At 43.6% G+C, this 127940-nt stretch overlaps 1 protein-coding gene and 1 long non-coding RNA gene across 2 annotated transcripts; one reads left to right on the forward strand and one right to left on the reverse strand.

Annotated features, from left to right (window-relative positions):
* The first annotated feature begins 29022 nt into the window (after nt 1–29022).
* Nucleotides 29023–101922, forward strand: LOC123767016 (uncharacterized). Its single transcript, XM_069337520.1, has 11 exons — nt 29023–29312; nt 31734–31849; nt 38661–39362; nt 41173–41319; nt 46746–46898; nt 55537–55800; nt 72456–72497; nt 77665–77772; nt 86439–87704; nt 90946–91125; nt 96472–101922. Exons 2-11 carry the CDS (start codon nt 31847–31849, stop codon nt 96982–96984), a joined length of 3378 nt encoding a protein of 1125 aa, XP_069193621.1. The 5' UTR covers nt 29023–29312; nt 31734–31846; the 3' UTR covers nt 96985–101922.
* A 4019-nt stretch (nt 101923–105941) lies between these two features.
* Nucleotides 105942–115653, reverse strand: LOC123765453 (uncharacterized). The gene is made up of 2 exons (XR_011231074.1): nt 114400–115653; nt 105942–106617 (listed from the first exon to the last, which is right to left on the reverse strand). It is a non-coding gene; the product is annotated as an uncharacterized lncRNA (long non-coding RNA).
* Nucleotides 115654–127940: the final 12287 nt, after the last annotated feature.

The following is a 127940-nucleotide window of genomic DNA, read 5'->3' on the forward strand; positions in this document are numbered from 1 at the left end:
AGACATGCTTAACAAAAAAAATACAGTGAGCCTCTCTCAATTTCATTAGGCATCATTTCCTATGTTATAATGTCAGTATCGTAGGCTGTAGCAATTCGTACACTGTAAATTGTTGGCAGATCAACGATTGCTACGCGAGAGAGCACTACAGCAAATGTTTCAACTTCCAGGAGTACTGGAGACAGAGACCACGAGGTCTGCCTTCCTTGGGCCAGATTCACGAAAGCACTTACGCAAGCACTTACGAACGTGTACATTTTTCCTCAATCTTTGACAGGTTTGGTTACATTTGTTAAACAGTTAACAAGTATGAAAACTTCCCATTCAACTATTGTTATTGTTATAAACAGCCTCCTGGTGCTTCGGAGCTCATTAACTGTTTAATAATTGGAAACAAAGCCGACAAAGATTGAAAAAAGATGTACAGGTTCGTAAGTGCTTTCGTGAATCTGGCCCCTTGCTTGATCCAAGTCGTCTACCCCAGAGTCTGGGCTGGTCTAGGAGGGATTCCTCTTTCCAACTAAGCCTCAAAGTTCTCACCATTAACCCATAATAGCCTACTAATTCATTTAACTAATTTTATCTCAATTTCAAGTTTAGTATTTTCAAGTCAAACTCCCCAATTTTGTGGTAGTGGAAACAGCTGACAGGTAACTAAGTATTAATACACTCCACTCATACAGACCATTTAATTATCCAATAACAATACTAAGAAATACTTGTTGGGAACTTCCCACAGTTCCAGAGGGCCGCGTATGTGCTTCACTTAAATAGTGCAGACTCCCCTAAGTAACAATGACAACTTTATTTACAGATTTGTACATTTTCAGTTTAATAATAACAATAATAATAACAATATTGATAATACTTTAATTAAAATAATTAATAAAATATTATAATTTAAATAATAAACGAGAGTTAAAAGTGCAATTGACAGAATTTTAAAATAATTATAATATAACATAAATAAAATGCATTATGAGAATTATAAAACACTATAATGTACGCAGACGATGAGTCGCGTTACCGTATATGGTGACTAACCTGCACAAACTATAATATATATTTTTAGTACATAATTTTACTGTAATTATTAAAGTAAAAATAGACAATTAGGAAAGAAACTGGAGCTCCTCTTTATCTCAAATTCAAAATGGCGATAAAAATCCTCAAAAACCTCCCACCCACCCGTTCTCCCCCTCCATTTAAGGAAAATCCCTCGCTCATGGCCAATAAAAATCCCGGCCACCCTCCCTAAACCGGACAAATCCACCATGAGCCTTTCTCCCCTAAATCAGAGTGTGTGTGTGCGTGCGTGCGTGCGGGCAGGGAAGGTTAATAACGGGGAGCTTGTGTGTGTATAATTCTCCCTAGAACGATTTACTCTGGTCTAAATTTTCCCTAGACACGCCACCTGGTGTGTCAGGTGGTCGTTATTGTTGTGGGGAAAAATTCCTTGCACGACACCAGCGTGGCGGGGAAAGTCCCTCACTGACCACAGGAGTAGCAGGGAATGATATACCTTACAGCCATGTTAGTATACTGCCATGTATGTATACTGCCATGTATGTATATTGCTATGTATTCACCTAGTTGTGTTTGCGGGAGTTGAGCTCTGCTCTTTCGGTCCGCCTCTCAACTGTCAATCAACTGTTACTAACTACTATTTTTTTCACACACACACACACACACACACACACACACACACACACACACACACACACACACACACACACACACACACACACACACACACACACACACACACACACACACGCATTTGAAAATGATATAGCAAACAAAGCAAAGACCGAACCAAAGCTACTCCACAGTCACATCAGAAGGAAAACAACAGTGAAAGAACAGGTAGTGAAACTTAGAACAGGCGAGGACAGGTATACAGAGAATGACAGAGAGGTGTGTGATGAACTTAACAAGAGGTTCCAGGAGGTCTTCACAATAGAACAAGGTGAGGTCACTGTGCTAGGAGAAAGGGAGGTAAACCAGGCGGCCTTGGAAGAGTTCGAAATTACGAGAGAGGAGGTCAAGAGACACCTGCTGGATCTGGATGTTAGAAAGGCTGTTGGTCCAGACGGGATCTCGTCATGGATACTGAAAGAGTGTGCAGAGGCACTTTGCTTGCCACTCTCCATAGTGTATAGTAAGTCACTGGAGACGGGAGACCTACCAGAAATATGGAAGACGGCGAATGTGGTCCCAATATACAAAAAGGGCGACAGGCAAGAGGCACTGAACTACAGGCCAGTGTCCTTGACTTGTATACCATGCAAGGTGATGGAGAAGATCGTGAGAAAAAACCTTGTAACACATCTGGAGAGAAGGGACTTCGTGACAAATCACCAACATGGGTTCAGGGAGGGTACATCTTGCCTTACAGGCTTGATAGAATTCTACGATCAGGTGACACAGATTAAGCAAGAAAGAGAGGGCTGGGCGGACTGCATTTTCTTGGATTGTCGGAAAGCCTTTGACACAGTACCGCATAAGAGGCTGGTACATAAGCTGGAGAAACAGGCAGGTGTAGCTGGTAAGGTGCTCCAGTGGATAAGGGAGTATCTAAGCAATAGGAAGCAGAGAGTTACGGTGAGGGGTGAGACCTCCGATTGGCGTGAAGTCACCAGTGGAGTCCCACAGGGCTCTGTACTCGGTCCTATCTTGTTTCTGATATATGTAAATGATCTCCCGGAGAGTATCGATTCATTTCTCTCAATGCTTGCGGACGATGCTAAAATTATGAGAAGGATTAAAACAGAAGAGGACTGTTTGAGGCTTCAAGAAGACCTGGACAAGCTGAAGGAATGGTCGAACAAATGGTTGTTAGAGTTTAACCCAACCAAATGTAATGTAATGAATATAGGTGTAGGGAGCAGGAGGCCAGATACAAGGTATCATCTGGGAGAGGAAATTCTTCAGGAGTCAGAGAAGGAAAAAGACTTGGGGGTTGATATCACGCCAGACCTGTCTCCTGCAGCACATATCAAGTGGATAACATCAGCGGCATATGCCAGGCTGGCCAACATACGAACGGCATTCAGAAACTTGTGTAAAGAATCATTCAGAACTTTGTATACCACATATGTCAGGCCAATCCTGGAGTATGCAGCCCCAGCATGGAGTCCATATCTAGTCAAGGATAAGACTAAACTGGAAAAGGTTCAAAGGTTTGCCACCAGACTAGTACCCGAGCTGAGAGGTATGAGCTACGAGGAGAGACTACGGGAATTAAACCTCACTTCGCTGGAAGACAGAAGAGTTAGGGGGGACATGATCACCACATTCAAGATTCTGAAGGGAATTGATAGGGTAGATAAAGATAGTCTATTTAACACAAGGGGAACACGCACAAGGGGACACAGGTGGAAACTGAGTGCCCAAATGAGCCACAGAGATATTAGAAAGAATTTTTTTAGTGTCAGAGTGGTTGACAAATGGAATGCATTAGGAAGTGATGTGGTGGAGGCTGACTCCATACACAGTTTCAAGCGTAGATATGATAGAGCCCGATAGGCTCAGGAATCTGTACACCTGTTGATTGACGGTTGAGAGGCGGGACCAAAGAGCCAGAGCTCAACCCGCGCAAACACAACTAGGTGAGTACACACACACACACACACACAAAATATTAGGTGAGTCACTATAGTGACACTCACTATATTAGGTGAGTACACACACACACAAAAAATGATTTGAAGAAGGGTTATTGAACTCGAGGACGGATACCGAAACCAAAAGGTTAGCATACCGAAAGGGAAACTATGAGGAGATAAGAAAATTCCTAACAGATATAGCATGGGAAACAGAGCTCAGGGGAAAGACGGCCCAAGATATGATGGACTACATCACGCAGAAGTGCAAGGACGCAGCAAACAAGTTTGTCCCAGTCCAAAAGGAAAACAGAGAAATGAAGATGAGAAACCCATGGTTTAATCAGAGATGTAGGCTAGCTAATCAGCAAAGTAAAAGGGCATGGAGAAACTATTGGAATAACAGGACACTGGAGAGCAGAGAAAGATACCAGAATGCCAGGAATGAATATGTCAGGATGAGAAGAGAGGCAGAAAGACAATACGAAAACGACATCGCAAGCAAGGCAAAGACTCAGCCTAAATTGCTGCATAGCCACATTAGGAGAAAAACAACAGTAAAGGAACAGGTTATGAATATAAGGATAGGGGCAGAAGGATTCACTACAAACGACAAGGAAGTGTGTGAGGAACTGAATAAGAAATTCCAGGAGGTCTTCACCTTAGAGCAAGGAGAGATCCCAGAGATAAGAGAGGGAACAGCTAACCAGGAACCACTGGAAGAGTTTGAGATTACCAGCGGGGAAGTAAGGAAGTGTTTACTAGAGTTGGATGTGACAAAGGCTATAGGCCCAGATGGAATCTCCCCTTGGATACTAAAGGAAGGAGCAGAAGAACTGTGCCTACCACTCTCCATAGTGTATAACAAATCTCTGGCAACAGGGGAACTGCCAGAAATTTGGAAAGCAGCTAACGTAGTCCCGATATACAAGAAAGGGGATAGACAGGAGGCACTGAATTACAGGCCAGTGTCCCTAACCTGCATACCATGCAAGCTGATGGAGAAGATTGTGCGAAGAAAGCTAGTGGAGCACCTGGAGCGAAAGAACTTTGTAACACAGCATCAACATGGGTTCAGGGATGGCAGGTCCTGCCTCACAGGGTTACTTGAATTCTACGACCAGGCAACAAAAATAATGCAAGAAAGAGAAGGGTGGGCAGACTGCATATTTTTGGATTGCCAGAAAACCTTTGACACAGTACCACACACGAGGCTAGTGAAAAAGCTGGAGATGCAGGCCGGAGTGAAAGGGAAGGTACTCCATTGGATAGAGGAGTACCTAAGCAACAGAAGACAACGAGTCAGTGTGAGGGGTGAGGTCTCAGATTGGCGAGACGTTACGAGTGGAGTACCGCAGGGGTCGGTCCTTGGACCTATACTGTTTCTGATATATGTAAATGATCTCCCAGAGGGTATAGAATCGTTTCTCTCAATGTTTGCTGATGATGCAAAAATTATGAGGAGGATTGAAACTAAGGACGATAGTAGGAGGCTACAAGATGACCTAGACAGACTGAGTGAATGGTCCAACAAATGGCTACTAAAGTTCAACCTGAGTAAATGTAAGGTAATGAAACTAGGCAGTGGAAACAGTAGGCCAGACACAGGATACAGAATGGGAGATGAAGTACTTAATGAAATGGACAGAGAGAAAGATCTAGGAGTTGATATCACACCAAACCTGTCTCCTGAAGCCCACATAAAGAGAATAACGTCTGCGGCATATGCGAGGCTGGCTAACATCAGAACAGCGTTCAGGAACCTGTGTAAGGAATCATTCAGAACCTTTGTTACCACCCTGGGTTCTTATTTGGAAACCCGAGGTAAATAATTATTTAAACATTAATTGATAGGATTGGATCATGTGAAAGGAATATTTAATTACAATAACATTTACATTCAAGGCATCTTATACTATTGATGGGTCTTTGTTACAGTCTTCCTTGCCAGATGTAGGAAGAATCTTGTTGCTCACAGGGCAGGCAGACTTTGTGCTTGTTGATGGTTAAATATAATATAAAGCTAGTTGTCAGCTATTCTTAGAATTGTTAAAGTAACTAGTAATGAATGTCTGGGAAAACTTGTGATGATTGCTACCGTACGATCAGTTGAGTATCTGTCTGGCAACAATCATTATAGGCTGAGAGAGCGGCTTCGGCTTCACGGGTCTTCTCTGGCTGGCTGTGGTACCAGGCGGTCCTACTTTCTTGTGGGCTGTTCCTCCTCCTCCTCTCTTCTCTCTCTTTACTTGTGCTCAAGCTAAGTATCTATCTCCTGTGTAATAATATTAAGTGCCACCGTGTACTAGGATATTTAGTGTTAGTCTGCTTAAGCCAGTGTTGGTGCCCAAAACTTTACTCTGGGGTGGCTTAAGGTGACTTTCCACGTGTGCCTGAGTTTTAGGGATTACCCATACGGTGTCATAGTGTTCCTTTCAGGAAAAGTGGCCTTTACGCTAGCTTGCTATTGTAAACCTTGTTTCCTGTCTAAGTGGATTCAAGGAGTTTAAAATAAGGTAGAGTGGTAAAGCGATTTATTGTATTTTGCATATGTGGGGGTTTAATAGAGGGTTAAATAAATAAGGATACAGCGAGGGGTATCTTTTCTTCCTGTTTGGAGTAGAGTAGGTGATTAACCTTAGACGGGAGACGTTTATTCTAGCCAAAAAAGTATTCATTGCTGAGAATATTCTTCCCTGGGGGCCGGGCCTACCTAATCTCCACTATTTTAGGAACTCCTTTGACTTTAACTATTGACCCTTCACAGAACAACCGCCTGCCCCCATAACAAGTGGGTACCTGTCCGGGATCCGAAAATTTTTATATATAAATTGTAAAAAGTTAGATTTTTGAGGGCCGAAACTAACATTTCTTGACTTCCTAGGAACAGTTGTGTGATAGCCTAGGGTCCAGGTCAATGATCAAAGGATACATCTTGCACTGACTAGACATCTAACTGGATCTCTTCACAATTGAGGTAAGTGTGGCCTTGTAACAGGGGCCGTGCAAATTTTTGCATTTTTTCCAATTCATTTTTTTTTGCCAGTATCTAGATTAATTAGTGATGGAGGATAAATTGCAGGAATTGGCAAAGACACCTTCAGTGGTAGAGATTAAGAAGCTGACCAAAGCTAACTTAGTGTGTTAGGCAAGGAATTTGGCCTTGAGTTAGATGAAGCTGTTAAAAAGTGGATCTCAAAGAATTAAATTTTACAGCATTGCATAGACCAGTGCCTATTGGCAAGTGATACAATTTTATGCCAGCCTAGTCCAGCTGAAAGTGCAGCTAGGAGTGACAAAGAGTTGGAATTACAATTAACCAAAATAAGACTGGCAGAGCAAAATGCTACAGTAGAGGAGCAAAGGCTCAAAACTGAGGAGGCAAGAATTAGTCAATACCATTGTACCACCACCTGCCGGGGATTCAAACCCCAGGCATTATGATAGAAAGCATAACTTGCCTGAATTTTCAGAGTTAGAACCTCAAAGTTTTCTCAACCATTTTCAGAGACTGGCCATGTCCATGAACTGGCCAGAGGAAGAGTGGGTGAAAATCTTGCAGGGAAAACTTAGAGGTAAAGCCCAAGATACTTTTATAAACATGCCTGAATGTGATTGTTTTGAATATGGTAAAGTCAGGGAACGGATTTTGATGGCATATGAAATTACGCCTGAAGCTCACCGCCAAGCTTATCGCAACCTACACACAACCAACCTCTCACAGAATTTGCAAATAACCAAATACAGTTGTTCGAAAAATGGATTCGCTCGGGCTAAAGCCGAAACAAATGAGGCATTCAGAAATTTAGTTTTGGTTGAAAGATTTATAGGTAACATGTCAGAGCCAGTGGCATGGTTCTTAGTAGAAAGGAAGGAGGTAGATACAAATATTATTGATTTGGCCAAGATGGCAGAAAACTACCAGTTGGCGGGCAAAATGCCCAATAAAAATAATTATATCCCGTATAGTAACAAACCTTATACCCACAGCCAGACCAGACCAGCCCATTCTAATCATGTAACTAGTGCACCTTCTGTTTCAGACAAAACTAATCAGGTTAAATTGTCTAACCCCATGGCACCTAAGGGTGAAACAAATGGGAATTCTGGTAGTAATGTCTCTTCTTCCCAAAGATTCTGTGGTCACTGTAACCGTTCAAACCACACTACTAGCCGTTGTTGGCTACTGTACCCATTATAAAGACCCAATGCTCTTGTTGTGACACAGGGCTTGAGGCCTTCTGAAGGGCTAGAGAGTAAGACCTCCAACCCACAGTGGTTGGACCTGCTTACTCCATTCTTGTCGAAGGAGAGACTTTTGTCTTCTGAGGGTTCTTCCTGGAAGGACGTGGTGATCTTCCGAGACACCGGTGCCATCCAGACTTTAATTTTGGAGAGTTCGTTGCAAGGTGCCAACACTCTCGACACTGGAGAGGTGGTACTGGTCAAGGGTGTCACTAGTGATACTCGAGCAGTACCCCTCCATAAGGTTACCCTGGAATCTGATTTCCACATGGGTATTTGTACAGTCGGAGTCACTTCTTACCTACCTTTGCCCTAATGTTGATATAATATTGGGTAATGATTTAGCAGGGGATAAGGTAGGGTTATGATCCACTTCCTATTATGTTTCCTACCCCTAAGGTTTCCCTGGATCTACCCGCCACAGAGGATAATGTTGTGTACCCTGTGTGTGCGGTGACCAGGTCTATGCATCTTAAATGTAAGGGCAGTCCCGTGGTTGCCAAGGTGGTAAATCCCAAGGACTTGAAGAACTTTCTGAGTGGTGAAAGCCAAGTGGATCTTGCGAACACGTTCATGGCCCGACTCGATGATGAGGCCGAGGACACTATGGAGAGCCTAGCATCACCTCCTACTGAGAGTAGTGAGGTTGAGGAGGAGACCACTGCTGGAACTCGGCCAATGGCATCGGACAAAGACATGGGAGCCACCTTGAGTGATCTGCAGAAGGCTGATCCCAGTCTTGCAGAATGTCACGATGTAGCTCTCTCTAAGGAGGAAATTGTAGATGCAGCGATTGGTTAATATTACGAAGATCAGATTTTGATGAGAAAATGGAGACCACAGAGAGACCCAGAGAGACCACAGAGAGACTCATTTGACCCTTGTCAAATGAGTGGGAGATAGTCCACCAGGTTATGTTGCCGACCTGCTATAGAGAGAGAGCTTTGGCAGCTGCTCATGATAACCCTATGGGGGGACATCAAGGCATTAACATTACTTCTCAAAAGATCTTTAAGTATTTCTACTGGCCCAAGCTGAAAAACGATGTGTCAAAATTTTGTAACTCATGTATCCCTTGTCAGCTTATTGGGAAACCAAACCAGACTCCACCTAAAGCGCCAATAAGGCCTATTGTCGTGCCGGAGGAACCATTTTCTCATGTGGTAATGGACTGTGTTGGTCCATTACCTAGAACTAAGTCTGGTAATATTTACCTAATCACGATGATGTGTATCACGACCCGTTACCCAGAGGCTTTTGCTGTAAGGAACATCCGAGCAAAGACTGTTGTTGCTCGTATGTTGCAATTTTTTTCCACTTTTGGATTGCCTCGGGTCGTGCAAACTGACAATGGTACTAACTTTAAGTCTGATATTTTTTTAACAATTCTGTAAGGACCATGGAATAACTCATAAGGTTTCCAGCCCATACCATCCACAGAGTCAGGGGGTAATTGAACGTTTCCATCTAACTCTGAAGCAGATGTTGAAGACATCGTGCGAGAGTTCCCACACCTTCTGGGATGAGAACTTGCCTTGTTTTGTTTGCTGCTCAAGAGGGGTTACAAAGTTCACTGAGTTGTTCTCCTTTTGAGCTAGTCTTTGGCCATAAAGTTCGTGGACCCTTGCAAATGTTACAGGAGAATCTGTTAGGGAACGTAACGTTAACCGAAGGTTCGGCTTTCTTTGCGCAGCACCACCAGAGACTCAAGGACTGCAAGGCGGCTGCACTAAAGTATCTTGGGAAGGCCCAAGAAAACATGAAGGAATGACACGATGCTAAGGCTAAGTTACGGGTATTTCAGCCTGGTAACCCTGTCCTGGTACTAAAGCCTCGACAAGGGAACACTATGTCCCACAAGTACGAAGGCTCCTACATTGTGACAGAAAAGACTGTGGACCTCACGTACAAAGTGAGGCACTCTGACAAGCGTAACCAGGTAATGCTCGTACACTTGAACCAGCTGAAGAAGTTCCAGGGCGCCAGGCTCATCGCACTAACCAATGTTTCCTTTTCCAGTGAGGGAGGGGATGATTGTTCTGGGGACCCAACTAATCTCATTCTCAATAATTCTAGTTCTGTGAATGCTGTGGAGGAGAGACTGTCCCATTTGCAGATGGCCCAACGTGAAGAGTCGTTGCTTGACGACTTCTCCAGTCTGTTCGGGGAGGTCCCGACACAGACTGATGCCTTATGGGCTGATGCCAAGCCCGTAGCAGCTAACTCCCAGGCACCTATTTACTGCTAGGTGAACAAGGTCATCAGGGTGAAGAAATTCTGCCCATTTGTTTCTCGCCGGCGCCGGGAATCGAAGCTCGGTCCACAGGATTACGTGCCCAGCGTGCTGTCCACTCAGCCACCAGCGCCCTGTGTATACTGCCATGTATGTATACTATATTCATGTATTCTGCTTCAGTAACTTCCCCATCACCCCATACCTGCCCCTTCCCCATCACTAGAGAGAGAGAGAGAGAGAGAGAGAGAGAGACAGAGAGAGAGAGAGCAAGAGAGAGACAGAGAGAGACAGAGAGAGAGAGAGCAAGAGAGAGAGAGAGAGAGACAGAGAGAGAGAGAGCAAGAGAGAGAGAGAGAGAGACAGAGAGAGAGAGCAAGAGAGAGAGAGAGAGAGACAGAGAGAGAGAGAGAGACAGAGAGTGTGCCACTCCTGGCACTGTGCCAGAGGGCCCCACACACACACACACACCCTCTCCATCCCTCTGTTCTGTCTACCACTGTCAACCTGTCACATTTCCTTTCCCATTCGCTTTCTCCCGTCTCTTCATACTCTTACGGCATTCCCTGTCTCCCTCTTTCTTTACTCTACCTCCTGTCTCCCAAGTTATTCGTGTGTGTATGTATCTCCTTGTTCCATTCCTTCAGTTCTTTTGTTTACATTCTCTCTCTCTCTCTTCCATCTTCATCACTCTCTCCTTCGCCTTTCTATTTATCTGCTTTCTCCTCGCTTTGTTCGTATTTATATATATATTTTTTTATCGATGTGTGTTTGTTTGTTTGTTGTTTGAGTCTGCAGGATCGAGCTGCTAGCTCCTGGATCCCGCCTTTCTGACCAATCTTTATTTCCTCTATTATGTGTTCTACATATATTTATCTGTAACACACACACACACACACTCACACACACACACACACACACACACACACACACACACACACACACACACACACACACACACACACACACACACACACACACACACACACACACACACACACACACACACACACACACACACACACACACACACACACACACACATGGGGGTTGATATCACGCCAGACCTGTCTCCTGCAGCACATATCAAGCGGATAACATCAGCGGCATATGCCAGGCTGGCCAACATACGAACGGCATTCAGAAACTTGTGTAAGGAATCTTTCAGAACATTATATACCACATATGTCAGACCAATCCTGGAGTATGCGGCTCCAGCATGGAGTCCATATCTAGTCAAGCATAAGACTAAACTGGAAAAGGTTCAAAGGTTTGCCACCAGACTAGTACCCGAGCTGAGAGGTATGAGCTACGAGGAGAGACTACGGGAATTGAACCTCACTTCGTTGGAAGACAGAAGAGTTAGGGGGGACATGATCACCACATTCAAGATTCTCAAGGGAATCGATAGGGTTGATAAAGACAGGCTATTTAACACAAGGGGCACACGCACTAGGGGACACACGTGGAAACTGAGTGCCCAAATGAGCCACAGAGATATTAGAAATAACTTTTTTAGGGTCAGAGTGGTTGACAAATGGAATGCATTAGGAAGCAATGTGGTGGAGGCTGACTCCATACACAGTTTCAAGTGTAGATATGATAGAGCCCAATAGGCTCAGGAACCTGTACACCTGTTGATTGACGGTTGAGAGGCGGGACCAAAGAGCCAGAGCTCAACCCCCGCAAGCACAACTAGGTGAGTACAACTAGGTGAGTACACACACACACACATATTGGCTGGTGACTGAGTTGGCAGCACACTGGATACTTAGTCCTGTGGACCCGAGTTCGATCCCCGGTGGAGGCGATAACAAATGGGCAGGGTTTATTTCATCCTGATGCTCCTGTTCACCTAACAGTAAAAAGGTACCTGGTAGTTAGACAGCTGCTACGGGCTGCTTCCTAGGGAATGTGTAACAAAAAGGAGGCCTGGTCGAGGACCGGGCCGCGGGGACGTTAAGCCCCGAAATCATCTCAAGATAACCTCAAGATAAGCACACATATGTACAATATATTAGTCTGTTTGTGTGTGTATGTACGTGGTGTGTGTACTCACCTATTTGTGCTTGCGGGGGTTGAGCTCTGGGTCTTTGGTCCCGCCTCTCAACTGTCAATCAACTGGTGTATAGGTTCCTGAGCCTATTGGGCTCTATCATATCTACATTGTAAACTGTGTATGGAGTCAGCCTCCACCACATCACTGCCTAATGCATTCCATCCGTTAACTACTCTGACACTGAAAAAGTTTCTTCTAACGGCTCTGTGGCTCATCTGGGTACTCAGTTTCCACCTGTGTCCTCTTGTTCGTGTCCCACCCGTGCTGAAGAGTTTGTCTTTGTCCACCCATGTGTTGTAAAACACCTAAACTATTGGGACCGACTAAAGAGCCTAAATCTGTACTCCCTTGAGCGCAGGCGGGAGAGATACATAATAATTTACACGTGGAAAATATTAGAGGGGCTGGTCCCAAACCTGCACACAGAAATAACATCACATGAGACCAGAAGACATGGCAGGATGTGCAGAATACCCCCGTTGAAAAGCAGAGGCGCAACAGGTACTCTGAGAGAGAACTATCAACATCAGAGGCCCGAGACTGTTCAACACGCTTCCACTACACATAAGGGACATAACTGGCCGACCCCTCACAGTGTTCAAGAGAGAACTGGATAAGCACCTCCAAAGGATACCTGATCAACCAGGCTGTGACTCATACGTCAGGCTGCGAGCAGCCGCGTCCAACAGCCTGGTTGATCAGTCCAGCAACCAGAAGGCCTGGTCGATGACCGGGCCGTGGGGACGCTAAGCCCCGGAAGCACCTCAAGGTAACCCTGTCAATTCCCCTGAGAATTTTGTAGGTGGTTATCATGTCTCCCCTTACTCTTCTGTTTTCCAGGGACGTGAGGTTCAGCTCCTTTAGCCTTTCCTCGTAGCTCATTCCTCTCAGTTCCGGGACGAGCCTGGTGGAATACCGCTGAATCTTCTCTAACTTTGTCTTGTGTTTAACTAGGTATGGACTCCAGGTTGGAGCTGCATACTCCAGGATTGGTCTGACATAAGTGGTATACAGGGTTCTGAACGATTCCTTATACAAGTTTCTAAAGGCAGTTCTTATGTTGCCCAACCTCGCATATGCCGCTGATGATATCCCTTTGATGTGGGCCTCTGGGGACAGGTTCAGTGTGATATCAACTCCCAGATCTTTTTCTCTATTTGACTCTTGCAGGATTTCCCCTCCCAGATGATACCTTGTGTTCAGCCTCCTGCTCCCTTCGCCTAATTTCATCACCTTACACTTTCATGAGTTAAACTTTAGCAGCCATTTTCTAGACCATTCCTCCAGTTTGTCCAGGTCATCCTGTAGTCTCTGTCTATCTTCATCCGTCTTGATTCTTCTCATAATTTTTGCATCATCAGCAAAAATTGAGAGGAACGAGTCTATACCCTCCGGAAGATCGTTTACATATATTAGAAACAGGATGGGTCCAAATACTGAGCCCTGTGGGACTCCCTGGTGACTTCTCGCCACTCTGATGTCTCCCCCCTCACAGTTACTCGCTGTTTCCTGTTGCTTAAGTACTCCCTTATCCACTGGAGCACCTTCCCTTTTACTCCTGCCTGTTGCTCCAACTTTTTTAACAGCCTTTTGTGAGGTACTGTGTCAAAGGCTTTCTGGCAGTCCAGGAAAATGCAGTCTGCCCACCCTTCTCTTTCCTGCCTAATTTGTGTTGCTTGGTCATAGATTTCTATTAAATCTGTGAGGCACGATTTACCATCCCTGAACCCATGTTGGTGGAGTGTTACAAAGTTATTTCCCTCCAGATGTTCTACGAGCCTTTTCCTCACGATCTTCTCCATCACCTTGCATGGTATACAAGTTAGGGAAACTGGCCTGTAGTTCAGTGCCTCTTGCCTGTCACCCTTCTTGTATATTGGGACTACGTTAGCTGTCTTCCAACTTTCTGGTAGGTCTCCTGTTTCTAGTGACCTGTTATACACCATACAGAGTGGCACACTTAGTGCTTCTGCACCTTCCTTTAGTATCCATGGTGAGATTCTGTCAGGCCCAACAGCCTTTGTCACATCCAGCTCCAGCAGACACCTTTTGACCTTATCACTGGTAAGGTCAAATTCCTCCAAGGTTGCTTGGTTTGTCTCCTCCTCATTTAGTGCAGGGGCTTCTCCTTGTTCTATTGTGAAGACCTCCTGGAATCTCTTGTTGAGTTCTTCACACACTTCCTTGTCATTCTCGGTGTATCTATTCTCCCCTTTCCGCAGCTTCATCACTTGTTCCTTCACTGCTGTTTTCCTCCTGATGTGGCTGTGGATCAGCTTTGGTTGGGTCTTGGCTTTACTCGCTATGTCATTCTCAAACTGTCTCTCTGCTTCCCTCCTCACTCTGAGGTACTCATTTCTGGCCCTCTGGTATCTCTCCCTGCTCTCTGGTGTTCTGTTATTGCTGTAGTTTCTCCATGTTCTTTTACTCAATTGCTTCGCTACCTTACATTCCTGGTTGAACCATGAGTTTTTCTATTTTTTCGTTTTTCTCCTTTTGGACCGAAATAAACCTGTCTGCAGCTTCCTGGCGCTTCTAGGTGACATAGTCCATCATATCCTGTACAGCCTTGTCTCTAAGTTCTGTTTCCCATGGTATTCCCTTTAGGAAGTTCCTCATTTCGTCATATTTCCCTCTTCGGTAATTTAGTCTTTTCTCTTCCAATCCCAACCTTGGATATGTTATCCCTACCTCCACCAAGTACTCAAAGGTCAGTACACTGTGGTCACTCATTCCTATGGGGGCTTCAACTTTGACTTCCCTTATTTCTGACTCATTCAGGGTGAATATCAAGTCGTGTCTAGCTGGTTCAACATTGCCTCTCACTCTTGTGGGTTCCTTGACATGCTGGCTTAGAAAGTTCCTTGTTGCCACTTCCAAGAGTTTAGCTCTCCACGTATCTGCACCACCATGTGGGTCCCCATTCTCCCAGTCTATCTTTCCATGGTTGAAATCCCCCATGATTAAGAGTCTTGAGCCATTCCTGCAGGCAATTGAAGCTGCTCTCTCTATTATATTAATGGTTGCCATGTTGTTCCTATCAAACTCCTGTCTAGGTCTTCTGTCATTTATGGGAGGGTTGTAAATGACTGCCACTATTATCTTAGGTCCACCCATTGTTATAGTTCCTGTTATGTAATCTCTGAACCTGTCACAGCCCGGAATTTCCATCTCATCAAAACTCCAGTCCTTCCTTATCAGCAGGGCCACTCCTCCACCTCCTCTCCCTTCCCTCTCTTTCCTTACTATATAGTAGTCCTTTGGAAACACAGCATCTGTTATGACTCCTGACAATTTTGTTTCCGTGAGTCTTATTATATCTAGGTTTTCTTCTTGCACCCTTTCCGCCAGTTCACTTGCTTTATTGGTAATCCCATCAATGTTTGAGTGCATTATCTTGAAGCTCATTTTCCTATATCCATTTTGACCCTCACTCCCCACAAGTGTAGGAAGTTGTTCCATGGTCATTGCTACTTGGGTAGGCTCATCCTCCTGTGAGGTAGTTGCCAGGGGTTCAGGGGGAGGTGGAGTGGGGGGATGGAGGGCTTAGGTCTTCCTCAGGCCTGCTTGGGTCAAGAAGAAGTCCTGGGGGTGAGGGAGCAGGGAGTGCTTGGGGAGAGGGCACGCCCTCCTGCGGTGTAGTTGACAGGGGTTTGGAGGGAGGTGGAGTGGGGGATAGAGAGCTTTGGTCTTGCTCAGGCCTGCTTGGGGCAGGGAGAAGACCAGGTGCTGGGAAAGCAGGGGCTACTTGGGGTAAGGGGAGAGGGAAGATTTGGGTGATATGAAGGGCATTGTGCAGGGGCAGGGAAGGATTTGTGCTGGGGGTTGAGGGGGGGGGGTGCCAATGGGGTGGTGGGCTGGGGTGTTGCAGTCCCCTCTGGAGTTCCTGAATTGCTGGATTGGGGTTCCCCACTCCCCTCTGGGATTGCTGGGTTGGAGACTGAGGTTTCCTGGCTCTCTTCCCTCTCCTTGCGCCTTTTCCTTGCATCTGCGGCCCTTATTATCTCATCCCTAGTCATTTCCCTCTGAAGGTAAACCTCTCTGTAATTCCATGCATTTTTCAGTTTGTTCTTCTTTACTAGTATGTCCTCTTTGGTGCCCTCGTTCCTGAATACTACCTTGATCAATCTCTTTTTGTCTTTCTTGTACTGGCCAATCTGGAAAAACTGTTCTATGTCTCGTTCAGCCCCTTCCATTCCTATCTCCTTTAGTATCCCAGACACTGCAGCTTTGTCCTTAGACCTCCATTTTTCCCTTGTGAAACCCTCTTGTTCCTTCACACCTACCACTACTACAGCTCTTTTCCTTTCCATTAGCTGGCTTGTACGTCTAGCTGCCTCCTGTGAGGTTACTGCTTTCATTACAACTTCCTTGACTGTAGACATGGCATTGGGGCTCTTCAGTATTTCAGCAAAGGTGGCACCCATTGTAGGGTTGTTGTTGTTTAAGATTCGCTACCTGGAACAAAAAGTTCTAAGTAGCACCCATTGTAGGAGTCCCTGCCATTGCTACAGCTTGTAACACCTCTATATGTGACACCACTATAATGTATAATAAACTAATAATGTAACCACTACTATGTATCCTGAGTAACACTTCCCATCAGTTGCACTTGGTAACGCTGTTATTGAACACTGTAATATGAGCTGACATATGATGGTTACACCGGAAACAAAAGGTACACTGCCAAGGAAATGCTACACAGGACTAAATAACGCTACCACCATCTGCCTTGACCATTGAGACTTTATCAAGCAACGAGGCAAGAAACATTGCTTGACTTGGATAGTACTTTCTATGACTGTCATTAATTATGGGACGGTTGTCAGCCACTATATCCAAAAGGCTAAGAGGATTCAACAATTAACACAGACGGGAAATTTAACCTGAGTTTATTGAGACCAAAATTATGCTAATTACCACTTATCAATCCTACTATAACATTGGCCAAAAGTTAAGAAATTTGGACATGGAACAAAACCTCAGAGATCACACACGTTACCTTAAGACCTCTGTCTCTCCCTGGCTGTGAGATGTTCTTCACAGACCCGCTCTCGATCCCGGAGTCCCGCACTCTGTTCCTAAGTCTCTACAGGACCAATATATATATACAACCCCAAAGGGGTGGAGGGGGAGATTTTCTGTTGCTACCTACACCAAGAATGTAAGAGATCGGTCACACGTGTACAAACACTCAAGAATTTTCATTAAACTTGTTTGACATTCACCATACACGCTTCAAGAGAGGAGTTATTAATTACGAGTGTGACTGACCTTTGACCTGGCTAAAAGAGGGAGATCCATGGATGTTTACACATAAGAATCTGGGGTCTAATTCCATTGCAATGTTTGACAAGAGTATCATGAAATATTACATACTTGAAACTAGCTGACTAAGACTAACCCAGGATTTTTTTTAATCAACATACAAGATAATCCGGAGGTCATCTGGGCTGACCTCTTGGAGAAGGCTTCCCTGGGTGAGAACTCTAGGGAAGGGGGGGGTCATGGGTGTTACAAGCTCCTGTTACCTGGGGGCTGTTGGCTAGGTTAGGTTAGGTTAGGTTAGGTTAGGTTAGGTTAGGTTAGGCATCTGGGCTCTTCAGCATTTCAGCAAAGGTTGGGCCAATTGTAGGGGTCCCTGTCATTGCTACATCTCCTGGTACCTGGGGGTTGGTCCCCTGGGCCAGAGTCTGATGAGGGCCTGTTTTTAGGCTTTTTATCTCCTCTTGTGCTGCACTCAGTTCTATCTGCAGCTTACGTATAGTTTCCCTCAGGTCCTTCAATTCCCCGCTGATTTCCATCCATGCATGAGCAATCATCTCCATGTGTGACTCGTCCTGTTCCTCTTGTTGTGGAATGGGGGCTTTAAATCAACTCTAATAATATTTAAATAAGAAATCGAAATACTCGAAGGACCTCCCACTTTTGAGAAAAGAGGGAAAACAAATAAAAGGATTATAAGACTGACACTGTGGTACCAGTGCCTATGGATGTTAGATTACTTGGTAATTATTTGAAGAGCATAAATGGACTGTAATAATAATTAATTGAGAGTTAAAATCCTCAAACTTCAACATTGGGGGGGATATGACTGGTGCTGGTTCGTCACCAGTTGGTTAATTACATCAATACAGATTATAGAATCAGAAATTAAATGTAGATTCAATATGATGATAATATAGAAAGATAATCAAGCCTATGAAATAAATTGTCAAATCATAGGAAGTTTGTTACATACTGGGCAACAAATTATTAGATTTATGTAATTTCTCTTAGTATATTATATGTATAGGAAATGTAAAGACATGTTAGAAATAGTAAAAAAAAATCTACGAAAGAAAGACAGTAAGGCTTAGCTGTAAGGAGACTTCACTAAACCAGTTTCACTGTTGGAATACTCCTAGACGTTATCTTGAGGTTATCTTGAGATGATTTCGGGGCTTTAGTGTCCCCGCGGCCCGGTCCTCGACCAGGCCTCCACTCCCAGGAAACAGCCCTATATAGCAGCACCCAGGTACCTATTTACTGCTAGGTAACAGGGGCATTCAGGGTGAAAGAAACTTTGCCCATTTGTTTCTGCCTCGTGCGGGAATCGAACCCGCGCCACAGAATTACGAGTCCTGCGCGCTATCCACCAGGCTACGAAGCCCCTAGTCACATCACCCAAATAATGGATGAAGCACCAGTAGGGAATGTCCTGTGTAGAGGGAGAATTTCTCTGCTTGTCCTCACCAACACGCTGCAATGACAGAAATGTTATAGAATTTGACTAGGCTAGAGATTAACTACACTAATTTGACTAGGCTAGAGATTAACTTCACTAATTTGACTAGGCTAGAGATTAACTCCACTAATTTGACTAGGCTAGAGATTAACTTCACTAATTTGACTAGGCTAGAGATTAACTACACTAATTTGACTAGGCTAGAGATTAACTTCACTAATTTGACTAGGCTAGAGATTGACTTCACTAATTTGACTAGGCTAGAGATTGACTTCACTAATTTGACTAGGCTAGAGATTAACTTCACTAATTTGACTAGGCTAGAGATTGACTTCACTAATTTGACTAGGCTAGAGATTGACTTCACTAATTTGACTAGGCTAGAGATTAACTTCACTAATTTGACTAGGCTAGAGATTAACTCCACTAATTTGACTAGGCTAGAGATTAACTTCACTAATTTGACTAGGGTAGAGATTAACTTCACTAATTTGACTAGGCTAGAGATTAACTTCACTAATTTGACTAGGCTAGAGATTAACTCCACTAATTTGACTAGGCTAGAGATTAACTTCACTAATTTGACTAGGCTAGAGATTAACTTCACTAATTTGACTTGGCTAGAGATTAACTTCACTAATTTGACTAGGGTAGAGATTAACTTCACTAATTTGACTAGGGTAGAGATTAACTTCACTAATTTGACTAGGCTAGAGATTAACTTCACTAATTTGACTTGGCTAGAGATTAACTTCACTAATTTGACTAGGGTAGAGATTAACTTCACTAATTTGACTAGGCTAGAGATTAACTTCACTAATTTGACTAGGCTAGAGATTAACTTCACTAATTTGACTTGGCTAGAGATTAACTTCACTAATTTGACTAGGCTAGAGATTAACTTCACTAATTTGACTAGGCTAGAGATTAACTCCACTAATCATTGAAACTTGAGCATAACGCGGAAAGACAGTAACCTGGGTGTTGTGGTCGGTAGATGACATAACAACGAGCTACCTACAGTAATAAGTTATGAGACAGTGCACCCACACATAAATTATACTTAACGTAGGTTTGTTGACGCATTTACACTCACCGATAATCATGTCAATTAGTCCTTGACGTTCACTGCTGTTGAAGGACCAATTCGGGGACGCGATTATCTTCTCAGAAACGAGAATATACAGTAAGAAGCACTGTACGACCACGTATTCAATCTGCAATGGCTGCTGCTTGCAAATCTGCGTGTACTCGTGGCGGAGCTGTCTGCTGAAAAGCCTCCTCCCTCATACTCTGAAGCCAGAACATTCATGCGCAGAGACGCTCATAGCGACCTATAATAATAATAATAATAATAATCTGCCCGAAACGCTTTGCGTAATAGTGGCTTTAGGCATTGTATGTACTAGCTCTATCTATAAAGCCAACAAACTTTGTAAAATCTCTTTATGTATGTACCTTACCTAAATAAAATTATTATTATTATATAATAATAATAATAATAATAATTTATTTAGGAGCAGTACATACATAGTTGCAGCGTTACAGTATAAACATTGTGTTAGATTTAAAGATAGAGGTAGTACATGCCCGAAATTTATGCCCGAAACGCTTTGCGTAATAGTGGCTTTAGGCATTGTATGTACTAGCTCTACCTATAAGTCAAACAATCCTTGTAAATATTTATTGTATGTATGTACCTTACCTAAATAAAATTGTATTGTATTGTATTGTATTGTATTGCACATACAATACCTAAAGCCACTAGTACACATAGCGTTTCGGGCAAGGAGAGGTGGGGAAACTTAGACTAAAACTTAATAGTAATTGAACTTAAAGTATAAATTGTGTTGAATAAAAAAAAATAATAAAAGATAAAATAAGGGGGAACATGGTAGAAAATAGCCAATATACAAGTTGGTCAATAAACAGCATTATTTTTAAATAGTAAGACATGGGTTGACATTTAGAAGTAAGGTAGGTTACATGGAGTTAATTAGGTAGTACTTAGTTTTCATCTTAAACTGGTTGAGAGAGGTACAGTCTTTGACATAATTGGGAAGGTCATTCCACATTCTGGGTCCCTTGATATGTAGAGCATTCCTAGTTTGATTAAGTCGTACTCTTGGAATATCAAATAGGTATTTGTTTCTAGTTTGGTGCCCATGAGTTCTGTTACAACCTTCTAGGAAGCTTTTAAGGTCAGGATTGACATTACAATTCAGAGTTTTAAATATATATAATACACATGAGAGAATGTGCAGTGACTTAATATCTAACATATTCAGAGATTTCAGTAAGGGTACCGAGTGATGTCTGGGGCCAGAGTTGGATATTGTTCTAATAGCAGCTTTGTGTTGAGTAATTAGAGGACGTAAATGATTTTGGGTAGTATAGAACCCCAAGCACAAATACCATATATGTCGATCTTAAACCAATTTGGTTTACTAGTAATTATTTAGGGAAATAAAGGAGTGCGATTTAAACTATCGTCACGAGTAAATATATTTAATAATAATACCTCTTCTCGCAAGGCAATAGATGTAATTAATATTGCACAAATTAAACGAGAAGGGACGACGTATATTTCATTTACGTCGCAGTAATATTTTAATGGAATAATTAATTTAGTTGAATACTCGAGCTCAGTACGCGAAAAGAATATTTCTTTCATAATGAACAATATTTTTAGAAAGAAAAGACAATTAACTGAACGTCTATAAATCTTTAACATTCGTGGAATACTTCATATTTCAGTCTGCTATTGACGGTTAGCCTCATGATGTCTGGGTAATTTCTGGCTATATCATGCCTGATACACCAACGATATTACTTCTACGTGTTAGTGTTATTAGCAAATGTTAATATTAGGAGTTGAGAGAAAATAATCAGTTGGTTATTTCTAACACCTCTCCTTCAATCTTTGTTGTGTTGTCCTACCATCCTGCTTGACCTGTGTGTAATTACCTAAGTGTAATTACCTAAGTGTAGTTACAGGATGAGAGCTACGCTCGTGGTGTCCCGTCTTCCCAGCACTCTTTGTCATATAACGCTTTGAAACTACTGACGGTCTTGGCCTCCACCACCTTCTCACTTAACTTGTTCCAACCGTCTACCACTCTATTTGCGAAGGTGAATTTTCTTATATTTCTTCGGCATCTGTGTTTAGCTAGTTTAAATCTATGACCTCTTGTTCTTGAAGTTCCAGGTCTCAGGAAGTCTTCCCTGTCGATTTTATCAATTCCTGTTACTATTTTGTATGTAGTGATCATATCACCTCTTTTTCTTCTGTCTTCTAGTTTTGGCATATTTAATGCTTCTAACCTCTCCTCGTAGCTCTTGCCCTTCAGTTCTGGGAGCCACTTAGTAGCATGTCTTTGCACCTTTTCCAGTTTGTTGATGTGCTTCTTAAGATATGGGCACCACACAACAGCTGCATATTCTAGCTTTGGCCTAACAAAAGTCATGAACAATTTCTTTAGTATATCGCCATCCATATATTTAAATGCAATTCTGAAGTTAGAAAGCATAGCATAGTGTGTGTGTGTGTGTGTGTGTGTGTGTGTGTGTGTGTGTGTGTGTGTGTGTGTGTGTGTGTGTGTGTGTGTGTGTGTGTGTGTGTGTGTGTGTGTGTGTGTGTGTGTGTGTGTGTGTGTGTGTACTCACCTAATTGTGCTTGCGGGGGTTGAGCTCTGGCTCTTTGTTGTGTGGGTGTGTGTGTGTGTACTCACCTAGTTGTGTCTGCAGGATCGAGCATTGACTCTTGGATCCCGCCTTTCCAGCCATCGGTTGTTTACAGCAATGACTCCTGTCCCATTTCCCTATCATACCTAATTTTAAAATTAGTAATAGTATTTGCTTCCACAACCTGTTCCTGAAGTGCATTCCATTTTCCCACTACTCTCACGCTAAAAGAAAACTTCCTAACATCCCTGTGACTCATCTGAGTTTCCAGTTTCCACCCATGTCCCCTCGTTCTGTTACTATTCCGTGTGAACATTTCATCTATTTCCACTTTGTCAATTCCCCTGATTATTTTATATGTCCCTATCATATCTCCTCTCTCCCTTCTTTTCTCTAGTGTCGTAAGGCACAGTTCCCTCAGGCGCTCCTCATATCCCATCCCTCGTAACTCTGGGACAAGCCTCGTCGCAAACCTCTGAACCTTCTTCAGTTTCCTTGTATGCTTCTTCAGATGGGGACTCCATGATGAGGCGGCATACTCTAAGACTGGCCTCACGTAGGCAGTGTAAAGCGCCCTAAATGCCTCCTTACTTAGGTTTCTGAATGATGTTCTAACTTTTGCCAGTGTAGAGTACGCTGCTGTCGTTATCCTATTTATATGTGCCTCAGGAGATAGATTAGGTGTTACGTCCACGCCCAGGTCTCTTTCTCGCGTCGTCACAGGTAGGCTGTTCCCCTTCATTGTGTACTGTCCCTTTGGTCTCCTAGTCACCTAGTCTCATTTCCATAACGTTACATTTACTCGTGTTGAACTCCAGTAGCCATTTCTCTGACCATCTCTGCAACCTATTCAAGTCCTCTTGGAGGATCCTGCAATCCTCATCTGTCACAGCTCTTCTCATCAACTTTGCGTCATCCGCAAACATCGACATGTAGGACTCTACGCCTGTAAACATATTGTTAACATATACAAGAAATAGAATTGGTCCCAGCACCGATCCTTGTGGTACTCCACTTGTTACTGTTCGCCAGTCCGACTTCTCGCCCCTTACCGTAACTCTTTGGCTCCTTCCTGTTAGGTAGTTCCTTATCCATGCTAGGACCTTTCCCCCCACCCCCGCCTGCCTCTCGAGCTTGAACAGCAGTCTCATGTGCGGTACTGTATCAAAGGCCTTTTGGCAGTCCAGAAATATGCAGTCTGCCCAACCATCTCTGTCCTGTCTTATCCTCGTTATTTTATCATAGAATTCCAGAAGGTTTGTTAGGCACGATTTCCCTGTCCAGAACCCATGTTGATGTTTGTTCACAAACCTAATGTTCTCCAGGTGTGCAACCAGTCGTAGCCTAATGTGTGTGAGTGTGAGTGTGTGCGTGTGAGTGTGAGTGTGTGCGTGTGAGTGTGTGTGAGTGTATGTATCTTTCACACAACATAAGAATTCCAATTGAACACAAATAACACAAAATCTGAACAAAAGCAGTTCCCTTAGCAAATCTAGCTTCAAACACACTACATGCCATCCACTACAACTTACTTGACCCAGGACACATCACACACAACACATCCTGTGATACAGAACCATGTGATGTGTCCGGGCCGCTAAATATGTCAATATACAATAGAAACATTAAACAATTCCAGCAATTTGGGTATTTAGGAGGACAGTAATTCGGTCAATAGATGTAGAACCGGTTGGCAGGTGGGGTTATTATCGGGGCGGGGGGGGGGGGGTTGAGAGGGGGCGACTCCCCCCCCCCATTGTCCCTCACCCTCTCCCTCCCTCCCTGCTCCCTCCGTCTAGGATAAGAGGCGCCGCTCACCAGAGTCAGACAACTTTATGTTGAGTTAAGATGGTCTTGGTGCAGTCCCTCCCTCCCTGCCCCCTCCTTCTTGCTACTCTCTCCCTCCCTACCTCCCTCCCTCCCTCCCTCCCTCCCTCCCTCCCTCCCTCCCTCCCTCTCGGCACTCCCTCCATCAGCAATTGCCTACCTTCTCTCTTCCTCACATCTCTCTCTCTCTCTCTCTCTCTCTCTCTCTCTCTCTCTCTCTCTCTCTCTCTCAGTGTATATACACCGAGAAATGAAATATACCTTTGTGTATATCAAAGTGTTCAGTGAGGATCCACAAGGTCTTCTCTGAGTCCTCTTTATTTTCTTCTCCGAGGCTATGGGTCCCTACACCTGCACAAGACTGGGTGTATGTATCCCATCTGTCGGAATGTGGGAGTTGTGATTACATAGTAATGGAGACAGGCGACGCCCAGCTGATGACTGCTGTCTTGTTTGTAAACATTGACTGCCGTCTTGTTTGTAAACATTGCCACGTGTTCAGTACCCGCCCTGTGCGTATGTCGGAGGGATCAGCTGTGGCATCTGTGGCGGTGATTGTTGGTGTGTGAGTTTGTGGGTGGTTGGGTCGTCAGCCCGTCCTCCAAACAAAGATCCAAAAGTGATTCCATGCACCCGCCAAACCCCCTGTTTATGAATGAAAAGCGGTTTACACACAACCCGTCCTCGACTCAAGTCCATTACATCCAGCGGTCGACCCCACAGGCGCATTCATAAATTTTAACATGCTGTTCATTCAAAACGAGAATTTTCTCAAGTATAAATTAATATTATAATATATTAACATATTGTACATATATAGGCATAGGATAGGTTAGGTGTTTAGGTTCTGTTGGCGATTATTTGTATTTGTAGTACGTGGGTGAAGCATTTATAGCGTTGTGATTCGAACAAAATTCGTCAGTGAAGCACTTGTTCCGGATATGTTCGAACGTCAGCAGTTGTGAGTCGTGTGTAACAGCCCGTTCTCCAAACAAAGACCCAAAAGTGATTCCATGCACCCGCCAAACTCCCTGTTTATGAATGAAAAGCGGTTTACACACGACTCACAACTGCTGACGTTCGAACATATCCGGAACAAGTGTTTCACTGACGAATTTTGTTCGAATCACAACGCTATAAATGCTTCACCCACGTACTACAAATACAAATAATCGCCAACAGAACCTAAACATCTAACCTAACCTATTCTATGCCTATATATGTACAATATGTTAATATATTATAATATTAATTTATACTTGAGAAAATTCCCGTTCTGAATGAACAGCATGTTAAAATTTATGAATGCGCCTGTGGGGTTGACCGCTGGATGTAATGGACTTGAGTCGAGGACGAGTTGGGGTCGTATATTACCCTCGTCATTTTGTATGCAGTGATCATATCCCCCCCTTTAACCTGAACCGTGATTCGTCAGGCATTCACGCAGCCACTTGCGAAACCTCTACATCTTTCCTCAATCATGGTGGCATTGTTTACATATATTAAACAGCTTTTCATCACTGAAGTACATAAGCTGGTGGAGGTTGAAGGGTGGGAGGGGGTAGGGGGGCCCCTCGATGCCTAACAAGCTCATCTGTATTTGTGAGGCATTAAACAAAGACATGCCCGTGTATTCTCTCTCTCTCTCTCTCTCTCTCTCTCTCTCTCTCTCTCTCTCTCTCTCTCTCTCTCTCTCTCTCTCTCTCTCTCTCTCTCTCTCTCTCTCTCTCTCTCTCTCTCTCTCTCATCTAAGCCTTACAAGTGCTTGCCCATCTCACAAAAGCCTGAAAAAGTTACAATATATATTTATATCTTACACACGACCACTCTTCCACTATTCGCAGTCTTGACGTTGCCAAAGCGTCTCGACTTGCAAGAATCCTGTACAAGTCTTAAAGTCGGGTTTCGATTCTATGGCGTCAGTTTTTACTTGGCTGTGAGAGGAGATGAAGTGGAAATTTCATGTGTAACAAAGGGATATGAAGTTTATTTGTGTGGCGCTGGTAGTGGTGGTAGTGGTGGTGGCGCTGGTAGTGGTGGTGGCGCTGGTAGTGGTGGTAGTGGTAGTGGTGGTGGTTAGAGTGGTGGTAGTAGTAGTTATGTAGTGGTACGTAAGGTTCCTGGAATGTGTTCCAGGAGTTCTTCTACACCCCAAGCCCGGCCCAGTGGCCAGGCTTTACTTGTGAGAGCTTGTTCCAACGGACTGTTGCTTGGAGCGGCCCGCAAACTTACAGCCCGGATGGTCCGGCATTTCTTGTAGGAAACTGTCCATTTTTTTTTTTTGGGGGGGGGGGAAAGTCCACCTCTGTTCTAGCAATATTTCTAATGCTTGTTGGGAGAGTGTTGAACAGCTGTTGACCTCCAGTGTTCAGACAGTGTTCTTTGATTGTGCCTATGGCACTTCTACTCCTCACTGGTTCTATTCTGCATTTCCTTCCGTACCTTTCGCTCCAGTATATTGTTATTTTACTGTGTAGATTTGGGACTTGGCCCTCCAGTATTTTCCATGTGTATATTATTTGGTATCTCTCTCGTCTCCTTTCTAGTGAGTACATTTGGAGAGCTTTGAGACGATCCCAATAATTTAGGTGTTTTATCTCGTCTATGCGTGCCGTATATGTTCTCTGTATTCCCTCTATTTCAGCAATCTCTCCTGCTGTGAAGGGGGAAGTGAGTACTGAGCAGTACTCAAGACGGGACAGTACCAGTGATTTAAGTAGTATTATCATTGTTGTGGGGTCTCTGGATTTGAAAGTTCTCATAATGCATCCTATCATTTTCCTGGCTGAATATTTGTATTTGTGAGGCATTAAACAAAGACATGCCCGTGTATTCTCTCTCTCTCTCTCTCTCTCTCTCTCTCTCTCTCTCTCTCTCTCTCTCTCTCTCTCTCTCTCTCTCTCTCTCTCTCTCTCTCTCTCTCTCATCTAAGCCTTACAAGTGCTTGCCATCTCACAAAAGCCTAAAAAATGCCTAAAAAGCCTAAAAAAGAATATTGGCTCAGTTGTGCTCATTAATGTCAGGTCGTCAGACATCATTATTCCCAGATCCTTTACATGTTGCTTTCCTGCTATGAGTAGATTTGCTTATGTGATGTTTCCTGTAGCTTGCTTAAGGTCTTCATTCTTACCAGACCTAAACACCTGGAATTTATCGCTGTTAAACATCATGTTATTTCACTCCCCAAGCGAACATTTTATCAGCTTGTAGTTTGTCAATGTCTTCAACATAAGCCATTTTCATGCTGATATTTGTGTCATCTGCAAAGGATGATACGAAGCTGGGACTTTTATTTTTGTCTATATCTGATATGAGAATAAGGAACAGCAGTGGTGCAAGGACTGTACCTTGAGGTACAGAGCTTTAAACTGCGCTTAGACTCTTTTTTTTTTTTAACTTGACTGTTACTCTTTGTCCTACTTTATCTGCCCTTCCTATTGACCTCATTTAGTGTGCTATCACTCCGTGTGTCTTCTTGAGGTAATCTTGAGATGATTTCGGGGCTTAGTGTCCCCGCGGCCCGGTCCTCGACCAGGCCTCCTTTCTGTTACACACCCCCAGGAAGCAGCCCGTAGGAGCTCCAAGATACCTATTTACTGCTTGGTAAACAAAGGCATCAGGGTGAAAGGAACTCTGCCCATTTTGTCTCTGCATCCACCAGGGATCGAACCCGGGACCTTAAGATTACGAATGTCGAGCTCTGTCCATTCAACCGTCAGGCCCCATGAGAAGAAGAACACGATATCATCACCTTCCTGACAAACAAGGAACAACAGTGACAAGCTCAACAAGCCACAATGTTGGACTGAGAACACCAGATGCTTCTTCACCTACAGGCGCATTAACCCATGGAACCGCCTACCCGCCCAAGACCTAAATGCCCAAAACTTTTGGGTTTTAAAATACAATTGGAAAAAATCATCTGGGCAAATGGGGTGGAGGGGAACCTTTGACAAACCGCCGGCTTCTTGTCCTCGTTGAGGCCATTAGTGTGTTAGTGGCCCTCAGGTAAACTCAGGTAAAAAAAAAAAACTGTCCTCAGATTTGTTACCCTTGAGGTAAGCACTTGGAATTAGGTTAGGTTAGGTATAAGATTTAATTGTTTATAGTCAGACATCAATGAGTATATATTTGTAAGAGGTGTATTTGTAATGAGTATATTTGTATGAGTACATACAATATACTCATTATATACTTCAATCAGTATATATTTGGCATCTTTTGGTAAATGAACTCATGATATATTTGCCAATTTTTGCTCATAAAATGAATATGTTTTGATGTGTACAAGTGATGTGTACTTATAAAATGTACAAGAATGTAAGAACTCTTGTATATACAATTAAATACAAATAAATAAATAAAGGATAGGCAGATATGAAGCGTACGTTTAGTTTTGTTAAGTCATCCATTTAGTTTCGTATTTTCTATGAATAATTTTTAGAGAAAATGGACTTTGTACGTTCGATTATTTTTTTTAAGGTTATTAAGTACTTGCTAACTAAGTTGGTTAACAAGATGTGATGTAATAACTGAACTAAAATAAGTGTTAAGTACAGAATTATTTTACGTTAAAAACCGTATTTTATAGTGTTTCTTAATTGTAATATTGCAGAAGTTATATATATATTGCAATAGGAGAGGGAAGTCATAGCCGTGAAGAGCATCCGGACAGCGGCTGCCCAGGAAGATAAACACACCTTGGACGCCATCCCGCGCGCGCCTGGAGAGGACGACCTAATACCCTCTCTTAAACACCCATACAAGTCTACCTAACTACTCGGCTCGAGTCATACTCCAAGATACAGCCCTCGAGGGTGACCTGAGCGTCGACATAGAGGCGTAACTGCACATTAAAACTGACGCCGGGTGAACCTGCACGAAAGGAGCACTATAATAATAATAATAATAATAATAATAATTTTTATTTAGGTAAAGTACATACATAAAGAGATTTTACAAAGTTTGTTGGCTTTATAGATAGAGCTAGTACATACAATGCCTAAAGCCACTATTACGCAAAGCGTTTCGGGCAGTATAAAGGGGACTCATTATAAATTTGCTATTTGGTTTTATTTTTTCTTGACGACATTGGAATCTGTTCATCATAACTGTCACTTTGTCACCATTTTTCACTCCACAAGGTGAGATCTGGTTTATGGGATAACGATTAATTGACTTATCCTACTCTTGCATGACTAAGTCTCACGTCTGAAAAATGGGTTTTAAGTGACTTTGTTTCCAGTGCGGCTCGCAAACAAATTTTAAAACCTACCTATTCAAGTCCAATTTGGCTCGAGCTTACCCAACCACTTGAGCTGAACGGTAGAGCGAAGGTCTCGCTTCCCAACTCTGGTAGGGAATGGTGCCCAACCCTTCCAAGTGGTTGGGCACCATTCCTTCCCCCCCGCCCCCATCCCATCCCAAATCCTTATCCTGATCCCTTCCAAATGCTATATAGTCGTAATGACTGGTCATTATCCTTTCTTATGCTTTTTCCTGATAATTCCCCTTCCCTTCAAGGTTACACAGCCTAACCTAGTAAAAGGGTTTTACAGTTAATGTTAAACAACCTTGTAATTGACTCCCCCATGGTATGCCTTATGGGTTCCCAGTAGTACAGTCGGGTTCATTCTCAATGCACAATCGAGAATTTTGGGTTCAAATTCCCTGCGGGATAGAAATGGTTGGGCACATTTCCATTCACCTAATGCACCTGTTTGCCTAGCAGCGAGTAGCTACTCAGGAGCTAGTCAGCTTGTGGGGGTGCATCCGGGGTGGGGTCAGGTAATTTCTCCCCTTGGGGGGGGGGAGCAGGGGACCTCAGTATAAGCCTAACATGTATGAATACACTCTGGCTTCCTGTCCCTTGATGCAATAAATTATTAATTATGCCTGTAATTGTCTCTTTCTGGGACACTTGTAATTGTCTTCTGGGACACCTGTAATTGTCTTCTGGGACACCTGTAATTGGCTCCTCCATGGAAAGCCTGTACAGTATTTGGCTCCTCTGGGGTGCCTGCAGATGACTCATACAAGGAAGACTGTAATTGGCTCCTGCAGGAGGTGCCTGTAACTGGCTCCTGCAGGAGGTGCCTGTAACTGGCTCCTGCAGGAGGTGCCTGTAACTGGCTCCTGCAGGAGGTGCCTGTAACTGGCTCCTGCAGGAGGTGCCTGTAACTGGCTCCTGCAGGAGGTGCCTGTAGTTGGCTCCTGCAGGAGGTGCCTGTAACTGGCTCCTGCAGGAGGTGCCTGTAACTGGCTCCTGCAGGAGGTGCCTGTAACTGGCTCCTGCAGGAGGTGCCTGTAACTGGCTCCTGCAGGAGGTGCCTGTAACTGGCTCCTGCAGGAGGTGTCTGTAACTGGCTCCTGCAGGAGGTGCCTGTAACTGGCTCCTGCAGGAGGTGCCTGTAACTGGCTCCTGCAGGAGGTGCCTGTAACTGGCTCCTGCAGGAGGTGCCTGTAACTGGCTCCTGCAGGAGGTGCCTGTAACTGGCTCCTACAGGAGGTGCCTGTAACTGGCTCCTGCAGGAGGTGCCTGTAACTGGCTCCTGCAGGAGGTGCCTGTAACTGGCTCCTGCAGGAGGTGCCTGTAACTGGCTCCTGCAGGAGGTGCCTGTAACTGGCTCCTGCAGGAGGTGCCTGTAACTGGCTCCTGCAGGAGGTGCCTGTAACTGGCTCCTGCAGGAGGTGCCTGTAACTGGCTCCTGCAGGAGGTGCCTGTAACTGGCTCCTGCAGGAGGTGCCTGTAACTGGCTCCTGCAGGAGGTGCCTGTAGTTGGCTCCTGCAGGAGGTGCCTGTAACTAGGTCTGCCTGTAACCTACAGGCAGTAAATTTCTGCCTGTACAGAAATTGGCTCTACCAGGAGGAAAGTCTGCAATCAGTTTCTATTGTTTTCTTTTATATTTAATATTTTTTGTGTAGAGAAAATGTCTGTCAGCATGACCAGTCTAGTTGCACTAAATATCTGCCTTAAACTTATTGCTAACAATTAAAGTATGTTAGATTTATTTTTAAGTTTGTTTTAACCTTTTATTGTGTTTTTCGGCAACTCATTCTCATCACGACTAATCAGTTCAACTGAACCCAACTTGATGGAAATTTGTAGATTTTTTACTTTTTGAGTGGAACTTTCATAAGAACTGGCATATAATATATATGCAGTATATATTATAATATATATACTGAATATATAAAATGTATTTCTGGTCCACTCAAAGATCATTAGCAACCGAGTCCATCAGACCGGAGTCTCACCGAAATTCTTAATTTTTGGGTTGGCTTTGCTTATTATCAAGTATTTTATTATGCACTACTGTATTTACAGTAGTGACAACTAATATTATTTCCAGTCCTGCTGCTTGACTACGAAAGGCGATCACAAACTGCGGCCCATTGGTGAGGACAATACGTCACATCCAGTCCCGCTTCTTGACCACCAAGCACTACTTGCAGATCACTTATCATGGTGAGGATACGTCTCGTGTTGTGGCCACTCATGAGGACACTTACAATGTTGTGGTCAATACTTCATGTCAGGACTACAATTACTGTACAGGGATACCTCAGTTTAAGAGTTTAATCCGTTCCTGGAGACAGCTCGTAATCCGAAAACTCGTTAACCAAAGCTAATTTCCCCCATAAGAAATAATGGGAAATGAATTAATCCATTCCTGACTACCCAAAAAACCTCACTTCAAACTAAATTTTATACCTAATTTATCTAAATCTACACTACCAAAGTATGTTCAAGTTATTACTTACCTTTGCTGATGACTGCTGATGGCATATGGAAGATGGTGAGGAGGGGGGAGGAGGAGAGGAGTTACTGTTTGGAAGAGGAGTCCCCTTCCATTATAATATCAGGCAGTGAGGACCTCTCTCGAGTGCATTCTCTGGCATGATTTGCCTGCATACCACTAGGTCCTGGTTGTGGCTCACTGCTCGATTTTCTCACAACAAAGCGGTCCATTGATGATTGTTTTCCCCTTCTTCACAAGATGTTTCTGTCGTGAGGCATCACATTGTCATTGAAAAGATTAATGCAACGGCCTACTACAGCTTTCTCTGGGTGAGTCGTTTCAATAAAAGTTTGCATTTCTTCCCACATCTGACACCACTTCTTAATGGTTGTGGAAGGGATATTCGCTGCTGCCTCATCCTCCTCCACTGTAGAAACATCCTCAGCTGTGTCTTCTTGCTGTTCCTTTTGAAGGGCTTGGAGTTCTTCGGTGGTCAGTTCTTCGTTGTGTTCTTCCACCAACTCCTCCACATCAGCACCATCCAATTTCAAGCCCATTTGCCGGCCCAGAGTAACAATTTCCTCGACAATAGGCGCATCATTTACAGGCTCAAACCCTCAAAGTCTAGTTCTGTCACACATTCAGGCCACAATTTTCTCCAGCCAGAGATCAGGGTTCTTTGAGTCACTTCTTGCCAGGCTTTGACAACGAGTTTTAAAGAACTACAAATGTTAAAATGGTGTTTCCAGAACTCTTTGAGGGTGAGGTTTGTTGCTTCAGTCACTTCAAAACATTTCCGGAAAAGTGTCCTTTCATAAAGTTTCTTAAAATTTGCTATGATTTTCTGGTCCATTGGCTGAATTAGAGGAGTGGTGTTAGGAGGAAGGAACTTTACTGTGAGAAATTTACTGTATCTGCAACAATTCATTTTCCAAGCCTGGAGGATGAGCAGGAGCATTGTCGAGGAGAAGCAGGGCCTTGAGTGGCAAATGTTTCTCCTGTAGATATTTTTCTATGGCAGGGCACACCACTTCATTCACCCACTCTGAAAAAAAATCTTAGTCACCCATGCCTTATTATTAGCCCTCCACATCACACACATTTGGTTTTTCTTCACTTTATACTGTTTGAAAACCCTTGGATTTTCATAATGATACACTAGCAAGGGTTTAATTTTAAAATCGCCACTCGCATTTGAACACAGCACAAGCGTAAACCTCTTTCATAGGATTGTGTCCGGGCAATGATTTTTCCTCCTTGGTAATGTATGTCCTCGTAGGCAATCTTTTCCAGAACAGTCCTGTTTCATCACAATTAAAAACTTGTTGCGGTAGGTATCCCTCAGCCTCTGCAAACTCTTTAAATTCATCAATAAATCTTTCAGCCACTGGTTTGTCTGAGCTGGCAGCCTTCCCATGCCTCTCAACACTATGGATACCACTTCTTTTTCTGAATTTTTCAAACCATCCCCTGCATGCCTTAAACTCTTTCGTATCTGCACTCGTTCCAGGGGTTTTCTTTCCAAGGTCTTCATGCAATACCCTGGCTTTCTCACAAATGATGGCCTCTGAAACACTATCACCTGCTAACTCCTTGTCGTGTATCCAAATTAATAACAACTTTTCCACTTCTTCAAGTATTTGTGGTCTTTGTTTCGTGATTGTTCTTACGCCTTGTGCCACTTTAGCACTCATAAATGTCCATTTTCTTGCCAAGTATAGTGCATATCGTTGACGTGGCTTTGTTGTACTGCCTACAAAGTTCAACAACACGTATACCATTTTCATGCTTCCGAATGATTTCTTGTTTTTCCTCTATTGTCACCCTCTCATGCACTTTCTTGCCTTGATCTTTACCACTGGCTTTCTTGGGACCCATGTTGAGATATATAATAACAACTTTTATGGTCAAATGGCCAAAAATCCAACAAAACACTGAAAATCCTGGTGAAGAATTCAGGCGGGATAGTCTCTGGGCGCGAGGCACTGGTAAACTGAGGGGCGATCGCCGTGCCACCACATGCTAAGTCGGCCTGTACGTGTATCAACACCCTCGCCTTCCGAGGCAAATTTTCCGAGCAAATCCTGCTCGTATTCCGAAAAACTCGTATACAGGGACACTCGTATTCCGAGGTACCACTGTGTATATATATATATATATATATATATATATATATATATATATATATATATATATATATATATATATATATATATATATATATATGTCGTACCTAGTAGCCAGAACTCACTTCTCAGCCTACTATTCAAGGCCCGATTTGCCTAATAAGCCAAGTTTTCCTGAATTAATATATTTACTATAATTTTTTTCTAATGAAATGATAAAGCAACCCTTTTCTCTATGTATGAGGTCATTTTTTTTTTATTGGAGTTAAAATTAACGTAGATATATGACCGAACCTAACCAACCCTACCTAACCTAACCGAACCTATATTTATAGGTAAGGTTAGGTTAGGTAGCCAAAACAAGCTAGGTTAGGTTAGGTTAGGTAGGTTAGGTAGACGAAAAAACATTAATTCATGAAAACTTGGCTTATTAGGCAAATCGGGCCTTGAATAGTAGGCTAAGAAGTGCGTTCTGGCTATTAGGTACGACATATATATATATATATATATATATATATATATATATATATATATATATATATATATATATATATATATATATATATATATATATATATATATATATATATATATATATATATATATATATATATATATATATATATATATATATATATATATATATATATATATATATATATATATATATATATATATATATATATATATATATATATATATATATATATATATATATATATATATATATATATATATATATATATATATATATATATATATATATATATATATATATATATATATATATATATATATATATATATATATGTATGTCGTACCTAATAGCCAGAACGCACTTCTCAGCCTACTATTCTAGGCCCGATTTGCCTAATAAGCCAAGTTTTCATGAATTAATGTTTTTTCGTCTACCTAACCTAACCTAACCTAGCTTTTTTTGGCTACCTAACCTAACCTTACCTATAAATATAGGTTAGGTTAGGTTAGGTAGGGTTGGTTAGGTTCGGTCATATATCTACGTTAATTTTAACTCCAATAAAAAAAAATTGACCTCATACATAGAGAAAAGGGTTGCTTTATCATTTCATAAGAAAAAAATTATAGTAAATATATTATTTCAGGAAAACGTGGCTTATCAGGCAAATCGGGCCTTGAATAGTAGGCTGAGAAGTGAGTTCTGGCTACTAGGTACGACATATATATATATATATATATATATATATATATATATATATATATATATATATATATATATATATATATATATATATATATATATATATATATATATATATATATATATATATATATATATATATATATATATATATATATATATATATATATATATATATATATATATATATATATATATATATATATATATATATATATATATATATATATATATATATATATATATATATATATATATATATATATATATATATATATATATATATATATATATATATATATATATATATATATATATATATATATATATATATATATATATATATATATATATATATATATATATATATATATATATATATATATATATATATATATATATATATATATATATATATATATATATATATATATATATATATATATATATATATATATATATATATATATAATCTATCTCAACATTTTATCCCTTTATTTTCTTTAGGTTGGGTTTGGTTAGGATAGGTTAGGGTAGGGTAGCATAGGTTACGTTAGGTTGGGTTAGATGCAGTTTTTAAGATTTGAGACCCTACTCCTTCCGAGGCCTATTTATAAGCTGAGGTCATGTTTCTCATTCAGACATGGGTGTGCTGTCTCCTTTGTTCGATGATTGTTTTGGTGGTATTTTTGCCCAGAGGTCTGGTGGCAGGATTTATTTACTGTATATGCTTCTGTACAAGAAGTACTGTACTACACAATTACACAATTCTTGTGTAATTTTCAAGAATATTTTGCATGGAGAAACTGTTTTAATATGTTCTATCATATATTTATTGAACTTAATTTTCAAGTGGTTTTGAAGGGGAAAAACATATGATTTTTGTGCTTGTTTGTACAATATATATTTTCAGTTGGTATTGGACCAAAAAATGCCTCTTATTAACCAGGAAATATGGTAGTTACATTACATATATCCATTGATGTATGGAGTGCAGGAGTGAATTGTTGCTCCTGACTTTGCCTCATGTGCTACACTAGCTTTTCGCACCTTGAGAGATGGTACCTTAATTAATCTCCATGTTCCATTCCGTTAACTGTTAAATTTAGCAGATGATTAAGTCTCCACTGATCCGAGAGAATCTATGCCTTGGGCAACACCAGCACATGTGCAAACCATGCCCACAGAGCTGGCAGGGCAATCAGGCCAGAGTTAATGAGAGGAATGGGCAGACTGTTTGTGTGTGTGTGTGTGTGTTGTTTGTTCCTGTCAATAAATGCTCAAAAAACTACCTCCCTACCCCCCCCTGCCACTAGTCTGCAGCCTTACCGATATGTCACACAAGTAAGTGACAGAAACTAGGACTAACAGTCTTGACTTGTTGCATTTATAGTCATGGTATTCACTCATCACCTTGTTAGCTTCTCAGTAGCCAACTAAGTTAGGGTTTGTTCTTATAGTCATGGTATTCACTCATCACCTTGTTAGCTTCTCAGTAGCCAACTAAGTTAGGGTTTGTTCTTATAGTCATGGTATTCACTCATCACCTTGTTAGCTTCTCAGTAGCCAACTAAGTTAGGGTTTGTTCTTATAGTCATGGTATTCACTCATCACCTTGTTAGCTTCTCAGTAGCCAACTAAGTTAGGGTTTGTTCTTATAGTCATGGTATTCACTCATCACCTTGTTAGCTTCTCAGTAGCCAACTAAGTTAGGGTTTGTTCTGTCTGGATTAGTTTTTAAACTGTTGTCCGGGCACTGAAGGGTATTCTGGGCATTTTGTGTTTACCCAGAATACCAACCTGTGTGATATGCAAATCTTTTATGAGAAAATCTTAGGTTTTCGTTGCACTGTATTTTCAGGAATTCTAGCGTAGGTTAGACATGCATAGTGTCTTCATAAGGTTTCCTAACTTCAAGGAAATGGTCAATTTAAAGTGTCCTCTTCTAACCTACCAGAGGATCCAAAACAGAAAATGGGACAGTACGTCACTTTGGCCAGCCGCTTCCATTTTTTAGTACAACAATTTTTAACCTTATGTAATGCATACAAGTGAAATGCGACGTTCTTTGTATTAGGACAGGTTGAGACAGGAATGAGTTTAGGTGAGTATAAATAGAAGCGTCCTCGTATGGGCCAATGGAAGCTGCCTCGTATGAGCCAATATGCCATCTGTAGTTTTATTTACTGTTATTGTATAACATAATAGATGTGGGATTGTTGGATTGTTTCAGACATAGGTTAGACATACCGATGAATTTTGGGTAAATATAAATAGGAGCTGCCTCGTGTGAGCTAAGAGGCCTTCTACTGTTTCTTATATTCTGTGAGCCTTCATTGATGCTATTTGATAAAGGTGATGCCTTCGGCATTGTTCAGTCCCCTCGAGTTTTATTAAAACCCTATTGACTATTACTCTTTGAGCTTTGTTAGAAGGTTGTAAACCCTTCTTTCGTTTCGTGCACTTTCATGTACTTTTTATTTCATCAGTTATCCCTCTTGTTCTTTCACACCATGATGGTTTCTTGTAAGACGATACCGTAGTAGTTGGCCAGGGTTACGAAGACGTGACTTCTTGTGTAAATATTGCATTATATCTAACTGTTTTGTGTGTACAGAAGAACCTCGGGTGACGAGCAGCCCTCATCTACGAGCATTTCAGGTAACCAGAGAGCCACTCGCAGAAAATTTGTCTCGATTGACGAGCTTCCGCTCTGTTAACGAGAAAACCATGTGGTGCCTCCTAGCGTTCCTGCTGGTTCTTGCAAATTTTCAGACGCCTCCGATGGCAGTATTGTTGTTTTATCACACAGGAAAAGCATCCCTCTGCATTTATTTATGCTTTTCTTTGTTTTTTGGTGATTTTGTGACTACAATTTGTAACCCACAATGTAGTAACCCCTCTCCTCCTCCTCCCCCCCCCCCCCCCCCCACCTCCCCATCGTCTCCTTCAAGCCAGCTACAACTCTTCATAAGGTAAAGTACAATTGAAAACAGTAAAACAAAACATAATAATTTCATGTATTATAATTACATTATAAAATTTCATATTGATGTTTTTCAGGGGTAGAACGGATTAATTGTATTAACATTATTTTAAATGAGGAAATTTGTTTCGCAAGAGGTTTTTCACATGACGAGCTCAGTGCCGAAGCGGATTAAATTTGTTAACCGAGGTTCCTCTGTATTAAAATACTTTGTAAATATTCTCTCATAATCATCATCATTTCCATAGGATATCAAGCCAGAGGAGTGTACTGTGTGTTTGGGCACCTACGACGAAGCGCTGCTACGGCCGCGCTCATTGCCCTGTGGCCACACTTTCTGTTCGCAGTGCATCGAGAATGCCATCAAGGATGGCCAGCTCACCTGCCCAGGCTGCTCTGCCCAGCACAGTGCCACGGCAGCTACCCAGTTCCCGATCATTTACGGCATGGAGGCCTTGATTAGGAAGCTCAAGGGTACCCAGGTCACGTCACCGGAAGCCGCGCCAACAATGCCCAGTCAGACACCTCCACGAGGCATCAGCAAGAAGGTGCAGTCCCTGGTGGAGGAGCAAAAGAACAGCATCAGCAGCCTCATTACCGTTTGTGAGGGGGTACTGCTCCAGCTGGGGGAGTACCGGGGCCAGCTGGGGGACTGGAAGACACACCACCTCCAACTCCAGGACAGACTCTACGGTCTGGTAGAGCAGAACCAGGAGGCCATGGAGCTCTTAGATCAGGAGGACGCTAATGTGGTGGTTATGGCAACGCAAGGAGAGGAAGGGAAGACACAGCTGCAGGGCATGTTGGGGGCCCTCGACACGAACAACACTGCACAGGAGATTTTCATCACTATCGACAGAGCTGATCAGTGCAATGTGCAGGTCGAAGACTGGCTCCAGAATTGCCAGCAATTCTTTCCAGATGTAAGCGCTGTCTCTACCTCAGTGAAGGTACGTGGTTTAAAGGTATTGTTCAGCTGTCGCTGATTATAGTGTATCAGAGTCATACCTTTATGTAAAAGTTTTTGTTACAAAGTGTAAAGTGTAGAAAACCCGCCAAACACACACTGAAACTACGACGTTGCTACAACGTTCGAACAAGTTTTAACAACCAATATAGCAAGTTGTAACAACATTCTAATATGTCATAAACATGTTAAGCCAAGATGTAGCAACTTTATTACAAATTGTAACAAGCGGAAAATAGTGACAGTTACGGTTTGTGTTTCCAGGGCAGTACTTTTTCACTTAGAACTCAAGCTTTATTTTGCATTTCTTTACATGCATTGCAAGACGCCATGTTGTATTTATAATGCTTTGCTCCACCTTGATGGTAGATAAACCGCTAATCAATACATTTGTGACTTTTACTCGTAATCCGAGTAAAGCAACTGGGCTATACTAGAGAATCAGTTAAGAGATCATGGGAATATGAAGTCATTCACGGGATTCATTATGGAAAGGGAGGGAGGAGAGGGAATTATCATGGGAAAGCGCCAAGCCATTATTACTATATAGCACTTGGAAGGGGTCAGGATAAGAATTTGGGATGGGACGGGGAGGGAAAGGAATGGTGCCCAACCACTTTGACAGTCGGGGACTGAACACCTACCTGCCTGAAGCGAGATCGTCGCTCTACCATCTAGCAAGGGGGAAGCGAAGCATAATAAATACAATATGACGTCTTGCGATGCATATAAAGAAATGTAATATGAATGATTTTGGGAAATGCCTTTTCAATATTTGAAGTGAAGGAAATTTTTTTTTTTTTTGTGTGTGTGTGTGTGTGTGTGTGTGTGTGTGTGTGTGTGTGTGTGTGTGTGTGTGTGTGTGTGTGTGTGTGTGTGTGTGTGTGTGTGTGTGTGTGCCATAGTTTGGTCATGTTGAATGAATGGATAATGGTGGACTGGTGAAGTTTGTAGTTGTGTGAAGTAGAGGGAACGAGGAGAGGGTGAGGCGTGGAAGGTGTGTGGACACGATGAATGAGGAAGTAGGAAGTGTGTGAGGAAGCAGGGGAGTGTGTGAGTGTGCTGGGGAGTGTGTGAGGAAGCTGAGGAGTGTGTGAGTGAGCAGGGTAGTGTGTAAGTAAGGAGGGTAGTTTGTGATTGCGCATTGAAGCATTGTGCACATGGCATTATGAAATGGCAGGTACACTGCTGTGGATAACTGCTAGAGCAAGGTGCATATTATTCTGCATAATGTAGTGTGAATGATGGATTGAATGGATGAAAGGGAAATGACGAAATGACTGTACATCGAGTCTAATGCTAAATTATAGTCTGATGCCTGGACTGCACAAGACCATCAGGTCATTCCTGCAGATAACAACAAAAGCAGGTGTTACAGCTGTCTCTAGTTCACCTGGGAGGCTCGGCCTCCACCGTTAATATTTGTGTTGTAATGACAGGTGCAGGAGACGATCAGGGAGGCCTTGGATAAGATGACTACAGAGACAGATGACACAGCTGCCCTCCTCCATCTGGGAGACAAGGCCTCCACCGTTAATATTTGTGTTGTAATGACAGGTGCAGGAGACGATCAGGGAGGCCCTGGATAAGATGACTACAGAGACAGATGACACAGCTGCCCCCCTCCATCTGGGAGACAAGGCCTCCACCATTAATATTTGTGTTGTAATGACAGGTGCAGGAGACGATCAGGGAGGCCCTGGATAAGATGACTACAGAGACAGATGACACAGCTGCCCCCCTCCATCTGGGAGACAAGGCCTCCACTGTTAATATTTGTGTTGTAATGACAGGTGCAGGAGACGATCAGGGAGGCCTTGGATAAGATGACTACAGAGACAGATGACACAGCTGCCCCCCTCCATCTGGGAGACAAGGCCTCCACCATTATGGAGAAAGTTCGGGTAATCACAAGAAGAATCCCTCGCGATCAGTCGAACGTAAGTTTATGGTTCTATTAAACATTTTATTCTGTGTAATACTATTCATCCAGATACATTTCAAACAGATCAATTTTCGTGTGAGTATTGAAGGATTTCTTTCTTTGAGTTATTAACTGTACTGGCACGATCACCCTATAGTACTGTTCTGCTTCGATCATTTTATTGAGTAAGACACTTTAATATATGTTATAATCTTTAAGCCATAATGGTCATTTATTTTACACAAGGTAAGTAGGAGTGGAAAGAAACAGTATACACAGTGCCACATCCCCGATGAAGAATATCTTGAGGCTCCCTAATACACGGCCCACGGTGTCTTCCACCAGTTGACATGTCCCAAGAATAAGTAGGCTATATACTGCCCACCACCTGCCACAGGTGAAAATATTTGTAGGCCCGTTATGCACTGCCCGCTGTGTCCTCGTCATCATTATCAATGACTGTGTCGTTCTCCACTTTAATGGGGTACAGAGGCCAGAGTGCCCCCCAAAAAAAACACTCCAGAATTATGTAGAACCAGCACCATCACACTCCAGAATTATGTAGAACCAGCACCATCACACTCCAGAATTATGTAGAACCAGCACCATCACACTCCAGAATTATGTAGAACCAGCACCATCACACTCCAGAATTATGTAGAATCAGGTTCACAAAAATAGGACTGGAGGTGAGATCGATGTCTGATGATGATACTAGTCCAGAAACAAACAACAGTTGATATAGTGGTCACAATCGTCTTGATAATGGTCCAGGATGGACCGAAACGTCGTCATCGTCGTCGCCTCATCCTCTGGTGAGTGGTTTGGTCATCATATCTTGAGCCACAGTGTTGTGACTCGTCGTCTGCATATGTCACTGAAGAAGAAAGGAGAAAGGCACAATTGGGGGTTGTCTAGAAGGCTGCGGAGGCACTTTGTAACCCGCTAGTGGATATTACAAATAAAACACTCAAGACAGGAGATCTTTAGAAATCTTGATAAATCCAAGTGAATTCCCAATACTCAGAAATTGGGAACTGATCATGATAAGAACAAAGGAGTACCCGTAGAGGATTAACTTTATAACGTAAGAGTAATTTGGAAATTGATAAATCCAAGTGAATTCCCAATACTCAGAAATTGGGGACTGATCATGATAAGAACAAAGGAGTACCCGTAGAAGATTAACTTTATAACGTAAGAGTAATTTGGATTTAGAGGAAAAAGAAAGTTATTGCTGACAAACTTGATAGTTTTATGAACAACTTACCAAAATAAGACTGGAGGAAAATGGTGGGTAGAGTGCATTTTTATCAACACTTGTCTGTAATCATGTGTTACTATTTGTCATGAAAGACTGATGTACAAGGTGGCATAATTGTAAGTAGATTAAAATCGGTAACGGATCAAGTCTCCCTGATGAAGAAAACAAAGGGTCGTAGTCAGAGAAGTAGTCAATAGTGCTTCTCGTAGTCAGTGAAGTAGTCAGTAGTTCGTGTTGTAGTCAGAGAAGAAGTAATCAGAGTAGTAGTCATTAGTCCTTCTCATAGAGAAATAGTAGTAGTTCTCGTAATCAGAGAAGTACTAAGTAGTTCTTGTCGTAGTCAGAGAAGTAGTCGGTGGTTCTTCTCATAGTCAGAGAAGAAGTGTCAAGCTGGAGGGATGTCCTTGGTGTCGCAGTAGTTTCACACTCGCTTCACGAGCGATTTGGCCTGGATTCGTATCCTGGCTGGGGAGGATCGACTTGGTGACAGTCCTTAACTGTATGCCTCTGTTAATGCAGCAGTGATTGGATACCTGGTTATTAAACAATTGGCAGGTTGAATTCCTGGGAACTAGGAAGTAAGGCTTACCATGAGCTATAGGAAGGGAAAGCTCTACTTGCTGACCCTACTAACAGGAGTCAGCAGTCGTCTGGTCCTGTACCCACCTACGTAAAAAAAAAATTTTGATTACCTCCTGTAATGTACCACAGGTGGTGATTGTAATGTGGTGGTGTAGTGTACCACAGATGGTGATTTGTGCACAGATGGTCATTGTACTATGGCAATTGGAGGAGTGTAAAAGTTAAGAATATTTATCAGATTACTAGAATTTGAAGTCTCTCAGACATATGGACTGGAGAGATCAGATTTGATCAAAAACTGTCAGACATAGGAACTGGAGAGATTGTTGCTCAGTTTTGATAAAAAAAAAAATGGCTACAATTCTTAATGAGTGTAGAGCGCCGGTCTTGCTTCATATGGGTCAGTGTTCAATCTCTCGACCTTCCAAGTGGTTGGGCACCATTCCTTTCCCCCATTCCATCCCAAATCTTTATCCTGATCCCTTCCAAGTGCTATATAGTCGTAATGGCTTGGCACGTTCCCCCCTGATAGTTCCCTCCCTTGTTTATGAGTGGGTAAAGATAGTGTTTTTATTTCCCAGAATGTGAAGTCAGGTCTGAAGAAGAAGAAGAATAGTGGGAAGGATTCTTTAGTGTCATCCCCCAAGGCTGGTGATACCGAGTCACGAATGGACATGGCTGTATGTATGCTTAGCATTTTAATAAAGTTATCCGGCAGTTATCAGTCGGCAATGAGTCACAAGAACGTGGCTGACAATATGATATCCAAAGCACACACACACACACACACACACACACACACACACACACACACACACACACACACACACGCACACGCACACGCACACACACACGCACGCACGCGCACACACACACACACACACACACACACACACACACACACACACACACACACACACACACACACACACACACACACACACACACACACACACACACACACACACACACACCAGAAAATTTGAATTCTTCTTTTCTTTCATCTTATTCCTACCTTTCATCATATTTTTCTTTCTACTAAGTCTTGCCTTTCATCTTATTCTTATCTTTCTCTTTGATTCATCCCACACTCTCTTCCCTTCTATTGTTGATCTCCTCTGCTCTCTTTCCATCCCACACTCTCTTCCCTTCTATTGTTGATCTCCTCTGCTCTCTTTCCATCCCACACTCTCTTCCCTTCTATTGTTGATCTCCTCTGCTCTCTTTCCATTACACGACTTAATAATGGTCCAGGACAAACCGAAACGTCATTTTTTTTCATTTTTCTGCCGTGTAGTTTGGATATCACAGTTTACTGCACTCTACCTACATTTTGTGCTCACTCTTGTGCACAATGAACTTTGTAATGAACTTTGCCATCTTTGCCATCTTTGCCATCATCTTCAACTTTGCCATGTAATGAACTTTGCCATCTTTCTAACTTTTAGTATGATATCTCCGGAAGTATATCCTGACAGCGCTGCATGGATGTTGTTTTTTTTCAGTTTGTACCCAAAAATTACAGAGAGGCATGTTTCACATCCAGGTATCGGTGCCTCTTCCCAGATCCAGGATGCACTCTATTGAGTGGAGGGTTGTAAATACTGTAGCCCCTTCATTTTTGTCTTTATGGAGGGTTGAAAATAGCTCCCTGTTTATCTTTATGGAGGGTTGAAAATAACTCCCTGTTTGTCTTTATGGAGGGTTGAAAATAGCTCCCTGTTTATCTTTATGGAGGGTTGAAAATAGCTCCCTGTTTATCTTTATGGAGGGTTGAAAATAACTCCCTGTTTGTCTTTATGGAGGGATGAAAATAGCTCCAAGTTTCTATCTATATGAAAGGTTGTAAATAACCCCCCTAGAGCTTTTCCTCTCTGATTCATTTAGCGTCGTCTTCCTCCTTACTCATGTTGAAGTCAATGTACACCCGACTGTGTGTCTCTATCCCTCGGCCTCATTTTCTCTGTCAGTATATACTGCAGTGGATGGCTTTCTTGTTAATGTAACCATTACCGATGTATCGTGCATGTTGATCTCCCTCTACAAAAGTTTTCTACTTAGGTTGCCCCATTTTGCACACATCTAGCCAAAGATTGCCTTTTGCTCCTGGCAGTCTCAATTTCTTCTCTCCTGTCGCGGGTTTCTCTCGGATTTTTCCACATTGTTTATAATCACTGATTACATCCTGTATATTTTGTGGTTGGTGCCATTTACTTCCTTTGTAGTCTGCATGTGCCGCTGAACTACTGGTGGCAACAGCAAAATTATAAAAGAACTCTGGGGCTTCCCCAGCCCTCCCTGCTGGTGTAATTACCTAAGTGTAGTTACAGGATGAGAGCTACGCTCGTGGTGTCCTGTCTTCCCAGCACTCTTTGTCATATAACGCTTTGAGACTACTGACGGTCTTGGCCTCCACCACCTTCTCACCTAACTTGTTCCAACCGTCTACCATTGTTTGCGAAAGTGAATTTTCTTATATTTCTTCGGCATCTTTGTTTCGATTAAATCTATGACCTCTTTTTCTTGAAGTTCCAGCGTCTCAAGAATTCTTCCCTATCAATTTTATTGATTCCTGTTACTATTTTGTACGTAGTTATCATATCACCTCTTTTTTCTTCTATCCATCTTCTAGTTTTTGGCATACTTAATGTATGCCAAAAACTTAACCACTCCTTGTAGCTCTTTTGTCCTTCAGTTCTGGGAGCCACTTAGTGGCATGTCTTTGCACCTTTTCCAGTTTGTTGATGTGCTTCTTAAGATATGGGCACCATACAATTGCTGCATATTCCATCTTTGGTCTAACAAAGGTCGTGAACAATTTCTATTAGTATTTCTCCATTCATGTATTTCAAAGCCATTCTGAAGTTAGAAAGGTAGCATAGGCTCCTCGCACCATGTTCTTAAAATAGTTCTCGGGTGATAGTTTTCTATCTAGAACCTCCCCCCCCCCCCCCCCTCCCGCAGATCTCTTTCTATCAGAATTCTTTCTATTTTTCTCACATAATTTATAGGTTGTGTGTGTGTGTGTGTGTGCGCGCCTATGCATTTGGCTTATGTACTCACCTAGTCTGTACTTATGTGTGGATAAGTACACGTGTCGTGGGTAATTACGAAAGTGTAGTTACAGGAGTTGAACTATGCTCGTGGTGTCCCGTCTTCCTTATAATCTTGGTCATATTACAGCTTGAAACTACTGATGGCTTTGGCATCCACCACCTGTTCACTCAAATTTTTCCAACCGTCCACAACTCGGTCCACAAAAGAACTTTCAGATATTTTCCTAGCACCTTTACTTTTTGTTAAGCTTGAGTCAGTAGATGTATGTAATTATCTAAGTGTAATTACAGGTTGAGAGCTACGCTCTTGGTGTCCTGTCTTCCCAGCACTCTTTGTCATATAACGCTTTGAAACTACTGACGGTCTTGGCCTCCACCACCTTCTCACAACTGTCTACCACTCTGTTTGCAAAAGAACACTTACTAATATTTTTTCTGCGCATTTGTATCCTTTGTGTGTGTTCATCTGTGATAAACAAGTCAATTCTAATAAGATGGAACTACTGTAGTTCTTGACTTAAAGAGCTTTGAATATTTTAGGGTGATAAGGAGCCGGTGAAGAAGACCAAGAAGAAGTCCAGGAAAAATGCCGTCCCTCTGGCGGATGTGTCCTTCACCAATAAGCTGCTTAACGTGATCAATGCAGCAACTGCAAGTCAAGAAGTCGCCACCAACATTAAAACAGTGGTCGAGGTTTGTACCTTACCTGTGTTTTCTGTGAGGAACCCCTCCCCCCCTCCCCTGGCTCCCTGGAGCCAGGGGGGCCTCCAGGGCTCACCTCCCCCACCCAGCTCCCTAGAGCCAGGGAGCCTCCGAGGCTCACCCAAAAAATGGCATTTCATTGCGTTCAACGCTGGTTTTTTTTTGGGGGGGGCCCTTCGGCTCTCTGGAGCTATCCAGGCTGATATGTATATCATTAGACTTTGGCATCAGTCAGTGTGAATGGAGTTCTAGGCCTACTGGAAACAAGAAGCCAGGACCTGGCCCCCCCTCAGAGAGTCACGAGGAGCAATGGCCTATAGAAATGCACACGAGATTTGGAGCATTTTATGTCTGAAATCGACCGGGCCGGGCACCCAGAAAGGTAAGCGCTTCAAAACAAATCCCTATTCTGGTTAAAACGACTAAAATAGACAAATGAGTGGACAAAACTCCCCAAATGAAAATGAGCAAATAAGCATGATGTCACACGAGCCGCGCCATACGTCTGCGCAGCTTCCCCCTCCCCGGGAGGGGGAAGGGGGAATCCCAGACCCCTGCGCTGGTGATCCACCCTTCCAGTTCTCGGCTGATGTGATTGTGGCTCGGTTGTGTGGCTCCAGCTCCAGATTATCTCCGTGTTGTGCTGTACCTTGGGTCCAGTACTGCTCTTACTGTGGCGTGCGAACTGCTAGTATTATTCTCAGGTACTCGGGCTGTATGTGCATAGGGTTCCCTTCCCTGAGTGCCCTGTAAGTACTGCCCTTGGGGCTTGGGGGTTATCTTACCCGAGTCACCTTGGGGACTACCTATGTTGGTCTTTTCCTGCTCGGTGATTGACTGCCCCGAGTGTGTTGGGGGGTTTCCACTCTCATTTACCTTGGGGTAAGTGGTAGTTTTTGCACTGGTTGGGGTGCGAGGTACTGCGCAGATAGTTTTCACCTATTACAGCGGCTGGCTCTGTTCCTCCTGGATACTTTGTCCTCTTGCGTGGTTTTTATTTTTATTTTTGTTCTGCCTGGTGTGGGGGGGGGGGGTCTTGGTGTTCCTTGCCACCAGTTATATTAGGGTCTTGACCTCTGTTGTTCGGTGGTACCCGTCCCTGCTAGGCCACCATGAGTAGACACGTCCCGGGGGTTCAGTTTTAGAAGATTGTTTGGTAGTCTTCGGTGCCAGTTACCAGTACCCTGCCTGAGCTTACCTTTAGCAATACCAGTCTAGGGGGCCCTGGGAACCCCGCGGGGGACAAACGGGGTCAGATGGAGGTGACCTCTGGGTTCCCTCTCGCCTTGTGCGAGTTTGAGGGTTGCTCTGTCCCCCTGTCTCAAGGCAACACTCATTGTTTTTGCATCTGTCATGCTGCCTGCTGGGTCGGTGACACCTTCAACCCTGGGTCCTGCGAGTATTGTTGCTTTTTTGTGACTCAATTCACCCAATCCACTGATGACATTATTTAGGTGCAGGCGGCTCAGGCGTTGCATGCTAGGTATAAGTTGCTGCAACGTGTTAGGTTGGTTGCTTCCCCGGATGCCCCGAGGCTGCCCCATTTTGCTTATAGGGACCCGGACTTGAGGGTGTTGATCGCTTCGGCTTTGGTTCAGCCCGCACCCCCTCATTCTTTCCCTGTTGTGGTTCATTCTGTCTCCCTTTCCTCCCCCCCTTCCTTTCCCTGTTTCCAGCTCCTAAGCGTCTGAGGGCTTCAGGGTCGTGGCAGGGTTTAGAGGTTTCCGAGAGACTGGCAGTTTCGGAGCCATTCGGTGCCATTCAGGTCGGTTCCTCCTGCCATGGCACTGGAGTCTGACCAGTGGGCCCCTTCTCTTCCTGCTCTTTTGGCTGCTCCAGCTTTTTCTTGTGAGGCCGGGGCTTTGGATGATGACTCACCCCCAGGGCCTAATGTGGAGGTTTCCGGGGTTGGGGAGGAGCTGATTTGGGGCCTACTGTTACAAGGAGTGGTGTTTTCTTCCCCCTCTCCCCCTGTGTACGAGTTGGATTTGAAATTGGCTCTTCCCCACGTTTGGTTCCGTATCTCTGCAGGTCCCTCAGTTCCGTCCTTCGGGAGGTTTTTGGCTTCCTGCATTTCACCTACTGAGGCACCGGCGGCCATTGCAGCTTACCTCCTGCGCAACCCAGAATATGCCTCTATAATGGATCCGTCTTCCTTCAGATTTTGGTCTTCATCTCTGTACTGGGTTCGTTATGAGATTCCAGAGTCGTCCTGGCTAGCAGGCTGCCCATTGTTGTCATTGGATGCTTGGAGCGCTTTCTGCCATTCCCGCACGCTTGAGTGGCATGAGGCGTTGACTATGGTCCAGGTTTACCTGGGGGGCGACTTTGAGCACTTTAATGAGTGTTCACTCCGGCCCTTCTGTGGGATGTGGGCGCTTTTCAGCTTCACATGCAGGTTCCTTCCTGTCAGCTGCGCATGTGACTGAGGACTTGCGTGCTCATGGCTTGCTGTCTTCGGTCTTGCATTTCTTTTCCCTCCTGAGCTGTCTTTGGACTGGCTTGCAGAGGATGTAGAGGCGCTTGGGGCCGTTCCTGCATCTGGTGCCTTAGTCTCGGCTGCTCGTGCATCATCTGTGCTGTTGAAGCTATTTGCTCTGATCCTGCAGGATGCGGTGTCGCGTTTTTTTTACTGTGCGTCTCATGTCTCGGCAGGTTGTGCTCGCTTCCTCCTTGGAATCTGCTTGGGCCCTGACTCTTCAGTTGTTTTCGTTCTTTTGTTCCTTGCTGTTTGCGGACTCTGCTGTCGAGCAGTATATGCGGGCGGCTTCTTCGAGCTATCGTCCGTTGTCTGACTTGTTGGTTCTCCGGGGATGCCGGGTGTGTTCCTTCCAGAAGGAAGGAAGCCCTGGCTCGACCCTGGCGGGTCGAGCCAGGGCTCGGGGTTCCGCTCGTTGGGATGGACCACAGGTGTCAGTTTCGGAGCCGTCTGTGTTTGGTCGACGCTGTGTTTGCTCTATGCGCGGATCGTGTTCTCATAAGGGGTGCCGGCCCTTTCGCGGTTCGCCCCATTGATGGGGCGATGGAAGAGGAGGCTTGCTCTGCTCGCTCATTCCTGGCCTCATGATTTGTGGGGTTTTTGGGTCGTTTCTCACGGCCAGTGGTGGCGTTGGGTGGCTCCTCCTCCTTTGGGAGGTTCGGGGCTGGCAAGGCAGGCCTCCTCTCCTACGCTCTGTTGGGTCGTCTTGGAGTGGGTGTGGTTGGGCATGGTCGAAACGACAACGTCTCTCAGGTGGGTTTCTGCCTGTTTCCAGTTCCGAAACGGGACTGTGCGGACCTGCGGTTCATTTTGGATCTGTCCTGTCTGAACCCCTGGGTTTCTTGCCCCTCCTTTCAGATGACCACTCTGTCCCAGGTCCGGCTTCTGTTTGAGCCAGGCGCATGGATGGTGTCCCTGGACCTCAAGGATGTGTATTGGCACGTCCCCATTTGTCCGAGGTTCAGGGATTGGCTCGACTTTGTTGAGGGGCGTCAATGTTATCACTTCCATTGTCTCCCGTTTGGGTTGAACTTGGCACCTCGTATGTTCACACGCTTTACCCGGGTTGTGGTGGCCAGTCTGCGTCTTTTAGGTGTTCGGGTGTTGGCCTATCTTGACGACTGGCTGATCTGAGCTCTCAGTCGGTCCACGTGTCTGCTCACCAGGGGTTTGGTGCTTTCCCAGCTAGCCAGGTTCGGGTTCCTGGTGAACTGGCAGAAGTCCCATCTGGTCCCCCTCACAGGTTCGAACCTGGCTGGGTCTTGTGTGGAACTCTCGGACTGCTTCCTTGTCTCTCCCTCCAAAGTCTCTCCTTCGGCTGCGGTCCCGCATGTGCTTGTTTCTGTGGGGGCTCCCAGGTCACCCAGCAGTTGCTGGGTGACCTCGAAGGTCTGTGCGGGAGCCTGAACATTGCGATGATGATCTACCCGCCGGGTCAGGTTTGGCTTCTTCAGCTGTTCTGGTTCCTTTGGGGATGTCCCTTCCGCCTATTGCTATCGCTGGGTTCAACCCCCAAGGGCTTTGTGTCGGCTGCTGCATCGCCAGCTCCCTCTTCAGGTTTTTCAGGGTTCAGTGCCTTGGCGCCTACCCGAGCCCTCGCACAATGTGTTCACAGACGTGTTGTCTCTCAGCTGGGGTTTTGTGACCAGTGCTCACCAGGCTGGCCAGAGACAGTGGGGTCTGTCCTTCTGTTGGGCCCCCAACACGGTGAGGGAGTTCGCGGCAGAGTGATTTTCGCTTTGGAGGGTTTGGGTCGCCTGCGGGTCGACAGTCCGGCTCCATTCAGACTGCTCTCCAGTGGTTCATTGCCTGAACCGTGGGGGTTCGATGTGGTCCTTGGCTCTTTGGGGCTGGTCGCTTTGGGTGACTCGTCTGCTGAGTTCTCGGGATTTGACTCTCTTGGCAGTTCACATCCGGGGGGGGTGTCCAATGTCCTGGTGGATGGCCTGTCGTGGTTCATTCCCTTGTCCACAGAATGAATAGTCGATACTGACTCATTCAGTTGTCTCTGCCAGACATTCGGGCACCCAGAGGTGGACCTCTTCGTCTCGGCATGGTCGAGATGTCTACTGGTGTATGTGGCGCTCTTCCCCGACCGAGAGGCCATCGGGATCGATGCCTTCCTGCAGGACTGGTCGAGGTGGGGGTTCCTGTACCTCTTTCCCTCGGTTCAGCTGTTGCTCTGGGTCCTTGCTCGCTTGGAGACTTAACAAGGGAGAGTAGTCCTCGTGGTCCCTTGGTGGCCGGCCCAGCTCTGGTTTCAGGCGCTGTTTGCTCGGTGTCCAAACCCGGAGGTTTTCCCGTGGCTCCGCCTCTTTCAGGAGATCGGTCCGGACCATTATGAGACTAGTTCGTTCTTCTCCTCGAGTCTTAGCATTTTGTCTTTTTGACTTGAGTTCATCACCATCTGTATGGTGATCAGGTGGCTTCTTTGATGGTGTCCCACCTGTGGGTTTCGTCTCGGCGGCAGTATGAAGTTTCCTTCCGGTCCTTCCGGTTCTTTTTTATTCTACCTCGCTGTACTTCGTTTTTGGTTAAAGTTGTGTTGTCCTTTCTCTCCTGGATGTTTCAGGACCGTCATCTTATGCCGAATACTGTCACTTCGTATCGTGCGACGTTGACGGAGCCGCTGCTGCTTGCTTTCGGTACTGATGTTAATTTAATTCTGCACTGTTTCACAAGCTTTCTCGGGCGTTGTTTCACCTCCGGCCTGCTCGTGCGCCGCCTGAGCCATCCTGGTCCTTGGACAGAGTGGTCTCATAACTGTCTTCTTCTCGGTTTGTTGTGGCCCCTTCTGTTCAGGATTGTTTTTCCAAAGGCTCTTTCCTTGTTGGCATTGGCCTCTGTGGGTCGGGTTGGGGAGCTTCATGCTCTCCTCCGGCGCAGGGGTTTCTGCTCTTTTGGTCGTGATGGTAGGTTTGTTCATTTGCAACCGTCTACTTTCTGGCAGAGAATGAGACTGCTGCTTTCTGACGGGGCCCTTGGGTTGTTGATGCTTGGTTGGTCAGGCCTAGGGTGCATCATGTGTTGTGTCCGGTTGCAGCTCTCCGCCATTATTTGCACGCCACGGCCTCTGTAGCCGGGGACGTGCTTTGGGTTGATTCAGTTTTCTCTCTTACCTATTCTCGGGTTCAGGTCTCTCAGGTCGTCCACAAGGTTATTCGGTCTAGCCAGCCTGCGGTCGAAGGTGACATTCGTAAGTTTGCTGCACTTGCCGCCATCTTTGGTATTATTTCCTGGGCTGACATTAATGCACAGGGATTTTGCCGGTTGAACAGGGTCCTGGGGGGGGCACTACCTCATGAATGTTCCTGGGCCTAGTCAGGCCTGTGTCGCATTGGGTCAGCGGTTGCAGCCAGTTGTCTCGACTTCGAGTTGAGGTACAAGCACTGACCGCCTCCTGAGTAAGTCCCTCTCGTTTTCATCATTGGAGGAGTAGCTCGGGGGAGACGAAGGGGTTTTTACCCCAGAAAACAAGCATTGAAGGTAATGAAACACCATTTTCTGGGTGAGTCCCGGAGGCCCCATGGCAACCCTCCCTCCCTCTTCCGGTCAGCATTTTTCGCGTTTTTTTTAATATCCAGCCTCAGAACTGGTGGGTGGATCACCGGTGCGGGGGTCTGGGGCTTCCCCTTTCCCCTCCCAGGGATGGGGGGGGGGGGAGCTGCGCAGACATGCAACTCGTGTGACATCATGCTCGTTTGCTCGCTTTCATTTGGGGAGTTCTGTCCACTAGTTTGTCTACTTTAGTCATTTTAACCAGAATAGGGATTTGTTTTGAGGCACTTACCCTTCTGAGTTCTTGTCCCGGTCGATGGCAGATATAGAATGCTCCAAATCCCATTTCTATAGGCCATTGCTCCTTGTGCCTCTCTGAGGGGGCCAGGTTCTGGCCATGGTCCCTGGTAGGCCTAGAACTCCATTCACACTGACTGATGCCAAAGTTAGGGATATACATATCAGCCTGGATAACTCCGGAGAGCCTCCAGGACTCACTCGGAAAATGGCGTTTCATTACATTCAACTGCGTGTTTTTTTTTTTTTTTTTTTTTTTTTTTTTTCAAATTATTTACACAATAGGAAATAGATTTTCAAATGAAATTAAGTGTTCATTTCTGAACTGTTCTCTTTATCCCCCCCCCCCACCCCCTTCCCCCTCTCCTCTGGGGTCGGCAGTCTAAATGGGTCCACAGAAACTAAAACTAGATAGATAGTTTTCTTCAAGAAGTGCCGGACAAACCGGGCTGTGGTGGGCATGTGGGCCTGCGGGCCGCTCCAGTCAACAGCCAGATGGACCAAGTTATCACAAGTCAAGCCTGGCCTCGGGCCGGGCTTGGGGAGTAGATGAACTCCCAGAACCCCATCAAGCAGGTATCGAGCAGACACACAAGTCTCTATAATTCATCCACCATAACCAGTAACAGAGGCCAGAGTTTTGGGAGGTAAAAAGCATGTTTTCCAGAGGACAGCCGTACGCCTTTTAACATTCAAGCTCGATGTAGTAACTTATGCAAAAGAACACAGTAATAGGGTAACTGCAGTGTCACATCCCTTATTAGTAAATTAATAATGAAACCTTCCAAAATAGTTTTTACACAAAATATCCTCATTAAAATAGGGTTGTGTGGTATGTGGAGGTGTGTGTTACAGGCCAGAAAATAGGATAGTCTGGTCTCACTTGTGCACATATTTTATTGTTCCAACTGCCAATGCACAGTTACAGTAATTGTATCTTCACCCAATAATGGGTACTATGAAGAGTAACGGCTCACAAATATCAAAGTTTTCTATGCATAGATTGGTCATGTTGGGCGAGTGGATTTTAGTACCCCTTGTTTTGTATGTTGTATCAAATCAAGGGAATGGACAAACATAATAACTTGTTTGTTTTATACCTTGTGTTGAGACCACAGGCTGAGTAAATATAATACACTAGTTAGTGCAGACAATGAGTCACAATAACGTGGCTGAAGATATGATGCACACACCAGAAGATGAAGAGACGACGCCGTTTCGGTCCGTCATGGACCAGTATCAAGTCGTCCTGGATCATCGTCATTATCAAGTTGATCATTATCTTAGCTGTCTTAAAACCAAGGGGAAATAAAAGTTCACAGTTAGTTGTGGGGTCAGGGATTGGAAAACACAAATTACTAACAATGCAATCTCTAAACTTGTTCAGTTGCCGGTCAATTATGTTAAGATTTGTATAAATAAACAAGGAAATCCTGTACTGTATGTAAAGTTGTTGTGCCTTGTTTAACCAAATTTGCCCAATTACACACCTGCTGGATTGCTCACCGGTTACGTGTTGAAATGAAAGGGGAAGCAGAGGCTGACGTACCATTCCTACCAATGGGAGCCGGTCGGCCGAGCGGACAGCACGCGGGACTTGTGATCCTGTGGTCCTGGGTTCGATCCCAGGCGCCGGCGAGAAACAATGGGCAGAGTTTCTTTCACCCTATGCCCCTGTTACCTAGCAGTAAAATAGGTACCTGGGTGTTAGTCAGCTGTCACGGGCTGCTTCCTGGGGGTGGAGGCCTGGTCGAGGACCGGGCCGCGGGGACACTAAAAGCCCCGAAAGCATCTCAAGATAACCTCAAGAATGCTAGACAAACTGTCCTCCAACAAAGAATGTCGGTTTTTGCTCGTATGCGAGCATATGGAACGTATGCGTATGCTCGTATGGAACCTTAAGAGGACAGGGTGGCTAGAGTGGAGTGGCTGCAGCATGCTCTCCCAACTAATGATATTATTCTATTTATTGAATTACAGAATTTTGTAATTACAATTAGGGTCTGTAAACAGGGAAACATGCGTACTCTTTTACATCATCAGTATTCTTTTAACACATCTAATCTAACCCAACCCAACCTAACCTTATGTAAACATAATATGAGAAAATTTTTACTGTGCGGTGTGCAAGAGGTGTGTGGCGTGGGGACACCACACCTCAGTGTCCCCACTTACGATTCAATTCATTAAATGCATGTAATATTCATTACGATTCTCTCATTACACTATATTGACAATGTCATTTCATTCACGTCCCCAGGTATTCTGCCATTGGGATCATAACCTTCACGATCACGCACACACGAAGGAAATGTTTCTAGTGTTTGTATTGACGTATTTCTCCTCTTTCTTCAGGTTCTTAACCGAGGAACGGCCGAGCTGGTCATTATGGCGGCCAATGGGCCTTATTATAAGTCTGTGGAAGAGTTACCCACTTTGTGTAAAGAGAAAAACGTGCCGTACGTTTATGTCAAATCTATGGCATTACTTTGTGCGGCATGCAATGTGTTTTCTGAAGAAGGAACGAGGGCATGTGCTTTCATCTCCAAGGAGGGTTCTAACCTTAAGCATCAAATTCAGAGCTTTAGAAAGAAAGCGGAAAAGCTCCATCAAGCGAAAGTTAATGTGGAACCGTGTACTGTATAGGCAAATTGTCCTATCAACTAATAGGTCTCATTTTGTGTGCCATGGTCCCCAACCGCACAAAATAATGGGTACTATGAAAAGTAGTGCCTCACAAATATCCACGCTTTCTATGCATAGGTTGGTTACGTTGGGCGAGTGCATTTTAATACCCCTTGTTTTGTCTGTTGTATCAAATCAAGAGCATGGACAAACATAGTAACTTGTTTGTTTTATACCTTGTGTTGAGACCACAGGCTGAGTAAATATAATACACTAGTGAGTGCAGACAATGAGTCACAATAACGTGGCTGAAGATATAATTACCAAACCACACACACAAGAAAGATGAAGAGTCGACGACGTTTCGGTTCGTCCTGGACCATTATCAAGTCGATTGATTTTCGGTCCAGGGTGGACGGAAACATCATCGTCTCTTCATCTTCAGGTGTGTGGTTTAGTCATCATACACTAGCGAGTCTTTAAAAAATCAATGTACCCTAGTTGGTTATTGAGACCAAGGCCAGGATTCATCAGCAACTTAAGTTGACTTTTTCGAAACCTGTGTATTTTCCCTCAAACGTGGCTGCTTAGTTTACATTTATTAAGCAATTTATGAACTCCAAAGTACTATGAGGATGGCTATAATAATAACCCTGTGTTGTGAAGTTTGGAGTTTGTAAATCGTTTAATAAGCACAGACTAAGCCACCATGATGGTGGAAACATGTACAAGTTTTGTAAGTGAGTACATTAACGCTCAATTAAACCTAGCCTAGATGTATAACGTATTATTAATAGCGTACATTACTGGCCTACTTGTAAAGAGATGCCAAAGACTGTACGACCGATGAGAAGATAACGGAAGTCAGTACAGACCAATAGGCAGCTCTACTGAAGCAGTCCAGGTGACAAGTCATTACAGTCGACGTGTCTCTCGGGGGATAGCCGTGTACTATTGGGATGTTCTTCCAGTGTGTGTGTTGTAAGTTAGTAATCATGTGACGACCCTGTCATTATCATCTTGCATAAAAGCATGTTTTAAGATTTGTTACTAGCACATCCAGCAATTGGTTAAACAGAATGTACTGTAATTCAATAGTTATACAGTGTGTTTTATGTAGTGGAATATTACAGGTGTCCCTTGGATTGGTGTGATATTAAATAACACTATTTTGGAGATAGCCAGTTATTTACTTTTATTGCAAACTAAGAATGTAGGCATGATTTTGTCTGTGCCAGGTTGAGCAGAGACTTGTCCTATGGTCCACGGATTGGGTCAAAACACCTTACTACTTGTGTTTTATGGAAAGGGAACCAGATTATGCTTTGAGTGGGTCTGGGCAGCAGGAATGTGTGTGCGTGTATGATAATATGTTGTGTGTGAATATGTGTAGGAATGATGAATGTGTTTTGTGTATGAATGCCTGTATGAGAAAATCCACAGGAGCCGTGATGAGGGTTCGAACCTGTGCGGTGGGTGTTCCCACACTAGTCGACTACGTCACGACATGGTAAAAGAATTGCAACCTGGGGTACTACTGCACCCTCGAGGGTCTTCCACTGAAGCCGAACCAGTGTCTCACAAACTCCCCCATGCACTCTGACTCTGTCGTCCAGTAATTCTACCTCTGACACCCCTCTTTCAATACACACACACATCACATTATCATAATATACCGAAACTCCACCGGAGCTATAATGACATCACGGCTCCTGTGAATTTTCTCATTGATGTATCATGGTAATGTGAATTCTCTGTGTAATACCTGTATGTATATGAATATATATTTGTGCAAGCATACTCACCTGGATGTGCTTGCAGGGGTCGACCAGCTATCTTGTGGTAATCTTGAGATGATCTCGGGGCTTAGCGTCTCTGCGGCCCGGTCCTTGACCGGGCCTCCTTTTTGTTACACACACCCCAGGAAGCAGCCCGTAGCAGCTGTCGAACTCCCAGGTACCTATTTACTGCTAGGTGAACAGGCACATCAGGGTGAAAGAAACTGCCCATTTGTTTCTGCCTCCACCGGGGATCAAACCCAGAACCTCAGGACTACGATGCCCGAGCACTGTCCACTCAGCTGTCAGACCCCAGTTTATAAGCCCTGAAGCTGCTTATAAGTTCTCCGTTGTTCTCTTATGGCTTCTCTCTGAATTCCTGCGTGTTTATTCCCCTCTCGTGCATTATATCAGTACTGATATATATATATCAGTCTCCGTGGTGTAGTGGTAAGACACTCGCCTGGCGTTCCGCAAGTGCTATGTCATGGGTTCGTATCCTGGCCGGGGAGGATTTACTGGGCGCAATTCCTTAACTGTAGCCTCTGTTTAACGCAACAGTAAAATGTGTACTTGGATGAAAAAACGATTCTTCGCGGCAGGGGATCGTATTCCAGGGACCTGCCTGAAACGCTACGCGTACTAGTGGCTGTACAAGAATGTAACAACTCTTGTATATATCTCAAAAAAAAAAAAATATATATATATGTCGTGGGTTACCTCTCCTCTGTGCGCCATATATAATTAATTGCTCTCATACGTCTTCTTTTTCTTTTTCTTGGTTCCTTTATCTGTTACAAATGGCATAACAAAAATTTTAATTGTATTGCATTGGCTACTTATGAAGTTCATGTATATCGTGTTTTCTCCAAGTTCTATTTCCCATAGTATTCTCTATTAAGGATTCTCCGATTTTGTGGTACTCCCAGTACTTGCCTTTATGGAATGCTAGTCTTCCACTTCCCCCTACTCTTGCTATACAGATTTTTATAGCAACGACTTAAGTAAAAAACCAATACACAATTGGCACTGTAGACATGCTAGTTGGTCCCTCCCCCCCCCCCCTCTTCTTCACGTTTACTCCCAAGCCTCTTGATGTTGCATCAAGAAGTTGTGCTGTGTCTACCAGCTATGCTTTCTCCCCGTCTTGACTTCCATCTTCGATTCCATTGATTCCCGGCCAATTTGTCCATGATTGGAGGAGAGAACTTGAAAGTAGAAGGCAGTAAAGGGGTGGAAGTTAGTTGGGTAGTGGTAATTGGGAGGAAGGGAGGGAGGCTTGTTTGCAGAGATTGTGTTATGGTATGAGATACAAATTATTGGCAGTGTTGGCAGTGGGGATTGCCGGGTGAGCATTGGTGGTGTGGTAGAGGGTTTTGAGAATTTAGGCTCATTTTTCAGTGTGAATGTTATTAGTGTTTGCAAGTAAAAATTAAGAGTATTATATGCATGGCTGAAAGCTGGCAAGAGCATTAAATTTTAATACACACAGAAATCACAATAGCGTGATATATCAGAGAAATAAATCCACAAGGGCCGTGATGAAGGTTTGAACCTACGCCCGGGATAATCCCAGACGCACCTTAGTCAACTGTGCCACGACGAGGCTTGTGCTTCGGAGAAGCTGCGGGATCCTCGTGAGGGCAGTAGCACTCCAGGTTGCAATTCTTTTACCATATTGTGGCATAGTCGACTAAGGCGCGTCGGGGATCATCCCGGGTGTAGGTTCAAACCCTCATCATGGCCCTTGTGGATTTGTTCATTAAATAGTAATCTTGGTGTATGGTATGTTTCATTGAGGAAACAAGTGGAATAAGAGGCAGATTTTTTAAGGTTTTTAACAATGTTACTTTCCTCCATATTTCAAAAAATATATACATCTTGTGCATGAGTACGACCTCCACACACAAATCAAGGGCTGCCTGTATTGAAACTGAAGTCTTCAAGAGAAGGTTTTGATGCTGGTAAACAGCTGATAATATATTATCAGCTGTAATATAGGATTATATCTTGCATATAAAGGAAAATACTTTTATTAAATAAAAAACTGTTATTCTTATTATCCTGTATTATATAAATATTGTACAATGTATTATATGTCATGGATTGTGTTTTAATACATTGTATTAAAATATGTAAACATCTGCGGTGGAAGATGTAGTAATTATTAAGTGGGCATTCCATCACAGTTGAGGTATGTTGTAAAGAGCACCGAGGTGCCCGACCCAACCCTATACGCATCCTGTGAGTGGTACTTTATTGTACACCGCATGTTCATTCAGTAGTTTATTATTCGCTCCATACTATTCCTGTATATAGCAATGGTCAATACTAATTCTGTAAACAGTAGTTTTGAAACTTGTGATGCAAGGGGTGAGTCTGTGGCGCTCAATAAACTAATCAAGAATCAACTCGACCTTGACTTGCATCTAATGTATGAAAATCAGGACCGGATTATGATTTATGATGATTAGGGCTCTGGGCCCTAAGCCCATAAAAGATTATGGTGACTTCCCTCTCTATAATTGAAAATAACCAAACAACCAAAACATTTTTTTTTCTAAGGACACAAAAATGTACATGTATAGTATGTGAAATTAAAATACAGTAATTTATTTTTCCAATGGTAATATTCTTGCTAACATCATCAAAGTTGACGAATAATTTAAATGTATGATGAAACATACTTTAACTGCTTTTTTCCTCGTGATGTCTGTGTAAAATAAGTGCATCTTATACACCGAAAAATATGGTTAATTTGGCAAGCTTTTCTTTTGGAAATAAACCTTGTTCCATCTTTCACTACTGTGTAATGAAGATCAATGTAACTAAGAGTTTTATTTTCCTGTTAAACTTTGCACGCATATAAATGTGGAGCCGTCGGTGTTGTCCACAGAGAGGATTGTGTTCATGTCAATATAAGTACAAGTTGACTAATTTCTAAGAACTTAAGAATTGAGGAAACTGCAGATTTATTGGCCCATCCGAGGCAGCTCCTATTGATTCATACGAAACAGCTCCTATTCGTCCATACCTTTAACTTTTGCCCCTCCTGCAGTTCCTGTTCCTCTTCACCACCTCCCTCTTTCTGTCCGGTTATCTCGCTTACACCCCCTCCCCATCCGGCCCGTTGGCGCCGTGAGGGGGGCTTAGTAGACGGCTGCCGGAGTGTGATGCTCCGTGGGACAGTCCTCTATCCTTTTGTGGCCTTGCACTCCTGCTGCTGTCTTCTCTAATTGTGCCGGATCGCTTTTCCTTTTCCTTGTGTTTCGTTTTTCTCCCCCCCCCCCCCCCTCTTCTCCTATCTGCTTGTTGTTTCCTGCCGACCTTTTGCTTGTTTTGGTTATTCCTTTGGACTTCTTCTATTTTGACGCACGGGTGCTTGAGGAGGCATACTCTTGCACCCGTAGAACTGTAGTACCCAACGTCTCGAGCGAGGGGAACCTTTTATTGTCAATCCTCCTATCGTCGCTGAACCCGATCTCGACGGACTGACGGTTCTTAAGGTGGCGTTTGTGGGGCGTATACTCACGACGCACCCCTAGGGGACCCCAGCATGATCAGCGATAGCTTCCTGTTGGGTGTCCTGCCTCTAATTGTGGCTCCATGGTGGGTATGAGGGCACATTCGTGGATGAATTTCTCTCTTCGTCTATGTCGATGAATGTTGTACCCTCTCAGGCTCGTGGGGTGAGCGACCAAGCCCCCGAGTCGGCCTGTATTGGAAGACTAGGCTCTGTAGCCCCCGCTGCATTGGGCCACGACCTTGCTCCTCCTTTGACCATCCTGACTTCTTCCCCCAGCTCCCCTTCCTCCTCTGTGGTTTGGTAGAGCCTCCAGCCCCCAGTGGTGACCACTTCGTCCCCTGGTGCGGCTAAGTCTTTCGTTGTGACTACTGCGCCTTTTAACCCCCCTCTCTCTAGGGGGTTCTCAACGCCGTCCGCGCCACGGCCGCACTCGCTCGATTCCCTCCAGTACTGATGCGTATCAGGCCACATGTAGCCACGCGTATCCTGCTTCATGGGCCAAATACTTTGATCTCCCTCTTGATTCTGCGCCTCCTGATGATTTCTCCCTCTATCGGCATCTTGATTCCGTGGATGCCTCCATTACTTTCAACCCCACTCGTCTCGGTACACGTGTCGTTGCTGCTCCTTCTCAGGGTGCAGCTTCCCGCTTCGCTGCCTTATCCTGCCTTGGCGAGACCCCTGTTCGGGTCTCCAAGAACGCTCGGTTGAATGCCAGTGTTGGCACTATTCTCCTCCCGCCCCATGTTGCGACCGGTGTTTGGAATCTACAGGACTACCACGATGACATTCGGCATATCCTCGATGCCCAAGGCCATTCTGTCCTCCAGGTAGACTCGTTTACTCGTCCCCCTCGTGGTCGTCGCCGTCAACCCCTTCGGGTTGTGAAAATCACCTTTGATGGTAGGACCCTTCCATCCTCTGTCATTCTTGCTGGTGCCAGGTGCTCTGTCCAGGAGTACATTCCCTCTCCATGGCTTTGTAACAAGTGCTGGAGGTTTGGGCATGGTGCCCTCCGCTGCTCCGGGACTGTCTCTCTCTGTCCTTTGTGTGGTGGCGAAGGTCACTCTAAGTCGGAGTGCGCTTCTCCCCAGGCTCGTTGCCTCAACTGCGGTGAGGCCCATCCTACCTTCTCCCATGTGTGTGTCCATTACAAGCTTGAGGCAGCCGTCCTCAACTTGAAGCACCGGGAGCGTTTATCTTTTCCTGAGGCGAGGCGCCAGGTTCGCCGGCTCCTGCCTTATGTTAACATCTCTTATGCTTGCGTGTTGCGCTCTTCCTCTCCTCATCCTTCCCACCTTCCTCAGACTCACAACCGTTTCCGGGCCTTGGACCCTGATGCGCCCACTGCCCCCTCCTCTGTTCCTTTGGGTTCTCTCCCGAAGGGTCCACCTCCTGGTCCTCTGTCTGGGGTTCCCCTTCTTTCTACCCGGTCGTGTCTCCTGTGTCTTCTTCCTCGTCTCCCTCTGATCCTCCTTCCCATCCTCTTCCTCCATCTATTGACTCTCCCCGCCGCCTGTCGGTGCAGGCGGATGGCCATCGCTCTCCTAACGGCCGTCGTGTGTGCTCTCGTTCGGCTTCTCCTGTTGACACACTGGAATCCGTTGCCCGGTACGTAGTTGCTGGGACACCGGTCTCTTTAAGTCAGAAGCGTAAGCTTGGCTCCTCTCCTTCCTCCTCCCCGGCGGGTAAGAAGGCTTCGCTTTCTTCCTCGGCCCCTACTTCTGGCTCTGTTGCTCCTTCCCCTTCCGTTTCGGTGGTTGCGCCCCCTGTTCCTGCTATGGAGGTTTCTCTGGCCCCCACTTCCCTCTCGGTTGCTGCCCTTGCTGGGGTGCGCTCCCCTCTTTCTACTCCTCCTCCTCCTGCTGTTGTCTTTGACTGCTCCTCTCCGTTGTCTCCTCCTCCTCCTCCTCCTCCTCCTCTGGACCCCGCCCGCCCACCTCTGATCTGTTCTCCCGTTTCCTTCCCTCCGTCTTTGCTCAGTTTACCCATGCCTCCTAACCCTGACTTTGCTGACCCTGATCCCGACCCTGATATTCTTTAACGTGCTCTGTTGCTCTTTCGCCTTTGTTTCTTCCTTGTTCTCTGTTTTTGTCCTTTCTCTTCTCGTCGAAGTCTATTCTTCAATCGAACGTTCGAGGTTATTACGCCAATTTTCTTGAACTCCAACTTCTGATTTCCCGATTTTCGCCCCTTTGTGTCTGTCTCCAGGAGCCAATGCTTGGTGCTCGTCCTGGTCGTTTTCATGGCTATTCCTTTCTTCCCTTCCCCCCCCCCCCCCCCCGGCTGTTGATGGGGCTCCTAACTCTTCTGCTCTCTTGATTCGCTCTGATGTTCCCTTTGTTCCCTTACTTTTTCCTTCGCCTCTCCATTGTTCTGCTGCTCGTATCTTTGTGGGGAAATGGTACATTGTTTGTTCCATTTATCTCCCCCCGAGTGTCCCGCTTTCTCTTCCTGATCTGAAACACCTCCTGGACTCCTTGCCGGAGCCTGTGCTCCTGCTGGGTGATTTCAATTGTCGTCATTCTCTTTGGGGTGACGTTCTGACGAACACCCGGGGTTGCCTTCTTGAGTCATTTATCCTTTCTTCTTCCCTGTCTCTTCTGAATTCTGGTGAGTCCACGCATTTGGACTCTCGGACTCGCACCGTTTCCTGTCTTGATCTTTCTCTCTGCTCATCTTCTCTTTACTTAGATTTCACGTGGCAGGTTCTTGATGACCTCCATGGCAGTGACCATTTCCCCATCCTTGTTACCTTTTTCTCTTTTTGCCCTCCCCTCTCTGTCCCTAGGTGGCAGTTTGCTAAAGCGGACTGGAACCTATTTGCCCTCAGTGCTACTCTCTCTGACCTCTCCCTTCTGCCTCTCCCTCGCTCTCTCCTACTTTTTCATGACAGTCTTCGACGCTGCCCTCTGCTCTATTCCTCGCTCTTCCTCTCGGGGTCCGCGGAAATGCGTTCCCTGGTGGAATGTGGATTGTGCTCGGGCTGTCCGCTGTAAGCGTGCAGCCTGGAAGAGGCACCGCCGTAGGCAGACGGCCGATTCTTTTCTTTTCTTTCGGAAGGCGAGAGCGGTGGCCCGTAGGGCCATCCGTACGGCTAAACGTGAATGTTGGGCGTCTTACGTCTCCACCATTACGTCCGAAACTCCTCTGCCACAGATCTGGAAGCGTATCCGCAAGATAGCGGGTAAGTTCGTTCCCGATGTTTCACCGGTCCTTCACCTCCATGATACTCTTGTGGCGGACCCGTTGCAGGTCGCTTCCGAACTGGGTTCCCACTTTTCTTCTGTTAGCTCTGGTCTTCATCTTCCCCAATCTTTCCTTCGTAAACCTGTCCTTGAGTCTCGTCCTTTAGATTTCTGCACTCGTCTTCAGCTTCCCTATAATGATCCCTTCTCTCTCTGAACTTCGTTCTGCCCTGGCCCTCTGCGGTTCTACGGCGGCGGGCTCCGATGGTATTCATTATGAGATGCTTCGCCATCTCCCTCCGAGCACGTCTCAGTATTTACTGAGTCTGTATAATCGGATCTGGGAGTCGTCGTCAGTCCCTGAGGACTGGCTCGATGCCGTTGTCCTCCCTGTTCGCAAACCGGGGTCTCTGGGTACTTCCCCTAAGGACTTTCGCCCTATTGCCCTCACAAGTTGTGTCTGCAAACTCTTTGAACGTATGGTTAACGTTCGTCTGATGTGGTTCCTGGAACACCATCACCATCTCTCCCCTTCTCAATTTGGTTTTCGCAATTGCCGCAGCACGACATGTTCTGGTGAACTTGGAGGTCTATATTCGTACTGCTTTTGCTGCGAAGACCTCCGTTGTTGCTGTCCTTTTTGACCTGGAAAAGGCTTACGACACCACTTGGCGATATCATATTCTGTCTCAACTTCATTCTTTTGGCCTTCGTGGTCATCTCCCTCTCTTTCTCCGCAGCTTCCTCTCTCGTCGTTCCTTTCGGGTGCGCCTTGGTACCGCTCTCTCTGCCTCTTTTTCAGCAATACGAAGGTGTGCGCTGTGTAGTGTTCTGAGCACTACTCTTCTTCTGGTTGTCCTCAATGGTCTTCTTTCCTCTCTTCCTTATGGCGTCTTCTCCGCTCTCTATGTCGATGATCTTACCCTTTGCTGTCAGGGTGATGATTCGCCTCTCCTTCAGCGCCGGCTTCAACTTGCGATTGATGCCGTGTCGTCTTGGGCCACCAATCATGGCTTCAAGTTTTCTACTACTAAGACTTGTGCCATGACTTTTACTCGGAAACGGGTTGTTCTTCGTCCCTCTTTGTCACTTTATGGTCATCCCCTTGAATACAAAGATTCCGCGAAGCTTTTGGGGTTATTCCTTGACACTCGTTTGTCTTGGTCTCCCCATATCTCTTACCTCCGTGTTGAGTGCTCTAAGGCCCTTACCCTCCTTCGGGTATTGTCCCATACTTCTTGGGGGGCAGATAGGCGCACTCTCCTTCCTTTATTCAGGTAAGGTACATACATACAAGTGATTTTACATTCCTCTCTCGTCCTGTCTAAGCTCGATTATGGTTGCCCTGCTTACTCATCTGCTTCTCCTTCTACTCTTCGCCGTCTTGATGCTTTGCACCATACTGGGTTGCGCCTCAGTTCTGGTGCCTTTCGTTCGACTCCCGTCCTTAACTTGTATGTTGACACTGGCTTCCTGTCTCTCCAGGACCGCCGTGATCGCTACTGTCTTCGCTATCTTGCGCGATCCTTACAACATCCTTCCTCTCGCCTCTGTCGTGCTTTAACTTTTACCCCTCCTGCGGTTCCTGTTCCTCTTCACCACCTCCTTCTTTCTGTCCGGTTATCTCGCTTACAGGATTCTCTTTCCGTTCGTATTTCTAATGTTTCTCCTCGTGTTGTTCCTTCTTTGCCCCCGTGGAGAGTCCCCCTTCTGCAGTTTTGTGCATCCTTGACCCGCGTCACTAAAGCTTTTACTCCTCCCACAGTTCTAAAACGCCTTTTCCTTAAACACTTTTCTTCTCACTCCCGCTCTGTTTCTGTCTTCACCGATGGGTCTAAGTCAGCGGACGGTGTTGGCTACTCTGTTGTTTTTCCTGATCGCACTTATATGTGTCGCTTGCCTCCGGAGACTAGCATCTTTACAGCGGAACTTTATGCTATTCTCTATGCTCTTCGTCTCCTGCTTTCTCGTTGTCAGTCTTCCTTTGTAGTTGTTGTTGACTCTCGTAGTGCCCTCATGGCTCTCGGGTCCTTTAATCCGGTTCATCCAGTAGTTGTCGAGATCCAGCATTGGCTGTTTCTCGTTCACAGTAAATTTAAGTTGGTTGAGTTTTGTTGGGTTCCCAGCCATATTGGTGTGTCTTTAAATGAGCGTGCGGATGCTGCCTCCAAGGAAGCTGTCCGCTCTTGTCCCATCTCTCGTAAAGGTATTCCGTTTTCCGACTTTTACCCGGTTATCCATTCCTCCAGCTGCTATTGGTCCATACGAGGCAGCTCCTATTGGTCTATACGAGGCAGCTCCTATTGGTGCATACGAGGCAGCTCCTATTGGTCTATACGAGGCAGCTCCTATTGGTGCATACGAGGCAGCTCCTATTGGTCCATGTGAGGCAGCTCCTATTGGTGCATACGAGGCAGCTCCTATTGGTCCATGTGAGGCAGATGCTATTGGTCCATACGAGGCAGCTCCTATTGGTCCATACGAGGCAGCTCCTATTGGTCCATACGAGGCAGCTCCTATTGGTCCATACGAGGCAGCTCCTATTGGTCCATACGAGGCAGCTCCTATTGGTCCATACGAGGCAGCTCCTATTGGTCCATACGAGGCAGCTCCTATTGGTCCATACGAGGCAGCTCCTATTGGTCCATACGAGGCAGCTCCTATTGGTCCATACGAGGCAGCTCCTATTGGTCCATACGAGGCAGCTCCTATTGGTCCATACGAGGCAGCTCCTATTGGTCCATACGAGGCAGCTCCTATTGGTCCATACGAGGCAGCTCCTATTGGTCCATACGAGGCAGCTCCTATTGGTCCATACGAGGCAGCTCCTATTGGTCCATACGAGGCAGCTCCTATTGGTCCATACGAGGCAGCTCCTATTGGTCCATACGAGGCAGCTCCTATTGGTCCATACGAGGCAGCTGCTATTGGTCCATACGAGGCAGCTCCTATTGGTCCATACGAGGCAGCTCCTATTGGTCCATACGAGGCAGCTCCTATTGGTCCATACGAGGCAGCTCCTATTTGTTTATATAAGGCAACTCTTATTTATATCCATCCAAACTCTTTAGTATATATGAATATTATTAGTCAAATCCTCAGCTCAACTGAGAATCCCGAGTTCGATCCTCGGGCGGAGACACGATGATGGGCATTTTTTTCATCTGATGCCTCTGATGACCCAACAGGAAATTGGTACCTTACACACAGAAGTCACAGTAGCGTGATGCATCTAATGAACAAATCCACAAAGGCCGTGACGAGGGTTCGAACCTATGTCCGAGAGGATCCCAGACGTTCTTCAATCGTCTGAGCTGCTACATGGATAAGAATTGCCATCGAGAATTCAACTTGACCTACCACGGATCCTGTTTGGTGCCTTCCTTTGATAATTAACTCGCCTGGCGTTCCGCGAGCGCTTTGTCATGGGTTCGTATCCTGGCCGGGGAGGATTTACTGGGCGCAAATCCTTAACTGTAGCCTCTGTTTAACGCAACAGTAAAATGTGTACTTGGTTGTAACAACGATTCTTCGCGGCGGGGATCGTATTCCAGGGACTTGCCCGAAACGCTACGCGTACTAGTGGCTGTACAAGAATGTAACAACTCTTGTATATATCTCAAAAAAAAAAAAAAAAAAAAAAAAAAAAATTACTTACCACGGATCCTGCAGTCTCTCCGAGACACAAGTCCAACCACTTGGGCAGTGGTTGAGTGCTTAAACTGGTTGGTAGAGCGACGGTCTCACATCATGCAGGTCGACGTTCAATCCCCAACCGTTCAAGTGGCTGGGCAGCATTCCTTTCCCGCCGTCCCATTCCAAATCCTTATCCTGATCCCTTCCAAGTGCTATAGTCGTACTGGCTTGGCGCTTTTCCTTAATAACAATAATAATATTTTATTTAGGAAAAATACATACATATAGATCCAGCGTTACAAACATTCTGATTGATTTATGGATAGAGGTAGTACATACAATACCTAAAGCCACTAGTACGCATAGCGTTTCGGGCAAGGTGAGGTGGGGGATAAAACACTAAGACTAAAACTTTATAATAATAATAATAATTTTTTATAATAATAATAATTTTTATTTAGGTAAGGTACATACATAAAGAGATTTTACAAAGTTTGTTGGCTTTATAGATAGAGCTAGTACATACAATGCCTAAAGCCACTATTACGCAAAGCGTTTCGGGCAGAAATTTATAGTAATTGAGCTTAAAGTATTCTCAATTAAAGTAATTGAGCTTAAAGTGTACAAGAATGTAACAACTCTTGTATATATCTAAAAGGAAAAGTATAATTTGCGTTGAAAGGAAAAAAATATTAGATAAAAAAGGGGGGATCATGGTAGAAAATAGCCAATATACAAGTTGGTCAACAAACAGTATTGTTTAAAAATTAGTAAGACATGGGTTGACATTTATTTATTTATTTATTTATTTGTGCATATACAAGAATGTACATAAGGAATGTGAGGATACAATTATGGTAATTACAGTCTTGTAAAGCCACTAGTACGCGCAGCGTTTCGGGCAGGTCCTTAATCTAAGAAAATTTTAAGGAGGTAAATACTTGCAAAATTTAGAGACAAAAAAATGATAACAGATTACATGAAATGAAAAAAAAAAAGATGAGAGAAAATTATAGGTACAGTATATTAAAGCACACAGGTAGCTAAGATTGATTGCAATGACAGCTTAAAATGGTAGTTGACAACAAATTGGTAGGCACAATACAGCAGAAACAATATAAGATTGATTGCAATGACAGCTTGAATGGTAGTTGACAAAAATTGGTAGTCACAATACAGCATATGGCTAGCACATAAAAGAAGACAGCAATGAACATAATGATAAGGTTGTTTGATATTACATAAAAATTAGGAGATTGGGTAACACTAGGTACAGAGCAAATTTAAAGCTCAGTGTAGGAAACTATAGGTAGGGTAAGGTAGGTTACATGGAGTTAATCAGGCAGTACTTAGTTTTCATCTTAAACTGGTTGAGAGAGGTACAGTCTTTAACATGGTTGGGAAGGTTATTCCACATTCTGGGTCCCTTGATTTGTAGAGCATTTCTAGTTTGACTAAGTCATACTCTTGGAATATCAAATAGGCATTTAAGATAATCCTTTCCCTTAAAACCAAGTCTGGTGCCCTTGAGGAGATACCAACTTTAATTTACAAAAAAGCCTCCAGATCTTTAGCTCCTGCCATTGCATTGCTCTACAACAAGTCACTTGAACTCCAAACCTTTCCAGATATTCTAAAAAAAAGCGAGAGTAACGCCTGTCCACAAATGTGGTGATCTCACAGATGTCAACAACTACAGACCTATATCAATCCTGCCAAACTGGTCAAAATTATTTGAAAAACTAATCTACAAGCAGCTTTACTCTTTTCTAGCCAAACACAATATACTTAGCTCTTGTCAATATGGCTTCAGACCCAAAAAAAGCACTCACGATGCACTTATTAGTATGATTAACTTGATTCATGCAGCTCTTGGTAAAAATGAGTTCCCTGTTGGGTTATTTGTGGACCTGCGTAAGGCTTTTGACACTGTCAACCACCAAAACCTTCTTCTTAAATTACAACATTATGGAGTCAGAGGACACTCCCTGCAATACCTCAAATCTTACCTTACTGACAGGCTCCAGTATGTTTCTGTGAATAATTCAATTTCTCCCACCTTACCCATCAACATTGGTGTTCTTCAGGGCAGCATACTTGACCCTCTCCTCTTTCTCATCTACATTAATGACCTTCCAAATGCCTCCCAAACGCTTTGCGTAATAGTGGCTTTAGGCATTGTATGTACTAGCCCTATCTATAAATCCATCACTCTTTGTAAAATCTCTTGTATGTATGTACCTTACCTAAATAAACATTTGATTTGATTTGATTTGATTTGATTTGATTTGATTTGATTCATTGACGTCAGTGGAATTAGTAGGCTTTAGGTACAGAGACTGTGGATAGTTACCTGTAAGATAGTCCTTAACATCAGTACTGGAAGATGGAATATCATTTGCAAGGGATGACCCAATGGAAAAGAAGAACCTATTGAACTCAATAGCAGAATCAGAGGCTGAAAGCTGACCATCGTTATTGGACAGGAGTGTTGGTTTGTTATTTAAAGTCTTCTTTGATCCCAATATTTGTGAAATTGTGCTCCAAGTTTTTTTAATGTTGCTCTTTATTTGGGTAAATTTATCTTCATAGTATTTAGTTTTGGTTCGTCTAATTATTTTAGATAGCAATAACGAGTAATTCTTTGAGAATTCTTTGGAGACGGTTCCTAACCTATACTTCTTCTCAAGGTCATGTTTTTTATTAATGGATTTAAATATTCCCTTCGTAAGCCAAGGATTGTTAAGACTTTTGGTTGTGACTTGTTTTGTAAGCATAGGACAGTGGGTGTCATAAAGGCTGAGAGTTTTTTTAAGAAAAGATTGCACTGCTAGGTTGATGTCCCTAACTCAGACTCCCAGTTGACATTAGCAGCAGCAGTTATAAAATTGTCTATAGCAGTTTCATTGTGCAGCCTAAAGCTTAACTCCCATGACTCTAGAGGTGGTTTGCTAATGTTAGTTAAGAGAAATGTGGGGTAATGGTCTGTAGTGCTATCGGTGATTATACCTGAAGTAAGCGGAGAGGTTATGTTGGTCCAGATGTGATCTAGAGTCGTGGCAGTACTATCAGTGATTCTAGTAGGTCTAGTGATTAAGGGTATGAGGAAGCAGGAATTCATACAGTTGAGGAAGCTAACAGCAGTAGGGTGTTCAGGTTCGCAGAGGTCAATATTAAAGTCCCCTGCGATAATTAGATGGTTTTTGTTCAGTCTGTTATCAAGTATTAGATTTCTAAGGTTTGAGTTGAATTCGGACACATCAGTGTTAGGAATTCTATAGACTGCACCCACAGACAGGAACATATGGAACGATAAGTTAGTACCTAGTGCTGTGAGTAATGTATATATATCATCAAAATGTTTACCAAGTGACCTAACATTTTGGTTGTAAACTGATAAGCAGGTGCTATTTTGGAGTTTGTTTTTTGCCTTGTGTGCTGTACTCACCTAGTTGTGCTCGCGGGGGTTGAGCTCTGGCTCTTTGGTCCCGCCTCTCAACCGTCAATCAACAGGTGTACAGATTCCTGAGCCTATCGGGCTCTGTCATATCTACATTTGGTGATTACCATATTTGTATCCTCACATTCCTTATGTACATTCTTGTATATGCATAAATAAATAAATAAATAAATAAATAAATAAATAAATAAATAAATAAATAAATAAATTTGAAACTGTGTATGGAGTCAGCCTCCACCACATCACTGCCTAACCACATGCCTGGTGTGCTGTGAAATTGATATTGTGATTATGTGTTAATACATTGTTTACATCATGTGCTGTAGAATATCTGCAATTTTGATCATTAAAGTGATGATTGTCATAGATACTGGATAAGATATTGATATAAGGGTTGATATAATGGTGATATTATTGATATTATATCGAGGTGGTTGACCTCGATATAAGCCTGTCAAGTACTGTAAGTATAACCTGGCTGCCTGTCCTGCAACACAGTGAATTGTATTATTATAAATTAATAATACAAAATTAAACCCATAGAACCGCCTACCTGCCGAAGCAGGAAATGCCAAATCTGTTGATTTTTAAAATCCAGTTTGGAAAAAAAATCATTAGGACAAATTAAGGGAGGAAGAAGGGGAATTTTGACAAATCTGGCTTCCTGTCCCCATCGAGGCCACTAGAAAGTGGCAGTGTCCCATCAGGTAAACTCGGGTAAATTGAGATTGGCAAGCATGCGAACGGGCGGCGGCGGGCGGGGGAGTGTTGGCAGCACTGGGAGCTTGTAAACAAACTCCTGGACCCCCTCAGCTGGTGATGCCTGACCCCTGGGGTCACCTCTCACGCTGACCCCTGGCCTTCCCTGCAGGCCACAGTGGCACATGCTTGGAGCAACACCTTGAGGAACTCGCTCAAGGAACACCTTGAGCGAGGAAGGCGGTGGAGGCCAGAGCCATCACCTCCTCCCCCTACATGACATATTACAGGGAAGTAGTAGCAGTATTATTATGAAGACGGCATAGCACATGTAGCTCTCAATTTACCTGAATTTACCTGAGAGGCCACTTAACACTAGTGGCCTCGATGAGGACAGGAAGCCGGTGGGTTGTCAAAGGTTCCCCCATTTGCTCTGAGGATCTTTTTCCAGTTGTATTTTAAAACTCAACACAGTTCTTATTCTGTTACTGCTGTCGCTTTACGGGCGACGACGTAACTAGAGGTATGCACCCTGACGACGTAACTAGAGGTATGCACCCTGACGACGTAACTAGAGGTATGCACCCTGACGACGTAACTAGAGGTATGCACCCTGACGACGTAACTAGAGGTATGCATCCTGACGACGTAACTAGAGGTATGCATCCTGACGACGTAACTAGAGGTATGCACCCCTTACGATGTAACTAGAGGTATACACCCTGACAACATACCTTACCTTGAAGTTACCTTGAGGTGCTTCCGGGGCTTAGCGTCCCCAGCGGCCTGTTTGTCGACCAGGCCTCCTGTTTGCTGGACTGGTCAACCAGGCTGTTGGATGCGGCTGCTCGCAGCCTGACATATGAATCACAGCCTGGTTTATCAGTATCCTTTGGAGGTGCTTATTCAGTTCTCTCTTGAACACTGTGAGGGGTCAGCCAGTTATGCCCTTTATGTGGAGTGGAAGCGTGTTCAACAGTCTCGGGCCTCTGATGTTGTTAGATCTCTCTCTCAGAGTACCTGTTGCATCTTTACTTTTTAACGGGGGTATTCTGCACATCCCTATGCACGTCCCTGCACGTCACGCAGGCACACTCGCCCTGTACATCTGCACATCCCTGCACATCACAGGAGTGTCATCCCGTGACGCTCTGTTACTCTCTCATCTATCCTTATTTCAATTATGGCATTTGTGCTTGGGGTTCTACTACACAAAATCATTTACGTCCTCTAATTATTCAATGCAAAGCTGCTATTAGAACAATATCTAACTCTGGCCCAAGACAGCACTCGGTACCCTTACTCAAATCTTTGAAAATGTTGGATATTAAGTCAATGCTCATCCTCTCATGTTTACTCTGTATATTTAAAACTCTGAACTACAATGTCAATCCTGACCTTAGAAGCTTCCTAGAAGGTTGTAACAGAACTCATGGGCACCAAACTAGAAACAAATACCTATTTGATATTCCAAGAGTGCGACTTAACCAAACTAGAAATGCTCTACAAATCAAGGGACCCAGAATGTGGAATGATCTTCCCAATCATGTCAAAGGCTGTACCTCTCTCAACCAGTTTAAGAGTAAAACCAAGTGCTTCTTAACCACTGCACTGCGCAAAGCGCCTTTAGGCGCTCAGAGAGTTGTGCTTTTTGTTTTTTAATTTGGCTATATTTTAATGTTTTTTAATGTTTTCATTACTATTTGTGTTTTGAAATGGAAATAGTTGACTTTGGAAACATTTTGACATTAAATTTACCTGAACATTTGTAAAAATAACAAAAATATGTCCTTGACAATTGCACCAAGACGTTTTTGCCGAAAATAGGTGAGCAGTGCAAGGGTTAATTAACTCCATGTAACCTACCTTACCCCCCTAAATGTCAACCCATGTCTTGCTTTTGTTAAACAATGCTGTTTTTTTCTCCAACTTGTACAATTGTTGATTTCTGCTATGTTCCCCCTTTTTTATTTTTATTCCTTTTTTCAACACAATTTATACCTAATGCCTATTACTATTAAGTTTTAGTCTAAGTGTCTTCCCCCCCCCCCCCCCCCCACACTTTGCCCGAAACGCTTTGTGTATTAGTGACTTTAGGTACTGTATGTACTAGCTGTATCTATAAATCCAACATTATATTTGTAAATCAACTATGTATGCACTTTTCCTGAATAAAAATTTATTTATTAATTATTATTATTATTATTATTATTATTATTATTATTATTATTATTATTATTATTATTATTATTATTATTATTATTATTATTATTATCCTGCCATGCCTTTTGGTCTCATGTGATGTTATTTCTGTGTGCAGGTTTGGGACCAGCCCCTCTACTATTTTCCACATGTAAATTATTATGTATCTCTCCCGCCTGCGCTCAAGGGAATACAGTTTTAGGCTCTTTAGTCGGTCCCAGTAGTTTAGATGTTTTACTGAGTGGATTCTAGCAGTAAAGGATCTCTGCCCGTTATCCAGGTCAACAATTTCTCCAGCTTTGAAAGGGGCTGTCAATGTGCAGCAGTACTCCACTCTAGAGAGCACAAGCGTTTTGAAAAGTGTCATCATCGGTATAGCATCTCTAGTGTGAAAGGTTCTTGTTATCCAACCTGTCATTTTTCTTGCAGTTGTGTTCTTTTAAAGGTAAGATCTTCCAACATGAGTACACCCAGATCCTTTACATTGCCTTTTCGTTCTATGTTATGATTTGCCTGAGTTTTGTACGTGGTTTCCGTTTTTACATTTTAATTTTTTCCGTAGCACATAAGCTGGAACTTATCTTCGTTAAACACCATATTATTTTCTGTAGCCCATAGAAACACCTGATTTACATCTGATTGGAGGTTTGCCATGTCCTCTATGTTGTCTATTCTCATGAAAATCCTAGTGTCATCTGCAAAGGATGATACAGTGCTATAGATTGTGTTCTTGTCTATGTCCGATATGAGGATGAGAAAAAGTACTGGAGCAAGCACAGTACCCTGGGGGACTGAGCTCTTCACGGTTGATGGACCGGATTTTATTTTGTTGACTATGACACACTGGGTTCTGTTAGTCAGGAAATTGTAGATCCATCTGCCTATTTTTCCGGTAATTCCTTTTGAGCGCATTTTATGTGCAATAACACTATGGTCACATTTATTAAAGGCTTTTGCAAAATCTGTGTAAATTACATCAGCGTTTTGTTTGTCTTCCATGGCATCTAATGCCATGTCATAGTACTCACCTATTTGTACTCACCTATTTGTGCTTGCGGGGATGGTCCAGCAACTGTGACAGGCAAGAGCGCCCTGTCCAGAAACCATGTTGTCCGGGGTTATGGAGATGCTGTGATTCCATATATTTTGTGATTTTACTTCTTAACACTCTCTCAAAGATTTTTTATGATGTGCGATGTTAGTGCTATCGGTCTGTAATTATTTGCCTCTGCCTTATTTCCTCCTTTATGGAGTGGTGCTATCTCTGCTGTTGTTAGTATGCCAGGGATAATGCCAGTATCTAGGCTTTGTCTCCACAGAATGTGAAGGGCCTACAATAGTGTTTTTTTACAGTTTTTGATGAATATGGAGTTCCAAGAATCAGGGCCTGGTGCAGAGTGCATAGGCATACTGTTTATGGCTTCTTCAAAATCCAGTGGGGATAGAGTGACATCTGATATACGATTTAATGTTGTATCATATCCATGAAAAATTCATTTGGGTTATCAATTTTTAGTGTGTTTAGTGGCTCGCTGAAAACTGTTGTACTGCTTCCTCAGTAACTTGCTCATTTCTTTGTTGTCATCGGTGAAAGTTCCATCTCCCTTTCGCAGGGGCCCGATACTAGATGTGGTTTTTGATCTTGATTTTGCATAGGAGAAAAAATATTTTGGATTTCTCTCTATTTCACTGATGGCCTTTTGCTCTCTTTGCCTCTCCTGGGTTTTGTATGATTCTTGTAGCTTGAGTTTAATTGTTTTTATTTCTCTACCTAACCTTCTTCACCGTTCTTGAGATAGGGTGAGACTCTCAAGTTGTTCCGTGATTTGTTTTCTTCCCCTATAGAGGGAACGACGTTCCTGTTCCAATCTGCATCTCTTCCTCTTTTTTTCAGGGGTATGCGGTTTAAGCATATTTCTAGTGCTACTGAGCTCATTTTTTCCAGGCACTGGTTCAGGTTTATATTTTGTAGCTGTTCTTCCCAGCTTATTTCTGTGAAGTCTTGGTTTATTTGCTTCCAGTTTATCTGTTTATTATTGAAGTTGAATTTGCTGAAATCTCCTCCACCGGGAATCGGGACTGGTTTTGAAGGTCTATTCCCCATGCTTGTCAGAACTTCAATTAAGTTGTGATCTGAGTAACAGGTATTTGTAATCATTATGTTCCTGATCAATTTATCATTATTGGTGAAAATGAGGTCCAGCGTGTTTTCCTTCCTAGTTGGTTCTACTATTTGCTGGTTTAAGGCAAACCTGTCTCACATCCATAGCAGGTCATTTGCATGTGCCTGTTCATTTAGGCAACTTCCTGGTATTCTTTCTGATATTACTGTATAAGCCAGATCCTTCCATTTCAGGTGCCGTAGGTTGAAGTCCCCAAGCAGGATGATGTTCGGGGCTGGATTTGTGAGGTTTTCCAAGCAGTGTTCTATTTTCATTAGTTGGTCTTGAAATTGTTGAGGGTTTGCCTCTGGTGACTTATATACAAGGACAATAACTACATTTAGGATCTCTATTTTGATTATCAGCACTTCCACCATATCATTTGAGGTGTTTAGCAGCTCAGTACAGATGAGTGTGTCTTTGATGTAGAGGCTTGAAGCCTGTGTTTCCTGTCACATCTGAAAAGATTGTATTCTGAGATCCGTATTTCATAATGCACAACTATATTCTACCCACTTCAAGACTCCGTACCAATATAGAAGCATCAAGAGGAAGTATGGGCCAATAGGCCCTTTGCAGTTATTTCCATTCTTCCCTCTCATTTATCCAATTTATGCCCATTGCACCGTGTTCTGTCTTGTGTTGGTCAAAAGTTTGTCCACCTCATCCAAAACTGTTGCAACATATCACCTCACCCAAAGGCGAGTATATAAGACAAGCGTTTCAATGTTAGTATTAAGTAAAACTCTTGTTTAGTGTTTTCAGGTTACAGTTGTGTGTGTGTAAACTAAAGTCTTTGAAAATGTAATAAGTTGTTACGAAACGTGCTCAAGCGTCACGTCAGACTAGAAATAAAAATGAAATTTGGAGAACAGACTTTTCAATTACCATCGACAGTAAAAAGAAACATAAGAAATAGTGAGAAAATTTGTGTTAGAATTATTAATCTTACTTTTTTGGTCATATTTAACATATGTTTACAAGAAAGACTGCTACCAAAATATACTAATATATATATATATATATATATATATATATATATATATATATATATATATATATATATATATATATATATATATATATATATATATATATATATATATATAATATATATATATATATATAATATATATATATATATATATATATATATATATATATATATATATATAATTTATATAATTTATATAATTTTTCCTTGTAGGTTGTAGAGTTTGGGAGTGTTACCAGTATGGGTGAAAACCTTGTCTCTCTCAAGTGGAATAACCACATGCCTACATTTTTTAACCTTCTGCAGACACTACGAGAAAAGGTAAGATATCATACATTTCATGGATAAATTGTGTCCATTTTCTGCATTTACTGGAGTTGGGACTTTTGTGTCAATAAATTGATCTAAACTGCATGCAGGTTTCCTGTCTAGGACCTATGACATAGGACCTAGGATCTAAGCAAGACATAAAGTTATCTAGCAAAACTGTTCAAAAGTACTATTCCGAACTGCTTAGTAACTAAAATTTTATTAATATGTTGGAAAGATGCCACATTAATTTGTCATTTCATGAAGGTTATCTAATTTTCAACACTTTATTTATTTATTTTATTTATGCATATACAAGAATGTACATAAGGAATGTGAGGATACAAATATGGTAATTACAGTCTTGTAAAGCCACTAGCACGCGCAGCGTTTCGGGCACTTGTGAATTGAACTAAACAATCTAATCAGCTGTGGGCCACAGGACTAACCACTCTGCAAGCCAGACGTGACAGGACTGATCTCGTCGAGACCCATTCAAATATTGAACAAGTTGCAGGATATTAATCCAGCCGATCTTTTTAAAAGGGGTCAAATTAAATACATAAAGAAGAAATAGCTTCAAGCTTTAACAAGCTAAAACCTAGGAAAGAAAATGGATTTTTTCATCCATAGGGTTATAAACCCATGGGAGTACAGTATCTACCTCCTCAAAGCTGTAAATTCTAAGACAATAATTCGGTTCAAAATTCAACTAGAAAAAAGGCCTCAGGAACAATGGAAGGCCCTTTGATAAGCCACCAGTGTCCTGTCCCTGTTGAGGCCATTCAAGATGGTGGCACACTAGTAATTTCAAGTGAATTTAGGTAAAACTTAGAAAAGTATGTACCCCTTCTCTGCCATTACCACTATTTAAAAAAGATTAATCTAACCTAACCCATCCTGGGATGGAATGGGATGGGATTTGATCCCATTATATCCCAGCCCATCCCCATCCCACCTAGCCTAACTCAATCTAACCCAGTTTTTCTTAGACCGACCGTCCCGCTGACCCACAGTAGGAAAAGAGCATTTCATTACATTCTTTGCTGGATTTTTATTATTGCAAGTATCTATTCAAATACACTGTAATCATTTTTGTGTTATCGTTGATTCAGATTGCACAAAGATTGTGGCAAATTCCCAATGTCATGATGATTCCCATATTTGTACTTTTTTTTTTTTTTTTTTTTTTTTTTTTTTTTTTTTTTTTTTTTTTTTTTTTTTTTTTTTTTTTTTTGAGATATATACAAGAGTTCTTACATTCTTGTACAGCCACTAGTACGTGTAGCGTTTCGGGCAAGTCCTTAATCCTACGGTCCCTGGAATACGATCCCCTGCCGCGAAGAATCGTTTTTTCATCCAAGTACACATTTTACTGTTGCGTTAAACAGAGGCTACAGTTAAGGAATTGCGCCCAGTAAATCCTCCCCGGCCAGGATACGAACCCATACTTATACTTCCTGTGACATGCATTAATTCAGATGTTTTATTTCAAACTGTCCATTATTGTACAGGTATAAAGAAAAATTTTGTTATTTTAGTGGAGAACAAGCAAATGACGTGTTTTCATTAACATCTGCATGACCTTTCTATGCAGCATATTGTATTGTATTGTATTGATAGGCATCTGCATTGTCAACTCCTATTTTAACTTAAGCAAATCAGCTTGTAGGGCTTTGTCCATTGTTTACACACACACACACACACACACACACACACACACACACACACACACCTCGTAGGGGCCCCACACATAGGGGCCTCGTAGCCTGGTGGATAGCGCGCAGGATTCGTAATTCTGTGGCGCGGGTTCGATTCCCGCACGAGGCAGAAACAAATGGGCAAAGTTTCTTTCACCCTAAATGCCCCTGTTACCTAGCAGTAAATAGGTACCTGGGAGTTAGTCAGCTGTCACAGGCTGCTTCCTGGGGTGTGTATGTGTGTGTGGTGTGGAAAAAAAAGAAAAAAAAAAGAAAAAAAAAGTAGTTAATAAACAAGTTGATTGACAGTTGAGAGGCGGGCCGAAAGAGCAAAGCTCAACCCCCGTAAAAAACACAACTAGTAAAACACAACTAGTAAACACACACACACACGACAGAGTTCCACATAAGAGGTTGTTCTGGAAACTGGAAAATATTGGAGGGGTGACAGGTAAGCTTCTATCATGGATGAAAAATTTTCTGACTGATAGAAAAATGAGGGCAGTAATCAGAGGCAATGTATCGGAATGGAGAAATGTCACAAGTGGAGTACCACAGGGTTCAGTTCTTGCACCAGTGATGTTTATTGTGTACATAAATGATCTACCAGTTGGTATACAGAATTATATGAACATGTTTGCTGATGATGCTAAGATAATAGGAAGGATAAGAAATTTAGATGATTGTCATGCCCTTCAAGAAGACCTGGACAAAATAAGTATATGGAGCACCACCTGGCAAATGGAATTTAATGTTAATAAATGTCATGTTATGGAATGTGGAATAGGAGAACATAGACCCCATACAACCTATATATTATGTGAGAAATCTTTAAAGAATTCTGATAAAGAAAAAGATCTAGGGGTGGTTCTAGATAGAAAACTATCACCTGAGGACCACATAAAGAATATTGTGCAAGGAGCCTATGCGATGCTTTCTAACTTCAGAATTGCATTTAAATACATGGATGGCGATATACTAAAGAAATTGTTCATGACTTTTGTTAGGCCAAAGCTAGAATATGCAGTTGTTGTGTGGTGCCCATATCTTAAGAAGCACATCAACAAGCTGGAAAAGGTGCAAAGACATGCTACTAAGTGGCTCCCAGAACTGAAGGGCAAGAGCTACGAGGAGAGGTTGGAAGCATTAAACATGCCAAAACTAGAAGACAGAAGAAAAAGAGGTGATATGATCACTACGTACAAAATAGTAACAGGAATTGATAAAATCGACAGGGAAGGATTCCTGAGACCTGGCACTTCAAGAACAAGAGGTCATAGATTTAAACTAGCTAAACACAGATGCCGAAGAAATATAAGAAAATTCACCTTCGCAAATAGAGTGGTAGACGGTTGGAACAAGTTAAGTGAGAAGGTGGTGGAGGCCAAGACCGTCAGTAGTTTCAAAGCGTTATATGACAAAGAGTGCTGGGAAGACGGGACACCACGAGCGTAGCTCTCATCCTGTAACTACACTTAGGTAATTACACACACACACACACACACACACACCTATCCTAAGTATTTGTAGACCTCATCCTAGAAACATTCTTGTATCAACATGTTAAACAAGCTACGAGGATGCAGGAAAGGGTACGTTCCCTTCATGCTAGATTTGATATTTACCAGGAAGGAGGAAGAAATATTTGACATTCAGTACCTTCCTCCCTTGGGTAAAAAGTGACCATGTCTTTTTGGGAATAATGTATGCAATGCGTTATAATCTGGAAGAAAATAAGAAGGTTGATGCAATTGAAAAACCTGACTTTAGGAGAGGATGTTATGGCAACCTTAGAAAATTTTTTAGTGAGTATAATTGGACAGACTTGTTGCTAGGCAAGGGAGTGAATGAGATGTATGTCAAGTTTTGTGAAATATATGATAAAGGCACAAAAAAAATTATACCAAAACAGAGATGCAGAACTAGATAACAGGATTGGTTCAACAGAAATTGCGAGAGGGCCAGAGACCAAATTATTTTTTTCTGGGGGGAGCCCCTACGGCTCCTCGGCTATCCATGGCTGATATGGATACCCCCCTAACTATTTTGCATCAGTCGATGTGGGTGGAGTTCTAGGCCTACCAGGGACCACGAGCCAGAACCTGCCCCCCCTACTTTTCACAGAGGCACAAGGAGCAATGGCCTATAGAAATGTACATGTAATTTGGAGCATTCTATATCTGCCACCGACCTAGACAGGCACCCAGAAAGGTAGTTTGGGGCGCAGGTTAGCAGTGCCCTGCCTGGGATAATCCTTAGCAGACCCAGTCTAGGGGCCCTTAGAAAACCCTGCGGGGGCTCTCAGGTCCGATGGAGGAGACCCTTGCATCCCCTCTCACTTTGTGCGAGTTTGAGGGTTGCTCTGTTCCCTTGTCTCAGGGTGACACTCATTGTTTTTGCCTCCATCATGCTGCCTGTTGGGTCGGTGACACATTCGACCCTGAGTCCTGCAAGCTCTGTTGCTTGTTCGGGACTCAATTCACCAAGACTATTGATGATTTTCTTCGGGTGCAGGCAGCACGCTCGTTGCAGGATAGGTTTAAGTTATTGTAACGCGCTTCCCCGGTTGTCGTTTCCCTGGTTGTTGCTTCCCCGGATGTCCCGAGGCTGCCCCGATTGGCCTATAGGGATTCGGACTTGGGGGTGTTGGTCGCTTCGGCCTTGGTTCCATCCGCGCTCCCTCGTTCTTCCCTCTCGGTGGTTCCTTCAGTCCCCACCCCCTGCTTCTGGCCCCTAAGTGTCTGAGGGCTTTGGGGTTGGGGCAGGGTTTAGAGGTTTCTGAGACTTGGGTAGTTTTGGGGGTTGCCCCGTCCAAGGTGGCTGCAGAGGCATTCGAATCTGTTCCTCCTGCTGATGCTCCAGGGTCTGACCAGTGGGCCCCTTCCCTTCTGGCTCTATCGGCTGCCCCAGCTTTTTCTTGTGAAGCCAGGGCTTTGGAGGATGACTCGACCCCAGGGCCTGGAGTGGAGGTTCCCGGGGTTGGGGAGGAGCTGACTTGGGGTCCTTGGGCTGCATTGGACCCCGCCTGGATTTTCTGTCCTTCTGAGCAGGGCTTACTGTTGCAAGGAGGTAGAGTCTTCTTTTCCCCCCCTCTGTGTATGATTTGGACTTGGGTTCTGCTCCTTCCCGGGTTCGGTTCCGTGTCCCTGTGGATTCTTCGATTCCGTCCTTCCGGAGGTTTTCAGCTTCCCGCATCTCACCGCCTGAGGTGCGGTCAGCCATTGTGGCTTACCTCCTGTGTGACCCGGAGTGTGCCTCCATAATGGATCCTTCTTCGTTCAGATTTGGATCATCGTGTCCTTACTGGGTGCGTTATGAGGTTCCGGGGTCGTCCTGGCTTGCAGACTGCCCTTTGTTTTCGTTGGATGCTTGGGACTCATTCTGTTGGACCCGCACGTTTGAGTGGCGCGAAGCATTGACGGTGGTCCAGGTTTACCTGGGGGCCGATTTTGCGCATCTTAATGAGTGCCTTTTCACTCCTGCCCTTTTGCGGGATATTGGTGCAGTTCAGCTTCATGTGCAGGTTCCTTCCCTGTCAGCTGTGCTTGTGGCTGAGAACTTACGCGCTCGTGGCCTTTTAGCTTCGGTCCTGCATTTCTTTTCCCTCCCGGAACTGTCTTTGGATTGGCTTGCGGTGGATGTAGAGGCACTTGGAGCTGTTCCTAGGTCTGGTGCCTTAGTCTTGGCTGCTCTTTTGAAGCTGTTTGCGCCGATCCTGCGAGAGGCATTGCTACAGTTTTTCGCTGCGCGTTTTGCGTGTCGACAGGTGGTTCTCGCTTCCTCTTTGGAGTCCACTTGGACCCTGGTTCGTAGGTTGTCTTCTTTTTGTCCTCTGCTTTTTGAGTCCTCTGCGGTTGAGCGTTACTGTATATTCAGGCGGCTTCTTCCACTTGCCGCTCTGTCTGAATTGTTGGTGCTCCAGGGGAACTGGAGGGGGGGGGTTCCTTCCTGGCAGGGTCGTGCCAGGGCTCATGGTACTGTTCGTCAGGGTCGGCCACAAGTGTCGGGTTCGGTGCCGGTGCCACCTGCAGCCCCGCCTGTGCCTGGTCGGTGTGGTGTTTGCTCTGCTCGCAGGTCGGGTTCTCGTAAGGGGCAGCGGCCGTTTCGCGGTTTGCCCCATTGACGGGGCGGTGGGGGGGGGGAGGCTTGTACGCTCACGCCTGGTCTCATGATTTGTTGGCTTTTCAGGTCGTTTCTCTTGGCCTGCGGTGGCTCCTCCACCTTTGGGGGGTTCGAGGCTGACGGGGCAGGCTTTCTCTCCTGCTCTCTGTCGGGTCATCTTGGAGTGGGTGCGCTTGGGCGTGGTCGAAACGACGATGTCTCTCAGGTGGGTTTCTCGCATGTTCCCAGTTCCAAAACGAGACTGTGCGGACCTGCGGTTCATTGTGGACTTGTCCCGTCTGAACCCTTGGGTTTCTTGCCCCTCGTTTCGGATGACCACTCTGTCCAGGTCCGGCTTCTGTTGGAGCCGGGCGATTGGATGGTGTCCCTGGACCTCAAGGACGCTTATTGGCACGTCCCTATTCATCTGGGGTTCAGGGACTGGCTCGGTTTTGTTGTGGGGTGTTAGTGTTACTGTTTTCGTTGTCTCCCTTTCGGGTTGAATCTGGCGCCTCGCATGTTCACACGCCTTACCTGGGTCGTGGTGCCCCGTCTGCGTCTGTTAGGTGTTCAAGTGTTGGTTTACCTTAACGACTGGCTGGTTTGGGCTCCCAGTCGGTCCGTGTGTCTGCTCGCCAGGGATTTGGTGCTTTCCCAGCTGGCCGGGTTCGGGTTCCTGGTGAACTGGAGGAAGTCCCATCTGGTTCCCTCCCAGGTTTGGTCGTGGCTGGGTCTTGTGTGGGACTCTCGAACCACTTCTTTGTCTCATTTTTCAGAAAAATGCGTCTCCGAAAGATGCGGAGATGCATTTTTCCGCGGCTCCGCATCTTTCAGGAGATCGGCCCGGTCCGGTACAAGACTGGTTCGCTCTTCTCCACGAGTCTTCACGTTTGGTGTTTTTGACTCGTGTTTATCACCATCTCTATGGTGATCAGGTGGCTTCCTTGCTGGTTTCCCACCTGCGAGCTTTCTCTCGGCGGCCGTATGATGTCTCCTGGCTGTCCTTCTGGTTCTTTTTGTCCCTTTGTCGTTGCTCTTCGCTTTCGGTTCGGGTGTTGTTTTTTCTCTCCTGGTTGTTCCAGGACCATCATCTTATGCCTAATACTGTCGCCTTGTATCGTGCGGCGCTGACGGAGCTGCTGCAGCTTGCTTTCGGTATCAATGTTACTTCTGCACCGTTTCACAAACTGTCTCGTGCGTTGTTTCACCTCCGGCCTACTCATGCTCCACCTGCACCGTCCTGGTCTTTGGACAGAGTGCTCTCCTATCTTTCTTCTCCTCGGTTTGTTGTGGCCCCTTCGGTTCAGGATTATTTTACTAAAGCTCTTTTTTTTTCTGTTGGCATTAGTTGGTGGTCGTGTGGCAGAGCTTCATGCTCTTCTCCGGCGCAGAGGTTTTTGCTCTTTTGGTCATGGTCATAGGTATGTTAGTATACAGCCGTCTCCCTCTTTTCTGGCAAAGAATGAGACTGCTGCCTTCCGGAGGGGTCCTTGGGTTGTTGATGCTTGGTTTGTCAGGCCAAGCGTGCATCATGCGTTGTGTCCGGTTGCGGCCCTCCGCCATTATCTGCGCGCCACGGCTTCTGTGTCTGGGGATTCACTTTGGGTTGATCCGGTTTCCCTTCCCTATTCGCGGGTTTGGGTCTCTCAGGTGGTCCGCAGGGTAATTAAATCCAGCCAGCCTGCGGCCTATCCCTGTGCCCATGATGTTCGTAAATATGCTGCTCTTGCTGCCGTCTTTGGCAATATGTCTTGGGCTGACATTCGGGGACGAGGATTTTGGCGGTCGAACATGGTCCTGGCTGCACCCTACCTCGTGAACGTTCCTGGGCCCAGTTGGGCACAGTCGGGCCTGTGTTGCTTTGGGTCGGCAGTTGCAGCCTGTTGTCTCGACTTTGAGTTGAGGAGTGGAGCACCGACCACCTCCCAGGTAAGTCCCCTTTTCTTTTGTTGTCTTTGGTGAAGTAGCTCAGGGGAGCCGTAGGGGCTCCTCCCAGAAAACCAGCGTTGAATGTAATGAAATATCATTTTCTGGGTGAGTCCCGGAGGCTTCCCTGCAACCCTCCTGCCCTCTGGTTGGCGTTTTTTCACATTTTTTATATCCAGCCTCAGAACTGGGGTGGGGATCGCCGGCACGAGGGTCTGCACGAGGGTCTGAGCTGCACAGACATGCGCCACTGCACGTGTGACGTCATGCTTGTTTGCTCGTTTTTCTTTTGGAGAGTTCTATCCACTCGTTTGACGATTTTCGTTGTTAACCAGAATAGTTGTTTGTTTTGTGACGCTTACCTTTCTGGGTGCCTGTCCCGGTCGATGGCAGATATAGAATGCACCAAATCACATGTGCATTTCTATGGGCCATTGCTCCTCGTGCCTCTGTGAGGGGGCCAGGTTCTGGCTTGTGGTGTCCCTGGTAGGCCTAGAACTCCACCCACATCGACTGATGCAAAATAGTTAGGGGTATCCATATCAGCCATGGATAGCTCCGGGAAGCCTCCGGGACTCACCCAGAAAATGGCGTTTCATTACATTCAACTCTGGTTTTTTATTCCCCCAACACACACCCTCAAGAAGCAGCCTGTAACAGCTGTCTAACTCCCAGGTATCTATTTACTGCTAGGTAATAGGGGCATCAGGGTGAAAGAAACTCTGCCTATTGTTCCTCGCCGGTGCCGGGAATCGAACCCGGGCCATAGGATTATGAGTTCCCGCATGCTGTCCACTCAGCTTCGAGTGCCCTAGAGAGATTGTGGAAAGTGTAGAGAGATTGTATTGAGCACAAATGTATCTAGCTGTCAACAGGTTAAATCTTCTGAAGTTTTTATCCTAAATCCCAACTAGAGTGCAGAATTTTATTTGCTGACTGTATATTTTTCAGGGCTCTTATACGGATGTGACCCTAGCATGCGGTTCAAAGTTTTTTGCTGTTCATCGTCTGGTGCTGACGGCATGCAGTGACTTCTTCACCGAGATTTTCAAGGAAACACTTTGCAAAAAACCGATGATTGTGCTGATAGACATTAAGTGTCAAGAACTAGAAGCTCTGTTAGATTACATGTACCTAGGAGAGGCAGTGGTGCAACAAACAGACATCCCAGGGATTATTAAAGCTGCCGAGTGCCTCAAAATTAAGGGCTTGTCTGCTACTGATGAGGACCCAACCCAGTTTCTGAAACCAATGCCTCTGAGTGATGGGCAGCAGCCGGAAAAACGTCGCAGACGAGACCTGGGAAAAGACGCGGGCAACCAAGAAAGCACCAAATTACTCAGGAGGGAGAGCACTTGTTACAAAATACTGCCAGCTGACAATACAGCATCGTATATGCCCCATAGGACAAATAATATTCCGGCCGATGACAAGATAGAGGTGAACCGTAGTAAATGTGCCGTTCCACCAGCAAACGTTGAAGCCTCTCGCTTTACCGCTCCCGAAGCAGCGGCTGTCCAATGTTCAGACAGCATCGACGTGCAGCAGGGGCCAGATGTCTCCCCCTCCAAAACACACATGGCCCAAATGCACCACAATTCTCAGATGCTGCACAACATGCAGGCTCGTGACTTGCACTCGCAACCTGGACCACAAATCCACGAAGACATTGATATTCGTTTGGAAGACATTGCTGAAATAAAAATTGAAAATATTGAAATTGAAGAGGAAATAAAGAACAGTGTAATAAAAAGCGAAATATCACCGATCCAAAATGACCCTCTTAGCGAGTTGTTGATGGGCAGAGGAGACTTCTCTCACTCATTGTCTGTTGAAGAGAACCTTGCAAATCACGTGTTTCATCAAGCCCCAAAGGAGCATCTCATGCACCCTGTTTTACAACAAACCCCAAAGACCAACCTTGAACACCCTGTTTTTCAACAAGCCCCAAAGACCAACCTTGAACACCCTGTGTTTCAACAAGCCCCAAAGACCAACCTTGAACACCCTGTGTTTCAACAAGCCCCAAAGACCAACTTTGAACACCCTGTGTTTCAACAAGCCCCAAAGACCACACTTGAACACCCTGTGTTTCAACAAGCCTTGAAGGACAACCTTGCACACTCCATGTTTCATCAGGCCCCAAAGGACACCCTCACACACCCTGCGTTTCAACAAACCTCAATGGCAGGACCTTCAGAACTGAGCAGATTGGAGGTAAGTGTCCTTTGCTTTACGTTTAGCTTAAATCAAATCAAATCAAATGTTTATTCAGGTAAAAGTACATACATACAAGATGAGTTACAAACATAATGTTGGATTTCTAGATAAAGCTAGGACATACTATGCCTAAAGCCACTAATACACACAGCGTTTCGGGCAAGGTATGGGGGAAAAAAATGTGTGGGTGGGGTAGCTAGTTGAATATTTGTATGTTCAGTCACTGGGACCTGTGACAGTTTTTGTACATGTAATGTGGCCCTCTTGTCTGTTGAAATTAAATAGTGTATAGAGTATAATACTTTGAAATTTAAATAAAGTTACCATTGTAAAAGATGTTCACCATTTATCCCTGTAATTACAAATACAGTATGCTAAAAGATACAGCATTATTAACCCTCTTACTGCTCCAGTCTTGTTAACCCTTACACTGCTCCGATCTTGTTAACCCTTACACTGCTCCAATCTTGTTAACCCTTACACTGCTCCGATCTTGTTAACCCTTACACTGCTCCGATCTTGTGTAAGAGTTAACAAGATTGGAGCAGTGTAAGGGTTAACAAGATTGGGGCAGGTAAAGGTTAAAGCAATACTTGAACATTTTTAATTGCCAGGGATCGTTTGTAGAAGGTGTTGACTGGTTTAAAGGGTTTGTGTGTGCCATAGTACATGGTTACCTCAGGGCTTATCTTGAGGTTATCTTGAGATGATTTTGTGGCTTTAGTGTCCCTGCGGCCCGGTCCTCGACCTGGCCTCCACCCCCAGGAAGCAGCCCGTGACAGCTGACTAACACCCAGGTACCTATTTTACTGCTAGGTAACAGGGGCATAGGGTGAAAGAAACTCTGCCCATTGTTTCTCGCCGGCGCCCGGGATCGAACCCGGGACCACAGGATCACAAGTCCAGTGTGCTGTCCGCTCGGCCGACCGGCTCCCTACAATTGCGTAAGTTGAAGAAACAGGCAGGAGTAACAGGTAAGGTTCTCCTGTGGATAAGAGAGTACCTAAGCAATGGAAAACAGTGAGTCATTGTGAGGGTGAAAGATCACAGAATGGGGAGATGTCACCAGCAGAGTCCCACAGGGTTCTGCACTTGAACCTCTCCTGTTTCTGATATACGTGCATGATCTTCCAGAGGGTATAGATGCATTCCTCTCAATGTTGGCTGATGATGCTAAAATTATGAGAAGTATTAGGACAGGAAGCGAGCAAGAGGCTACAAGACAATACCGACAATTCCACATTAACATTCCTCATAACTGAAAGGCTAATAATCCTAATTAGTGTTAAATAAAAGTATTGAATCTTGGCATAGTTACAATAAGAAATAAAAAAGTCTTAATTTTTGTTTTTGTTGTAATATGGGGTAACTGGAATAAATATTGAAGCCGTACAATAAGGAAACTGATACACTACCTTGCATGAAAACAAGGCAAATGATCACGCTGCAAGGAAACTATCCTACTCTGATGTGCTCGACTGCCACCAGATTGCAACTCGGGGTTACCCTGAGTCTCGGTCAGCCACCCGCCTCACTCACAAGCTGCCAGAGCAGAACCCACCTATTCATTTACAGGGAAAATAGGAATCAGGGTGACAACCAGAAGTTGCAAAGTAGTCCACTAGAAAAGAGTGCTACACCCAGTTGAGCCTCAGAAGAGGTGGCCTGCTTTTCTGAAAGGGAAACAAAAGGTTATTGAAAACAGAAGAGACGGACAGGGTTTACTCGTGAGAGGTGATGGCAGGAGAGCAGGATCTTGGGCAGAGGATTATCAGCTGCATGCCAAATGCAGACACCAACCAGAGTTACTACGGCCTCCCACACACCATGATATGTGTCCGCTGTTGGTAAGGAAGGACTTCTGTCCCCTCCCTAGCATAGTGAAAGCTGGAGGTGAGGCTCCAGGCGATGTCTTGACACATGCATGGAGGTTCCACCAGCAGGTAACCACCAGCAGGTAACTCTGGGGGCTCAAGGGAAACACAAGCTGTGACTACTAAGGAAGGGAACCATGGCATAGTCTCATTGAGATACAAACCCAGGACACACACACGATGTTGCATCGCATGACTGTGATGCAACAAACAGTCATGAAACATAAAGGAAACGAAGCAAAAAGCAGTGACTTTTCATGGAGCTGATGTTCGTGTGAAGAAAAATACCAACCGGCTGAAAGCATGAAGAAGTGGGCAAGACCCCATCAGAGATCAAGATGGTGTCTATTGGGGGGTTATACCACCCCCATAACTGGGGGTTGTGGGGGGTTATATGTATTGGGGGTTAAGCCCCCTAATATATGTGCAGGCCAAGAGAGGTAGGTGCACACCAGATACTCATCAGTAGAGTGAGTAAGGTGCAGAGCTGATCAGGACCCCAGGAGGGTGACCTGTGTCACAATGTACACCAGGCGAGTAAGGTGCAGAGCTGATCAGGACCACAGGGGGTGACCTGTGCTACAATGTACACCAGGTGAGTAAGGTGCAGAGCTGATCAGGACCCCAGGAGGGTGACCTGTGCTACAATGTACACCAGGTGAGTAAGGTGCAGAGCTGATCAAGACCCCAGGGGTTGACCTTTGTCACAATGTACACCAGGTGAGTAAGGTGCAGAGCTGATCAGGACCCCAGGAGGGTGACTTGTGCTACAATGTACACCAGGTGAGTAAGGTGCAGAGCTGATCAGGACCACAGGGGGTGACTTGTGCTACAATGACCCACACCAGGTGAGTAAGGTGCAGAGCTGATCAGGACCCCAGGGGTTGACCTGTGCCACAATCGACTGGCACCCAGGTGCAATGACAAGATAGTTTGCCCACACCAATGATTTTATTGCTATGTTTATATCAGGATTGCTGTTTCCTTTCACATAGTCACCAGTTTTGTTATGACATATATATGTATATATATCTAGTTTTTTTTTGGTTTTTGGGTAGATCTCTGATCACCAGGCTTCCCTCGCCTCGTAGAGCGAGTCAAATCCTGGTACGGGCTCCCGGTAGGCCAGGGTTTCTCTCCGGTGTAACTTTTTAAGACTTAATATTACCAATGCTTATGCTTGGGAAGATACTGAGGAGCCCTCCAAGAAAAGCAAATCCTTCAAATGATAGCAAAATAGGTAATAACAAGCCTGAGCCTTGTCCTTAAACAACCGTTTAAGGACAAGGCTCAAACCCCCCCAATATACCATTGGTTGTAATCCTAGTCCACAGCTAAACATTTAGGCTTTACACTGTCTGCAGGTTGATGACCTGCGGAGGTTGAGTGAGCCCATCAAAAGCTTGCTAAAGGCCAACCGCGTGTTGGCTGTTCAGCACGACCAGTTTGGTAGCCGCTGTGCGAGACTATCTTTACAAGCCGGGCGGGTGTGTCTCCACACACTCCTGCATCACCGCCTACCCACGCACACCCACACCCTCCAGGTTATTATACGACGCTTTTAGTCTTGAGATGATGACGGAATAAATATGGCGCCTGGCTGTGACTGTCAGGTAGGCTGCTACATTATTAATAAGAAATGAAAAATACAAACCAAATTGAACAAATATGAAAAATAGAAAAAAAATTCATAATGGCACATCCTACCTGACAAACACTGAACGCACCTTTATGACATTTTTCCTTTTTTCAAATTTGTTAAATGGAGCTGCCTACCTGACAATCACTGAATAAACCTTTATGACATTTTTTCTTTTTTGTCAAATTCTATCAATTTTTCTGGGGGGAGCCCCTTTGGCTCCCCAGAGCTTACTGGGCTGATATGCTAATGTCAGACTTTGGCATCAGTCATGTGTATGGAGTTCAATGGGCCTACCGGGGACCACGAGCCAGAACTCCCCATGCCCCCCTCAGTGAGGCATGGGGAGCAATGGCCTATAGAAACCCTCGTGTGGTTGAAAGCATTCTATGTCTGCCATTGACCAGGTCAGGCACCCAGAAAGGTAAGCGTCCCGAAACAAACCCCTATTCTGGTGAAAACATTGCTACCAAAAGCCACACAAATGGATAGAACTTCCCTAAACGAAACTAGCAAATGATCATGACGCTATACATCGCCGCGCTGCTGTCTGCCCAGCTACCCCCTCCCCGAGAGGAGGAAGGGGAAGCCCCAGACCCCAGACGGCAGCTAGCCACCCTTCAGTTCTCAGGCTGAAGCTAGAGGCGGAGGTCGTGTGCTTGACTACGGAGTTTTCAACACTGTGCTTAGAGTGTGGTGGCTGTCTTTGAGGGGTACGAGAGCCAGGAGTTATTCTATGGTACTCGGGCTGCATGTGCCTAGGGTTATCGTTCCTAGGTGCCCTGTAAGTACTGCCCTTGGGGCTTGGAGTCACCTTCCATAAGCTCCTCGGGACCTGCCTCTGCTAGACCGTATTACTGCTCGGTTTTTTCGGCCGCCCTTTGGGTGCTTGGGGTTTTGTCTTACTTGTTTACCTTAGGGTAAGAGGCAGTTTGCACTGGTGGGGATGCAGGGTGCTGCGCAGCTTGTTTTCACCACTCACAGCGGCCGGCTCTGTTCATTGGGGTACGTTGTCCTCTTGCGGGGATTTGTTTTTCTTTTTCTCTTTGCCTTGTGGGGATGTCCGCCTTGCTTCTTCCCTTGTGCCTGACCTGTGCACGGTTCTTTTCTGGTGTAGCCCCCTGCTAGGTCCCAGTGAGTGTACACATCCCTAGGGTTCAGCTTTTAGATTGTGGTTTGGTAGTTGTGGGCGCCGGTTAGCAGTACCCTGCCTGGGATTACCTGAGCGTGAGTCCCTGTTGGTATACGCTCAGGCCCCATTGAATCCCCTAGGGGGCGCGTGGGTCTGATGGATGTGTCCCCGGAGTCCCCCCTCAACTTGTGCGAGTTCGAGGGTTGCTCGGTCCTCTTGACTCAGGGTGACCCTCACTGTTTTTGCCTCCGTCACGCTGCCTGTTGGGTCGGTGACACTTTCGACTCTGAATCCTGCGAGTTCTGTTGCTTGCTGGTGACTCAATTTACCCAGTCTACTGATGATCTTCTACGGGTACAGGCGGCGAAGGCATTGCATGTACGCTTTTGGCTGTTAAAACGACTTAGATTTGGTGTCTGCCCCTCCCCGGGTTCGGTTCTGTGTTCCTCGGGTGCGGCAGTTCCGTCTTTCCGGAGGTTTTCGACTTCCCGCATCCAACTGTCTGTGGTGTGGGCGGCCCTAGCGGCTTACCTCCTGCGTGACCCGGATTATGCCTCGGTGATGGATCCATCGTCTTTCAGGTTTGGGACTTCGTTCTCTTTCTGGGTCCATTACGAGGTTCCGGAGTCGTCCTGGCTGACGGACTGTCCTATTTTTGCCTTGGAGGCATGGCATTCCTTCTGTCATTCCAGCACACTTGAGTGGTGCGAAGTTTTGACTGTGGTTCAGGTGTTCCTGGGGGGCGACCTTGAGCACCTCAATGAGTGCTTGTTTGCTCCAGCCCTTTCCCAGGATGTTGGCGTTCTGCAGCTCCATATGCAGGTTCCCTCCCTTTCGGCTGTGCAGGTGGCCGAGGATTTGTGCACCAGGGGCCTCCTGGCTTTGGCCTTGCGCTTCTTTTCCCTCCTGGACCTATCTTCGGACTGGCTTGGGGAGGATGTGGGGGCGCTCAGGGCCGCTCCGGGGTCCGTTGCCTTGGGCTCGGCAACTCGTGCGTCGGCTGCCTTGTTGAAGCTTATTGCATCGATCTTGCGGGATGCAGTTGGCCAGTTTTACGCTTCCCAGCTTGCATGTCGACAGGTGGTCTTGCCTCATCTTTGGAATTGGCCTAGGGCCCTGGCTCTTAGGATGTCTTCGCCCTTTTGTCCTCTGCTTTTTGCTTCTGTGGCCGTAGCGCAGTACAGTATATTCAGGCTGCTTCGGCCAGTTGCCATCCGATGTCAGACTTGTTGGTTCTCAAGGGTTCCCGGGAAGGCCTACCCGGAGGGGTCGTGCCAGGGCTCGAGGTTCCTCTCGTTGTGGTAGGCCACTGGCGCCAGGTTCGGGCTTGGCTCTGCCTTCGGCTGGTTAGCGCGGTGTTTGCCCTGTGCGGGGTTCTGGGTCTCATAAGGGGAGCTGGCCCTTTCGTGGTTCACCCCATTGACGGGGCGATGGGGGAGGCTTGCACTGTTCGCTCACGCCTGGTCCCACGATTTATGGGCATTTCCTTCGGCCTGCGGTGGCATTGGGTGGCCCCCCTTCCTCCTTTGGGGGGGTTCGGGGCTGAAGAGGCAGGCTTCTTCTCCTGCACTTCGTCGAGTTGTCTTGGAGTGGGTTCGCTTGGGCATCATCGAAACGACGTCGTCCCTCACATGGGTTTCCCGTCTGTTTTCAGTGCCGAAACGGGACTGCGGACCAAAGGTTCATTCTGGACGTGTCCCGTCTGAACCCCAGGGTTCATTACCCCTTTCGTATGGCTACGCTGTCTCAGGTTCGGCTCCTGTTGGAGCCGGGTTCTTGGATGGTGTCCCTGGACCTCCGGGACGCTTATTGGCACGTCCCAATTCATCCGGGGTTCAGGGACTGGCTTGGTTTTGCTGTGGAGAGTCGAGGTTACCGCGTTCGTTGTCTCCCGTTCGGATTGAATCTGGCACCTCGCGTGTCCACACACCTTACGCGGGTCGTCGTGGTCCCTCTGCGTCTTCTACGTGTTCTCGTGTTGGCCTACCTTAACGACTGGCTGGTTTGGGCTCCCAGCTGGTCCAGTTGTCTGTTAGCCAGGGGTTTGAGTCTTTCCCAGCTCGCCGGGTTCGGGTTCTTGGTGAACTGGAGGAAGTCCCATCTGGGTGCCCTCCCAGGTTCGGTCGTGGCTGGGTCTTGTGTGGGACTCTCAGACCGCTTCCTTGTCTCTTCCTCTGGAGTCTCTCCTCCAGCTGCAGTCCCGCTTGCGCCTGTTTCTGAGGGGCTCCCAGGTCACCCGACGGTTGCTCGAGGGTTTGTGCGGGAGCTTGAACTTCGCGATGTTGGTCTACGCGCCAGGTCAGGTTTGGCTTCGTCGGCTGTTCTGGTTCCTTCGGGAAAATCCCTTCCGCCTCTCTCGCGATCGCCGGGTTCGACCCCAGGGGGCTTTGCGTCGGCTGCTGTGTTGCCAACTTCCTCTTCGGTTTTTTCAGGGTTCGGTGCCTTGGCGCCTGCCCGAGCCCTCGCTCGATGTGTTCCCGGACGCGTCATCTCTCGGCTGGGGCTTTGTGACCAGCGCTCACCAGGCCGGCCAGGGGTGGTGGGGTCCGTCCTTCCGTGGAGCTCACAGTATGGTGCGGGAGTTCACGGCGGTGTGGTTTGCACTTCGGAGGATTTGGGTCTCTCATGGGTCGACAATCCGGCTCCATTCGGACTGCTCCCAGGTGGTTCATTGCCTGAACCGAGGGGGTTCGATGCGGTCATTGGCTCTTTGGGGCTCACACTCTCTCACACCCCAGAAGTGACTCGAACCCATACTCCCAGGAGCAACGCAACTGGTATGTACAAGACGCCTTAATCCACTTGACCATCACGACCGGACAAAATGAGGTGATAGCCGAGGCTATTTGAACCACCCCGCTGCCGGCACTCGGATAGTAATCTTGGGCATAGCATTTTACCAAATCACCTCATTCTTTGGGGCACACGTGAGGAACACAAATGCGAACAAGCCTGAATGGTCCCCAGGACAATATGCAACTGAAAACTCTTAAAGCCTCGGCTATCACCTCATTTTGTCCGGTCGTGATGGTCAAGTGGATTAAGGCGTCTTGTACATACCAGTTGCGTTGCTCCTGGGAGTATGGGTTCGAGTCACTTCTGGGGTGTGAGTTTTCAGTTGCATATTGTCCTGGGGACCATTCAGGCTTGTTCGCATTTGTGTTCCTCACGTGTGCCCCAAAGAATGAGGTGATTTGGTAAAATGCTATGCCCAAGATTACTATCCGAGTGCCGGCGGTGGGGTGGTTCAAATAGCCTCGGCTATCACCTCATTTTGTCCGGTCGTGATGGTCAAGTGGATTAAGGCGTCTTGTACATACCAGTTGCGTTGCTCCTGGGAGTATGGGTTCGAGTCACTTCTGGGGTGTGAGTTTTCAGTTGCATATTGTCCTGGGGACCATTCAGGCTTGTTCGCATTTGTGTTCCTCACGTGTGCCCCAAAGAATGAGGTGATTTGGTAAAATGCTATGCCCAAGATTACTATCCGAGTGCCGGCGGTGGGGTGGTTCAAACAGCCTCGGCTATCACCTCATTTTGTCCGGTCGTGATGGTCAAGTGGATTAAGGCATCTTGTACATACCAGTTGCGTTGCTCCTGGGAGTATGGGTTCGAGTCACTTCTGGGGTGTGAGTTTTCAGTTATATATATATATATATATATATATATATATATATATATATATATATATATATATATATATATATATATATATATATATATATATATATATATATATAATCACTGTTTCTCTCATTCTCACTGTAAATGAACATGTAATATACACACCCAGCAAACACAAACATAACCACAATGTTAATTGTTGTTAATTCATGTCACATTGTAACAATACTGTGGATATGTTATGTGTAATGAACAGCTGAAAAATGTTGAAAAACTCTCTAGAAAACAAAACTACCATTTCAAACTTCAAAGGAGTTCCTGGAAGTCACACCAGGATCCAATTCTTCTTAAGAAGGGGTAACTGGGGTCTTCCCGTACCTGCCTATGTCAATCCCTTACCACCCATGTGTGTCCCTGAAAAGTTTGGTGAGGTTAGAGACATAGATATAAATTAATAATTTTAATGATAAACTTGTTAACATTTTTATTTGTCCTCAGCACAGTGATGTTATGGGCTTGCTGGACCCGTCCTCTACCCTGGCGTTCCTTGACTTATGGTGGGCGGGGTCAACAAGAGGGCAGGTCATGATCCGCCTGTCTCCTGACACAGGGCTGGCCAGACAGTTTGTGTTGTTGTGTACGGGCCAGCGGGGCCATACATATCAGAAAACAAAACTGTTTCTGGTTTGGCCTAAGGATCAGCCGGGGGAGTGCGTGGTGGGTGGAGACTACGAGGCTAATGACGGCCGAGGAGGAGCCCCGCTGCTAGCCAACCTGGAGGGGCAGTACCGGATGTCGGGAAAGGCGGGGACCGTGTGGTCACCCTGGGCGCTGGGGAGTGCCCAGTGTGCCCAGTTCTTCATTAGCACCAGGGAGCTCCCCGATGGTCAGCGTCGGCCACACATCTTCGGTGAGGTGGTTAGCGGCCTGGATGTGGTGAGAGCGGCAGCCAGCCTCGGAGACATCACAGACGTGACTGTGGTGGACTGTGGCATTGTGATACCACTGTAGCACTTACGCTGTGGCACACTCTGAGAAAATATGCAAACGAGCTGAGCACTCCATATAATTTATATTCCAGACACCTTTTTTGTACAGGAATCTAACAGATATATGCAAAAAGGCAAACATAGTTCCAGTCTACAAAAATGGTAGCAGGGAAGACCCCTCTAAATTATAAAGCCATATCATTGATAAGCATGGTAGTCAGAACACTAGAAAAGATGTCTGGCCTGGGTCAAGGAGCCACCATTTCTGGCCTGAGTTAAGGAGCTACAGTGTCTGACCTAGTTTAAAAGAGCCACTATTTCTGACTTGGGTTGAGGTATACTGCTCAAAATTATAACATTTTGATAACGAAGTCCTACCTGAGCTCCTATTTTCTGGGGGGAAAGCCCCTTGTGGCTCCCTGAAGCTAAGTCACTGAAACAGCTCCCAATGACCAGGTGGCATCAGCCGCAGAGTTCTTAAGTCTCCTGGAAACCAGAGCCAGAACCTGGGGCCAGATTCACTGAGCAGTTACGCAAGTCCAGTATCCACTCGATTTAATGGCCTCTTAAATACTGATCTGCCGGTAATAACGACCAGTTTGGGAGACCGGTATCTGGAGCCTCGTATACCGGTCTGGCAGTTGATATAACCGTAGGTCGGTATTGGGTTTGTTTCGATATCTGCGGGCCCCTCACAAGGCAACAGGCCACCGTCTTCCAAGGCATTGAGGGGGAGAGTGTTGGTGGTGGTGTGGGAGGTAGTGTGTTGGTAGTGAGGAAGGCAGTGATTGATGGAGAGAGGCATTGGGGAGGAGAGTGTTGGTGGTGGTGGTGTGGGAGGGAGTGTGTTGGTGGTGGTGGTGAGGGAGGCAGTGATTAATGAAGGAAGGCATTGAGGGGGAGAGGCAGGGAGTGTTGTTGGTGGTGGTGGTGGTAAAGGAGGCGGTAAGGGAGGCGGAGGGAAGAATTGCTGACCAGGCAATGGTTGCCAAACCTCTCACCCATACTGTATTAAAATTTGTAATCTCAGTTGTAAACTATTTATGCCAAAATATGTTAATTTTTGTATATTACTATACATTATTAATCATTAACATGTTTTATGGTTTCCTATTTATTAATTAAACAAATATAGTTTTATTTACTAATTATGCACAGTTGGCATCTGCGAGCAGGCGCTGACAGACATGTCCGCCTCTACGCCTAGCCTCGACCCCGTTAGTAGCTCCCTCCTCCATAGCCTGGTGTTCTCATGTTATGAGGAAGGCAGTGAGGGAGGGATGGCAGACATTGAGGGAGAGATGGAAGGCAATGATGTCGGGATGAGAGGCAGTGATGGAGGGAGGCATTGAGGGGGAGAGGCAGGGAGGGATAGAAGCAGTGAGGGTGGGAGGGAGGGTGGTGGTGGTGAGGAAAGAGTGGGGGTGAGGGAAGAGTGGGAGTGAGGGAGAGAGGGAGGTGTTTGGTTAATATGGTTCACTTCTTGTGTGGTCCACTTGTCCACTTGTGTGATCCAACTTGTCATATTAAGGAATTATTAATTGTAACCTGTGATAGAATGGGCACTAACACAGGAACTAATGTGGAACACAATTACATAATGAACTTTATTTCATTTTAGTTATATAAAATATATCTTACCTGAATGTTACTCAAAATATTACCGACACTTCAACAACTTCGGAAATACCGGAGCCCCAGAAATAACGACCTGGGTACAGCCCAATATAGGCTGTTAAATCGAATGGATACTGTCCTTACGAACGTGTACATCTTTCCTCAATCTTTGACGGGTTTGGTTACATTCATTAACCACTGTACTGCCCAAAGTGCCTTTAGGCACTCTGAGAGTTGTGCAATTTTCTTTTAATTAGGCTATATTTTAATGATTTTTAATGTATTCATTACTCTTTGTGTTTTGAAATGGAAATAGTTGAGTTTGGAAACATTTTGACATTCACTTTACCTGAATATATATAAACACAATAAAAATATGTCTTTGACAATGGCACTAAGACGTTTTTGCTGAAACCAGGTGCAAAGTGCAGGGGATAAACAGTTTACAAGCATGAAAACTTCCCAACCAACTGTTGTTGTTATAAACAGCCTCCTGGTGCTTCCGAGTTCATTAACTATTTAATACTGTAATTGTAAACAAAGCCGGCAAAGATTGAGAAAAGGTGTACAGGTTTGTAAATGCTTGTGTAACTGCTTCGTGAATCTGGCCCTGGACCCCTCAAAGAGGCACAGGGAGAAGATGACAAAACATTACCTCACTGTGTATGGCTCTCTTTCCAGTCTTAAAATGGGATTCTACAGAGTTCGTCTTCATTCACGATATTTTGGAGCCGAACCGGTACATCCTTTTCCCTACTTTTCGAATGAACTTTCTCCAAGTTCGCCTGGTTTTTAAATGGGACCACCTGGATGACCATACTGGATCTTTGAGACATGTATTGGCACATCACTATACATCTAAGATTTAGGGATTGTCTAAGTTTCATGGTGAGGCATCTAACTTTTCCACTTTTGGATTCTTCCCTTTTTTTTTTGGTCTGAATGGCCATCTGGTATACAGTGTCATGGTGCTCCTTTTGCCACTTTCTTTTCCTTCATCGTTTTTTCTATGGTTTGTGAGCATGTGGTGCTCTCCTTTCTTTCGTGGCATTTTCTTGATCGGCATCTTATGCTGAATACTGTCGCCTCATGTTGTGCAGCATTGACAGAGCCGCTACAGTTTGGGTTCGGTGTCAATACTGCCATTTCGCAAGTTGTATCGCTCGTAGTTTTACCTCTGGCCTGCTCATACTCCACTTGAGCCCAATTTGTCTTTGTTCTGTTTTTTCCTGTCCTCTTCTTGGTTTATGGTGACTCATTCAGTCGAGAATTTGTTTTCTAAGGCTCTCTTTTTGGTGGCTCTTGACTCCAGTTGTAGGGTCAGGGAGCTTCATGCTCTCCACCAGAGGAGAGCATGAAGAGCACTCCATTTGTTCTTTTGGACCTGGTGAGGGTTTTATTCATTTCCAGCCGTCTCCTTGTCTGGCGTAGAATAGTGGAGTAGAATAAGTCGGCTGGACTTTGAAGGGGTCCTCTCGTTATTGATGGTTGGTTTGGCCAGAGGTGCATCATGTGTTGTGTGCGGTGGTGATTCTGCCGCTACCTTTGTGTTGTGCCACTGACTGCTTAGGTGGATGCTTTGTGGGTGAATCTGGTGTCCTTGGTTCCCTATTCCAAGGATTGTTTCTCAAGTCACCTGCAGTGTTAAGTCTAGCCAGCCTGTGGTCTACCCTCATGTCCATAAGGTTTGGAAGTGTGCCAATTTGGCGGCTGTCTTGGTAAATATGTCTTGGATTGATATTCATGCACAGGGGGAGTATTGGTGGTCTAGAAGGGGTGTGGCAACCGGTATTTAGTTAATGTTCCTAGGCCTCACTTGCTTTGTGTGGGCCATTAGTCAGGTCTCTCAGTCGTGATTCTCAACCTTGTCTTGGTTGTCTGCAGTGCTACCCCGCCTGGTAAGTCTCTGTATTTTCTCCTTTTCCGTGGGTATTTAGCCTCAGGGAGCCACAAGGGACTACTCCAGAAATCTAGTGATGAATGTAATGAAACACCAGTTTCTGGGGTGAGCCCCGGAGGCTCCTCGATTCCCTTCCTTCCAGGTCATCGGGCATGGGTTGTGTGTGCATATGCCCAAGAACTGAGGGCTGAAGCCCCCCTGGAAAGGCCTGGGATCCTTCCTCCTTCCCCTTTCCAGACGAGTGCAGGAGGGCAAGGCGAACGAGCACACTCTAGTTTTGTCTGATTCGATTGTTTACAGAGTTGGGAGGAGTTCATTAGGTAGGTTGCGAAGCTTCACTCTCCTTAGAATCCAGCTGTAGTCTCCTTAGAATCCAGCTGTAGTCTGTTTTGGTTTGCAGACTTTCTGGCTGCCTTTCCTGGTGAGGTGACGGTTTGTCATCTTCCTGTGTCTCTTTGAAGGGGGGACAGGTTGTGGCTCTGGTTCCTAGTAGGCCTGAGAACTCTGTGACAGATGCGATGTGGTATGTAATTGGGCACCATCTCGGCGAGATAGCTTCAGGGAGCCACTGGAGGCTCGCCCGAAAGTTGGTGTCTCATTACATTCAACGCTAGTTATTTGTATCGTTACTATTTGTCGTTTTACAGTATTTATAAGTCTTAGCAGTGAAGTACAGTACTGTGTATGTTAAACGACGTTGTTAGGAGGGAACGACAGCACGCTTGTTGCTGCTAAATCTGATTTGCCTATGGTTTGGTGACTGACATTTCGTGTTATAGTTCAGCAAGGTTGCAAGGTGATTGACTGTAACTGCACGAGTGAACTAACAGCTGAGACAAGGTAGCAATGACCAGCCTCAAAGGTGAGGTATATTATTTTTTGGTAAATAGGACATATGATTTTTTTTTTGCCCAGAACTATCCAATACTGTATATAAAATATATAATAATATATAATAATATATTGTATTTACATGAACAATATCATGTTTTCACCCACAAAGCCACATCAAAATTAATGTTAGTAAATATATATATATATATATATATATGATTAAACATATAAAAAAAAAGTGGTTTTGTCCACAAAATAAGCCTGTAAAATAGGTGCATCTTTATAAATAGGAAAATATGGTAATTGGAGGTTTGTCTTGGAAACTAGACTCCAACACCTGTGTTGTTGTGTCCTCACACAATTGCTGTGTCCTCACACAAGATTTAATGACCCATGACGAAATCTGTAATTGTTTGCGTATAATAAACCTGTCTAGGCTTTTGTCTGCTTTGCACACAAGCCCTGGAGAGGAAGTTTGGTTATAAGCCAGTAAACTTATGTACAGTGTGTGTGTGTATGTGAAATCTTTTAAATGAACCTAAATATGTATGATATTTTACAAATTATAGTCATTGTTATACAAAACAAATATACATAGAAAAGCCAAAAGTGAGTCTATTATTGCACTGTGTGTATGGAGTCATATTGGTGTTACAGTACCTTGAATTAACCTGCAAGTGTCACTGTTAATGTGGCCATTCATATTTCCCATTAAAGTGTTCCTTATTCAGATTTCTACCCAGTCATTCATTCCTCAATTCATGCCTGTTGGCAGGATTGTTGGTCATCTGTTACTGATAACAAACTGCGTGCTCTTTAGGGCAGCCTGTGCCCTTCGCCGTTCTCATATCACCGTAACCAATGGGAAAATTCTCTGGCTAGGTTATGTATTAGCTACATGTGTTTAACTCATGGGCACTTAACACTTAAGCATTTTGGGCGTGCAAATATTTCTCCTACCCTAGCGATTTTGGATGTTCCGCGGGAGCTCGCGGGAGCATGCGGTAATACTGAAAAGTGACTCTTTTCAACTTTGTCGCCTAATAATACAGTCATCTTAGCTTTTAGAATGTAATACAATCATCTTAGGTTTTCCAATTTTATATCAATGTATTCGCAATAGAATTCTCTACACGATTAAATGCATGTGAAGTCCGAAAGCCCGGCGTACCACCCGCACAAAGCAGACAAAGTGAGAGAGAGTTACCCGGGAGCGCTAAAGAGCAATGAAATGTGTACACTCTTTTCACTTTGGTCACCTCAATTCTCGTCTTAGGTCTTTCATCTTTTTATCATTTTGTTCGCAATAGAATTCCCTACAGGTGTATATGTAAATATAAAGTTCAAAAGCCCAACGTACCACCCACAGCAAACAGAGAAAGTGACGGGGCGTTACCCCAGTGAACGTTAATAAAGAGCAATAAAATGTGTTTACTCTTTTCAACTTTATTACCTCAACTCTCGTCCTAGGTCTTTCATTTTGGTATCAATGTGTTCGTAATAAAAATCCCTACAGGTGTATATGCATATAATGTCCAAAACCTTGGTTTTCACAAAATCAAATGTTTTTAATTTTTGATGCCATCCTTAGTCATCAGTGGGTATTGAACTAATAAACTTTTGACTCCATACTTCGTCATCGGTGGGCGAAAGTGTTAATTAATGGAGCTGCTCCTTCTCCGAACCGCATGGTTCCTCTTACGGTCGTGCATCTCCTTGTTAATTGTCCTTATTTTCAGGATGTTTGTGTGTCTCTTGCTTCCTGACTGTCCCTCACAGTCGTTTGTCCCTCAAAAGAATCCTTGGCGAGTCTGATACCTTGATATCCCTTCCCTTATGTGCTTTTGTACTAATTTTGTCATCTGTAAGTGATATTTAGCATTTTTTAATCTTCTGCGACTTTGATGGTGCTACATAGTCTGCCACGGCTTAGTGCCGCCTTTTGATAATTACTTACTTCCCATACAGGGGTTCCTTATTCAAGTTTCTATCCAGTCATTCATTCCACCTATAACTATGACCTAAACTATGGCACCTTTAATTATGCACACTTAACCATTAAACTGCGCATGGTGTATATATACGCCATGAGTAACGTCTCACCATGCACATGGCATATACTGTATGTACGCCATAGGGTGCCAGGCACGAATCAAATGACCCGCGGCCACACGGGGTTCACATCAGCTTCCTCAGGGCTCTTGTAATAAGACGCTATGTTTAAAAAAAATAGTAAGTAATATTCTCCGGTGTGGGAGCAACCAAGGCTGGCGCACGCAGCATGAGCTAACAGCATTGTTAGCATTATTGACCACAATAATGCTAACAGCATTATTGTGGTCATCAGCTTGTGACCACAGCATCGCCTAAAAATGTCAAAATAAATATGTAACTGCTATTATTTAGCGATGACAGTATTACAGATGACCCCTGACTGTGATAAAAATGACCAGGATTGTAATAATAGCAGGATTGTTGTGATAACGCTGTGTGGGAGGAGTAGTGCTGAGAAAGGGAGGGAGATAGCGTCGTTTACTGATTGTGTGGCCACCTATTATTGTCTGTATTCACCATACCAGTTCAGTGGTTCTCTATGGTGAACACAAATGTAGATACTTATATATAATGTGTGTTTTAGTGTAATAACAGCAAAAGGATTATGTTGGGAGGAGCCATTTGGGTGACGGAGGTGGCGTCGTCTGCATGACTTGTCGAGCTGTGTAGAGGATGGTCACTATGCTCTTTGGGCACCCTACAAGCTTAGGTGTACAGTTACGGTGCATAAAATATGTAGATACTTATATATAATGTGTGTATATAGTGAAATAGCACCACAAACAGTATTGTTGGGAGAGGAATTTTAGTGCGCCTGACCTTGAATGAGTAAGGGAGGCAGCCGCCAGCTGACTGTGTGTAGCGATGTCTCTTAGTGCCTGAACTAACTATATCAGCTTAGTTGTGCAGTTGTGGTGAACAAAACATGGGGATACTTATACATAATGTGTGTATATATAGTGTAATAATAGCAAAACTATTTGTTTGTTTTAGGAACATAATTGAATCACTAATATGAACACCATACTTTTGAGTATAGCGATGATTCACACATTTTATTATATAAATCTATCACACTACACACTGTTGAATAATATTACTGTAAAAAAATTAGAAAAAATAAATCAGAGACATTGAAATAATTAGGTAATAAGATCTTTGTCGCAACTCCCACCTGTCAGCTCGGGCAACGCTGACCACCTCTGACAACCACGCTGTCAACGCTCACATTTTGCCAGACTTTCTTGGTCTGTTGCGCCCAAAATATGTCGCCTACGATTTTTTATTTCTATTTTTCCTGTGCTTAGGGAACACAACATTTTTAGAAGACAAATTTTTTTTTAGATTTTTTTCTTGCGCACAGGGGTGTAAATCTCCTCAGGACCCCTTAGCAGCTTAAGGGTTAAAGGTACCTATATATCCGCATGACCTTTCTCCTATCTCCGTGATAGGTGGTGAAAAACGATTCTGACTAGGCTGCTTGTCGGACACACACACAACTCGCAAGGATTTATTGGAATGCTGCCCTGCCTCTTATTGTCCAACCTGCATTGTCCCACTTAATCATGAACCTCTTTATGGAACGTCCTAATCGTTAGGGCAATCATAAACCTTGCTTTCCTAATTTCTTGGGGTTATTTGTTGAAATTAGTTGAAATTCTTGATGAAATCGATACCTTTGGTGTCACTTGCCATATGGAGTTTTGTTCTTGTACTCTACTGGCATCTTTAATAATCTTCTGTACTTTATGAACATCCCGTGACACCAACTATGCTACATAGTCTTCCGTACTTGGTGCCTTTTGATAATGGGACACATTGTTGTACCTCTAACTTGATGTTTTTCAAATCTTGTTCTATGATCAATTGTCATTCATTAACAAACTCAAGTTAATGTACACTGTTCATTATGTACTGTGTACATTAACATTTTACATGTACAAAAATGTTCATGTTAATGTATTGTATACATTAACATGTATATTTTCACAGTTGAAACACATCCGAATACAGCTCTCAAAGCTGGCTGTTAAATTTAGTGGGATCAGAGGTAGAGGTCAGAGGTCTCTATACTGTACTGGGTGTATACTATATACAGAAATATTTTTAAATAGAACAAATGTTAATGTCGAGTAACATGTATAATATACATTGGGTTTCATAGGACAATTGGCATGATTCTCGATTCACAATCGGGGGTTCCCAGGCAAGACGGAAATGGTTGGGCATGTTTCCTTTTAACCTAATGCATCTGCAGTAAAACCTAGCAGTACATAGGTACCCAGGAGTTAATCAGGTTGTTGGGGGGTTGCATCCTGGGAAAGAGTAGTTCAACAGTTCCACCTAGGGGTGGGAGGGGGGACCTTACTAGAAGCCTAAAGTACATACTGTACATAATAATAACAATACAATAATACACAGAGAATAATCACACTATCATGACACATCAATGAGCACATCCACAGGAGCCGTGAAGAGGACTCGAACCTATGCATCTGGGGTGTTGTTCTAATTGCTGATTTATGTCGAGTAATTAGAAGTTAAAGGTAATTTTGGGTTGTAGAATAATAATGCTAATAATAATAATTTATTTATACAATACAAATGTACATAGAAATGATACACACAGTGGAGAATTCATTGGTAAGCTAAGTTCTGTACATGGTATCCAGCCACTAAGTACTCAAGAGCATTTTGGGCATAATTTGAAAAAGTTAGGCGAATAATATATATACAGTATATACTTAATAAGATAATACTTAAAATTAAATGAGAGATAATATTCCTGAATTGTTGAAGAGATTTATAAAATGATTGCCAATTTCTTACACAATTTTTGGAGACTGCAGTTTTGCAACAGTACTAAAACAGTAAGTAATTCTGTAATTACAGAAAAGATTAAAACAGATTTTATAAAATTTTTAATTATTTAGACAAGACATTTTTGTAACAATTTAAATTTAGTAATAAATGTTCACAATAACATCAAACACCGGTTGAACACGTAGGGTGAGCAAAAGCCAATAGAGCGGGTTACATAAGAGTTAATTATAGGCAGTTATAAATTTATCTTCTTAATTGATTGAGAGAGGTACAGTACAGGCACCAGCTTCATTAGGGAGGTCATTCCACAGTTTAGAACCCTTGGTTTGCGGATCATTTCTGCTTTGGTCAAGTCAAGTCACGCTTTTGCCATATCAAAATGGATATTTTGTTTCTCGTGTGGTGGCCGTGGGTTCTATTTCAGCCCTGTTAGGAAGCGCATAAGATCAGGATTAGCATTGTCTTTCAAATCTGTACGGATACAGAATATACTTGAGAGTATGTGCAGTAACTTAATAGTTAACATATTAAATATTTAACATAACATTTCAAAGATGTCAGTAGAGGAGTTGAGAGGTGTCTGGCACCGGCACTTGTTATTGTTCTAATTGCTGATTTATGTCGAGTAATTAGAAGTTAAAAGAGGTCAAATGAACAAATCCACAAGGGCCGTGATGAGGGTTTGAACTTACGCCCGGGATGATCCCAGATGCTGCCTTAGTCAACAGCAGCGTCTGATGCATCACGCTATTGTGATTTGTGTGTGTGCAATATTGAAGTGAGGATGAAGAGGTAGAACAGCTTGTTAGCAAAGCCAGAGTGCATGAGGGAATTGTGTAAAACCCTGGTTTGTGTCTCGGAGAGGCTACAGGATCCGTGTAAGGTCAGTGGAACTCTCGGTTACAATTCTTTTACCATGTCTTGGCCTAGTTGACTAAGGCAGCGTCTGGGATCATCCCGGGCGTAAGTTCGAACCCTCATCACAGCCCTTGTGGATTGGTTCATTTGATGCATCACACTATTGTAATTTTTGTGTGTATTAAGGAGGTAATTTTAGGTTGTAGATTCCCATGCACAGATACCTGCATCAGATATGGGTAGATAAGCATCTACCCCATAAGTATTACCAAGGCAGGGTGAGGCACATGGTAGCTGTCTTCAGAAAGAATCCCTATTGTTTTTAAAAACGTTTTGTTTTGTTTATTTTTAGTATATGGTAATGGAAATTCAGCTTATCAATGTGTACACCAAGGAATTTCCCAATACTCTATTCTTAATTTGGTTATTGTCAATTCTTAGGTTAATTTGAGTGGCGGATTTGTTACCAAACAATATGTAAAATGTTTTATCAATGAGTTTATTGATAAACTCAGTTTTTTATCAATTTATCATAAGGGTGAGTTTGTTGGTAGTCAGCCACTGATGGACATATTTAGGTCAGAATAATAAAATATTTTTAGGTCATGTTATTTAGAAAAAGTGGGTCAGGGGCCTGATCCGAGACCGGGGCGTGGGTCTCGACCCCCAGAATCAGCACAAGGTGACGGCAAGGTATGGGAGTATGGGAGAAAATGAAAGTTGTGTCATCAGAAAATAGAATTGGTTTCAGGTATTGAGTGGAATTTAGTAGATACATGCAGCCTGTCCTCTAAACAAAGACCCAAAGTCCATTCCATGCAACCCCAAACCCCCTGTTTATGAATGAAAAATGGTTTACACACAACTGATGACATTCGAATACTTCCGGAACAAGTGCTTCACTGATGAATTTTGTTTTAATCACAACACTAAATGCTTCACCTACGTACTACAAATACGTACAATTAATCTCCAACAAAACCTAAACACCTAACCTAACTAGTGCCGAAATATGTACAATATGCTAATATAAAATAATATTAATTTATTTTTGATAAAATTCCGGTTTTAAATAAACATCATTTAGGGGGCCTGATGACTGAGTAGACAACGCTCGTGGGTTCGTAGTTCTAAGGGTTCAGGTTCGATCCCCGGCAGAGGCGGAAACAAATGGGCAGTGTGTCTTTTACCCTGATGAGCTTGTTCATTTAGCAGTAAATAGGTGCCTGGGAGTTAGACAGCTGCTATGGACTACTTCCTGGGGATGTGTGTGTGAAAATTATGATCAAGGACTTGCCCAAAATGTTATGCATGCTAGTGGCTGTAAAAGAATGCAAGAACTCTTGTATATATAAATAAATAAATAATGTTAAAATTGATGAATGTGTCTTTGGGGTCGACTGCTAGATGGAATGGACTTGGTCTGAAGACGGGTTGGTACCTGATGTATATCTGAAAGAGGAGTGGATCAAGTATACCACCCTACGGAAAGCCAGTGTTAATTGGTAGAGTGGCAGAAGTTTCATCGTTCACTGAAACATACTGCTGCCTGTCACTGAGGTAAATTGTGGTTGATTGATGATTGATAAAGATAAAGCCATCACAAGAGGTGGAACGGGCATGAGTAGCCCGTAGTTGGAAGATGTTTATAGTGAATGTGGTCTTTGGTTGTGTAACATCTTGAAGTGTGTCTGGGCGTGGTGTCTCGAGGTAAATTGCATGTATCGAAGAGCGTGACTTCACAGTGTTGCACTTTGAGAGTAAGGATATTGTCGTTAACGCAAAAGCTTCCACACAGGTTTTTTCATTCCACTTTTTTTTATTTCATTCCATTTCAGGTTTAGCATTCCACTTCACCGGATCTTTCAGGCATCCCTGTGTACAGGAATCGTAGCAGACGTGTGGAAACAGGCTAACATAGTTCCAATCTACAAAAGTGGCAGCAGGGAAGATCCCCCTCAATTATAGACCTGTATCATTGACAAGTGTAATAGTGAAAATATTGTTAAAAATAATAAAATCTAAATGGGTAGAACACCTGGAGAGAAATGATGTAATATCAGACAGACAGTATGGTTTTCGATATGGAAGATCCTGTGTATCGAATTTACTCAGTTTCTATGATCGAGCCACAGAGATTTTACAGGAAAGAGATGGTTGGGTTGACTGCATCTATCTGGACCTAAAAAAGGCTTTCGACAGAGTTCCACATAAGAGGTTGTTCTGGAAACTGGAAAACATTGGAGGGGTGACAGGTAAGCTTCTAACATGGATGAAAGATTTTCTGACTGATAGAAAAATGAGGGCAGTAATCAGAGGCAATGTATCGAACTGGAGAAATGTCACAAGTGGAGTACCACAGGGTTCAGTTCTTGCACCAGTGATGTTTATTGTCTACATAAATGATCTACCAGTTGGTATACAGAATTATATGAACATGTTTGCTGATGATGCTAAGATAATAGGAAGGATAAGAAACTTCGATGATTGTCATGCCCTTCAAGAAGACCTGGACAAAATAAGTATATGGAGCACCACTTGGCAAATGGAATTTAATGTGAATAAATGCCATGTTATGTAATGTGGAATAGGAGAACATAGACCCCACACAACCTATAAATTATGTGAGAAATCTTTAAAGAATTCTGATAAAGAAAGAGATCTAGGGGTGGTTCTAGATAGAAAACTATCACCTGAGGACCACATAAAGAACATTGTGCGAGGAGCCTATGCCACACTTTCTAACTTCAGAATTGCTTTTAAATACTGTACATGGATGGTGAAATACTAAAGAAATTGTTCATGACTTTTGTTAGACCAAAGCTAGAATATGCAGCAGTTGTGTGGTGCCCATATCTTAAGAAACACATCAACAAACTGGAAAAGCTGCAAAGACATGCTATTAAGTGGCTCCCAGAACTGAAGGGCAAGAGCTACGAGGAGAGGTTTGAGGCATTAAATATGCCAAACTAGAAGACAGAAGAAAAAGAGGTGATATGACCACTACGTACAAAATACTGTAGTAACAGGAATTGATAAAATTGATAGGGAAGATTTCCTGAAACCTGGAACTTCAAAAACAAGAGGTCATAGATTGAAACTAAATAAACAAAGATGCCAAGGAAATATAAGAAAATTCACTTTCGCAAACAGAGTGGTAGACGGTTGGAACAAGTTAAGTGAGAAGGTGGTGGAGGCCAAAACCGTCAGTAGCTTCAAAGCGTTATATGACAGAGTGTTGGGTAGACAGGACACCACAAGCGTAGCTCTCATCCTGTAACTACTCTTCGGTAATTACTTAGGTAATTACAGGTCAACATATAAACCTATATTAGGTACTGTAATCATTTTCGTCAAGAGCTGCATGTATCAAGTGAAGCATATTACTGAAAGCATTTTTTTGGGGGGGGGGGAGCGAACCCATATTGGCTAAGCATATTATGTTTAGCTAGAAGAGTAAAACTGTACATTAGCTTTCATATATTTTGGACAGGGCAGGCAGGATTAATTTTGGTCTAAATTTTTTTATATCATTGTGATAACCACTTGTCTGGAGTGGGATTATTCTAGACTTTTTTTTTCAAAATCTGGGAAGGTTTGGAGTTCAAGTGATTTTTTGTAGAACAGTGATATGGCCAGAGCTAAGAGCCAGGGCCAGATTCACGAAGAAGTTATGCATGCACTTATGAACCTGTATATCTTTTCTGGCTTTGTTTACAATTATTACACAGTTAATGAACTCCGAAGCACAAGGAGGCTGTTTATAACAATAACAACAGTTGATGGAAGTTTTCATGCTTGTAAACTGTTTAATAAATGTAACCAAAGCCATCAAAGATTGAGGAAAGATGTATATGTTCGTAAGTACTTGTGTAACTGCTTCGTGAATCTGGCCCCAGAGCTTTTTCATAAAGTACTGTTAGCATCTCGGCAAGTGCCCAGTACTTGATTTAGTTTTAAGTGAGAGGATTATGTCATTAAGAAGAATTAGTTGGGATAGGTACATAGACTCAGGATAGCTGCTTGTGAGGCAGTCATTAACATTGGTTAGGGATACTTCCATTTGCAAGGGCAGTGCCAGTGAAAGGGAGAGAACTACAATATTGAATTTAGTACACACAAGCTTCCTGTCCCTGACAATGGTAATATACAGATTATATATAATTGAGTATGACAAAAAGATTGAGACCAATGATTCTACCTTGAATCTTTTCTACACAGTGCTACCTTCGTTTACAAATTTAATCCGTTCCAAGAGACAAGTCGTAAACCAAAAATTTGTAAACCTAAATGAATTTTCCCATAAGAAATAATGTAAATTTAATTAATCCATTCCACAAACCCAAAAATATTAACTTAAAAATACCATTTTATACAGAATACTACTCATATGTTACACTACAGTATATTTTACTTTCATTTGAGGACTCTTGTTGGCATATGGGTAAATACTGGTTCGGTAACAGGGTTATTGATTTGTGGAACCAGTTGCCATGTGGCGTGGTGGAGGTGGGGTCTCCTTGATTGTTTCAAGCATGGGTTGGACATGTATATGAGTGGGATTGCATGGTTATAAATAGGAGCTGCCTCGTATGGGCCAATAGGTCTTCTACGGTTACTTTTATTCTTATGTTCTTATGGAAGATGGTGAGGAGGAGGAGAGGTGCTAGTGTTTGGGAAGGGAAGTCCCCTTCCATGATAACATAAGGCACTGATGCCATTTCTTGGGTACTCTCTCGCCTACATTTTGCAGGCATACTACATGGACCTGGTTGTGGCTCAGTGCTTGCTTGTCTTACTAAGAATCTGTCTAAAGACACTAGTTTTCCCTATATTTTAACACTTGTCTGTAGTGTGACATTAAATTGTCATTAAAAAGGTTAATGTAACGACCTGCTACAGCTTTATCTGGGCGAGTTTTTTCAACAAAACTCTGCAGTGCTTTCCATACTGCACACATTTTCTTAATGAGGAAGGGACATCCTCTACTGCCTCTATTCACAACTATTTTCTTAGGTTGAACTTTACCATTGACTTTCTTGGGACCCATGGCATGATATATAATAATTACTTTTATGTTCAGAAACCAAAAAAGCAGAAAAACAATGAAATTCTTCGCAAAGAATTAAAGTGCAGTCATCACTAGGCGGGAGACACTGGTAAACTGAGGTGTGTCTCGCCTGCGCCCAAAAGAACCATGCACTCATCGACCCATACATGTACACTATCAATAAACTCGAGAACTGAGGCAAACCTCAAATACCGAGTCAAATTTTACGAAGAAATTGAGCTCGTATACTAAAAAATTTGTAGAAAGGGGCATTCATCAATCGAGATTCCACTGTATTTCTTATGTTCTTAACTAGAAGGATGTTGAAAAATTGACTCTCTAAGTTCATTTTACAGTGTTATTATGGCCAGATGCTAAGAGATGAATTTAGTTGATCCTGTCAACATTTTCAAGAGCATAATAGAAGTGAATACAATTTGCTTGAAGCAGCCGAATATATAACCAAGAGTGAGATGAATTATCACTTGGGCCAATAGGACCACTGCATTTCACCCATCAGCAAAGTTTCAATGATGGCTAGACATACAACCATATGAAATATAGAGAAGATTTGTGCTAGAACCATTCATTTAGCCCTTTCTGTCATATTCAGTAACATATGTCTACAAGAGACTGCGACCAAAATAAATAAATTTATATATATAGGGGGTACCACCACTGGTGCAATTAGGGCTTGATCAACAGAACTCCAAGTGATCCTCAAGGATATGAACCTTGGCCACCAAAGTATTAGCCCAGTACTGTATCCACATGTACTGGTTTGAAATGAGGCTTACATCTTGTCGACTAATACATATACTCAAGAGCTTGATAATGTATTTAGGAGAGTGCGAAAGACTTGGTTTAGTTTCAACCCTGCAAATTTCACAACGTAACGTTCCCTATGATTCCCTTGTTACAACTTGTAATAAAGTTGTTACATCTTGTTATACTATTTTTATGACATTTTAGAACGTTTTTACAGCTTGCTATGTTGGTTGTTACAATTGTTAGGTGTTAAACCTTGTACGAACGTCGTAGTTTCATCGTGTGTTTGGCGGGAAATCTTTACATAAAATACACAAAAACATAAATGTGTTTTTTGTTATGTTATTATGTCTGTGATAAGACATTAACATTAGTGTTATAAGTATTGAAAAGTGGTGAGATCTACATGCATTTAGTACTGAGCAACTCTCATGGACAATGGGCAGTTATTTCATCAAATCCTTGAAAATGTTAGGCTTGCACTCTCAAAAATGTGTAAAGCTTCAATGGTCTCCAAACATCAGTTTTTCTCCAAGTGGTGAGATTTAGTGGACTTACATCCATTCAAAACCCTGCTACTCTCATGGAGAACGGGCAGTTACTTTAGCAAATCCAGAAGAATTATTAATAAATACACAATGTTACATGAAACTCATTTATGTGCTATTTAAAAGAACACTTTTACAGTAATTACAGTGAGTGAACGGTGATGTTGTATGAGACAATTATCAAACAATTATCAAATTATTATTGATATTAGTTTTATATCAAATTAACAGGTCATAAATATGAGGCAAGTATTAAGCCTTTTTCTAGCAATAAAGATAAATAAATATTGCTCCTCTACCCAGTACATCAAGCTTAACTGATCATATGCGACAATTTAGCAAAACTTAAACATAGTCTTAAAAAAACGAACAGCAAATATTGTCTTGAATTTAAACATGGTAGATTCAAGCATCTGTAAACAGATGACAAATGCTAGTAGAAATTAGGCCTAGACTATTTACCTTGAAAAAAATACAGGATAATAAAAATCGTCAAGTCCAGCTAATATAGATGGTAAATACTGGTTAAAAAAAATGCCAGAGTCAGGTTAACATAATTGTCAGAATTAGGCTAATATAATTGCCAGAGTTAGGCTAATATAACTGTGTCAGGTTTATATAGCCTAACTGTGCTAAAGTTAGGATAGAGGTATATATATATTTCTGACTTTGTAATTATATATGCCAGAGTTAGGCTAATAAAGCTACTAGAGTCAAGTTATACTTTTGTCAATGTCTAAATTAGTTATATATACAGTAAATGCAAGAGTCAGGTCAATATAGTTATTGAAGCTCAGCCAGACTAATATAAATGTCTCTGTCTAGCTAAACATAAAGACAATAACACACAAATTTGGAAGCGATTCGTGAAAATCATGAAGGAAGATAACACAAAAACCATTGACATATATTATTAAGAGTAACAACTAAAAAATCAGTCATAAACAATATATATATATATACATATATAAGAAAATGACTTACACTTGGGAATACTGGTGGTCTAATAAGGCACTAATATGTGCTTTATTATACTTTAACATTCTTGGAATGCTCTGCCAAACTCAAAATGGAGTGTCTATCACCTGAGTGTACCATCCAGTGCCTCCTCAAATCAGGAAGACGCCTGAATCGCTTCCCACACTCTGGACACTCATGAGGCTTATCATCTGAATGCACTAACATGTGCTGTATTATATTTCTACGTACCCTAAATCTCTTGCCACACTCTGCACACTCAAAAGGTTTTTCATCATTATGTACACTCCTGTGTTTCTTCATATTTCCAAGATGACTGAATCTCTTTCCACACTCTGGACACTCATGAGGTTGATCATCCGTATGCACCATTGTATGCCTCCTCATACTTCCAAGATGACGAAATCTTTTACCACACTCGACACACTCGTAAGATCTTTCATCTGTGTGCAATAACATGTGAGTCTTCATATTTCCAAGCTGACTGAATCTCTTTCCACACTCTGGACACTCGTGAGGTTTTTCACCCGAATGCACTAACACATGTCTCCTCATATCTTCAGGACGTCTGAAACACTTACCACATTCTGGACACTCATGAGGTTTTTCACCCGAGTGTACCATCCAGTGCCTCCTCATATCTTCAGGACGTTTGAAACTCTTATCACACTCCGGACACGCGTGAGGTTTTTCTCCCGAATGCACCATCATGTGTCTCTTCATATCTCGAAGATGACTAAAACCCCTCCCACAGTCTGGACACTGGTGAGTTTTATCACCTGAATGCACCATCCTGTGGGTCTTCATATTGTAGAAATGACTGAACTTCTTCCCACACTCTGGACACGCGTGAGGTTTTTCATCCGAATGTACTATTTTGTGTCTCTTCATATCCCGAAGATGACTAAAACCTCTCCCACACTCTGGACACTGGTGAGTTTTCATCTTCTTTATGACAGGTGAGTTTGTATGAAGGTTTACTCCTGTGGACAACTGCACGAGTGGTGATGTTGGGAGAGGCGTCACGGTCCAGCGTCGGTGTTGATTGCCAGGCAAGGCTTGAATCTTGTTTCTTAAGAGTTAAGACTTGATGTGAGCACTTGGCGGTCAATGGTGGTGCTTCTTCTTTATGATAGGTGCAGTTTGTGTGAAGGTTTTCCCTCGATGCTGATGTCTAGACACTCACGGTCACCAGCTGTTGTTGTTGACAATGCTGGTAGTCGCTTACACTCCTGTGATGACAACTTTGCCATTTTCTTCTGACCGCGAGTTTGGGTAGACTATAATATAGTTCGCCTGGCATTCAAGGATCTATAGGATAGAGTAAACGAAGAAAGTTGTGATCTCATTGGAATTAACAATTTTAGACCAATATAAGTTTTTCTCACCTTCTCCAAAATATTTGAAAAGCTAATGTTCAAGCACCTTTAGTCTTGTGCTATACTGTACCCATATTTTGCTTGTGAAGGCTAATAGATCAGCATTACATTTTACGTTCTCTAATGATTTTTCATCAGAGTTGATTTATTTTTGTAATGAGGTTGGTAGTTTTTTCCCTGATTCCATATATGACTAACCATCCTGTGAGATGGGAGTATTAGGTGAACTTATAGCTAGTTTTTTATATACACTGTGTAATCTTTCATATAAAATAGGGTTGTAGTACATTGTTGTGTATACCTAAGCTTGTTAATAAAAAAGAAAGTTACAGGGATCTGTAACGGACGATTATGTTACGTTGTTGGGTAGATTAGATACACAGTGTTTAGTGAGTTTCATATTTATTTAGTAGTCTTGATTACAGTAGCCAGTTGGTGGCATTGTCGTAAACGTTGAGACGGAGCTTGGAGCAGAGCAGAGAGCTGAGTGAGGCCGGAGTCGCGGAGCTCTATGTGGGCAGCCCGTCCTCCAAACAAAGATCCAAAAGTGATTCCATGCACCCGCCAAACCCCCTGTTTATGAATGAAAAGCGGTTTACACACGACTCACAACTGCTGACGTTCGAACACTTCCGGAATAAGTGCTTCACTGACGAATTTTGTTCGAACCACAACGCTGTAAATGCTTCACCCACGTACTACAAATACAAATAATCGCCAACAGAACCTAAACACCTAACCTAACCTATCCTATGCCTATATATACACAATATGTTAATATATTATAATATTAATTTATACTTGAGAAAATTCTCGTTTTGAATGAATAGCATGTTAAAATTTATGAATGCGTCTGTGGGGTTGACCGCTGAATGTAATGGACTTGAGTCGAGGACGGGTTGCAGTGGGAGAGCGTTTCGGCTCGATTGGGGAATCGTGAGTGTCTGAACTCAAGGAGCGAGAGCGTTGTAGCTGGATGCGGTCCTAGTCTGCTGTCTGCTCTGTGTCGAAGCTGTAGCGTCTTGGGGTCGGTTAGAACTGTACACGCCGAGTGCTACATTCTTAACTGTGGAAGTTGTAATATCGGCTATTCGATGATTGATTGAATGGTGAAGATTAAGGCACCCAAAAGCTGGCACGGGCACGAATAGCCCGTAAGTGGTGGCCCTTTTGAGCCATTACCAGTATCAAGAGCTGATACTGGAGAGATACTGGAGATCTGTGGAGGTGCGACTGCACCCTGCGTGACGGGAGATGTCTCCCGTGAAACCGGCTATTCGCAATTCGCTTGCTTATATTTGGTGACTACACCTCAGTTCCCTCCAACAGGATGAAAAGAGTGTTACATGTAATTGGGGAAAAGAATTGTAGCTTCTGTAATTAGTGCTAATTAGTTATGCCATTAAGATAATGAGAGACTGGAGCGAGTATAATGTTTACTCGCTACAGATCCTACGACCCAGGGATTGTCAGGCGCATACTCTGCGGTAGTCTAGTGGATTATTATTATTATTATTGTATTTTGAAATTGTTGACAGATTTTAAAATAAATGATAATAGGCATAGACTACTGCATTAACCATGTAATGTATCAATAATACAATGTATGTATGTATGTGATGTAACTATGTAACCTGAGCTTGTAAAAGCACCTTAATCACCTTCAGTGATTAAGTGCTTATTTGCACACTAGTTTCTCTATCAGCTATCTCATCCTGTCAGAGTAAAAGAGTCAAACGTATGTGAATGCATGTGTGTGTATATATGTATATGTACGTATATGTGTATGTGTGTATGTATGTGTATAAAGTATATATGGAAGCTGATCGGAATTACATTTCACCTTTGTAAATGCACATTAATGACATTATGTAAAAGACACATCGAACACTTTATGTAGGGCATACGTAAATCTGTGTATTTTATGTATTTACGTATGTAGGTTAGCTTAACATTTTAAAAGCACCGAATCACCTTCTGTGGTTGATTGTTCAATGATCCCCTGAACTATGTGTTTAGCACATCTCTAACCCTGTCCATGGAGGACAGAAGAAAATGTATATATGCTGGTTAGCATTGTAAATGTGTGGCCACGTCTGTGGTAGAAAATAATAATAATAATAATAATAATAATAATAATAATAAAATACTGCATTATAGAATCTGTAGTTTTCTCAATAAATTGGCAGTCCGAGAGAAGTAGCGTTGTTCACAGAAACATATTTTCTGAGGTTGGAAGAAAACGTGCTCAGATTGGGGACTTGTTTATTTATAATGAATAATAAATTAATATATAAAATTAATATATAATAAATTAATTTATTATATAAATTAATAAATAACAAATAGATAAAATTATTATTATATAATAAATAATAATAATAACAACAAATAGTATAATGATAAGCAATTATTTTAATGAATCAAATAGCTAATTTGGATGGATGATAAATAATTATTGACTAGTGCATAACAATAAAGTATTAAGGAATAATTATAATGAATAATCCTTAATGATAAAGTAGAGATCAATTACAATTAATAACTACATCCATAGGTAGTAAATGAAAGTTGCATTAATTAGACTAATTACAATTCATGGGAATATTTCTTAGCTATCTGCAGGCTTATCACTTTGGGGGTTCCGGCGGAGCACCCCCAAAGATACAGCAAATGTTTAGCATGCTAGAGCAAGTGCCCCTTGAGCACATCTGTGGGCCGTCCCTTTCAAAATTAAAACAGGGGATGCAGAGGATCCCGGGAGGAGGGTGGGCGTTATGTAAGAGCAGCTGCTGGCTTGGGGAAAGGGGGCCCACACCGTCTCCGTCCCGGTTTATATAACCTCGGGTCAATGCGCGCGCAGCTTGGGGCGGTTAAAGTCGGCTTCCAGACATACGTTTTCTTCCACTCAGAAAACCCACCGTTTTTGGGAAACAGTGTTCTTTTTCTGATCGGGGAGAAAAAACAAGCCAGGAGTGGGGGGACCTTAATTTATTAAGTAATGTTTACAGAGCAACTGCTGTACCACAATAAAAGATGTCGTGTAACATGACTGAGTAGAATGCCAGTAGTGCAAAGATGCAACTAAGGGAATGAGTCGTAGGACATTAACCGTACCTAGTGCCGGCTAGCCGAAGCAATGTTGCAGTACTCGCAATCAGCTTAATACTATAATTCGTAGTCTAGGAGAAGACTAGTAGTCTCCGTGGTGTAGTGGTAAGACACTCGCCTGGCGTTCCGCGAGCGCTATGTCATGGGTTCGTATCCTGGCCGGGGAGGATTTACTGGGCGCAATTCCTTAACTGTAGCCTCTGTTTAACTCAACAGTAAAATGTGTACTTGGATGAAAAAACGGTTCTTCGCGGCAGGGGATCGTATTCCAGGGACCATAGGATTAAGGACTTGCCCGAAACGCTACGCGTACTAGTGGCTGTACAAGAATGTATGTATGTAATGTAATTAAAAACAATATGCCAGAGTTAATTGAGTGGCACAGCCAGTACAGTATGTATAAAATATATTCTGTATACACAGAGGGCATAGAAAAGAAATAGATAAGAATTTCCAGGGGTAATGATATGCTAGTGCCTAGTTTACATGTAAAGTCTGTAACCCCCAACTTGCACTACAAATGTGCACTTGACATATGGTAAGTAGCTGCGGGCAGCCCTAGACTTGGACTGAGCGCTGCGTAAATGTTTTTGCTCCTTCCCAGAATTCCCCCGCTTATTTTAAAATAAGCAGTGGCCATATACTGATGCCTGTGACTGAGCAACGCTTTCAAGCTCAACAAGCCATAAAGAGAACAGAAAACAGTTGCATGTTTACCCCCCAGGGTTATAATCCCATGGAACCGCTTACCCGCCGAAGCCCTAAATGTCACATCACTGCCGAGTTTCAGAGTCCAGCTGGACAAAATCACCAGGACAAATGGGGAGCCATACGACAAATGGGGAGCCATACGACAAATGGGGAGCCATACGACAAATGGGGAGCCATACGACAAATGGGGAGCCATACGACAAATGGGGAGCCATACGACAAATGCGGATCATCGAGGACAGGAAGCCGCTGACTTTCTGCCCCCGCCGAGGCCACTAGAAAGATAGTAGTCCTCAGGTAAATTAAGATAATTTCATGTAAGATTGAAAGCATTATAGGGAGTGACCCCTGACTCCATTGTGTTGCAGTTTCAGATACTTGTTGTGGTCAACTCTGTCAAATACCTTATGTAGGTCAAGTCAAACATTATTTAAATCATCTTTAGTGTTTATTTTAGGGTCTGAACACATATTGGCAAGAACTCCTTACAGTCTCCGTGGTGTAGTGGTAAAGACACTTGCCTGGCGTTCCGCGAGCGCTATGTCATGGGTTCGTATCCTGGCCGGGGAGGATTTACTGGGCGCAATTCCTTAACTGTAGCCTCTGTTTAACGCAACAGTGAAATGTGTACTTGGATGAAAAAACGATTCTTCGCGGCGGGGATCGTATTCCAGGGACCTGCCCGAAACGCTACGCGTACTAGTGGCTGTACAAGAATGTAACAACTCTTGTATATATCAAAAAAAAAAAAAAAAACTAACTCTTTTATGTTTCTCTGCGCAGGAGTGGCAGTTTAGTTCATTTATTATGCACCACATACCCATCCTATAAGCAGTAATGAAAAGGTTTAAGGAGGCACGCAATGGGCGCAGGAACTGAACTCCAGGGATTTATTTAGCTAAGGAAGTTACAGTCTTCATGATCTATTTATCACTCGGTACCCCTACTCAAATCTCTGAATATGTTAGATATTAAGTCACTGCACATTCTCTCATGTGTATTATACATATATAAAACGCTGAACTGTAATGCCAATCCTGACCTTAAAAGCTTCATTGAAGGTTGTAACAGAACCCATGCATGAGCACTACACCAGAAACAAATACAGTTTTGATATTCCAAGAGTACGACTTAATCAAACTAGAAATGCTCTACAAATCAAGGGACCCAGAATGTGGAATGACCTTCCCAACCATGTTAAAGACTGTACCTCTCTCAACCAATTTAAGATAAAAACGAAGCACTACCTAATAAATTCCCTGTAACCTACCTTACCCCTCTATTGTCAATCCATGTCTGTTTTTTTTAAACAACGCTGTTTGTCGACCTAATTGTATTTGTGCTGCTTTTTCTGCCATGTGCCCCCCTTTCTTTTTTATTTTTAGTTGTTCTCAACACATTTTATACTTTAAACTCAATTAGTATTAAGTTTTAGTCATTAATGTTTTTCCTGCCCGAAACGCTTTGCGTAATAGTGGCTTTAGGCATTGTATGTACTAGCTCTATCTATAAATCCATCAACTTTGTATCTTACCTTGTATGTATGTACCTTACCTGAATAAAAAAAAAAATAATAAATTTATTTACAAAATTCAATGTATATTGTTACATCAACCATGGGTTCGAGATCGAGCACAAGTTGTAGGGCTAAAGGTGCTTGTACACTAGCTTTTCATATATTTTGGACAAGGCGAGAAAAACTGATATTGGTCTAAAGTTGTTGATTTCAATGAGATCACAACTTTCTTGTATTAGGATTACTCGATCTATCCTACAGGTCCTTGAATGCCAGGCGAACTATATTATAGTCTACCCGAAGTTTGCTGTATGAAGAAAATAGTAACTTTGTCCTCATAGGAGTTTAAGCGACCACCAACATTGTCAACAACAACAACACCAGCTAGTGAGTGACCGACCTTCATGCAAACTGCACGCATTGCGAAGAAAAAGAACTGAGTGTCCAGACATAAGCATTCAGGAAAACTTTCACACAAATTCCATCTGTCAAAAAAAAAAAAAAATGGTAACTCAGCAGTGTTCAGAGTGTGGGAAGAGATTTACTCGTCTCGGAAGTATGAAGATTCACAGGAAAGTACATTCTGGTGATAAGCCTCATGAATGTCCAGTGTGTGGGAAGAAATTCATTCAACTTGGAAATATGAAGACTCACAATGTAGTGCACCTAATTAACTCCCTGTAACCTACCTTACCCCTATAATATCAACCCATGTCTGCTATTTTTAAACAATGCTGTTTGTCGACCAAATTGTATTTTTGCTGTTTTTCTGCCATGTTCCCCCTTTTTTATTTTTATATTTTCACAACACATTTTATACTTTAATCTCAATTAGTATTAAGTTTTAGTCTTTAGTGTTTTTCCTGCCTGAAACGCTTTGCATAATAGTGGCTTTAGGCATTGTATGTACTAGTTCCATCTATAAATTCATCAATATTTGTATCACACCTTGTATGTATGTACTTTACCTGAATAAACATTTGAATTTTAATTTATTTTGGATGATAAACTTCATGAGTGCCCAGTGTGTGGGAAAAGATTCAAGTGCATTACAGTTATGAAGGCTCACATAATAATAATAATAATAATAATATTTTATTTAGGAAAAGTACATACATAGATCCAGCGTTTCAAACATTTTGATTGATTTATGGATAGAGGTAGTACATACAATACCTAAAGCCACTAGTATGCATAGTGTTTCGGGCAAGGTGAGGTGGGGGATAAAACACTAAGACTAAAACTTAATAGTAATTGAGCTTAAAGTATAAATTGCATTGAAAGAAAAAAAAAAAGTGGGGAACATGGTAGAAAATAGCCAATATACAAGTTGGTCAACAAAAAGCATTGTTTATGCAGGCAATGAGTGACAATAACGTGGCTGAAGTATGTTGACCAGACCACACACTAGAAGGTGAAGGGACGACGACGTTTTGGTCCGTCCTAGACTATTCTCAAGTCGATTCACTCGTTCATGTCATGGACCATTCTCATCAACTTGAGAATGGTCTAGGACGAACCGAAATGTCGTCTTCTCTTCACTTTCTAGTGTGTGGTCTGGTCAACAGCATTGTTTAAAAAATAGTAAGGTATGGGTTGACATTTAGGGGTAAGGTATGTTACATGGAGTTAATTAGGTAGTACTTAGTTTTCATTTTAAACTGGTTGAGAGAGGTACAGTCTTTGACATAATTGGGAAGGTCATTCCACATTCTGGGTCCCTTGATTTGTACAGCATTCCTAGTTTGATTAAGTCGTACTCTTGGAATATCAAATAGGTATTTGTTTCTGGTGTGGTGCTCATGGGATCTGTTACAACCTTCTAAGAAGCTTTTAAGGTCAGGATTGCCATTACAATTCAAAGTTTTAAATATATAGAGTACACATGAGAGGATGTGCAGTAACTTAATATCTAACATATTCAAAGATTTGAGTAAGGGTACCGAGTGCTGTTTGGAGTCGGAATTAGATATTGTTCTAATAGAAGCTTTGTGTTGGGTAATTAGAGGACGTAAATGATTTTGGGTAGTAGATGTTGTTGATGATGTTGATGTTGTTGGTAGTAGGTGATGACATGGTGCATTCGGGTGATAATCCTCATAAGTGTCCAGAATGTGGGAAAAGATTCAGTCAACTTCGAGTTTTGAAGACTCACATGTTGTGCATTCGGATGATAAACCTCATAAGTGTCCAGAGTGTGGGAAGAGTTTTAGTCGTTGTCAATATTTGAAGAAGCACAAGATGGTGCATATAGATGAAAGGCTTTTTGAGTGTGCTGAGTGTGGCAGAAGCTTTAAGGAACGTAGAACTATAATACAGCACAGGTTAGTGCATTTGGGTGATAATCCTTATGAGTGTCCAAATTGTGGGAAGCGATTCCGTCTGCATATCCATATTAAAACTCATATGTTAGTACATACGGATGAAAAACCTTTCAAGTGTATTGAGTGTGGGAAAAGATTCCATAGTCTTAGGAATGTGAGGAGGCATACGACGTTGCATATGAATTATGAACGTCATGAGTGTCCAGAGTGTGGGAAGAGATTCAGTTATCTTCAAGAAATGAAAACTCACAGGATAGCATATACAGGTGAAAAACCTTTTGAGTGTGTCGAGTGTGGGAAAAGCTTTAAGGGTCGTAAAAATATAATTCAGCACATGTTAGTGTATACAGATGATAAACCTCATGAATGTCCAGAGTGTGGGAAAAGATTCAATCAGCTTGGATATATATGAAGAGGCACAGAAAGGTGCTTTCATAAGCTAAATATTTTGAGTGTGGAAGAATAATCAGAGAATATTAAAATATAATAAGGCACACATTAGTACATTACGTTACTAATATTAGCATTCCAATATACAATTTGGAGATTGTGAGCTTCATCACAAAAACATTGCAGAGGCATGGGGGAGGAGGGGGAGGGACCAATTCAGCAGTGAAGATGCCAAAATGGCAGAGGTCCATAGTATGTCCTGAAGACACTAAAGCCAACAGAGGCGTGTGAGAGGTGCAGGTGTCTACAGATGGTGATGCGCTGCCACAGGAGCAACTTGACCAGTCTCTTCTTTTATAGCCTGGAGGAGGGAAGTGCTCCAATCAGTAATTTTAATGTGGTTCCCTCCACAATATCATGCAATCACCTTGTCAGCTGCACATGCTGTGAAGGTATTTTTGTTTTATTTTGCATGAGAAACAAGCTTTTGCTTCAAAAGCTTATTAAAGCTCATGCGGTATTGAAGCTTACTAAAATATTTTGTTCTTTTATGGAAGCACCAAGGAAGCTGCCTTTGTAAATTCAAAATCGTTTTTAGGAAAATAAATATTCTTGTATTTTCTCAAAGATAAATACTTTTGGAAGCTTTTGCATCTCTATTTGAATAATAATGTGTTTTCCATTCATGTTCACTTTAGAAATTTATTTCAGTATTATATAATCTTTAGAGCTAAGTTAGGGTAGTTTCTTATTTGTAATAATCATACAGTATTATTAAACACTGGTGCTGGGAGTAGGAAACTGTTTGTGTTGTATTCAAGATTAGACCAATGCTTTATTGAAAAGAATTAAACAAAAACTATTTCCAATCATGATTTTTTTTTATCCTTGAATCATAATTGTTTATTAGATATATCAACTTAATTTTTGTGTTATCTAGCTTCATGATTGACTAATATAAGTCATGTCAAAATTTATATTTGGCTTATTGGATTGAATTTCAACCAGACTTGGCCATTCATATTTTCCTGTCAGATATTTGTATTAGTCTGGCCGAGCTTTAGTATCTATAGTGACCTGACTCTTTCATTTATAAATGACTAAGTTAGGCGTTGATAAAAGGCTAACCTGACTTCAGTGGTTATTTTAGCCAGACTCTATCATTTATAGTTATCTGAGTAAAAAATATGGTTTCCTCTTGTCACAGCAGTTAGGCTATATTAGCCTGACTGGCAATTATATTAGCGTGACTCGGGCAATTATTTAACATGAATCTGCCATTTTCTTAAACCAGTTTACATCTATATTAGTTGGACTTGAGGACTGATATTATCCAGTAGAGTTTTGCTTTCAAGATAATTAGCCTATTCCTAATTACTAGTATTTATGTCCTCTGCTTACAGATGCCTGAATCTGCCATTTGAAAAAAAATGAATGCTTTTAATTTTGTATGCCTAGGTTTAACTTTTACTAAATGTTTACAGTATTTTTTACTAGCTATATCTGGCCACGCATTGCTGTGGCTCAGTCTGGTTAAATGGAAAAGAAAGAAAAGAGAGAGCGCACATTTCTAGTATGTTTAATTTCACAATGGTTGTGGGTATACAATATTTTGTGTTGTTCCATTTTCTGTGGAGATTTAGAGATTGTCTGGTTTGCCGACTCTAGAACTCCCGACCCTCCCCCTATCCCCCCATCCTTCCCACCACTCTTCCCCTTTCCCTGTCCCCTCGTCCTCCCCACCATTTCCCCCTTCCCCCGTCCTCCTCATCATTCCCTCTTACCCGTCTCTTCGTCCTCCCCACCATTTCCCCCTCACCGTCCCCTCGTCCTCCCCACAATCCCCCACTCCCCTGTCTCCCCCTAGGATTAAAGGAACCTAGAGCCATGAGGGCACTACGAGAGTCAACTACAACCACAAAGGAGGAATGAGAATGAGAAAGCCAGAGACAGAGAGCATAGAGAATAGCATAAAGTTCTACTGTGAAGATGCTAGCCTCCGTAGGGAGGCAACACACACAAGTGCTGTCAGGAAAAACAACAGAGTAGCCCACACCGTTCGCAGACTTAAGACCCATCGGTGAAGATCGAAACAGAGTGGGAGTGAGAAGAAGAGTGCTCAAGGAAAAGGCGTTTCAGAACCGTAGGAGGGGTAAAAGCTTTAGTGATGTGGGTCAAGGACGTACAAAACTTTGGAAGGGGGACTCTCCACGGAGGCAAGGAAGGAACAATATGAGGAGAAACATTATAAATACGAACGGAAAGAGAATCCTGTAAGCGAGATAGTCGGATAGAAAGAGGGAGGCGATGAAGAAGAACAGGAACCACAGGAGGATTAAAAGTTAAAGCATGACAGAGGCGAGAAGAAGGATGTTGTAAGGACCGTGCAAGACACCGGGACCGGGGACAGTAGCGATCACGGCAGTCCTGGAGAGACAGGAAGCCAGTGTCAATATACAAGCTGAGGATGGGAGTCGAACAAAAAGCACCAGAGCTGAGACGCAACCCAGTATGGTGCAAAGCATCAAGACGGCGAAGAATAGAAGGAGACGCAAATGAGTAAGCAGGACAACCATAATCGAGTTTAGACAGGACGAAAGAGGAGTGCAAATAGAGGAGCGTGCGCCTATCCGCTCCCCAAGAAGTATGGGACAATACCTTAAGTAGGTTAAGGGCCTTAGAGTATTTAACTCGGAGGTAAGAGATATGGGGCGACCAAGACAAACGAGTGTCAAAGATTAACCCCCAAAGCTTAGCAGAATCCCTGTACACAAGGGGATGTCCATAAAGCGACAAAGAAGGTCGAAGAACGACATGTTTCTGAGTAAAAGTCATAGCACAAGTCTTAGACGCAGAGAACACGAAGCCATGATCGGTGGCCCAAGACGACATGGCATCAATCGCAAGTTGAAGCCGGCGTTGAAGGAGAGGCGAATCATCACCCTGACAGCAAAGGATAAGATCGTCAACATCGAGAATGGAGAAGACGCCAGAAGGAAGAGAGGAAAGAAGACCATTGAGGGCAACCACAAAAAGAGTAGTGCTCAGAACACTACCCTGGGCCACACCTTCGTATTGCTGAAAAGAGGCAGAGAGGGCAGAATCAAGCCTCATCCGAAAGGAACGACGAGAGAGGAAGCTGCGGAGAAAGAGAGGGAGATGACCACGAAGGCCAAAAGAATGAAGCTGGGATAGAATATGATAACGCCAAGTGATGTCGTAAGCCTTTTCCAGGTCAAAAAGGACGGCAACAACGGAGGTCTTCGCAGCAAAAGCAGTACGAATATAGATCTCCAAGTTCACCAGAACCTCCGTTGTGCTGCGGCACTTGCGAAAACCAAATTGAGAAGGGGAGAGGAGGTGATAGTGTTCTAAGAACCACATCAAACGAACGTTAACCATACGTTCAAAGAGCTTGCAGACACAACTCGTGAGGGCAATAGGGCAGAAGTCCTTGGGGGATGACCCGAGAGACCGCTGGTTTCCAAACGGAGGACAACGGCATCGAGCCAATCCACAGGGACTGACGACGACTCCCAGACCCGATTGTACAGACTCAGTAAATACTGAGACGTGCACGGAGGGATGGAGAAGCATCTCATAATGAATGCCATCGGAGCCTGCTGCCACAGAACCGCAGAGGGCCAGGGGAGACTGAAGCTCAGAGAGAGAGAAGGGATCGTTATAGGGAAGGCGAAGATGGGTACAGAAATCTAAAGGACGAGATTCAAGAATAGGCTTACGAAGAAGGAAGGAAGGATTGGGGAAGATGAGAACCAGAGCTAACAGATGAAAAGTGGGAACCCAGTTCCCACTTTGCATGAGAAACAAGCGAACACAGCACGTTAAAGAAGCACAGGGTCAGCAAAGTCAGGGTTAGGGGGCATGGGTAAACTGAGCAAAGAAGACGGGAAAGGTGCAGAAGGACAGACCAGAGGTGGACGGGTTGGGTCCAGAGGAGGAGGAAGAGGAGGAGGAGGAAGAGGAAGAGAAGGAGGAGACAACCGAGAGGGGCGGGTAAGGCCAGCAGGAGGAGGAGCAGAAAGAGGGGAGCGCACCTCAGCAAGGGCAGTAACTGAGATGGAACCAGGGCCAAAGAAACCTCCACAGTAGGAA

This window comes from Procambarus clarkii, chromosome 5 (assembly GCF_040958095.1).
Source record: "Procambarus clarkii isolate CNS0578487 chromosome 5, FALCON_Pclarkii_2.0, whole genome shotgun sequence".
NCBI lineage: Eukaryota > Metazoa > Arthropoda > Malacostraca > Decapoda > Cambaridae > Procambarus > Procambarus clarkii.

Coding starts and splice junctions, on each gene's coding strand:
- LOC123767016 (XM_069337520.1), top strand. Junction 46,899..55,536: donor ACATTAAAACAGTGGTCGAG/GTTTGTACCTTA, acceptor CTCTTTCTTCAG/GTTCTTAACCGAGGAACGGC. Junction 87,705..90,945: donor CAGAACTGAGCAGATTGGAG/GTAAGTGTCCTT, acceptor CACTGTCTGCAG/GTTGATGACCTGCGGAGGTT.